The sequence below is a fragment of the Eubalaena glacialis genome, chromosome 9, assembly GCF_028564815.1.
Source record: "Eubalaena glacialis isolate mEubGla1 chromosome 9, mEubGla1.1.hap2.+ XY, whole genome shotgun sequence".
Taxonomy (NCBI): domain Eukaryota; kingdom Metazoa; phylum Chordata; class Mammalia; order Artiodactyla; family Balaenidae; genus Eubalaena; species Eubalaena glacialis.
The window spans coordinates 3586473-3726124 of record NC_083724.1 but is presented as its reverse complement, the minus strand read 5'-3'; the positions used below and the strand labels follow the sequence as shown (position 1 = coordinate 3726124).

Here is a 139652-nt window from a genome sequence, read left to right as displayed (position 1 = left end):
ATGCTCTGCATTGGAGGGTGCGACCTGCTTTCCCCTCGAGCCCAGGACCAGGCCAAGCCAGCGCCAGCATTGTCTCACAAGGGCCCTGCGGAGGGATGCAGGGAGAGCCAAGGGCTGCACATCACTCGTTGGTATGCAAAAGAAACTCGATTTAAATTTCAGGATGCGCATCTCCACCCCGCATAATCCCGAGGATGAAATTCCGTGCAGAAGTCCAGGCACCCGTGCTGAGTGGGCACCTCCCCTTGCTGCAGTGCCCACCCCTCCCCACCCCCCCGCGGGCCTGGCTGTTGTTCCCACCGGAGGCCACCTGCTGGTCCCCCCGTCCTCTGTAGCATCTCTTCCCGCTCTCCTTCTCATGCACCTTGGGCAGATATGGGGGGTCAGGGGACTTCCCAGGCGGTCCAGTGGTTAGGACTCCACGCTTTCACTGCAGGGGGCTCAGGGTCGATCCCTGATCAGGGAACTAAGATCCTGCACACCGCACAGCATGGAGTGGCCAAAAAAAAAAAAAAAATGGGGGGGGTCAGAAGTCTGGGGACAGCCCCTCACCCAACACCCAACTGTGTAGCCTCTGGACTTTGAGCAGATGTGGTAATCGGATGAGACTCTTGGGACCCTTGGAAGGATAACTGTATTTTACAGGCGGGAGGGACTTGAATCTCACTGGGGGCCAAAGAACAGACTCTGCCGGATGGATTCTAAAGTGGCTCCATGATCCAAGCCTCCTGGTGTAACCCCTTCCCCTTGAGTGGGGGCTGACCTGTGACCTGTTTGTAATCACTAGACTATAGCAACCATTATGGAATGTCCCCTTTGCGAGTACTTTACAGAATTCCGTAACGCCCATCTTTCTGGGAGACTGTCTCCCTTACTGGCTTTGATGAAGGAGCTGCCGTGTGAGAGGGCCCCATGTGACTAAGGGTGGCCTGAGGGCAGCCCCCCCCCAACAGCCAGCGAGGAACTGAGGGCAGCTCCCAGGTGACGGCCAGCAAGAAACGGAGGCACTCGTGTGACACCCCACAAGCACCTGGATCCTCCCAACAACCACAGGAGCTTGGACTCTTCCCCGGCTGAGCCTCCAGATGCAACCCAGCCTCCTGCCCCAGAAACTGCGAGATGACAAAAGTGTGTTATTTCACACTGCTACGTTGGTGGTGAGCATGAGATGCTCAAAGTGGCAGCCATACTGGACAGAGGATTTACTCTGCTGAGCGTTTTAAATAAAATAATATCTCTAACTTCAATGATCATGCTAAAATGCACAAAGTACTACTCAAATATTGAAGAGCACTATGGCTCCCAAGACCCATTAGCCAGAAAGAAGGTCAGACCCAAAAACACAAACTCATGCTCGAGGTTTCTAAGCCAACTGTGACTTGGGAACCTACCTCGGCTCCAGTGGGATCCTGTCGCCCCTTTCTCTCCCAAGGTCTCCAGCTCACCAGAGGATCCCCAAGCTCAATTCTCTCTGGCTACCACCCAAGGTTGTCATTGTTGTATTTGCTTAACCAAAGCCACCCTTCATGCTGCATTAGCATTGCTAAGCATCTGGACATTCAGACCCTTTCTTAGTCTGCTCAGGCGGCCATAACAAAATGCCATAGACTGGGGGCTTGGACAGCAAAACATTTCTCACAGTTCTAGAGGCTGAGAGTCCAAGATCGAAGTTCCAACCAATTCAGTCTCTGGTGAGAGCTCTCTTGCTGGCTTTTAGATGGCCACCTTCCCACTGTCCTCACATGGCAGGGAGAGAAAGAGAGACAGAGAGACTCATCTCTCCTTATAAGGACACTAATTATATAGGATCAGGGCCCCACCCGTATGATGTCATTTAACCTTAATTACCTCCATAAAGGCCCCATGTCCAAATATAGTCCCACTGGGGGTTAGATGAAGGGGGTGGCACATTCAGTCCATAAGAGACCCCCATGGCCATCTGCAAAGAGAAGCTTAGATGTCTCTCCCTCAACCACGGACAAGGGAATCTACCCTGGACCTTCTCTTATTTCCTTTGACAATAAAAAGATCCGCCCAAAAACTTCCCAAAACATTTTCCATCAAACACCAGTGTGCATGCAAGAGTAACAGGTGTTTTGAGGAAAGACGATTCCACAGTGAAATAGGTTTGGGGCGACAGGGTTATACCAAGTGTGACAGGCTTCTCTGAGCCGGGGGTGGTTCTCCTTGGAATGGATGCGTGAATGGCGGTGCCTCCGGCCCAGACACCACGTGGCCACTTCCCCTTCTGAGTCCAGCCAGTGAATCTGTCCCCAAGGTGAGTCAGAGGCTGGCGAGGAGACCCGCCGAGTCCAGCAGACAGAGGCGCCCCGAGGGAGTCGGTGCTGGGACAGGACCGCTGGCCTCACCCATTCGCTGACACGTCCTGACCCAGTTCCTGCTTCAATCACAGTTTACTGCTGCTTCACAAATTGCCTGAAAGGTCACTTCTCTGCCAACCCATGAGCAAACTAAAACAAGAAGCTTTTCCTCCCTTCCAATGTTTAAAAGGCCATCGAGGTCCTGCCAGCTGCACGAGGCTCCCTGCTCAGACTCACCACCCCGGAATCAAAGCCCCAGGTCCTGACAAGGTGGGGGACCCAGCAGGAGACAGACGAGGGTGGCCACACCCGTTCGGCACTCCTCTGGAAAATCATCAGAGCCTGGCACAGAGTTGGTGCTCAAAATAGACACAGCTGAGCCATGCCCAGAACGGCTACAGCGGCAAACCGCAGACCCCACCCCTGCCCGCACAGAGCCACCAGCCCACCAGGAAGACAGACGGTAAAGACCAGAGGCATCCAGGGTGCTGGAGGCTGACCTCCCCCACCTCCACGGCTGACCCCCACCCCCGGGCTGCGTCAGCCCTCTCCTGGAACTGCTGTAAAATCGGGGAAGGCAGCAGTCCTTTCAAACGTGACTGAGCCCTGGTGTCCCTGTAGGACCTGGGGTTGGCACAGCTTCTCCATCGGGGTCCCGCCTCCCAGCCCCAGGGAGCGGTCAGCGCTCAGCCTCTAGCTGTCACCTCCCTCGAGGTCTCGCCCCTCCCTGCCCCCCACATTCAGAGTGAACGAGAGGTCACTCTAGAGGTCCAGCCACCGCAGCCTAACGCCGGATGCTCTGTCGGGGGCAGTTGCTCTGGGGCACTCTCGGGGATAGGCGACGCCTTACAGGCCTGAAGCCCCTGCAGCCACTTTCTCGGCCCAGTCCCGCCTCCCCCTGCCCCGCGCAGTGTGGACCCCTCACACACATCCGGCCCCCGAACTCTGGCACAGCATCTGCTTCCGGGACACCCAGCCTGAGACAGTGGTTCCCGAGTGGTCTGAGAAGGCAGCCCCCCTTCCAGAGGGGTGGGGAGTGAAACACTCGTGGATTCCATCCCTGCTGGCCCGCGAGGCTCAAACCCCCTGCAGGGTTGGCGGCCCAGGTGTCGAAACTTTGAACAGGAGGAACTGGGACTGCCTTGCTGCTGGAAGGGACCAGATGGTATCTGTGCGGACTAAGGACTGGACAGTCATTGCGAAGCCCACCAATGTCCCAGAGAAAGACAAGGGACCCCTGGGGGCCGGGGCAGGCAGTTACAGCCCAGGTGTGAAAGCCAGGGGCCCTGAGGGGAGGGGACAGCTGAGAACACCCAGCACAAGTCCGAGGGCCAGGATGGTCAGAGTGGCTGGACCCCACAGACAGCCAAACGTCCAACCAGGCAGGCCTGCCGGGCCAAGGTCAGGGGCCTGGTTGGAGGAAGCTGGAACCACGACACATGGGATGAGATATCTGAAGATGCCCGTCCCCAGGTCCTCCAAGCCTTCGGAGCCGCAGCTGGAGCCCACCCAGCCCTGCGAGCTACACCCCACCCCTGCCCACACAGTGGGGGGCCTCCCCTGTGAGACAGTAAGTGTGGCTGAGGCAGGCTGGGACCTGGGACCTGGGACCCGGGACCCGGGACCCTTTGCTGCAGTGCTTGCACCTGGACACACGTCTCCTCGTCTCCTCGAGGGGCGAAATACAAGGAAACCATAAGGAACTAAAAATAACTGCGTGCATGCGCGGGTGGGGCAAATTCTGGACAAAAGATACAAAGAGACCAAAACAACCCAACTGCCACTTCTGAGGAGCCGGGAGCAAAAGCAAAAGGTACTGCGCATGCCCCCTGCATGCAACACCACCAAGGGGGTGGGCACCCTACCCTCACCCCATGTAAGGAACCAGCTCGCCCCTCCCTCAGGGAGGAAGCGAGCAAGGGAACCTGTTGTTTATTCTCGCTCGCTCCCCCCCCCCCCAGGCCGCTGCAGCAGGGGCCCCAGTACAGCCTCGCCTGAACTTCTTATCTGGCCTCTTGTCAATTTCTATTGATTAAGGAGGCCAAGGACCCTGGTGGGTAACAGCACCCCACCTCCCCTACACGCAGGGCCCATAACTAAGGTTAAGTCATAGCCTGATTAGGGACGAGGGGGCGGCACCCCAGCAGTGGAGAGATGGGGGGCAGACATGGGATTCGGTCTGAGGGCGCCGGAGCAAAGACCGGGTCATAGAGTCGTCCGGGGAGGAGGATGCGTTGGGAGAGACTACGGACACACTGGGCTTGTCCCCTGGCCGGGAAAACAGACCCGCCTCAGCGGGAGAAACAGAGAGGCCCCCGGGCTGGAGCAGGCTGTCCTCAGCGGAGAATCGCACGCCTTGTGAACGGCACCGCCCGGCGCACCGTGGCCCCGGCAGGGTGGAAGCCGGGACCCTCCGAGGGCAGGGTCATGTGTCCTAGAACCATCCCGCTGTAGCGCAGCCAGCCCCTCGGCTTCCTCTTCGGCGGTCCAGGGCCCCACACAGCGAGATGGAGGAGGAGGGAAGCCCTCCATCTGCAAGCTGGGGTGCAGAGGGGCCCGCTGGGTTTGGGGGTGCAAGCTGAGAACTGACAGCAGGCTCACCACCTGCTCTGCTCAGCCGCACTGCCCTGGGCAACAGCATCCCAGCCAGAACCACCCGGATGCCCTCCACGCTCCCCCCACCCCCCCCCCACCGCCCCACCCCAGAGCCCCAGGACTTCTGACCTTTTAAGAGAGAAACAAAAGCTGGCTTAGAACTGCATCCCAAGGGACTTGAATTTTCCTCAAGTACTGAATTCAGAAATGTTTTCCCACTTCCCTTGAAAGGAGTATCAAAAACTGCACTTGAAGCATTCTTAATAGATGTCCCAAGTGTTCTAAAATCTAGGTGCAACTAATTTTGTCCACCTGGTTTCTGTATTCCCAAATAAAACTTCACAAAGACTTAAAATTCTTTCCCCTTCCAAAGTGTGCACAAGAGCACATTTACAAGGCGGGGTGAGTGACTTCCGCCAGAGGGAGGAGGGGGCGGAGGGGACGTGAGCTTGTGTCTAATTCTGATTTCATCAGCGCGCCCCTGCCCCAGACCCTGGCTCCAGGGCACGGCTGGACTTTTGCCCAGAGTGGGGCGGTTTGGCTGCCCCAGGCCCGGGCCCAGGCATCCGCTCGGCCGCCCTCCCCAGCCCCCTCCCTCCGGGCTCCCCACAGGCTGAGTCAGTCGCGGTGGAGGAGCAATGGTGGCGTCCAGGCCACAGTCCTAGACTTGCTGATGGCAGGGCTGGGGAGCAAGCTCGTCTCGGGGTTGGCACAGGAGAAGCCGGCCTGGGAGGCGGCGGGAGGCAGTGGGCAGGCATCCCTGTGTGCCCGTTCCCACACCCTCCTCCCTCCCAGGGCTCTGGCCTCACTTGGTCCCTCGAGGCTGCCCCACCAGCTCCGGGGCCACGAGCAGTCGCCTCGGTGGCCACAACTCTTCCCACTGACTGAGCATTTACACCGTCACAGAGGCAGGGAAACTGAGGCTCAGGCAGCGAAAGCCACTCGCTCAAGGCTGCAGAGCTGAGACGTGGCCAAGCTGGGACCAGCCTGCACACCACCAAAGCCGCACATCGGGTCCACACCCACCTGGCCATCCCTGCAGCTCTCAGCCCGGCACACAGAGGGGCAAAGCGAGGCCCACCAGAGAGCCACAGCCAGCCGGCGGTGCAGGTGGGGGTCCCGTGTGTGTTCACGGACTTGTGCTGAGATCCTCCAGGGGCTCTGGAAGCTTCCAGGGATCCCCACTCTGATAATGTGTCAGGGCTGGAGGGACCGCTGACTCTGGCTGCATCCCAGCCAACCCACACCCACCCTGGGCTTCAGGGCTCCGGGGCGGGCAGAGTTGGGGTGTGGCTTGTTTTGGGGGTGGGGGGGCCTGGTGGGGGAGAGGGTGGGCCAGGGCCCGCCTCCCCTCACAGCCCCACCCTCCCCGGGAAGCCACCCAGAAAAGGAGGAGGGAAAAGTTCATTTCCTGAACATGGGTGCAGAAAAGGAAGAGTGCAGGCCGCGTCCACGTGGCAGTTCCTGAGCGCCCGCCCCGGCCAGCAGCCTCACCCAAGCAGGCTCCCCAGGGGGTGGGGAGGACCCTACTGGGACCAGCGGCACCCCCTCCTCTCTGCTGGCCTTCACGCCCCTCCCCTTCATGCCCTTCTCCAACTCTGCCCTCCTCTGCCCTGCAGAACTGGCTCGTGCCTCTCCCCCGAGCCCAGGACAGCAGGGACAGGGCCCCAGGAGCCGGTCAGGGTGGGGGACACGCAGGCCTCTCCCACCAGCAGCAGCGGGCTCACCCAGCTCCCAGGGCCAGGCTTTCCCTCGGGGCCAAAGCCACTCCTCTGTGTGCGAGGTCTGCCCTGGCACCAGGGATACAGCCCAGAACAAAGCCTATGTCTCTGCTCTGGGTCCCCCGAAGAGAACAAATAAACAAGCATACGAGATGCCGACCCCACCTGAGGAAAGAAGATGCAGGGAGGAGATGGAGAGCAGGGTTGGGTGGGGGGGACCCTCAGAAGCGACACCCGAGTGAGGACACGGCGGTGGCAGAGAGAACCTGGAGTTCTGGGAAAGTGCTCCAGGCAGAGGGCGCAGCAAACGCAAAGGCCCTGAGGCAGGAGGGGCTCCCAGGAGGCCCCAGTGGAAAGGAGCGAGAGTGAGGCCAGACCAGGCCCCAGTGGCATCCCAGAGCCGGGATGGGGCTGCCTCTGGCCCTCCCCTTGTCTTGATGGTGCAGACAGCTGATGCCTGGGGAGGAAAACGAGTGTTTCCTACGGTTGTACAGGCCATCCTCTCCCTAAACACACACTGAGTGCCAGCTGTGTGCCTGGAGTGTCTGTGCGTGAAGTGTCTCCAAGGCGGATGTTGGGCACTATCTCCAGGCCAGGCTAAGTCCTCCCCCAGGAGTCCCACTGTGAGGACCAGGAGGCCGGCACCGGCCAAGGCAGCGCTGATGGCAAGCGTCGGCACGGAGCAGGCAGGGGACGGCCTGGCCCCAGGCTGGCCCTGCTCCAGCCCCTGCCGCTCTGCTGCTTGCAGACCTCAGACGTGAGGCACTGCGGGGGAAGCCCGTGACGACGGAACACCCAGGAGGTGGCTCTGGAAGGTTCTGGGCGTTTGCCCAGCACATCCTCCCACCCCGAGGGGTCTGCAAATGCTCCCCCAGGGGAAGCTGTAGAAGCAGAGTGTCTGGGGGAGGAGAGACAGGTCCACGGGAGGGGCATCGGCAGGGCTTGGCCTCATCCCGAGGGCAGTGTGGGCGGCTGCTGGTGGGGTACGCAGGGCCCGCAAGGCCCCCTTCCTGCTCCCCCTCCACACGCAAGCCACCTGCCTCCTTGCAGATCTCCCAAAAGAAAGGCAGAAGCCATAGGGCTGCACTGACCGGACACTGCGCTGTGCTCGGGGACCCAGGCACTGAATGCATGTGATCTCACAACAACCCAAGCAGGCGGGACAGCCACCCCCTGTCACAGATGCCCAGAGGGGTCACATTACCCCCTCCCCAGCCATGCAGCTGCTGGGTGCTCCAGCCGCCAGGCTCAGCCCAGGTCAGGACGGCGAAGCTGAGCCCCGACGCTTAGACGGAGCCCCGTCACCTCCCGAGTTTCCAAGACGAAAGCAAGTCGGCCCAAGTCAGAGGCTCACAGAGCTTCTTCCCCAAAGCCAGCCCAGTCCCAGCACCCCTCGGCCTCCCAAACGGACACCCAATGCGGGTGTCAGGGCAGGCTTCCCGAGCAGATGTGAGGCGCAGCCCGGACAGGAGGAAAAGTTGGGGAGGAAAGCCGAGTGCTTCCCTCACTTTCCCAGAGATGCCCCAAGTGGGGAAGACGGGACAGAAGCCTGGGCTGGGACCTCGTGGAGGGCAGCCCGCAGCCTCCTCCCCGGCTCCCCCTGCACCCTGGTGTCCTGCTCACCGCAGGGGCCAGAGCCACGATCAGATGCAGTTTGTACCCCAAAGGCCAGAGAAGCCCCCAGCTCAGACCACCCAGCCTTTTCCTGGGAAAAGCTGACAGTGGGGCAGGGCCAGGTCCTGGGGCTCTGATTCCAGCTGGGAACCCTAGCAGGGTGGAACTGAGGGTCCCCAGAGGACACCAAGTGCCCCTCACAGACGTGACAGCCCAACACCCCGCTAGTGAACGGACTCTGTCTGGACCCAGGACATGGGAGGACAGGGCCCGGCACGTGGTGTGCGAATGACCACATGTGAAGGGAAGGGTCCTCAGAAAAGCCCCTGTGGTCGGTGCCGTGACTCCCACTTTGCCTGCTGGGAACCGGGGTGACCTGCCCCAGGCCTGCGGCTCCAAAGTAAGGCCTGGCCAAACCCTCCATCTGCAAGAGCCTCGAGGCCCGACACCGAGCCTCCAGACAGTTCCTGCAACCCCGAGGCCCAGGGTACTACCTGAGGAGGGAGCCACCACCCCAGCCCAGGACACCCCTCAGGTCCCCTGGGCTGCCCGTGGCCAGGCCCCTGCTTGGGTAGGCTTCCTCTGCCCCCTAGTGTCCGCAACTTCAGGGCCCATCAGGGTCAGTGGGGCAGGAGGGCCTGTGACCAGGACCTGGGGCCAGTCACACCCGCAGCCTCGGGCATGAGTGCAAGTGGGGTGGGGCGAAGGCCCAGACAGGCCGTGCTCAGGAGGCCGTGCTCTGTGGGTTGCCTTCTTGAGATTTTTAATCTTCCTCGAGTGAGGACCCCTGCGGCTTCGTTTTGCACTGGGGCCCACAAATTCTGCAGCTGGCCCAGCTCCCAGCTTTCACACTGGGTGGGTCAGACTCAGCTGTGCCCCTACCCCGGCCTTGGCGGCTCGTCTGTGAAATGGGTTTATGCCCAGGTCCCAGGGTGGTCTGGGGGGGTGAAGGAAACAGAGACTGAGCTCTGACACTCTGGGGTGGGTGGTGAGGGAGTCCGGGAGGCTGGTTGGGGGAGAGAGGAGGGGAGAGAGGGAGTAGGGAGGAAGCAGGAAGAGAGGGAGGTAAGGGGGAGTGCAGGGAAAGGGCGGGAAGGAGAGGGCAGGGAGGAGGCAGGGCCTGCTGCAGCCCGGGCACAGGCGAGGATGGAGCCCACCAGGGCCGCAGTCTCTCTCTCTCTCTCTCTCTTTCTGGAGCCGGCGGCCCCCACTCTCCCGTCGCCCAGTGCCCACCCTCACGGAGGAGCTGGGAGCGCTGGGCACAAGTCCCGTGGAAAAGAAGTGGCTGCACGTTTTCCGAGATGTTTTAAACATTGTTTTGGCAACGCTGAGGCTCCTCCGCAGCCCGAGACATCCTGACATAAAACAAGCCTGACCCCAGGCTCCTCTGGCCTCCTCTCCCAGCCAGCCCCAGCTCCCAGCTGCCGGACACACGGGGCCAGAAAGGCCAGCCTACCCTCTTCAAATGGCCTCTTTTTAGGGCCAAAATACAACTCGTGGTGAGTTTGTTTCTACAGTTGCTAAATACAATAGCAACGCTGCATCCGTGTGGACGGTTTCCTACATCTGTGCAGACTTTCTGGGCCAGAAGGGCCCCAGGTAAAAATGCCTCATGGTGCAGGGGAGAAACTGGGGTCCAGAGAGGCAGAGGAGCTTGCCCGGGGGCAGTGTGTGGCCCCTAGCAGCTGGGTCGTGGGGTGTCCCAGGGGAGGGGCCGGCCTGGTCAGCGCAGCACAAGTGTCAGCCCTGTGGGCCCTCTAAGCCTCACCTCCCCTGTCTGTACCTGGTTCTAAACAGTAAGGACATCATTTTACCTAAACTACCTGGTGCAGGACCTGATTCGTGGAGGGCAACAAAAACGGACACTCAGGCAAGGAGGGAGTGCCTGTGAAGGGCTTGGACAGGTGAATAGGAGTTCACCAGGTTGGCCAGGCAGAGGCAGGGACCCAGACCAGGTGGTGCACAGCAGGAAGGAGGTCGGCTGACCCCCACCCCGGGCCTACCCCCCCCTCCTCATCTCGGCTCCCCTCAATGTGTGAGAGGTTCTGGAAACATCTCCCGTTAGGGAGGTGAAACTTTTCCCCTGTCCTCTTATGTTCAGTTTTGGAGGCAAGAGAGAGATTATGGGAGAGAAAAGACAGATTTTTATTCCTTTGCATACGTACTTGGAGTTCACAGAAAAATTTGACTCGGGGAATTAGAACGTGGGGCTTATATGCCGCCTTACGGGTACATTATAGGGGAAGGGGAGGGGGAGAAGGGTACTGGCAGGAAAGCACGTGACTTTCTGGAAGGATTCCTGGGCCCCTAGGAGAAGGGCAAGGGCCGTGACAGCTTTGCACGTGTCTGCTCGGGTGCGGTATGGAGCCCCGGCGTCCTCGTGGAAACAGTCTTTACTGGTGGCTCCGAGAGGGGATTTATGACAATTGGATTCTTTGGAGTTCTTTTTGGGCGTCTCTGCTTTCAGGCAAATCAGAGATTTGGGGGACCCAAATGCCTTATTCAAAATAGTTTCTAGGCCACCAAGGCCTACTGGGAGCCCCGCACTGCTCTCCCCAGACCCTCCATCTGGCAGGTGGGCATCCACTGAAGACACGGGACTCCCAAAGTTTCAGGCTTCCTTGGTCACTTTCCTTCTGAAGGCTCCTGGCCAGCTAGGGTGGCCTCTCCTCCACTGGGGGCAAGGCTGCTAGGGGCGGAGATGGGGACATCCCCAGGGGGGCTCCAGGGTGGCCGAGCCACCGTGTAGGCATATGCCCGGGAGAGCCACCTGGGTGCATCCCCGGAGGTCCCCGAGTCTGGAGTGTCTGGTCATCATAGTGTAACTCCAGGCTGCTTGTACCGGGGCTTCGACACTTTCGTCCATTCCCCGCCCCCCAGGTCACACCTGGGCTCCCGGTCACGTCCCTACACGCAGGTAGGGCCCTTCTCTGGAGACGAGAGAGGAAGATCAAGGGCTGTAGGGCACCCAGAGCTCACCTCCACTTCCTGGCCCCCAGTTCAGCCATCCTGCAGGGCCCGGGTGACTTCAACTGCAGCTCCAGACCTAGAATTAGCACGTGAGCTGAGGCCATCGGGCCCAGTGACAATGAAGCCAGGGACATGGGTCAGGGCCGGGCATGCAGAGGTCAGCCAAGTGAGCCGAACAGAAGCAGGACACCGGGGCTCCAGAGCGGCAGTGGCTCAGACCTTCCGGCTCTACCCCAAGAGGCCTGCCTGCCCAGGAAGCCCCAAGATGGCCCCTGGGGGGCCCTCCACACGGATGCCCTCCACACAGGTTGGCCCCAGTGGGTGTCAGGTTTTCACCAGCATGGGATGCAGCTGGGAACCCCACTGTTGACTTAAAAAAAATGCACAACGTGAGAGTTGCAAGTTAAGTTTTATTGGGGGCAAAATGAGTACTGCAGCCCCGGCAACAGCGTTTCAGATGGCTCTGAGAAACTGCTCCCAGGAGGCCAGGGGAGGGGCCGGGATATACAGGAGCTTTGCAACAAAGGGCAGGTAGTGGGGAACTGTCAAAGGATTATTGTTAATTAAAGAAAACCAGATATCTCAAGTTAAGGAAGTTAGCGCTTTTCTATGTATGGGAAGATGCAAGAGTCTGGGCTCACTGAAATCATTCCTTTGATAGGCACCTTAGCTATCTGGGGCCAGTGTCCTGTGTTTTCACATCCTGAGTTTCCTCAGCGCTCACCGCAGGGAGTGGCTGCAGTCTGACGGCTGCTAGATGGCAGGTATTCTTTTCAGCCCTGAGTTTCGTCAGGCCTCACCTGCTCACGTTGGAGGGCTGCAATCATTGGTGACTGTGACCTCCTTTGTTTATTGATATGGCAGGAAATATTCCATTTATAAATATTCCATTTATCACCACCATGTCTTGGGCCACACAACTCACCTGCTGGGATGCCCCCGCCTCTCTCCAAGGGGCATAGGGCATCACGATCCATCCTCAACCTCACCGCATGTACCCCCTACAAGGATTCAAATACCCAGTGCAGAACGGGAGCTCTGTCTACAGTGGGATCTCTGGGGGCTAAGGCCGCTAGCCTAGAGCTAACTGGCCACCTAGGCCCCGAATTGGCTGGGCCAAGACCAAGGGGAACTGTAGAGGAAACAGGTCTTCTTCATTTCCTCCTGGCCCCCTGGGCTGCCAGCTCACAGGTCCAGGGCGGCTCCCTCTGCCCCACCCCCGCTCCCACCACCACGATAGGGATGCATCTGAGCTCTGGACAAGGCTTCCGCTTGGACGTCCACTGGCACCTACACTGGCCAAGCCTGGGGACACGGAAGGAGGGAGGCTCGATGGGAGCCTCGCGGAGGCCGCTGCCCGAAGGTGGAAGTGGATGGCTGCACTGAGTTCCTGGGGGACGGGGGACGGGGGTGCAGAGGAGGGCCCCGAGCCCAGCCAGGTGTCTCTGGGGCCTCAGCCGTGCGCTGAAGGAGGGGAAGAGGGAGCCAGGTGAGGAGAGCGCAGAGGTGCCCACGGCGGGAGCTCCGGGAGGGTTGGGCGGGGGTCGGGGGAGGGGAGGTCCAGCCTGACCCGCAGCTTAGGAGCGAGCAGCCTTCAAGTTGGGACTCTGGGTTTTTCCTCACGGGGGAGATGGTCAGATTGGGGTGAGGACAGATGACTAAGTCGCCTCTGGCAAGAGAGGGGTGACCTGGACACCGCTGCTGCTGCTGCAGAGGTCAGTGGAGGTGGCCTCGCGGGGAGGCGGCCATGGGGATGGAGAGGGACGGGCAGCACAGAGGCAGCTCTCCCCGGACCCGCTTCCCGTGGGCGCCTGGACCGTCCCGGGCAGAGAGCTCCTCACACCTGCGCCTTCGGAAGTGGACGCCAAGCGGGCCTTGAGCGTGAATCTTCTGCCCTCCTTTTAAAACTTTTTTATGCTTCTTTTTTTTTTTTTAAATGAAAAAGACCATTGAGTAACAGGCAATGGGAGCTGATGTTATGGAGAAGTTTGGGACAGTCTCCAGGCCAGTGACCTGCACAAACATGGAAACTTCTGGAGCCTGGGGAGGGTCCGGGGCCACAGGCCTGTGGACGGACGCCAGATGGCCGGGACGACCAGAGGCCTCCCTGCCTCAGCCACCAGCATCTCCCCGTTTCATTGGCTGTTCCAACCTCCTGCCTGGCTGGGTGCTTTGTTGGCTGGGGTTTTCATTGCCCAGTTGTTACTCCAGCAACATCAACGCCCTCACCCTACAGCCTGTCTTCAGGCAGACAGATGCAGCATGGGGGCTGTGACTGACTTCTCCATGAAAAGAAGTAGCAGGAGTTCAGCGGCAATAAAGATACAGAAGACACACTGGAAGCGCCAGAGCTGTGTGTTTCCTAAAGCACGCGGCCTCGGGTGTGCAGAGCTGGCCGGGCCCTCTCGCTGTGCCCGGCGCTGCCCCGCTTCAGAGGTGCCACCCTCGTTCCCCCCTTCCCCATAGCCAGGCGCCGATTCTCCTCCAGCCAAGCCATGCTGTACCCTGCATCATGACGGCGGGCCCGTCTCTTCCCCAGCTTTCCCCGGGCCGTAGCCACTGACCGCAGCCTGCAGCCGGGAAGTGAGTGGCCCTCATCTGCCTCTAGCCTCCCCGCTAGGCCCGCACGGCCCAGCACCGCCCTCCCAAGGCAGAGGCCGAGCAGACAGACACAGTGCACAGCCTGGCTTGGGGCAGCTTGCTGTTGGGACAGTCCCGTCACACTGGCTTGGCTCTTGGCCGGGTGCTGTGCTGAAACCTTTATGCCAGAGGAGGGGGTTCCTCTTTTATCCCCATTTGACAGACAAGGAAACCGAGGCCAGGGAGCCCAGGGACATACCTGAGGTCAGGCGGTCGGAGTTGGAACACATATCCCACCAGGTTGCAATACTCCCCCCAAGACACGAAACAGACCCCGCAGGGCCGCCAGGGTCCATTTAGGCCTGGGCAGAAGGCAAGCAGGGAGGCCTGGGGCCCAGCTCAACTCAGACACTGACGGAACCATCCTGCATATCAGACGCTGGGTCCCAGTGAGGAGAAGAGCCAGGCGTGTGAGAAAATGGGCCACAGGGTGGTGCCACGAAGGCCATCTTGGAGAAAGGCCACTGCTGGGACCCAGCTGAGCCGAGTGGGCCACCTGAGGGCCAGGTGACCAGGAGGACAGCGTGCGAGTGACAGTGTATGACTTCAAGGCGGTGGCTTCCCCTGGGCCCCGATCACATGTGCTGGGAACCCGGCCACCACGTTGTGAGGACACTCCAGCAGCTCCCTGCCCCCACCGGGGTCGTGCAGGGGGACAAGCCAGCCCACCACGTGGCGGCCACCCCGGGAGCAGTGCCTCCGGCCCTGGTCAAGCCTGCAGAGGATGCAGCGCCAGCCACCGTCTAGCTGCAGCTAGAACCACCCCTGAGCTGCTTCTCAGTTCCTGACCCACAGAAACGGTGAAGGAGGATCGATGGCTACTGTTGCCTTAAGCCAGCGAGTTTCAGGGTGGTTTGTTACACCAACCCTCCACGGCCCTCCTGGCTCTCAAGAAGAAGGTGGGAGATCTTCTCCCAGGACCCAACCCCTACGCGCGCCACCGGGCGCCTGTCACTCGGCGTTTTCTCCCGTTTAGTCCCCGGGGCACACGGCAGTGCGGGGCTCAGGGGAGCCTTTGACAGGTGACGTGAACAGCCTGCCATCACCTGTCCTCGGCCTCCGAGGAGCATCAGAGCAGCCCCGGCAGGAGCTAGTTCCGGCTGAGGGAGGAGAGGAGGCCCGAGCGCTGGGCCCAGGCTTCCCCGCATCCCCAGCACCGCGGAGGGCGGGCAGCTGTCACATAAAGGCCCCCTCGCTGGCTGACCGCCGTGCAGCAGGAGCCCACCTGGTCCGGGCGCCGCAGGCCAGGACCGCAAGGGCGGGGCCTCCAGCTGTGAGGACCCCAGGGCTCGGAGGGAGGGGAGGGTTATAGCAGCGCGACGCTCCCCCGGATGGATGCAGAGCAACTCACACCGAGATGAGCAGAAATGTCCAACTGGGGAGAGCGCTGCAGAGAACCAGGGCTGGCTTCCTGGAGGAGGCCACACCCGAGCTGGTCCGAATCCCGCCTGACTCAGGAGGGGGCTTATTTCTCTAGGCCTGGGGTTCTCGACCAGGGGCATTTTTGCCCCCCGGGGGACATTTGGCAATGGCTGGAGACACTCGTGGTCGTCACAGCCAGGGTAGGGGTGACTCCTGGCATCAAGCGGTAGAGGCCAGGTGCCCTGATGTCCTGCACTGGACAGGACGCCCACCAGAGACACAGCCAGTCCAGACGCCCGTGGTGCTGGGCACAGAAGTCCTGCTCTGGGCCCAGAGGGGACGAAGGGACTTCACAGACCGACCAGACCCCGCCCACAGGTGCAGCAATGGCCCCGTTGCCGGGAGCCCCCAGCAGCCTGCAGGCAGACTTCTGGGAGAGGATGTGGAAGCCTGGTTTGGGGCTCGAGGCAGAGGTGCCGGGACTCTGTACCGGGGGCACCGGGGAGCCTCAGTGTCTGGGGAGGGAGCCTGGCCCCGATGTGAAGGGGCTTCTTGACTTTGGACTCACGGCAGCAGGGGTAGGGGGGTGGGTAGGGGTTGGGGGCTCACTGTTGAGTCAAGCACTGCTTAAACCTCTGGAAATAAATTCTCAGAAATGGACATTTGTCATTTTGGAGGGTCCTATCTTCCTAACTTCAGTGACCTGAGTGCCCCTTCCTCCACCCCGCTCTGAGCTCCGGGGCCCACCCGTATCCTCTCTTGCCCTCCAGCCTCCTGCTGGCGCAGCTGGCGGGTCGGGGGCAGGGCAGGGGAGTAACCTAGTCCTGCTCCCCGTGGCCGGGGCACGGGACTGCAGCGTCCCCTCTGAGGATTCCCATGAGGCTCCCCGCAGGGCTCTGGGCCCCTCCCCACCTGTGGCTCCATGGAGGTGACAGCACCCACCCCTGTTCCCAGCCTGGCCCTGCACCACCCCCGCTGTGGCCTGGGGCATCCGCTCCCTGCCGGGACCCTGCTCCCTCCCAGTCCCTGAGGCCCACTACTCTGAAGGTGACAAGTCAGCCGCCCCTGACACAGCAACCTCTCCAGGCCTCAGTTTCCCCAAACTGCAAAGCGAGAGCTTGCTCCAGGGGAATCTGAAGGACCCGACAGGATTCCCTCTGGACTTCAGAGAGAGCAGCCAGGCAGGGTGCCCCGGCCGGAGGGCCTCACAGCCCAGACAAGTGCCACCGCCACCGGCCACCACTCCCTGGGTATCTCACGGCCTGAGCCCTGAGCGGAACATTTGCGCTCAGCGACTCACGGACTCTTATAATGACCCTACCTGCTGGGCATCAGTCCCACCGTACAAATGGGGAAGCTGAGGCTCAGGGAGGGTTCGTCATTGCCTGAGGTCTGAGAGCTTCATTTCCAAAATATACAAACAGCTCCTACAATTCAATAACAACAACAACAAAAACCCAATTGAAAAATGGGCAGAAGACCTAAATAGACATTTCTCCAAAGAAGACATACAGACGGCCAACAGGCACATGAAAAGCTGCCCAACATCTGATGCATGTGCATCAGATGAGCTGATGCGGACGTGGCTGGGCTCCCCCCACAGCGTCCAGGCCCAGGTCCCTCGTCCTCCTGTCTTGTCGCCTGGGACAAGCAAGGCCACTCGCCCTGGGAGCTGCCCAGGGCCTCTGTAAGGAGACAGACCCGGCCCCAAGCCCACAGTCGGCGACCAGTATGCAGTGGTGACTGCAGCCGGTGGAAGCCACAACGGGCAAAGGTTTAAGAAGAAACGGGATCTTTGTATAGTCTCAAAGCACAGCAGCAACCCCCCACCCCCGAAAAAAGAAACCCACCAGTGTGAGCGGCCTGGAGTTCCCAGAGCACAAATGAAGAACTGGGACTGGGCAAGCACGGAGGGGGGCCTCCTGGAGGATGCTCAGGCCTGAGCGCTCGGCAGGGCCTGAGGAAGGAGGCACATGGCCTGGGCATTCTGAAGCCAGCCCCCAGCTCTGGGGGCTCCTGGCCTCTCCAGACACCAGGCACTGGGCTGGGGGCTTGCATCCATCATCCCCCTTAAAGCCTTCCAGTAACCCAGGGAGGCCAGTGCTGCTAATAGCCCATGTCACAGAAGGGGAAACTGAGGTTCAGACCCATGGGCAGCCCGTTCAAGGCCCTGAAGGCTGTGGGTAGCGTAGCCGGGAATCACAGCCAGGCCAGTCTGTCTGCAAAGCCAGGGGCCCTCTCAGGGTCCACACACCTGGCCCCGCTTTCTCATTGGTCAACACAACCAGTGCTTATGGGGGGCCTTCCAACCGCCGCGCCTTAAGCCTAGCCCTGCCCCTGGCTCTTTGGAGAGACAAGACTTCCGTTCACAAAAATGTAGAAGGTGTGAAGATCAGACTGTGAGGTCCATGTGCCGAATGCGGCAGAATCCAAAGAAGGAGGAAGCTCAGGTGGACAGGGGTGGTTCAGGAGGGCTTCCTGGAGGAGGGGGTAGGATTGCAGATGGCCTCAGAGTGTTCTCTGTGGAAGCCCCAGGGCCATGTTGCCAAGACCGCTTGGGGATAAGCCACTTGGGGTCTTTCCTAGGCTGCATCCGCTTCCAGCCAGCAGGCCCCCCACGCAGGCTGGAGGCCTGCTGTCCAGGATGGACCTGCCCCTCCCAGCCGAGCTACAGAGAGGAGATAGGAGCTGAGGTCCTGAGCGCAGCCGCAGACCAGGTGGCACTGAGCCTCAAGCATCACTGCAGACCCATTGCCCCACGTGCAAGCCCCTCGGTCAGCAAGTGTTCTTGGGTTCCTGGGGTGCCTGCGTTTCCCGTGGGGCGATGAGGCCTTCAAGGGGCTCCAAGGAGGGTTTCTGACTAACCATTCATGGCCAGGGTCCCCCAGCGGAGAACCAGCCCCAGGTAAACACACAGGCAGGGAGGTGCCCCGCCACCAGCACCCAGTGGGGAGGTTTCGGGGTAGCCGCTCCTAAAATCAGCGGCATCAGCAAACACTCAAGCACCCGCCACTTCCACTGCCCCCCACCAAGAGGACGGTCCACCTCCTGTACCTCCCTACCCCCCCCCATCTTCCCCCAAAGAGTTAACGAAGGAATCAGGTCTGTCCCCCTACAGCCACCTTGACATTCATTGTCTCATCCCACCTCAGGCAGACAGCAAACTGAGGTCTCAGGGGACAGTGCTTGCTGGAGGCTGACCGGCGTCCAGAACCGCCTGAAGGACCCCTGCCTGGCGCTCCCGCCCCACCCCAGGCCCATGGAAAGTCCAGCAAAGAGAATCAGCCCAAGGAGAGTGCAGCCCACTGCCAAGGCCCCAGCAGGCGGTGGGAGGGAGACAGAGAGCTCCCTGCTAAGCAGAGAGCCAGCGGCTACTTTCCATGGAAAAAATGTCTTCAGACCCCCAGAGGCCGGGAGGCCCCAGCCCATGAGTCAAGGCTCTGCGGCAGCCACTGCTGAATCGCTTCCCAGACAGACAGCCTCGACCTTGGCCCCCCACCCCATCCCGAGCCAGGCTCTGTCCCCCTCCCATCCGTCAGGGCTGGGTCACAGCGAGGGCCGCCTCCAGGCTAAGCCCCACCGGCAGGCGCCGTTGCCCCTAGCAGGCCCCTGGCCCTCTGCCTCGCCCCAGCACGGGCCCCGATGAGAGCCCCCTGTCCTCCAGGACGTCTACCTCCCACCTGAAAAGTGGGCTGGTTTCGAGTGGGCTCCTCAGAGCCCACAGCGGGGCTGCTCGGGGGTGACCCTGGAGCCTGGCCTCAGGCCCTGGGCCCTTGTTTTCAGGCCTGGCACCAGTCAGCTGCCAGCAAACGCTGGTCGACTGGAATCTGAATCCCTCCAGGCAGACGCTCGCCCATCCTCACTCTGTCACTGGGCTTCTCTGCTAGGTTTTATTTCAAGAAACATTTCTGAGACAGAATGTGGAGATGACAGCTAAGCCAGGCCACCTGTGCGGACCTCCCTGGAGTGACTCCTCGGAGATGCCAGGGCTTGTGCCCGACAGGGCTTTATAAGTGGCAGGTGAGGCCCTTTCTGCCCGGGTGGCCCCTTGCCACTAGGGCTGGGAGGGGTCTGAGGCTGTGGTGACCGTGGCCCAGAGGCCTGGGCTCTGGCGGGGTGGGGAGAGTCCCCGGAGAAGGGGACTTTTAGTATCCTTGTGCAGTGAGGACCACATCAGCTTCTGCCGTGTTCCAGGACTCCTGGCTCAGGGACCCACCCTCTGGAGACCCCATCCGGAGGTGCTGGGACAAGCAGGGTCCTGAGGACAGGGGGGGACAGAGATGGGCTGCCATCCTCCCTCCCACTCCAGGGCCCATATGGTAGCCAGGGGCTGGGGACACCGTGGTGGTCCCAGACAACCGGCCCCAGGCTACAGGGCTGACTTTGGACAGTCCGGGAGCCCGGGGGCACTCAAAGGGGGAGCCCTGAGGGCTGAGTCACCCCCGCAGCCCCGAGGGGACCCTCCCAACGACGAGGCTGGAGGGGAAGCAGAGCAGGCCCGGCAACGCCGTGACATTTCCGTCCGGGGCCAGCGGGCTCTTGGCAGGGTCGAGAGACTGTGAACTTTTCGGGAGGAGCCCAGTGGGCGCCCCTTCTCCCTCCCAGGCTGTGGGGCTGAGACCAGACAACCCAGGACACCCAAAGCAGGGGACCCTGTCTGCCCCACTTCTGCCTATCTCCTTGTGCAAAAGACCCCATGGGTTATCAGCTGGCCTGGCTTGAGGGCCAGGAGCCGGCCTGGGACCTATTTCATGTTGTGTGTGTCCCAGAACCAGCAGCGAGCTTCATATTTTCCCACTGACGTCACCCGGCATGGTTTGAATCTGAAGTGACTTCGAAACCCTCAGAGACATAATTGCAGTTGTCTTTGCAAAGTGAAATCAGATGGTTTTTCCAAACCTCCCCAGCCCCTGCCTCTTCCCCCACTCCCTCTCGCCCTCTCTCTTTTTTATTATGTTCCTTGGACCACGTCCAGGTGTTTCCTGCAATAGCAACCCTCCAAAAATTACAAAAAAAGAGCAAGCGCGCGGCTTCCTGCCGGCTCGGGTGGAAGTGGCGACGTGGCAGGGCGGGGGCGGCAGCCACAGCTTCAGGCCGGCAGGAGGCAACAGGCTCCAGCCAGGCCACAGGTCCGGACACCCGCAGGACATGGCTGCAGGACCACAGGGCGCTGGGGGCAGCCCCCATCCCCGGATGCGGGGCCCTGGCCCAGCCGTGGGGCAGAGCGCCAAGACCAGGCTGTGGGCTCAGGTTGACCCGGGTGTGATCCCAGCTCAGTGGCTCATACACGTGGCCGTGGGAGAGCCACGTCTTCACAGCTGCTGGGCGCCTTAATGACAAGCAGCCTCTGTCCAGGGCTGGCATCTGGGACCACCTCACCTAGACCAGCTCACCTGGAGGCTGGTCCACGGGGCGTATGGGAGGAGGGGCTTCGGAGCCTGGAAGGAGACCCAGCATCCCTCCTGGAAGGAGGCAAAGACGGGGAAGGTGTGTCGGGCGGGGATGCCCTTGGAGCAGCGGCCTGGCTAGACCCACCGCTGGGGCCCGAGGCACCTCTGGGAGAGCTGGCACATGAGGACCCCTGGAGGGGCTGTGAGGTAGGGCCAGGCCACCCCGCTCTCCTGGATGCCACCCAAGCCTTAGTGAGGGCAGCACAGAGGCAGCCCCTGAGCTGGGGGAGAAAGATCCAGATGCTGCTTTTGGAAGTCCCGCAACCCCACCCAGCCCCCAGCGCTCCCCCTTCCGAGGCGACTCAGAGTCTGCACACAGACGCAGAGTCCAAAGTCTTACCAGGCAGCGTCCCCTCTGTCCTATGTGCCTCTAGGTTCAGAATGGGGTGGGGTGGACGGGGGGAGGCCATGCTGCCACCTCGGTCAGCAGGACCCCCCCATCAGGGAGGGTCTCCCAACCTGAAAGAGTTTGGCTCTCCCCAGGACTGTAGGATGCCAGGTGCACGCCCGGTGGGCAGAGCTGGGAACCTGGACAGGGGACCCCTCAGCAAAATGTCCCAGGGTCTGAGGATGTCCTACAGGGCCTGTTGGACACAAGCCTGCCTGCTGGGGGTCGTGACAGAAATGGGACGGATGCCCCCCCACCGGCCTCAGGACCAGTCAGCAGGGAGACTGACACTGCTGTCCAGGGGCTCCGACCACCCTCAGCTTCCGTGATGCCCTGGAAGGACTCACAGAACCCAGCCAAGCCGCTAAGCTCCTGGTTAACGTTTATTAGGGCGAAAGGACAGATAAAAACCTGCCAAGGGAAGGTCCGCGTGCGGCAGGTCCAGGAGATACCAGGCACCAGCCCCTCCTGGTGGACGTGTGATGTCATGGGTGAGGGTTGCCAGCCAGGGAAGTCCCCCTGAGCTTTGGCGCCCAGGTTCTCGTTTGGGGTGGGTCATGTAGGCACGGCTGACTGTCCACGTGGGTGAACTTAGCCTCCAGCCCCTGCAGAGGTCGAGCTGATACCGTGAGCCCCTAGGCCCCCCATAAACCCCATCATTTCACAGACTCTCTGGCCTGGCCTGGGGTGCCCCAGGTAGACAGAGATGCTCTTATCAGCAGGATGTCCCAAGGGCTCAGAGGTCCCTGCCGGGAGCCGGGCCAGAGACGGACCTTTCTTGAATGTGCAGGGTGTGGGCAGCCCAGGTCTGCTGAGTTAACCTTTTATTGCACAGTGACCGTGACCCACCATGCACCATATTGGGAGGCAGTCTGCCCAGACGAGCCCAAGTCGGGGAGGCGAGGAGGAAAAGCATCCGGCAAAATTACAGCCCCTGCCAGACACATGGCAGGTGCGGGGGCAAGGATGGCGCCGCCGTCACCTCCATCTTACAGGTGACGGAACAGAGGCTGGATGGGGGCACGGAGCCAGACTGTTCCGGAGCCCAAGTCCAAACCCAGCCTCACACGCAGCCGGCCCCACAGCAGAGCAAGCTGGGCCCACGTCTCGGCGACCCTGCAACGGGCTGGGACTGGCTGCTGGACCAGCTTCCTCTCCATCACCCAAGGGTTCTTCCCTCAACTCCAGTGACACGAGCACCCTTCACAGCGGTCCCTGCTAAACCCTCCCAGGACCCCCGAGAAGAACGAGCGGGACCACTTCAGTCTCGGAACGTGCGGCAAGCATCTGTAAGGGCGGAGGGTGACGCTCAGCCCCCCAGGATGGAGCCCCGAAGCTCGGATTCCAGACAACAGAGGAGGCAGGTTTGGGGAAAGGGAGGCCTTCCTGCTGCCCACCCCCATCACCCGGAACCAAGAGTGTCGATTCCAGATAAACCCCCTCTTTCTACAGAAAGGAAAGCTGACACCCCAGAAAGCAGAAGGGATGTGCCTCTGGCCACACAGAGCTGTCACAGCCCTCCGCCGCCCCACACTGGTCACCTCTCCAGAGATGCCCCTGAGCAGCCCTGCAAAGCAGCCTCGCCTGGGACCCCAACAGCAGCAAGACATTTCCGTTAGACCTAAGGAAGACTACCCAAGCGGTAGCCAGGAGATCATACCTGGTTACAGACAAGTTTTGGGAACCCCCACCTGCACCTCCTTCCTGTAACACCTAAGTGAAGGTTCTGGAAGGCACAGGCACACACAGTGGCCTCATAAAACAGCAGTAGGACCAGGTAATACTGTCCAATGGCTTGGCCAATACAGCTAAGATCTATGGCCCGCCTATTAGTAGCTAAACCTCTAGACCTTGGTGTTTGGAACTAAAAGATGGCAAAATATCAGCACTGGCCCAGGGGCAGAAAGAAGAGGATTTAAACCAGCGGTTCCTTTAGGAGAACCTGGTGGGAGGTCATTGAAAGTCCTTGATTTCTTCAGACCCTACCTAGGCAACAAGGAATGAAATTAGAAGATTTTCTTTTCCCTACTTTGTACCCAAAGAACTCCTATTTTCCTTTCAGTGCCCAGCTCAAATGCCACCTCCTCTGGGAAGCCTTCCAGCCCCCTCCCCCCTTGGCTGCTCCCTCCTCTGAATTCCCACAGCACCTTGAGCGTGGCCTCCTCCTGGCCCAGATCAGCCCACATTGGCTCCCTACATGCAGCCCCAAGAGAATGTTCTAGATTTTCACTCTCCAATATGCCAGCCACTGGCCACATGTGGCTTTTGAGAGCTTGAAGTGTGGCTTGTACAAGTGGGGATGATGTGCTGTAAGTGTAAAATATGTACCAAATCTCAGACTCGGGACCCAAAAATGAGTGTAAAAGAGCTCATTAATAATGTTTCCATTGCCCACATGTTGAAATAATAATAGGTTGACACATTGGGTTAAATAAAATATACTGTTAAAATTCATGTGGTTCTTAATGTGGCTACTAGAAAATTTTCAGCCACACACGTTACATTCTATGGGACAGACTCTGCTCTCCCCTGAGCCAGCCCAGGGCCTGGCCCGTGCAGGTTTCCAGGCAGTGTTTGCTGAATGAATGAACAAATGACTGGGTGCTCGGGGCCACACGCCATTGCCTTTGCCCTGGAGCCTCGGACTCACCCCAGACGTGACCCATGACCATCCTGTTGAAACGCAGACGACGTGTGAAGTTTAAACCATAGCTCCCTCCTCTGGAGTCTACACCCAACCCGTGCCCCAGGCACTGTGCGCCTGGCCCTGTGCTGGGGTCTCGGGCACACGGGGGAGAAGATGGGGGTGCACCCCGAGGGGAAGACGGGGAGCTCCAGTGAGTGTGCAGCGTCAGAGGTCTGCAAGCACGCCCTTGGCTGCACCCGCAGGCTCACAGCGGGCTGTGCAGGCAGCGGGGAGGCTGGTGCCGGGCCTGCTCAGGCTGCTCCGCTCAGGCCGAGCTGGACAAGGAAGCGATGTCCTTCCCTGGGTCTCAGCGGGCTGGCTCCTCACCGAGGGCCGGCCCGACCACGCCGTCTAGGTCGTCTCCCCAGCCACCTCCTCGGGCTCCCCACCTGCCCCACCGCTTGATTCCTCAGAGTGCTTAGCTGGGACCAACGGCCCTGGTACCCAGATGCGGGCGCTCGACGCCCTGCCTGGGCTCCTGGCTCATCCCTAGCCTCCCTTCTCCTCTGTTCTCACTCTGAACTGGGAAGGTGCCCGCCTGAGGCTTTCTACAGGCTCCGGGGAAAAGCTGGGGGGGGGGGTCACACTGGGGTCCAAGGTGGTCAAAATTCATAATCACTTCTCACTTGACAAGGTCTGGCCACAGAGGGAGCTCCCACTGGACCTCCTCTGGGACCAGCTGGGGGCGGATGTCCCAGGCCCCTCCACGCTTCCACCGGTGATCTCCTGCATTCTGCATCCCCCTCCCCTCGGCAGGCAGCCACTGCACCCTCCCCGGCCCACTCTCCACCATGGGGTGTGAGATGATCGCTGCCTTTGCACCTGGTTGTGAAAGTTCGCTCTCTTTTTTTTTTTCTGCTCTGTGTTTCCAGAACAGGATGTGGGAAAGAAAAGCATTTGGGGAAAAGGAGGGCCCCTCAGCCAAGATGAAATCAGAGATGCTGGTATGGGGCCCCTGGCTACTTCCACCGTCTGGCACAGTCCGTTTGGGCAGCTCCGCGGCCCCAGGCATGGGGGACAGAGTGCGGAGGGACAGCACCTGTCCATCACATAGCAGCACGCTGCTGGATGGGCACTGGGAGAGGGAGGGCTGGAGGCGGTTGCCAGGGAGACGTCAGGGCTTAGCCAGTCAGCACCAGCCACCAGGCTTGGTGGTGGGGTGCACTCAGTGGGGCAATGCTGTCCTCTGGTGGTGGAAGGGGGAGCTGACAGCCCAGCCCCATCTCTGCCATCATGCCGGGTGGAGGCACCTGGTGATGTTTTCCCCTCATTCTAGGTACATTAAAGATACCCAGGTAGACATGGGTTTCTCTGGGGGGCGGGGGGGGGGGAGGCCGAATACCTCCCTTTGTGATGAGTTTCACAACCATCCTGTACTCCAAGGAGGTTATTTTTATTGGAGTCACCCTCACCTGCTGCCCCACAAGTCAAGGAAAGCTGTTGGCAGGTAATAGAGAGATCACGAAATGCCTCTTTCCTTGAACCTGACTTAATTCGAAGTTATAATCCACAGAGTTCTGTGCACAAAGATAGGCTTTATTGAACTTGCTCAATCAGTAAGTTAAGCTGGTTTGGTAAACCCTAAAGTTGCAGAATAGAGGAACTTTCCGCTTGGAATAATTAGAGAGCGCCCCCCACTGTCGACCCAGAGAATTGCAACCCAGCTTTACAAGCTGTTGTAACTCTTGGAACAGAAGGGCCACAGCCTCTGCGAGGGAGGCGGCTGGAGGGGTAGGAGAGGGTGTCCAGGAACTGGTGGGATTTCTAGAGCCCTAAGAGGTCCTGGCGGGAACAACAGAAAGAAACCACCAAAGTCAGAGGGATGAGTAAGTGAAGTCACCTAGCTCCGGACCTTTAAGCCAGCTGTCCTCTCACACATTCCAGCTCACCCATGGACACAGCTACACAGAGGCAGTTCTATCAGGCTGATAAGTGTACAGCCTCCACTCTCCTAAGGCTGTGGCAGAAACAACCCATCAGGCATCTGAATCCTTCTCAACACAGTGCCCCAGGCAGCCCCTGCTTTTGACTGGAAAGGGCAGACAGCTGGCCCTGGAGATGAATGGCTCAGAACAGACCCTCAATCCACATTCTATTTGCTCCTAACTCATTTGTTTGCTTTGTGGGGTTTGGGGGGGTTTTTTTTGGTATATTTCTTATTTTTTTAATTAAAATCTCACTTAGCTGTTGTACCCAAAGTTCACTGGATTTGTACTCACTGGCAAATTCCTGGACCCTTTCCTTCAACTTGTCCCACCAGGGCCCTCTGAGACCTCAGGGCCCTCCAGCAACCCCGATATCTTGGTCCTCTACCCCCTGGGCAGCCTCCTGAGGCCCAGGGGATCCCCACCTCTACACCCACCTCCTGCCCCGTGACATTCTGCTCCAGAGCGGGGGAGCTGATGCACGTGACTCCAGAACCCAGGGGCAGGGTGGCTGAGGCCCAGGACCGGGTTCCGGGGCTGCCACCACCAGCAGGGCCCTGAGACCCTGCCACGGAGGCTCTGAAGAGCCCATTTCCTATTCCATAAGGATGCTCTAATCTCCCCTCCCACGCCCACCTCATCCAACCCCAGACAAATCAGAAAACCTTGCCTCCCTATTGGGAAAGCATTCCCACCCCCTAGACCCCCTGGTCCTGGGACCTCTCCAGCCCAGGTCCTGCTGACCTAGAACATGAGCGGGGGGTGATCTACTGGAGGGCTGGAGTTTGGGCCCCAAGGGGTAACAGATGGTGTGGCCTGAGTGTCAAGCTGAGCCTCCTGCCCCCCTGCCATCCCTGGTGCGTTCACAAGCACTGGGCCTGGAAGCCAGACCATGGGCCTGCTGGGTGGGCACCAGCTGTGAGATGGGACCGGTTTCCGCCCAGCAGCCCAACCCTCCCTCGCCCAAGGCACCCGGGCTGCTCCCCTATCAGCTGAGTTTGGGGCTTTTCAGATTGAAACACAAAAGCTGAGCTACTGGATGAAAACTTATCCATGTGGTTCTGTAATCGGGGTCATGCCCATTCCCAGAGAGCTTTCATTGCTGGGGAAGGGGCTCAGGCACATATAACAGAGACCCTAGTTAGTGATCTTAGAGGGGTAGGAGGGAGTGGGGAGGGAGAGAGGTGAGGGAGAGCCCGTCAGCCTAGCAGGTCAGCTCTTCAGCCCCCTCCCATCACCAGACCCCAGCAAACCCCCATCATGCTCTCTCCCTCCATCTCTCTCTCCACACCCCCTCCCCCTCTCTCTCCTGAATATGGGATATTACACACAGGCTGGATATGGAATCTCTCTGGAAAAGCAACATCCTTATTCACAATAGCTGGGCTGTCTCACAAGAGGTCTTCAGTAAACACACTGGTTTCCGTAATTCAGTATTCAGGCCATGGATTGTGACATTTTTTATGTATATATGCTGCTTTAATTTTCTAAATAAACTTCAATTTTAGAATCGTATTAGATTTACTGGATTGTTGCAAAGATAGTACAGGGAGTTCCCATAGACCCCTCGCCCAGCTTTCCCTAATGCTAACATCCTACATTCATATAGTACATTTGTCATAACTAATGAACCAGTATCAATACGTTACTAAAGGCAACAGCTCAGAGATATTGCGGGTTCGGTTCCAGACCTCTGCAATAAGTGAATATCGCAAGAAAGCAAGTCACAGGAATGTTTTGGTTTCCCAGGGCATATAAAAGTTATGTTTACACTGTACTGTAGTCTATTAAATGTACGATAGCATTAGGTCTAAAAAAACAGTGTACAAACCTTAATTTAAAATATTTTATTGCTAAAATATGCTAACCACCATCCGAGTCACTGGTAAGCTATAATCTTTTTGCTGACGGAGGGTCTGGCCTGGATGCTGATGGCTGCTGACTGATCAGGGTGGTGGTAGCTGAAGGTTGGGGTGACTTCGACAATGTCTTAAAATAAGACCACCATGAAGTCCGCTGCATTAATTGACTCTTCCTTTCGTTAACGATTTCTCTGTAGCGTGCGAGGTTGTTTGCTAGCATTTTACCCACAGTAGAACTTCTTCCAAAATTGGAGTCAGTGTTTTGAAACCCTGCTGCTGCTTCATCAACTAAGTGTATGTAATATCCTCAATCCTTCGTTGTCATTTCCACAGTCTTCACCAAATCTTCACCAGGAGTAGATTCCATCTCAAGAAATCACTTTTGATGGCCAAAAAGCCCATGAAAAGATGCTCAACATCACTAATTATCAGAGAAATGCAAATCAAAACTACAATGAGGTATCACCTCACACTGGTCAGAATGGCCATCATCAAAAAATCCACAAACAGTAAATGCTGGAGAGGGTGTGAAGAGAAAGGAACCCTCTTGCACTGTTGGTGGGAATGTAAATTGGTGCAGCCACTATGGAGAACAGTACGGAGGTTCCCCAAAAAACTAAAAATAGAACTACCATATGGTCCAGCAATCCCACTCCTCGGCATATATCTGGAGAAGACCATAATCCGAAAAGATACATGCACCTCAATGTTCATTGAAGCACTATTCACAATAGCCAGGACTTGAAAGCAACCTAAATGTCCATCGACAGAGGCACAGATAAAGAAGATGTGGTACATATATACAGTGTAATATTACTCAGCCATAAAAAGGAATGAGATAATGCCATTTGCAGCAACATGGACAGACATAGAGATTATCATACTAAGTGAAGTAAGTCAGACAATTATACCACTCATATATGGAACATAATTTTTTAAAAAGATACAAATTAACTTAATTACAAAGCAGAAACAGACTTACAGATATCGAAAACAAATTTATGGTTACCAAAGGGGAAACATGGGGGTGGGGGGCGTGTATAAATCAGGAGCTTGGGATGACCATACACACACCACTATATATAAGACAGATAACCAACAAGGACTTACTGTACAGCACAGGGAACTCTACTCAATATTCTGTGATAACCTGTAAGAGAAAAGAATCTAAAAAAGAATGAATATATATATATTTGTACAACTGAATCATTTGCTGTACACCTGAAACTAACACAACATTGTAAATCAACTTTACTCAAATAAAATTAAAATTTTAAAAAAGCAAAAAAATATGAGATTGAAGTTGGTAGATGCTAATATGTAAAGCATGAGTTTAGGGCAAAGGTCAGCAAGCTAAAGCCCACTGTCTCCTTTCGTAAATAAAATCTTCTTACAACACACACACTTACAAAAGAAATCACTTCCTTTGCTCATCCGTAAGAAGCAACTCCTCCTCTGTTACAGTTTTATCATGAGGTTGCAGCAATTCAGTCACATCTTCGGGCTCCACTTCTCATTCTAGTTCTCCTGCTGTTTCCACCACATCTGCAGTGACTTCCTCCACTAAGGTCTTGAACCCCTCAAAGTCATCCAGGAAGGCTGGAATCGACTTCTTCCAAACTCTTGTTAATGTTGATATTATGACCTCTTCCCATGAATCACGAATGTTCTTAACCATATCTAGAAGGGTGAATCCTTTCCAGAATATTTTCAGTTAACTTTGCCCAGATCCATCAGAGGAATCAGTATTTATGGCAGCCGTGGCCTTACAAAACGTATTTCTTAAATAATAAGACTTGAAATTCCTCCTTGATCCATGGGCTGCAGAATGGATGTTGTGTTAGCAGGCCTGGAAACATCACTGATCTCATTGCCCATCTCCATCAGAGCTCTTGGGTGACCAGGTGCATTGTCAATGAGCAGGAATATTTTGAAAGGAATCTTTTTTTCTGAGCAGTAGGTCTCAACAGTGGGCTTGAAATATTCAGTAAACCATGTAGTAAACGGATGTGCTGTCATCCAGGCCTTGTTGTTCCATTTACAGAGCACAGGCAGAGTAGATTTAGCATTATTCTTATGGGCCCTTGGATTCCGGGAATGGTAAATGAGCACTGACTTCAACTTAAAGTCACCAGCTGCATTAGCCCCTAATGAGAGAGTCAGCCTGTCCTTTGAAGCCAGGCATTGACTTCTCCTCTCTGGCTATGAAAGTCCTGGATGGTGTCTTTTGCCTATAGAGGTTGTTTTGTCTACAAAGAAAATCTGTTGCGTAGTGTAGCACCTTCATGAATGATCTCAGCTAGATCTTCTGGATAACTTGCTGTAGCTTCTCTGTCAGCACTTACTTCTTCACCTGGCACTTCGACGTTACGAGACGGCTTCTTTCCTTAAACCTCTTCAGCCAACGTCTGTCAGCTTCAAAATTTTCTTCTGCAGCTTCCTCGACTCTCTCAGCCTTCATAGAATTGAAGAGAGTTAGGACCTTTCTCCGGATGAGGCTTTGGCTTAAGGGAACGTTGGGCTGGTCTGATCTTCTATCCAGACCACTCGAACTTTCTCCATACCAGCAATAAGGCTGTTTTGCTTTCCTATCATCCGTGTCTTCACTGGAGCAGCACTTTTAATTTCCTTCAAGGACTTTCCTTTGCCTTCACACCTTGGCAAACTGTTTAGTACAAGAGGCCCAGCTTTAGGCCTGTCTCAGCTCTTGACATGCCCTCCTCACCAAGCTTCGTCATTTCTAGCTTTTGACTTAAAGTGAGAGACGTGCAACTCTTCCTTTCACTTGAACGCTTGGAGGTCATGGTAGGGTTATTAATTGGCCTAATTTCAATACTGTTGTGTCTCAGGGCAAAGGAAGGCCCTAGGAGGGGGAGAGAGAGACGGGGAACAGCCGGTCGGTGGGCCAGCCAGAACACACCCATTGATCAATTCAGTTCACCGTCTTATATGGATGCCGTTCATGGCTCCCCAAACAATTACGATAGTAACCCCGAAGGTCACAGATCACCATAATGGATATAACATTAATGAAAAAGTTTGAAATATGGTGAAAATTCCCCAGATATGACACAGAGACACAAAATGAGCAAATGTTGTTGGAAAAAAGGCACCAACAGACTTGCTTGACTCAGGGTCGCCACAGACCGTCAGTTTGTAAAAAACACAGTATCTGCAAAGTGCAATAAAGTGAAGTGCAATAAAACGAGGTTTGCCTGTGTTTGTGTCCATAGTTTACTTTAATTTTCTTTGTTTTTTTCCCTAATGTCCTCCTCTGTCCCAGGACCCCTCCCAGCATTTAGTTGTCACGTCTCCTAGGGCTCCTCTGGGCTGGCATGGTTTCTCAGACTTTCTGTATTTTTGATGACCTTGACAATTTTGAGGAGATTGCTCAGGGATTTTGTAGAATGTTTTCAGCTGGGGTTTGTCTGGTGTTTTTCTTGTGGTTGGACTTGGTGGTGGGTTTGGGAGGAAGACCCCAGAGCGGAGGTGCCCGCCTCATGCCATCATACCAGGGGTGCAGGCCATCACCAGGGCTCATCACTGCTGGTGTTGACCTTGATCACTGGCTGAGGTCGTGTTTGCCAGGGTCCGCCCCATCCCCACCTCCATGAAGTTCCTCTTTTTCTCCCTCCCTGTAGAGCCCTCTTTATAAGGAGGTCACTGGGCACAGCCCACGCTCAAGGATGGTGGGTCGGGCTCCATCCCCTGGAGGGCAAGCATCCACATAAATCCTTTGGAATTCTTCTGCAGGGAGATTTGTCTCTTGTCCACCATTTGTCTATTTATTCAATCATGTATTTATACGAGTACAGGCTCACGGATATTCATGTTATCCTTTGAGTCATCATCCAATCCAACTTTATTTATTCTGTCTCAGCTCCGGTTGTTACAGCTTCAGCCATTGGGAACTGTGCCAGTCACATCCTGTGTCCCCCTGATGACCCCACTGTCATGCTTCTGTGGTTCCTGTGGGTTTTTTTTTTACTTTTACTTTCTAGCACGACAAGATGCTCCAGGCTCATCCCGGCCATTTCCTGCCCCAACCCTAGAATCAGCCATCTCCCGCAGAAGCCCTGGTCCTTGCATTGGAGAATGGTGTTAGAAACCAAGATCTGGGAGCTGGGGTGCTCGGGGCTGCTGGGAGCTATTTGTCACTTCCAGTCTCTCTCAGCTGATGGAGCAAGGAAACTGTGTGTATCCTACGCTGGCCTGTGTTTACACATAATTATAGGTATTCTCCATGCAGCCGTCTGTAGGAAGCCAAACCTGAGTGCGTACTGCATCTCCAGCTCTGAGCCACTGCCACGCGGATCATTCGAGCACCTCCCCTGCTGGTCTGTCCCTCCCACTCCAGCAGCCACACGCCAGGCCCCCCCACACCCACCCCACGGCACGGTTCAGTTCCAGTGTAGACATACAGCAACATCAGATATCAGAGCTGTCGGCCCGCAGCCCCGGAAACAGCTTTATCAACTTAAGCGCGGCCTCACGCAGTGCGTTTCATCTCTCATTTTACAAACCCCACTCGTCTCCAAAGCCGCTAGCTCAGCGGCTGTTCCCTCCACCCTTTCAGTGAGGTTGATTGAGGACGGTTGTTCTGCCGCCGTCTGCACGCCATCCTTGGGATTCTCCCAAGCTCCTAAGTAATTTTCTTTATTTGCATACAATAAGGCTCCCTGTTTGTTCAGTAAAATCCTGTGGGTTTGGACAAGTTTGCAGTGTCATGTACCCACCAGTAGTCTCGTACAGAATGGTCTCACTGCCCTAAAAATCCTGCATCTCACCTACTCGCTCCCCACTGGAACCCCTGGCAACCACTGATCTGTTTACCATCTCTATAGTGACGCCTTTTACAGAATGTTGCATAAATGGAATCACGTAGTATGTAGCCTTTTCTCTTTCTTAGGCTTTTTCACTTAGCAATACGGATTTATAATTCCTCCCTGTCTTTTCGTGGCTTGACAGCTCGTTTCTTTTTGATTGTTAAGAGTGTTCCCTCTGTCTGGATGGACCTCAATCTGCTTGTCCATTCACCTACTGAAGGACATCTTGGTCGCTTCCAGTTTTCGGCAATTATGAATAAAGCTGCTGTAAACGTTTGTGTGCCAGTTTGGGGGTAGACATATGTTTTCAAATCAGTTGTGTAAACACAGGGCTGCAGTCACTGGATGATGTCAAGCTTTGTAAGAAACTGCCAAACTGCCTTCCAAAGCAGCCCTCCCCAGCCCTCTGGAGAGGAGGTGAAGTGCTGGGGGGAGCCTCCCCTGACGCCCCTGCCGTGGCAGCCTCTCCCCTTTCTGAGCTCTCAAATGGCCTTGGGCACCTAAAGAGTTTGGGCCCACCGCCCAGCCCCTACCCCACCTCCCTGAGGTCTTGGCAGCAGACGGAAAGGGAGGTCCACAGGCATCTCTGCCGGGCTGCTCCACCCCAGCACCTGGGGCCCCACCTGCTCCACTGGGCAGCCTGGGCTCCGAGCAGGCGGCAGGGCGGGCTCACAGTTGCTCCTCTCCTGGCCTCAGTTTCTTACCTGAGCAATGGGGCTGCTCATCTTTGGTAAGATCATTACTCTGCTCTGAGCCTTCACAGCACGTGCTCACTACCGTTCTCACCCATCCATAGAAGGGAGACTGAGGCCCAGGAGGGAAATGTCTTGTCCACCCGTCTCCAGCCGGGGTTGGACCCCGGGCCTGGCCTCCTGAGTCTCATGCCTCCCCGGATGCCCCCGTGGCAGCTGCTGGTGTGAGAAGGGCAGGAGGACGGAGGCCCGACTTTGGTGGCTACCCAGAGACCTGTCCCTCCCCAGCCAGAGCAGGCTTCTCAAAGCTACATCGGCACCAGCCCCCGGGGGGCAGGGCGGTCAGGAAAGCCTCTGTCAAGCGCGTTGATTCTGGGCCCCCAACCCATATGCCCCTCTGGGCTGTGGGCCTGGACTCACTAGATGCTCCTGACTGACCTCTGCCTTGTGAAGACGGGAACCAACCACAGCCCCACAGGCGGAAGCAGCTTTTTCCAGCCCCGCTGGGTGCTGAGCGCCGTGCTGCACAGGCTTTGGGTCGTAGTGTCCGCGGCAGTCCTGCCAGGTTAGGGCAAGGCCCCAGGTGTCCAGGCAGGGAGGGCCTGGGGGTCAGGCTCGGGGACAGCTGGGCCAGGTCGTCCAGCGGGGGGGCGGGATAGGGATGTCCAGGCACTCCTGGATTCAGACACAGGGGCCCTAGTGGGGTAGCAGGCTCCTCAGGGTGGGGCTTGGGCCTGATGAGTGCCCTCCGTGAATGACTGCACGAAGTCCCCTCCCCGGGATTCCCAAATGCCCAGGGCTTGGCTGCCTACCTGGGCAGCTCTGACCTGCCCTTGGATTTTCACCTTCAAGGACACGATGGTGCTGACCTTCCTGGTCCCCCGGCCTGGAACTGGGCCCACAGCCCTGGCCTCCTCCAGACGTGGCCCCAGGCCAAAGCTCCGAGGGCTCCAGCCCCCGCCAGGTCTGCGCCTCTGTGCAACACGTCCCTTCGCACGGAAGTGAAACAGGAAGTGGCGACTTCGGAGCATTTTCTGGATGACCAAGGTCTTGCACACCTCATCACGACAGCTCTGGGAGGTGGAGACGTCTGCCCTCGTGGTGCGGACGCGGAAACTGAGGCCCAGAGAGGGCAGGACCCGCCCCACCTCCCGGCCCAGGCTGAGCACACAGTAGGCCCCTGCTGCCCAGCCCACCCCGGGCATCCATACTAAGCACCCGTGCCGCCCTCCCTTCTCCCACCCCAACCTTCTGATTTAATCAGCTTGGGGGAGGCGGCCTGGGCATCAGGATTCCGTGAGGCTCCTGGTGATTCTGTGTGTAGGGAATCGGGACCCATTGCAGCGCGGGCTGCAGGGATGGGAGGGACAAGGGACCGGAGGGACCAGGGTGGGCTTTGCCCCGGCACTTCCAGCAGGGGGCAGTGCCGCCTCGCACCTGGGGCAGCTTGGCCCCGAAGCTTCTTTTCTGAGGCACCCAGCGCACCCTTCTACAGGGGTCCCTCGTAACAGGGGTGGAGGGCTGGGCTGGTCCTGCCTCTGGGCCCCGTCACCCTACTCAGAACTCCTCCCAGGGGCTCTGTCTGCATCAGGGAGGCTGCCCCGGGGCTGCAGCCCCCTCCCAGCCTCCTGTGGGTTCTCCGGGCATCCATGTAGAAGGCTTCTGCGGCTGGGCGGGGTCGGGGGGATGAAATGGCCAGTCCACTCTGACACTGAGTCCTCGAGGTCACCGGCAGTCGGGACGCCTCCCCTAGGGACAGGACAGATGGGAAGTCCACAGGCAGCTGGCTGGCCGTTCCCCTCGTGGACCCAGCCACACTGGCACGTACTAGGGCAGCAGCCTCTCCTTGTCCTGGCTGGGGAGGACTCACCACTGCAAGGGAGCCCCTGCGTTTGGGGGCAGATGGGACTGTGTGGGTAGCAGGGGCTGAGGACTGAAATCTTGACAAGGCCCCTCTCCCTAACCCTCCACATTCCGGTCACTTCCTGCCTGAGGTCTCAACTCCCCTGACCACCTCTGCAGGGTTCTCGTCACTCTGGGTACAGCAGCCCTCGGGCCCAGCGAGGACACCTACTCTTCTTCTGTCCTCTGCATCCTCTGCTGGGCATCAGGGCCTCACTGGGGGGCTCACCCCATCTTCCCAGGATGTCCCCCCCATTTCCCACACATGCCCTTTCTCCAATCACACTGCCTGCTTGCTGATGGCAGGGCCAGCCCTTTCCTGTCACTGGGCTCCGGCACCCAGCCCAGAACCTGTTATCCAGGGGTGCTCAGCACGGTTCCATCCCAAAACCCCGCACCCAAATCTCACCTCTCAGGTTACAACCCCCCAGCCCTGCTGACTCATCCTGTCACCACCTGATCCTGCTGGTGATAAACTTATCAAGCCCAGCATCTCTGGTCCAGGGGGACCGCTCCCTGGAGTCACCATGGCAACTGGAGGCAGCAGAGAGGCCGGAAGCCAGGTTGCGAAGCAATGCCCGTAGGCAGCCTGGGTCTCCGCTTGACTGGAGGCTCGCCAGGGGCACAGCTCACCACAAGAAGTCGGGTGTCGGAGCCCTGCCCACCCGGACTCACCCACCTCTCGGCCCCCTCTGCCTACTGGCTCCTTTGCTGCTTCTCCTCCGGGGTAACGTCACCCCAGGTGTGCTCCCTGGAGCCTCTGTCCTGGACAACGTTTGGGGGATGCTGGGCCTGGATAGGTCATCTCGGTCACTGCCCTGCTCGGCCTGGGAACCCACGAGGAACCCTCCTCTCCCTGGTCTTCCCGAGACCCCGGTGACCCATCCTCGCCCTGCAGCCATCGGAGCCATCCCTCCTCAGGGCCCACTTACACCTGTGCCCTCGCACCCTGCCCAAGACACCCCTGCAGGATCCATCCGTGGAGGCCGGGCCCAGAGCTGGGCCAGGGTAGCCAGCGGGCCTGGGCATGTGGAAGGCAGGGCAAGGGGCCCTCAGTGGGTGGCAACCCTCCAATTCTCCAGGCCCCCCAGGGCTGACCCACTTTTCAGACCAAGAGGAGGCCCCCACGGCTGGTATTATTTGAGCTTTTATGACAGGAAACCAGAGTGGGCCGGTCCCAGCAAGGCCCGGAGGCCATGGGAGGCTGTCTCCCTGTGCCCGCCCCTTCCAGGAGGTCCAGGCTGAGCTCTGGTGGGCAAGGCCACGCCCTGACTCTGGGGAGGCCCTCCCAAGCAGTAGCAGACCTGGCAGCGGGTCTCGGCGGCAAGGCCTCAGTGCCCTGTGCTTCCAGAGTCCCGCTGGCACGGCCTGCAGCCCTGGTAGGGACAGGAGCCGCTGAGTTTCTGTGAGGTGGTGTGTGTGCACATGTGTACGAGCGTTTGTACGTGTGTGAATGCACGTGTCCCCGTGTATACTGTATGTGCATGAGCACATCTAGGGAGGTTACCAGGGGAGCCCCTGCCTCTCGGGCCACAGGCCTCGTGGTGAGATTCACGCCCTCCTGCCGGGAGCCACCTTTGCCCTCGGGACCATGTGTCCGGCGCCACCAGGCGGGACTCTGGCCCTCAAGGCTCCCAGCTCCAGGACACCCCGGGGCTCCCTGGACAGCGCCTGCCGGCTGGAGGTACACAAGAGGGTTCGGGGACCACCGCCAAACTGCGGCCGGGCCCAGCCCAGCCCCCAGACAGCATGGAGACGAGTGGGAACAGAAGGGGTGTGGCTACCTGCTCACGAATGGGGCAGTTCGATGACATCACTCATTCTCTGGCTGTGTGTGAACCTCCCGCCCGTTCAAGCCAGTGTGGACGCCGGGGCTGGGCTCAGCCCACACCTGGCCCCTCGGACGCTGAGGGCAGCCCTCTCAGGAGGCCTATGGACGGGGCCCAGACCCAGAGGCAGGCTCCCGGGAGCTCTGTGATCCAGAGGGGGCCCAGGGCGCAGTCTCACCACCCTGGACAGGCCACCACCGCCGTCCGGGGTGCAGTTGGGGCGCCTGGTGTGGACCCGGCCCAGGTCAGGGCGAGGCCGGCAGGCCCTCCCCCTCCAGGGCGGCCGGAAGCCCCCGGCGTGGCTGACTTCCAGACCGACAGGAAAACCCCACCAGCACAAAGGCAAACTGAATGGGGATGTATTTTTAAACACTCATGTTTTGTTTGTTTCTCCTCTCACGTTTGGCTTTGAGTTTCTCTTTTCCACAATTCTAACACCATTGTTCGTGAATCCCCGGCACCTGCGGCCGCGAAGTTTTCGAGAACAATCACGTGGGGAAGTAATTTCACAGTCAGAGTCTCGGGAAGGCCAGCTGGCAACAGGGACAGAACAGAGCAAGGCTTAAAAATTACTCGAAAGGGGAAGAAAACCCTTGAAAGTTTCAGGCCCACCTTCCTGCCCCAGAAAGAAGACATCTGTGTGCAGCGGTTTCGTCTGAAGCCCGTGCCCCGTCCCGAGAGCTCCCTCCTCCGCTCCGCCTTGCGTCCCAACGTTGACTCAGAAAGCTTTCACCTCAATCTCTAGAAGCAGAAACAAAACAAGTCCCCCCTCCCCGCCACATCCTCCAAGTATACATGAGGGATAAAATTACATTTGTACAAAAATAGATTTTTTTCTACCTTTCCCGATGCTTTAGACATCTCTTTTCTCTGTATGTGTCATCCTCTCTAAGTGTGAGCTACGCATCCCGGCTAAGGCATTCTAAGGACTGGGAACGGCTAAACCTGTTTGCTCCAAAGCATCTTAAAATAGATGCATCTCCTTGCCACGAGATAATTCATTCGAACCCGGATTTCACCAAAGCAGGGGTCCTTACGTACTTGCTTACATGAAGCAAATCTGTAGGAAAACGGGGGGTGGGGGGGGGAGGAAAGTCTTGATTAAAAATAAACAGAAAACGCTGGGAACTGGTACATGTGTGTGGCTGGCGAGCAGGTCTGTGCACACAGGGTCTCTGTACAGCATGTACATTGTACGCCACACACCTGCGTGGGCAGGGACCGAATCCCGCGATGGGGACAACATCAGCTGATTACCCACTAGCTGCACGTTCCGGCCGGGCCCCCCCCCAGGGGCCCCCACGGAGGAGGAAGCTCGGCATGGTCTCCAGCACTGGCCACCGGCCTGCCAGCCCGAATCCTTCCGGAACACCGAGAGTGTGGCGCCGTCTTCCCCCCCAGGGGACGAGAGGGCCAGGGGCTGACCCGGGAGCCATCTGGGCGGACCTCCCCGGGCAGGCCAGCTTCCAAGGAGACGCCTGACGGGGGACGAGCCGGAGTCTGGCTCTGCCAACACCTTCCAAACCCGGGGCGTGGTCGTCTTCGCTCCTCGGCCTCGGGAGCCCCATCTGATGTCCAAGCAGGGAGGGGACGTGCCGGAAGCGCCCAGCAGGCGGGGACGGGCACCGGATGGCTACTGAGCTGATGTTAGTGCTATCTTTAGAAAATTAAAGATTGTCCCACCAAAATAATAATAATAATAATAATAATTACAAAAAATCACCTTAGTTGAACCAGATTGGTACTACTACTGGGTCTGGTTAAATAAAAATCCCACCCCTCTACTGAGTGATGTGCCGTTTCCCCACCATCACCTTTCAAACAAACAGCACTGCATGACAACATCGATGACAGCGGACCGAGGAGAAGACGAAAGGGCAGCCCCAAGAGCCCAAGACGCTGCCGTGCCGGCGGGGCCACGGAAGGCTGAGCGGCGAGGGGCCAGGGGATTTCTGGCTTTGCGAGGGGGTGGCCTGGGGACCTCAGTGCTTTACGGGCAGCCAGCCCACGAGGCCGACCCCCCCAGCAAAGCGCCCATCCTGGGTTCTCCCCACTGGAGCCACCACGTTCCCGAGGGGTCCAGGGGAGCGGGAGGGGGCTGGGTGTGGACAGGGTGCATCTGGCTGCAGAAGGCACCAGGGTGGTGGGCCGAGGGGCGGTCTACGTTCCCAGGGGGAGGGGGTCCCAGAGGGAGGCCCCTGAGGGTGCCGGCGTCCCTCGGCCTGACACAAGCACGCCCCCAAAGGCTGCCAAGACTTGCAGGGAGAGTCTGGGAAGAGGGACAACTAGGTAGGCGTGGGCTCGCCCCGTCTCTGTCTCAGATGGTGGACGGGGCTGGGGGTGCCTGTGTGGCAGGGGACGCCTCGCTTGGGCCACCAAGTTAAGGGCGGGGTGGGGTGCCAGAGAAAGGACGTGTTTGTGGAAGCTTCCACACCCTCTCCCCAGGTGCCTCACGCTTAGCTCGGGCCAGACTCTGGAGGGCAAAGAATGGACTCCCTCCTCCCTAGAGGCCTGGAGGTCGGCCTCTCCCCTTCCAGCCCCAGGGGCACCCTTGCAGCACCTGAGGGAACAGACTTGGGGGGAGGGCATCCACAGCCCCCACGCCCACCCCCGCTCTGGGGCCTCTCTGGTGGGGCGCAGCGGGAAGAAGACAGGCATCGCAGAGCATCCCCCTGATGGGCTGAGAAGACAGGACTCCTCCCTAACCCCTACCCCCGGCCCCCCGGCCCCCCGGTCCGGCTCAGGCCTCCACGACTGACAAATGCTGGGTTCAGGGAGTACGAGGCGTGAAAATGGAAAGTACTCGGACCAAAGGGAGGGCATTACAGTGCAAAAGAGGCCAGTTCAACCTGAGAGACCCCACCCTGCCCCTGCCCCAGGGGCAGAGGGCCTGCCTGCCTGGGCTGGGTGAAAGGTTCAGGGGCGGGTGCAGGGGCGGGTGCAGGGCTGGGTGGGGTGCCCTCAACCAGAGCAGGTGTTGATGGAGCTCCCACAAAGGGCTCCATCAGCCGGCCAAGACAACAGCCGGGCTGGCTGTCCCCGAGGGGCACCCAGCCCCGGCCCAAGGGTGCTGGCACTCAACGGTTCCTGACCCCAAGAGTCCTCTGGACAGAACAGCCAGCGAAGGGGCCTCTCTACCCAGAGCGCTCCAGAATGGACCATCTGCCCCCTCCCCCGAGCCATGTGCCCACAAGTCCCTCCTTCAACGTGCACAGCTGCCCGAGGACCCTCTGGGGAAAGTGACTCTCCTCTCCTCCCGTCCCTGTGGGCCTCCTTGGTGGTGACCTCTGCCCTTGAGAGGTCAGCAGAGCCCAGGTCGGCATGGCCCCCCCAGTGCTTCCAGGAGGGCCAGAGACCAGGCTAGCCCTCCAGGACTGGGGAGTGGGGTCAGCCTTGGCCCTCTGCACAGACTGGAAGATTTGGGGGGGGTGTTGGTTACCCAGGGCTGGACAGGACCATGTGGGAGAAGAAGCTGAAACCAGGACGATGCAAAGAGAGAAATGAGGTGAGGTGGGGTGGGGTGGGGTGGGGTGGGGTGGGGTGGGCAGGTGACTCCAGCCCCTGCAGCCTTGAGGTGGCCCCAAAACCCTGCACAGAGGTCAGCTTCTGTTCTGATTGGCTCGGGGACAAAGTTGAAAGTCATCTTTGGAAACGGGTTGCTCACCCTTCATTCTGAGGGGAGACAAGGCTGCTTGCCCCAGAGCCCCTCCCGTCTTCCCAGGGGGCACATGGGGTCTTTTGCAATGAAATGCCAACCCCCTCCACCTGTCCCCTCCTCCCGATTGTGGGTGAGGCCGGGCCGGCAGGTTGCCAGCACACACAGGAGGCAGAGGGATCCCTGCAAACAGAAGACCTCGCACGGGATATTTCCAAACCCAGCGACAACAAAACAGTGACGGAACAAAGCCACCCTCTGACCGCTGTAGCTCCGGGGGCTGGGGCCTGAGACCCCGTGAGCCGCCCGGGCTCCCCCGGGGCTCACACCAGTTCCTGCCACTCCGGCTGCCACCCCAGCATGGCCACTGCCCGGTCCAGTCGAGTAGTACTGAAAATAACGAGGGTGGCAGCACATCTCAGGCTTAGCAGTGACAGGCCACGCCCCCAAGTCCAAACAGCCAGGCAGAGGAGGGGCGGGACAGGCTCGGCTGAGAAGAGCAGCTGGCAGCCGGGCGGGGCGGCCAGACCAGCGGGTGCGAAGGACGGGCCACGGGCCTAAGTCATTTGGTGCGGGGCTTCCAGCATCTCCATGAGGAAGGTGTCGATGGGCGTGTCCCCGATGAGTTTGAAGAAGAAGAGGTGTTCCAGGCACTTGAGGCCGATGGAGCGCAGGGCCGGCAGACGAAGCAGCAGCTTGGCAAACCTGCGGGACAGGAGCCGCGTGAGGGGCGGGCGGGCCCTCCCACCCTCCGTCCTGGCGCCCGGCGGCCCCCTGGGGAAGGGACCAGGCTCACTGCCCCATCCCCCTGAGGCCGCCACGGCAGGAGACCTGCCTGAGCTGGGCCTTGGACGGGGAGGGGGTCCCTCAGGCCGAGCACACAGAGCAGGTCAGGGCCCGGAGGCAGAAGACCCCGAACAGAGACCCCCAGGGTGGAGATCCGGGATGAAGGTCCAGTGGTGAGACAGTGGCCGGGCTGGGGCAGGCTGAACAGGGCTTCGTGCGGAAGTTACAACACGTGGGCTTTCTCCAGGGCAAGAGGGAGCCACAGCAGGATTTTAAGCAGGAAGAAGGGCTACGAGAAGAGATCTGAGTACCAGCAATGCCTCTGGCTGCAGGGGCGCTAAAGGTGAAGCTGCTCCTGAGCTGGGAGCGGGTCTGAGCGCCAACAAGCCCTTCTCAGCAAGGACCAGCCTCCAGGGGGCCCCACGCCAGCGCCCACCTTCCCCAGGAAGAGCTCGGCCAGAGGCACCTGATGCCCAGACAGGGTGGGTGGGAGGGAAGGAGGCTCCTCGGGCCGTGCCCACCCCCTGGGGAGTTTCTGGGGAGGACGCTGGGTGGGGGAGGAACAGGGGAAGACTTTGGAAGCCTCTTGGAAAAGGGACGCCAGGCTTAGTGGCCCCGCTGCCAAGGACAGTTGCCGTGGGGGGGCGGGGGGGGGTGACGGGGCCACATGCCCCTCCAGGGACATCCACATCTGCCCCCCATGCTGTCCCCATCCCACTGCTGCCTGGTCTCTCCACATGCCCCTCCAGGGGCCCCAGGGCCTCATTAATTATTAACAGTGTCTGTATTTCAGGGGGAAAAGCCCCGTGCTTGGCTGCAACACTACCCGCGTTTTAAAGGCAGAAACGCAGCTTAGAGGCTGGAACAGGGCCAGAGAACGAGCTGTTTTCTGCTGAGCTGGCGAGATGGGCTAGGGCGGGAAGCCAGGAAAAACAGGCGGGCCTGCCACCCCTCCTCTCATCCTCCTCCTCCTCCTCCGGGAAGTTTCACTCTAAACCAAACCAGATGAGGCTGAGCAAGACAGTTAACCCTGTGTGGCCCGTGTGTGCCAGTTGGCGGGGCGGCCAGCGGGAGAGGGAGGGGGTAGAATCAGGACAACAGATTTGGAATGCCATGAAGCCACTGATGCTGCCCCCCTCTCCTGGACACCCACGGCGCGCCCGGCACTGTGGACCCAGAAAGGAGACAATTCCAGCCCTTCCGGGGCCCCCAGTCGGCCAGGAGAGACGGGCAGGTCTGCAGACCACGGCCATCTACTCTGCATATGCTTATAAACCACCTACTATGTGCTGGCGTCCTTCCCTGCTAGGGGTGAGCACGCCAGGCCCCTGCCTCTAGCGGTTCCCTTTGGCAGGCGGAGGAAAGCACTGACTTCGTTTACGTGCTTTACAGCGACAAGCACCTACTGTGTGCCGGCGCTGGGCCCATCTTTTTGGCGGGGCTACAAGAAAGCGTGAGAGCGTGCCCGCTGAGGCCAGGAGAGCACCTCAATCCCCCACTGCCCCGGATGAAGGCAGGGTGTCGCCTTCTAATTCACAAGAGTGTCTGAAGGGCTGGTGAGGGGGCCCTGCCCCGGGCAGGGGGTCTGCAAAGAGACCCCGAGGTCCGTCCAGGCAGAGGCTGGGCCGAGGCTCACCTTCCTGGCTGTTCCGGGTACTTGTGTTTGCAGTACGCCTCCAGGGACGCGTAGACCTTCTCGCGAAGCGCCTCCACCTCGGCCGGGTTTGAGAGCCCCTTGGAGTCTGTGAGGGAGCAGGGGCCGCAGGTAAGAGCCCTGCCCAGGGAAGCTGCCCCAGGGACCCAGAGCCCCCACTCAGACGAGGCGGCCCTGCGCTCGAGCCCTGGCCCGGCTGCTTGCTGGCCACTTGACCTTGGGCCAGTCCCCTGACCTCCTGCCATTCAGCGGGCCCATCTGTAAAGTGGGATGGGCCTGCCCCCGGGCGGCTCCCGGTTACCATGGCAACTGGGTTGACTCCAGAGGCCTCTGTTGCATTGGGTCTCAGCCCCTTCGAGCCAGATGAAGGCTCCAAACCCTCTCCTACCTGAAACAGCCAGACCCACGCTCTGGGGGGCCCTGAAGCCATCCTGAGCCCTGGGACCCTGGCGGCAGGAGCCCAGTCTGGAAGGCTCTGCCTGTGGACGGAGATACCCGGGACCAGGGTCGCCAAAACCCCCAGAGCCCAGGGGTGAGGCTGAGGAGCACGGGTCACCCTGGCTCATCTTGGTGAGCTGTCACAGGCCTCTCTGAGGCACTGAGAGCCCCCCGGCCGGGCAAAGCTCTGCTAATAAGCCCCCTGTGCTTCTTCATCTCCTGAGGTTACCCAGCAAGCTGACATTGGACGAGCCTCTCTCTCTCTCTCTCCCCACTGCCCCCGGACAGCAGCCACCACTGGGCATCTGGATTTGGGCTCACACAGCCCTGAGTCTGGCCCCAGCCAGGCATGGTCCATCCTAGTGGCTCAGAGGGCAGAGGCTAGAGCCTCCCTGCTGCTGGTCTGAAGCTGACGCAGCCCCTGCGGGCTCAGCCATGGAACAGGACTGCTGTCTGTTGGCCTCTGAGCCCCAGACCAGGGGGTCCCACACCGGCCCTGCCCTAGCTGTCTGATGTCCCAGTAGGAGCACTGTGGCCCAGTGTGAATGCCATGGTGGCCTGGGGTCCTGGGCACCTTGGGAACATGCCAGGCTCCTCTGCAACTGGGCTCCCCCAGGCCCTGGGGCTCTGCCAGCTCTAGACATCTCCCTTCTGTCCCCAGCAACCCCACGCCTGGGCTCCAACAGGTGAACCAGCGCCAGGAGCCAAGCCATGCACGACTTCAACGGGGATCCCGCCAGGCAGGGCCGAGACACGTGGCTCAGCCTCCCATCCTGGCAGGGTCACGGGCTGCAGCACAAACCTGGGCAACACACGTCCCTGGCAACGGGCTGTCCCCATGAGCGGACTCCATCTCCACCCCAGCCTGGCCCTCAGCACTGGAGCTGATAGAGGGCCAGGAGTCAGGGCCCGTGACCCCTAGGGCCGTCCCATCCTCCCACCGCCTCGTCAGCTCCCTGCACCTCCCCCTAGAAGCCCTCAGCAGCCCCAAACCTGCCCCCGGTGTCCCCGTCCACCCCCAAAACATCCGGGCTCCAGAACTTCGGCAGCAGTAGCGCACGAAGAGGCCGTCTCCTCTGGAGCCCAGGATGCCGGTGCGCGTGGGGCCTCGCTTTGGACACGGCGCCCAAAGGCCCGGCCAGAGGCCTCACCAAACCACAGAGGATGAGCTCGGCTGCGCAAGCCTCGTCCGACCTTCACAAGGGCCTTGGGAAGAAGGTGGCATGGCTGTGCCCCCAGCGTAAGAGAGACACCGAGGCTCGGGGAAGGGGCAGATCGCCGACGCCGCAGCGCCAGTGAGTAGTGGGGCTGGGGTGAGAGCCCGGGGCCTTTAGTCCCCCTGGTGGGCTGACGCCCGGGCCTGACAGCAGGTGAAGCGGTGGGAAGGCAGTACCGGGGTTGAAGAGGACGATGGCGCGCAGGCAGCCCAGCTCTGTCTTGTCCATCTGCATGTCCCGCATCTTGGACACCAGCTCCGTCAGCACCCTGCGGGGGAAGCAGGCAAATGCCGACGTCCAAGTCAGACCTTGCCCCTCACAGGGCCTGCCAGAAAAACCCAAAGGACTCGGGAAGCCCGGTGTGGGCCTGGAGGGCAGCTGAGAAGAGCCAGGAGACCAGGGGAGGGAGCTGCCCAGACAGGGCGGGACAGTCCCCACACTCAGCCTGTCCCATCCCGCCCCGGGGGCTCCACGCCTCTTGCTCAAGAAGGTCTGCGAATGGGATTTTATCCTGGTGGGCCAGAGACTAAAGAGGAACCTCATGACAGCCGGGGCGAGCCAGGGCCCCGCACGTCTGGGGCAAAGCCCACTGCCACACGCCCCCACGGGGCTGCAGACCAGACACCCTGAGCGACGCATTCCTGCTGCTCTTGAGTCCGCCCGCGGGAAGGCATTTCCCCAGCTCCTGGCTTCCTGGCTCCTTCCTTGCAGCCGGAGCAGGCTCCGTTCCACTTCCTGTCACCAGCCACTTATTACATTCCCATCACCGTCACCTCTCTAGCAGCTGGGACCACAGAACTGTCAGCTGGGTGCGTGACTGGGGCTGCACTTCTAAACATCCCCCCAGAGGGACGTGCTCTCCAAAGAAGCCGTCTGCGGGCAATAAACCCCGCACTCCGCAGCCCCTTTTGGTGGCACTTCTGTACGTGAGCTTGTTAAAGGCCCTGAAACGTCCTGTGGCAAAGACACATCCCTACAATGTCTAAACCAGTGCTTGCCCACAGCACGTGGTGCCCCTCTGTTCTACCTGAGCTGTCCCACGGGGCAGCACGGCTCCCACGTTTATCCCCGGGGGGCTACAGTAGGGGCTTCTGCTGCTCCCCTCTGACTTCAAGGCTCCTGCTCTCGGGGGCTCGCCTGGGACCCCTCCCCCCACCATCCCCACCCCCCAACCCCTGCCACCAGCTCCTTCCCACTCACCACTCCTGTGCCGCGCCCCCCACCCAAGGGACCGTGGGATGCCCCTCCCCAGCCCTTCCCACTCCGGCTGGCTGAGCTGACACCCAGGTCCCCAGGTCCTCTGGGCTCTTAGGCAAGGCCCAGAAACAGGAATGGGTAGCTCCCGTCCGCCTCGCCTGGTGCAGCACAGGTGGGCCATGGTTCTGGAGCCCCCCTGCCCAGCACTGGTCCCCTGGCTGCGTGCCGAGAAGCGGCAGAGGGGCAGAGAGCGGTGTCTCCACCGGGGACACGCCAGAAGCAGCGTTGAGATGCAGCCGGGCACCCAGGGACAGGGTGCACGCGGGCTCACAGGGGCTGCGATGCTTTAGTCTCGGCTCGGAAGAGTCTCCGCCGCGTCCGACATTAACAGCACCACGGAACGGTATCTACAGCACAGTCTACCTTTGCATTAAAAATAGGGCAGCTTTCCTTCCCATGGGCAGGACTTTAAAACATATTTGGAGAAAAGCAAACCAGGAACGTCAGCGGCGGCTGTCGGGTATCCCCGGAGGGATTTTAATCTTAGTCCTTGCACTTCTCTGCATCTCCACAAGTATAACCTTCGTGAACAGGACAAAGGCCAAGCAGGTCACGGCCGTGGGCTGGGCCCCCACCTGTCAAAGATGGCGCCCACCCCCGCGCTGTGGGCGCTATTGCGGTGGACGTGCAGCCCGGTGGCCAGGAGGATGCCGTCCTTCACGGCTATGGAGCGGTGGGAGAAGGAGGCGATGAGCAGCTCGTTCCAGCCTGCAGCGGGGAGAGCACACGGTCACTGCTGTCTCCAGACCCCCGGGCCGCCCTGCCCCCGACCCCCGCTGGGCCCCCCAGAGGCAGCGCTCACCCTCCCAAGCCATGGTTCCCAAAGTGGGCTCCATGAAACCCCGAGTCCATGACCATTCCACAGAAAGGAAGTTCCCAAGCACTGACGTTTGGGAAATGCCTCTACAGTGCATCCAGTAAAGGCCCTGAGAAGTCCCGCACAGAGCATGTCCTGTAGCGTAGTTTAACCCAGGCTCCCAAACTAGGGTGCCAGGGAAGTCTCTTCTGCAAGTGCCAGGCACTTGTGCCACGGAGCATAAGGGAGCTCCCAGGACCCTCTCCAGGCGGCCCCGGAGCAGCTGCCGCCAGTCTGGCCCCCACGGCAAACTCCCAGAGACTGACATTTTGTGGATGCCACAAAACACTAAATTATTGAGCTGAAACAAGGTGTGTTTAGAGCCGAAGGCCGACTCGCCGCTCTCTCTACGTGAGGCCCTGGCGCACACAGAGTAGGTGCAAGGGCTACAAAAAGGGATGGAAATGATTCTGTGAGCAAGCGTTTCGATGACCCTATAAACTGAACAGCATGAATCATCCCACAAGACCGTCACTAGTGACCATCACAGCCACCACTCCCGAGTGCCCTGAAGGTTCTGGGCTGGTGGCTGACAGCATCACAAGGATCATCCCATTTAATTCTGATTCAACCCTACAAAGCAAGTATTGGCCCCATTTTATACAGAGGAAAATTGAGGCCCAGGGAGAGGAAGGGGCTGCCTGGTCAGTGAATCAGAATCCCCTCCAACCCCTGGTCCCAGACTTTCCCAACCCTGCGGGTCTGACGGCTCTGGGTGTTGGGTTTTGTGCCCCAGAGGGAAAACTCCTCTAGGCATGGGCTCTCCCCGCCCCCAGGTTCAGCAGGGAGGGACACCCCGCTGGCCAAACACCAGGGCCGAGGACCAGAGCTCTGCGAGGGGCAGGACCAGCCCCCCAGCACCTGCCCTACCCTGCCACTCTGCGACCACTCTGCGTCTCTCCCTCCCATCCCCCACTGAGGCCCGCCCAGCCCCTTCCTACCTCTGACCCGGCTGCCACCTGCCCTCCTGCCCCAAGAGTGGGCCCGGCAGGCGCAGGGCTGGCCCAATGCTCCTGCGGCTCCCAGCACAGGCCCAGAGCACGCAGGTCAGCAGGTGCACACCGCAGGGCCCAGTGCGCACGTATGGACCGGTGGGGCGGGGCTCCCGCCCAGCACCTCCCAGCTGGCCCGTCCCTACTGTCTCTCTGGCACGAGCTTTGCGCCAAGGACCCCAGTGTCCCAGCAGAAACCGGCTTCCACGCGGCACGGCCGTCGTGCCCACTTTCCAGATGAGAGAATGGCCTGGAGGGCGGGCGGCTGCCTCGTCGGGACTCCAAAGCTGCCGCTCCCATCCCCGCCACCGCCCCCCCCCCCCGGGTCCCAGGATCTCCCTCACAACCTGTTCGGCCGTGGGGTATGTGCTGAGCACCCAGCGAGCTTTTTTTTTGCACCAGCTTCACGCATCGCAAGCCCAGCCTGGGAAAGGGGCTGCGGCCTCAGTGCGGGGGAGAAGGCAGAACACACAGACCCTCAAGGGCAGCCCTTGCTGGACATGCTCACCCCTCCCTCTCCACAGGTCCCCCAGATGGCCCTTCACCCCTCTGAGGGCCACTAGGAGAGACCCCACACTGAATCCCTCCTTATGAGGGAGGGGAGGAAAACCCAGGCTGGGGTGGGCAGTGCTGGAGCAGAAGCCCCGGCCCGTGCCCCTTCCCCTGCGGCCTCACACAGCAGGAGGAAGGCCGCGTCCCACCCGCGGGCCTCCAAAGCCCCCGCCCCTCTCCTGTCCACGCCTGCCCAGCCCCCGCCAGGCCCGGCCACTCACCTGCCCGCAGCAGGATGACCTGGTCGTCCAGGGGCAGCTCGGAGAAGTGCGGGATCCGCTTGGCCCACTCCACCAGGGTGAAGAGCTGCTTGTCGGCCGCTTGGCAGATGTTGGTGACAGGGTCGTTGGGCTGGAGGAAGGGGCACCGCAGTGAGCACCGAGCAGAGAACGCGGCCCCAGACCAGGCCCCGCCACACGCCTTACCCGGCGGTGGCGGCTGAACAACGCCCCCGGTGACACCCACGTCCTATACCCCAGAACCTGCTAATGCGCCACCTTACCCGACAAAGGGAACTCTGCAGACATGGCCGAGTTAAGGGTTTTGAGATGGGAGGTTACCCTGGAAGAAGTGGGTGGGCCCAGTGCCATCACGAGGGTCCCTACTGGAGGGGGAAGGAGGTCAGAGCGGAGAGAAGGAGTGAGGACGGAGGCCGAGATGGAGGAGGGAAGACGCTGCCGGCCCCGAAGCCGGAGGAAGGGCCGGGAGCCGAGGAACGCGGGCACCTCCAGAGCTGGGACAGGCCGGGCGGCAGCTTCTCCCCGAGAAGGGCCAGCCCTGCCGATGCCCTGACTTGGCCCAGGGACACTGAGCTCAGACTTCTGACCTCAAGGAGCATAAGATACTAAAATCTGTGCTGTCTTAGGCACTTGGTTTGTGGTCACTTGTCCTAGCAGCCACAGGAAGGTCACCATGCTACGACCTACTCAGTCCCCACCGCAGCCCTGGGGGCTGGGGCCGGGTGACCCCGTGTCACAGACCAGACTCGGGGATGGGTGCCAGCCCCTCCGATGTTGCTTCTTCCTACCAGACTCGGAGGTGGCACACAGAGAGACGGGGTGCATCAGAGGCCCCTCCAGAAAGTTCTAGCCAGAAGGGGATGCCCCGGTCATTCTCAGAGACGAGGAAACCTGGGCGGCCTCAGCGGCACCCTGCTGCTCCCGGCTCCAGCCTGTGGGGCTCGGGTGGAAAACCCTCTGGGCCCAGGGGGCGGGGACCCCTCATTCCAGAAACCATGACGGCCAGGCAGCCACACGGGGGAGGCCCCCTCGGAAGAGCTTCCCCTGACAGAAACCATCCGCCCTCCAGTGACGCAGCCTAAACAACCCGGCCCCGTGAAAGGCTGCTGAGGGCTCTCGTGGGAGGCCCGGTGACAAACTGGCACCGAGGCCACCAGGGTGGACAGAGCCAGGCGTGCAAAAAGGGGACCTGGGACCTCGGGGAGAGGCGGCAGCCGGGGAGCGTGGCCAGTTGGTCTGCGGACCTCAGGGGGAAGGGGTAGACAGGCACCAGGCCCTGGACGCCCCCGTTGTCACCCGCGGGGGGGCAGCCCCCAGCCTACGCGGCGTCCCCTCCTCCACCTGCTCCCCAACAAACCTCCCAGGAGCGTCAACCGGAAGCCCACACACTCGCTGGGCCCCGGACACCATGTGCCCAGGACACCCTGCGGGCAGCGCCCACCCCATCCCGTCTGATGGACAGCGGCAGCCACGGGCAGAGCCTGGCCCGCACGGGGTCCCGGCTCACACGAGCTAAACACCCAGCAGCTAGCGTGCCAGAGGCCAGGGCCAGGTTCTCACCAGAGCCACTGCGGCCAGGCTCCACTCCCCGGGGACCGTGCTCCTTGCCCTTCCATGCCGCAGGGCAGCCCCTCGAGGTGAGAGCACAAGCCTGATGGTGGGGGGCATAGGGGATCCATGCAGGGGGAATCAGGGGGCGTGGGGAAGACCCGAGGAGAGCCCCAGGGGTCGGGCCTTCTCCCTGGCCACTGGCCACTGGCCCCCTCCGAGCCCTCAAGGGGCCCAAAGCAGGCCCAGGGCACAGGCTGTCACCCTGAGCCACTCCCGGGCAGGCCGGGGCCTTGTAGGTGAGCACGAAGTCACGCCTAGAGCTGGGGGCAAAGTTTGCCTGCACAGCAGGTGCAGCACTAGGCCTGGGGGGCTCCCCTGGGGGAGGGGGCTCCAGCTCTGCCCTGCTCCGTCCCGCAGGGTGGTCTCCAGCAATTACTTAACTTCTCCGAACCTGGATTCCCACTCAGAGACAAAACAGGCCTCATTCAACGGCAGTTTCTGGAGTTCCAGCCCGTGCCTGAGAGAGAGAGACTTTTCCCTGTCCTAGGAGGTGACAGCGGGATGCCCAGGCGGAGGCCCGAGGCTGCCCCAGGGCAGAGAGGGGTCGCTGGTGTCGAGGGAAGGGGCCTAACGAGCCGTCCCCAGAGCGGGACCCAGGCCAACCCAGCGCAAGCTGCAGCACGAGGGCAGACCCTCTGCCCGGCCGGCCCGCCTGCCAGTCCCCTAGTCCCCCCTCCGCCTGCTCTGAATTCGTGGAGAGAAAAGGTGGCCGATTTGTTTTCTTCCAAATAACGTCCTTACTTGACAAAATCAAAAGCTGGCAGGCCTTGGTTGATCCCCTGACTTTTCTTTCAGGGTTTCGACTCAGTCGTGAAGCCCTCGCAGTCGCCCCACCCCGCACCGGGACTGGAGAGGGGGCGTAGGGTAGGGTCGGGCCACAGACCAGACGGACTGCTGAGGATCACAGCCGAGGGGAGTCATTCTCCAAAGAGAGGCGGCACGCCCAGGGGAGGGCCCGCCTTCCCTGGCACGCAGCCAAAGCAGGTGTGGTCCTGGGGCATCACAGAGGGCAGGGCAGCAGGGCGGCCTGCGACCCCCCACAGATGAGACGGGACCCTCACACTCGGGAGATGGGGGTGGGGGCCACATGAGAGCACCTACGGGCAGGGCAGGGTCCTGTGGAACAGCCTGATGGCAAGGATGGAGAATTAACCCACACGCTGCGGTGTGGCCCCCATGTGCTAGGGGCCGTGAAGAGTAACGTCAGGGGCTCTGAGCCCACGGAACAGGGGCACCAGGGGGGTCAAGAGGGAAAAGGGCTCCACGAGGAAGTGACACCTCTCTGAGACTGAAGCCTGAGGAGGAACAGAGGGAGCGGCACGTGCAAAGGCCCTGGGGTTGGGGTAGGGAGCTGGGCAGGTGTGTCCAGTGCCGTCTGGGCCACTGTGAGCCAGGGACAGAATGGAGGGAGCAAGGCCAGGGTGACCTCAGGGCAGGCCACAGGGCTGTGGTCCCACCCTGACCGCCCACGGGAAACATAGATGAAGTCTGGACCTAACGCTGCCCGCAAACCTGGGGCAGACACAGAACCCCTGAAACCCGGCTGGACGATGGGCCAGAGACAACACGAAGCTTGAAGGTTACCATAAAGTCCTGGGCTTTGAGCCAAACAACCAAAAACTCACCCACCCGACTGGGGACATTACAGAGGGGGTCTCCCTCCCAGGAGCGCGCCCGGGGCCACGGTCCCCAGAGCAGGGCGGGTGTGCACTCACCGAGCTGGGGTTCAGCCCCACATTTGCCTCCACGTACGTCTCGGTCTTGGGTTCGACGGCCAGCTCGGCCTCCAGGATCTTCTCCACTGGCATGTCCTCGTTGGCGCTGCTCGTGGACTCCACCTCGTTCTCGGCCCGGTCTTTGCCCCGCTGCCGCTCCTCCTGCACAGCTGAGGCACGGGGAGGCTGCCAGTCAGCCCGCAGCTCCCGCGGCAGCCCCTCCGCCGCCAGGGCCCGAGCAGCGCGCCCACAAGCTGGCCGGGGCCGGGGAGAAGGATGCTGCTCAGAGCCGGCCAGACTGCGGCCCCCTTCTCTGCCCCAAGCCTGGCCTCCTGGAGGCTGTGCGCTCTGAGAACAGAACACGCTGCCTCTCGTGAATTCATTCGCCTATTGGTCACACCAGGACCCGCCCAGGGCCAGGGCAGATGGGGCCCAGCTCTCAGGAAGCTGACAGTTCAACAGGGATCCCAGCGTGGAGGGAGAAGGGCTTTGATGGGCTATGGACTGAGGCAAAGCCAGGAAGGCTTCCCGGATAAAGTGACAATGAAGCTGAAGGAACAGGAAAAACAGGGATAGCAATTCAGGCAGGAGGGGTAGCATGTGTCAAGGCCTAGAACCAGAGCAGAGATGTTGCTGATGAAAGGGCCTCTCGTGTCAGCTGGAGAGCAGAACAAGGGGTGCGACTGTGGGGGGTGTGGCCGAGAACAGGGTCCAATGTGCCCCAGGAAAAGGATGGGGTGAGAGGCAGATCTCTGATGGTCCCTTTCTGCTGCGGGGAGGAGAGGGGCTGGGGGAGAGTACAAGCTGGGTCAAACCCAGGCTTGAGACGGGACAGCCCGGGCCGGCCGGGCGGGTGCGGGGGTCCAGCACGAGCGTAGAGACTGAGCAGATGCTGCAGTCGGGGGGCAGCCTAGTTTCTGGGAACCCAGGGAGAGAAGCTGATGGGAGGAGGCGGAGAGGGAACGGTTCATTCCAACACGTCCCCGCGGAGACCCACGTGGGAGGAAGGCCGAGGGGACCAACCGCCCCACGGCTGGGCGTTCACAGACCCTCGACTTCACAGCCCACGCAGCTCAAGCTACCCTTTCCCAAGAGGGGCCGAGATCTCCCTGAGGTCACCCAGCAGGCCCAAGGTGACGCTGAACCAGAGCCAGGCTGTGGAGCCCACCCAGAGCCCCGCAAAGACCCAAGAAGGCTCCCGGGGGCTTCTGCAGTGCCCTCTGCTGACCCTCACACCCCCCCTTCCTCTGCTGGGGACACCAAGGGCCCTGGACCCGGGAAAAGGAGGCCTGGGCGGGGTGGGAGAGGCTGCCCACACAGCACCAGCACAGGGGAGCCCCTGGGCGTATTGGGCCTGTGCCTCCCCAGGGACGCGCCAGATGCCACTAAGCGAGGGCCGCAGCACCAGGACAGGGCCCACCACCGCCGCCGGCCGCCCTCCCTTGGTCCTGCTCTGCTGAGCCAGAGCAGATGTCCAGACGTCCCCCGACACTCCCAGGGCGCCCACGGCCTCCTCAGGGCCAGCTCCTCAGCCCCCACCCCACACAAGGCTTCCTGGGGCCCCTGGAGACCCCAAGGCAGAGCAGGAGCTTGTGCGAGGCGACTTCCCGAGGGCTGCAGTGAAACCTCTGTCACACACTCCCATCCCCACCGAGGGGAAGGGCCTGCACGCGGCCCCCAGCATGGAGCCCAGGGCCGGGTGGAGCTGGGCCCGCCTCTTGGGGCGCACCCTGGTCCACAAAGTTCCTAGTAAGAGATGGAAGATCATCCTGACCTGAGGGGGCCCTGAGGGCCAGGCCCGGGCCCCCCACAGTGCCCAGCGGCACGGGCAGCTCCTCCCCGGCCGGAATCCCAGGGCCCTGAGAACTGGACGGGCACCGCACTGGTCCTCGGGGGGTGGAACAGGAGGTGGCCATGAGCTACCACGCAGCCTGGCTCCCAGACCGCTCCTGCCGGGATGGATCTCACGGCCCAGAGCCACAGCTGCACAAGTGTGAAGGCCCTCACGGTCTCTGCCGACCCTGCCACTCACAGGCCAGGCCCTGCCGGAGGGAGGGGACAAGCCCCTGCGCACCCTGCTTGGGCCCAGGCCACGTGGCAGCCACTCTGCCTGCGTCCCCAGGGACCAGCGTGCTGTGCCCGCCACACTCTGGACCACAGCACCGAGAGGCTCTGGTCAACGGCCCACTCCCCCGACTCCTAGGGGACCTCAGAGTAGGACGTTCAGATGGAAGACGTGACACAGGCAGGAGGCCGAGCCGGCAGCCCCGGGTCAGCTCCAGCCTAGGAGCTGACTCAGGCCGGCTGACTCCTGGCCCACTGCCCAGCCTCCATCCTGCCCTGCAGATGGGGACTCGGCGAGGGGGCCTCAGGCCCTCCCAGGGATGCCCACCAGGATGGCCAGAGGCTGGTGCCCCTCATCCATCCAGCCCAATCCCACCTGGATTCCCCTCTCCCTATTTCTGACCCATCCCAGAGTTCTGTCCCCAAAGCCACCTGCAAGCACCCCTCCCCAGTGAGCCTCAGCCCAGCCTGGCACCCACACCCTCACGCTCCTGGGGGACCCTTGCTCTCAGCGCTCCCTTCTCTTTCCTGGTCTGACTGCTGGGACAGGCCTTCCGGGGGCCGGGCGGGTGCGGCCCCTCGGGGGGCTTCCCACGTGCCATCACCCCTCTGGGCCTCAGTCGAGGCTTACCCTCCCCTGCAGGAAGTCTGGACCTGGCAAAACACAGTGCCCTGTTCCCGCAGACGCTGCTGTCACAGGACTGACCCCCGCGTACCTCCAGACCCACCCGCCCTGCCCAGCTCCAGGGCCCGAGGTCGGGGCTGCCTCACCCAGGCCCTCTCACCCTTGGCCTCGGGTGGGTCTTGCAAACGCAGGGGACCAGCAGGAGGGAGGAGGGGGTCCGTGGCTCTGGTGCCCGCCCTGCCCGGCCACGGTTCTCAGCGGCCACTTCCTCCTCAGGCCACAGTTCTAGGGGCTCTGCCAGCCCACCTCCGCTCCGTCCTCCAAGCCTGGGGGTGTGAGGGCTCCCCTCTGTTGCTCCCTGGGGGTCCCCCGGGCCCATGCGATTCCTGGAACACCGCCCACAGCTCTGCAACAGTACACATGGACCCGTCTCCGACACGTCGGCCCCGCCAACGACTGTTCAGACCCTCCCCGGGCCACAGGGCTCCCTGAGGGCCGGCCCTGCATCCTTCCCGCATCCACAAATGGCTATTTACGGATGGCCCCTGCCAGGGGCTGTGCTCTCCAAGACCCAAACGCTGACTCGAGTGAGAGCCTTTCCATCCGTCTGGCGAGACTCGGGACAGGGGGCTGGCCCACGCTTCAGATCCACCAGCTGGGCCCCGGAGCCAGGCGGGAGGCCTGGAGTCAGAGTCAGGGCAAGCCTGGTGCTTCTGGAAAGTCTGACAGCTGGTGGGGCTGGGTGGCGAGCTCAAGCTGGCCGGCCTGGCTCTGGCCTCTTCCAACACAGCGGATGCTGGGCTGGAGCAGGGCACCTCCTCATGTCACCGTCTGCTACAGGGGATGGGGTCACAGACCAGAAGGGTGGACCCGGTGGGCGGCAGCCACACAGGCTGATCTGGACCAGCATCCAGAGTGTTGGGGACCCAGAACCCTGGCAGGCCAGTGTCCCTGAGACCCTGAGGGTGGGGGTCCCCAGGGTCTGTCCTCTGAACAGAACCCTAAATCCTCAGAGCTGGGACACAGCTGAGAGGCACGTTTTAGCAGGTGGAGAAACTGAGGCCCAGAGCACCAAAGGGGTGCGTGTGGCTGAGCTCTCAGGAGAACAGGCAGCTTAAAGCTACAGGCTCTGGAATCAGACAGTGCTCGGCCCCAACTGCTGTGTGGCCCCAGGTGAGTCCCTAGCCTCTCAGCGCCCCAGCTTCCCCAGCCACAGAGTGACAAGGACAGCACCGGCCTCCAGGCTGGATCCGCAGAAGGCGCCCTCGGGACGCTCGCGGCTTCGTCCCCGCGCACGGCCCCCATGACGCAGCCCCGTTCAGGGGCTCTCCTCCCCTTCCAGACAGGACAGGGTGGCAGGTGGGGGTCCCTCAGCACTTGCCTCCTGCGTGGGGGCATCCAGAATTAATTAGCGAGCGCTCTGTGAAGCACTCTGAAGCCGTGAAGGGCCCGGCCGCTCTGAGCAACACCGTTACAAATATTATTGTTTTATTTAAACACGGGGGGGGGGGGGGGCGGGAGGGAGCCTGGGGATTCATGCTCTGCCAGTTCAACCACCTCTTAGACGTAGCTGTGTTTGACTTACGTCCGCTGGCGCCGGGAAGCCTCGGGTGGGAGGCGTCGGCCAAGACAGGGCCTCGTTATCCTCCCAGCCCCGAGCCACGGGCAGAGGGGCCGGCACGGGGAGGGGACGCTGCCGGGAGGGCAGAGGAGGCTGGGCCCCCGCGCCGGGGATCCCCAGGAAAAGCCCCCGGGGCCGACCCTCCCCCAGCAGCCAAGCATGCGCCTGGAAGGGGCACTCAACGCCCAACATAAGTGGGGTCCCCGGCGTCAGGAGACAGCTGGTGCCGGACGTCCAGGGGAACAGCAGCCCACAGCCAGGGTGGGACTCCCTCCCCCCAACCTGCACAGCACCCACCGCCGCCCTCCCGGCTCCTGGGGCCGGGCAGGAAGCCGCGAGGTGGGAGGGGTGTCTGGGCGGGGGTGGGGGGGGACCACAGGCCTGCCGCCTCCTTTGCTTTGGCACCGCCAGCGGCTGGGCCCTTCCTCCATCCCCGGTATGGCCCCCGGGGGCAGGCAGGACGGGATTTCTCCAAGGGCTCTGGCCCAGCAGCCTCTTTCTCAAGGCTGGAGGGGCATGTCCCTGCCGGAGGTCACAGGGCGAGTTATGTCCCTCGAGCTCGGAGGACACATCCCTCCTTCCCTTAGGGGGCTCAACCCAGGACAAGCGGCCTGCACACAAGAATGATCACGTGCAACACACACGGGCACGCACACGGGTGCACACACGTGCACACGCTGCGGCCCCCACTCTCTGACCCCACCACCCGCCAGGCACGGGGCTGGCACCCGCCGCGTTCCCCACAACAGGCCCTTCGGGGAGCCTGCCGACACCCCCATGCACTGCGAGGAAACTGAGGCTCGGAGAGGCAAGGCCACGCGCCCCACGTAGACAGGGAGGTGCGGGCACCAGCGAGGCCCTCTCCGCAGCCGGATGCGGGGCCATGCCCGCCTGCGCACACGCATCGGGCGCTGCCGTTTCCACACCCCAGTCCCTCGGAGGCAGGGGACAGGGCGCAGGAAGGAAACGGGGAGAGGCCTTCCTCAGAGAGGAAGAAGGAAGCAGAGGCGGGGCAGCGGGGTGACCCTCCAGCCTGCTGCTGTCAGGTCTCCCCCCTCAGATGGTAGCATCGGCAGGCCCCCGAACCCTGCAGCTGCACGCTCAGCGGACAGGCCCGGGCTCAGCCTGGGGAGGGCTGGCCCGCTGGGCCCCATCAACCCCGGAATGCTGCGGAAAGAGCCCCCGGGGGCTGCGTGTGTGCGCACGCCCCTGCCGTTGCCCAACACGAGACGCCGTGGGCCTGCCACGTCCCTCGTTACCAGCACGGGGGCGGGGTGCCCGTCGGCCCTCCCTGCGGTCGGCCGGTCCAGGGGCCAGCCCCAAGCCTGTGCCCGACCTGTACCAGGGGTGTGATCACAAGCCTCTCCCAGGGGTCGTGCGGCACCGAGGCCAGTTGGCATGGCCACCCGTGTGGGCCTGGCACCTAGGAGGGCTCAGGCCGGCCCTGGGGGCAGACAAGCCACATCCTGCATGCTCCCGGCCAAGGCTGGGGTGGCACTCCAGGGCCCCATCCCCCTGGGCCCCACACTGCCCCAACTCATGCTGCCACCAGCCCTGCCACTGCCAGGGAGCCCTCCTGGCAGGGGTCACCCCAGGACAGCAGAGAGGAAGGAGTCTGCCTCAGGACCGAGCCCCCTGCAGGGCCGGCACCGAGGCTGCGCCGGGGCCACCGGTCACTCCTCCCGAGAGCGAGGCAGTGGGCCGGGCCCCGCAGGCGATGGGAAGCACGACGGGCGCTGCCACCCACACCAGGACAGAGCCTCCTCCCGTGGCCCTAGGGCTCGCGGGCCGCATGGCGGTGAGGAGAGTTTTACGTTGTGTTGGGAGCACGAGAGGGCGGTGTAGGAGGGTCTTGACTGCCTGCTTGTGACTTATAAATCCAGCAGGAGGCAAGGCGGAGGGGGGGTCCTGATGGCATCAGGTATTTATCTAATGGCCCATAAATCAGGTCTCGAGGGCCGCACTGCCTCGGGATCGCGCCCAGCGCTCCAGATTTATGCACCAGACAGAGAAACGGGCGGCGCGGCTCCGGCCCAGGCAGACGGGAGCAGCCCAGCCCCACCAGTGCGGCCCTGAGACCTCCGCGAGCGCCCCTCCCCCCTGCACCCCGTTTCTCTACCTGGGAGGTGTGGGAACGGCGTCACAGCACCACGGCTGAGAGTGTGTGCGACAAGGACAGGGTCCCCAAAGAGGCTCCGCACACAGCAGGCGCTCCTAACAGCCCCCGGCGAGCACAGGGGTCAGACCCGCTGCCTCCCCAGCCCCGAGCCTGCAGCTCCACTGGGACAGGAGAGGGGTGTCATCCACTCTCCCCCAGGTCTTGGGGGAACAGGCAGCTGGAGTCTGCCCAAGGCTCATAGGTGGACAGGCTGAGGGGGCCTTAGGAGGGGGTCAGCATTTACGGGAAAGTGTCCTGGGGACCCGTGGACGGTCACTCTCTGGGGCCCCACAGGGCGCCACATCCACTGAGTTTCTCGGCCTCGGCATGCGCTGACCCTGCCAGCTGGGCACGGGGTCTGCCAAACACCCTTCCACTCTTCTGGTGTCAGCTGGACATCTGCCCACCCAAGCCTTGCCTTATGTCCATGGCTGGGCCAGGGACCTACTCTGGGCTCCCACAGTCCCCTGGGCTTCCCCCAAGGCAGCACTGATCACACCTGGGGGGCCCCGCCTGGCTGTCTGACGGTCACTTCCAATGGATGGATGCCCACGGCTCGCTGCTATGTGCCCAGCGCCTGGCGTGGTATCAGGCACCGGGGGTGGTAAGCTCAGCAGGCGAGTGATCTCACTCTGTACTGTGGTGCCCACAAGGCAGCCCCGAGCCGTGAGCTGCATGTCAGGGCCCCACCTCCCCTCAGCACACTGGCACCTGGCCCTCTGGCCAGGCTCCATATCTGGATGCAGACTGATCTCCTGCCCACCACACGCTTGCCCCCTGCCCAAGTTTCCATCCTTCAGGAACCACGCTGCACTCACCACCTCCAGGGAGCCCACCCTGACTACAAAGGGTGGCCAGAGGAACCAGGGCTGGGCACAGGCCTCCCCCAGCCAGGCACCTGCTTCCTCTGCCCTCTTGCTGGCCTAAAGGAATAAGATCTGCACTGGAAGCCAGAGGCCCAGGTTCCAGCCCGACATGTGATCTTGGACAAGCCCTGGACCCTCTGGGCCTCAGCTTCTCCACCCACACAAAGAAAGGTGGGCCAAGGTCTCTATGGAACACGTGCCCTGATCAGGAAGGCCCGGAGCCCAGGCCGGCCCCTCGCTCACGCTGAAGCCCAGGAGGCACCCCGCCCCTCACCAGCAGCTACCACCGAGCCCCCATCACATCACTGCACTGCACTGGCGGCCTCGCGGCCTCAAGGAGCAAATCCTACAGGACCACACGGCCCAGCTGAGGTTTCGGTTTCTCAGCAAGAACAAGTGGGGCTGAAGAGATAAATAAATGAAAGGAGATGAAAACTGCAGTCCCCACGAGAGGACAGTCCTCAGTGGTGAGACGCCAGCCCGAGACCCCGACAGGAGCCGGTGGGAAGGAGGTGGACGAACACAAGGCACGCGTGGACCATGGGAACAGCCGCAGCAGAGAAGGGAGCCCAGACAGCACCTCCTAAACCCATGAGGCCTCAGGCACGGGACACTCAAGCAGGGACGCAGACCAAAACTGAGAGAAGCCACCCAGAATGCAGGAGCCACCAAACCTGCGCTGGGGAAACCGAGGCCCACGGACGGCAAGGGGCTACGAGGAGCCACCCTGGGCTCGGGCCCAGGTCTGGATGGACAGCTTGACAATTTCAGCGACCTCAGGGGAGCGGCCTTCCGTGCTACACGCCCCCACCCGCCCCTAATAAATGTTGTCACAACCCAAGGCTGAGAGACCTGCAGCCCGAGTCCCTCTACTGGGAGGACCTGGGGTCGCAAGGCACCCCGGCCAGGTCCGTAGGAGGAAGCACAGGCCAGGACGAGCCGGCATCCAGCAGGCTTGGGAACGTCCTGATGGTCTCTAGAGCTCCCTGCCCCCACTCCTGAATCAGTGCTGTCCCCCGCCCCGGGTCTCCTCGACCGTCCCCTACTGAGCAGTGGGGACGAGGCTCCAGGACCCGCATGCACACTTTCCCGGGCTCGTTCATTCAGCGCCCGCATCTCCCACCTCCAGCCTTGGCTCTCCCCGTGCTTCTGCCTCTGCCTCTCTCGGAGCCGGGCCCACTACGACCTTGAAGAGGCCCTGATCAATGTCTGTCCCCAACGGGGCTGGGAGCCGCCAGCAGGAAGGACCGAGAGTGTCTCTTCCGTAATCCCAGAGCCTAGCACACAGCGGGTACTCAGGAAAGATCCGGTAAGTGAGCTCACGGCCCCCGGGATGTGCTGCCAACAGAGCAGCAGCCGCCTCTGGGGGGAGTGAGCACCCCGTCATCAGAGGTATGCAAAGGAGCGCCGTGACACTGCCAAGTCCAGAGCCACACCCTGTGCTCCGAGAAGGGAGAGGGCCAGCACCACCTACCTTCGCGCTTCATGCCCATGGCCAGGCACTTCTGGTAGCGGCAGTACTGGCACCGGTTCCGCTGCCGCTTGTCAATCAGGCAGTCCTTGTTGTCCCGGCAGGTGTAGGTCAGGTCCTTGCGCACCGTCCGCTTGAAGAAGCCCTTGCAGCCCTCGCAGCTGTACACCCCGTAGTGCTTGCCTGCAGGCGGGGCGGCCGTGAGCATCCTGCGACCAACTGGCAGGAGGGGCTCGTCCCGCTGGGGTACGGGAGCCAGCCTGGGAGCGCGGCAGGGCTGCATCCCGGCCCCGCCGAAGACCTGGACCCCGGGGTCCTCGCCGTCTCCGCATCTGAGCTGGCGGCCCGAGGAGGTCGGCTGTCCTGCCCCCGGGGCTGCCGGGCTCAGGAGTGGGATGCGAGGAGCCCTTCACCCAGGGCACAGCCCAGAGAGGGGCACAGCCCTGCTGCCCCCATGCCATCATCACCACTACAGCTGCCTCGTCTCTGGAAGCCTCAAGGCCGCCCTGCCGCTTACCATCTCCCGGACGTGGAAACGCTAGAAGGTCCCGGGTGAGCGGCTCGGAGCTCCGAGCAGCCCCTTGTTGGCCGGGAGCCCTGCCGTCCCACTGTGCCCTCCATGGCTTACCTGAGGAGCGGTCCCCGCAGATAGCACAGATGTGCTTGGTGAAGGACGCCATGTTCCCTGAGGGGTGGGCCGGGACTTTGAGGACACCGTTGAGGCCCAGCGGGGGCTTGATGTCCTCGCTGCTGCTGACGGGGTTCATGGGCGAGTTGAGCTGGGGGATGGGGGGAGCCGGGGTCAGCCCTGGCAGGCTGCTGCTAGGCACCTGCTGCTGGGCCAGGAAGGTGCTGCCACACACCCCCTTCACAGAGAGAGAAACTGAGGCTCAGAGAGGGGCCTTGCCCACCTCAAGCCACGTGGAGCGGCAGGGCCCAGCCCCGCTGAGCGCTGGCGGGATGCCTGGCACCACTTACTCAGCCAGGCCAGAGGAGGCCTTCCTGCCCTCAGGGCCCGACCCTCCCGCAGGACCCCAGGCTCGAAGGAGGACCCGCAAGGCCCCTGCTCACACCCTCTGCCCCTCGCCCACCTAAATAAGAACTGCCTGCCATTCCTGGGCGCTCACCCGACAGGACAGCAAGAGCGCTGGGACCCTCTGGTGAGGCAGGCGCTTTGGGGACTCCCAACCCATAGATGGGCACTGAAGCCTGGTCCCAGCAAGGAGGGAGGAGAGCCAGGGTCCACCGGCAGGCCACACTGCCCCGGCCTCGGCGGGCAGGGTAGGGGTCTTGGATCGTGTGACCCGAGGAGAGAGGGAGGAGACAGCATCCCTTACACACACACACCCCCCTCCATCCCTCCCGCCATCCTGACGCTGCTCCAGGAAGAAGCGTGGGAAACTCACCAGTCACCCTGGCAACAGCTGCCGCGGCTGCAGTGACACAGCAGTTTTGGTTCCGCTGCGCCCACCCCAGCTCTCCCATCAGCGCCAAGGGCCCCGAGGTGCTTCCCGCCGCATCCTGCGCACCAGCCGGTCCCCACAGGCGCCAGGACGCCAGCTGGGCGGCCCCCCAGCGCCCCGACTTCTGCAAACCCCTGACAAAGGCGGAAGTCGGGTCCTACGATGTCTCTGGAGGGACAGCAGCTGCCACGCTGCCCCCTGCTAGCCCCAGGCTGGGCCCCTCCTGCACAAGGGAACCTCACTCACCCCCTTCCTTCCCCGTGGCCCCCAGCCCCCTACTCCCAGCCCCCTTTCTCATGGGACGGGAAGAGCCGGGTAATCAAAGCACAAACCATCCCAAAGGCTGTTTCACACCAGCCCCAGCGCCTGCAGGGACTCTTGCAGCCCTGGACAGGTCTGGATTCTTCCGCTCAGGTGGGCTGTGGTTCTATCAGGTCACTTAACCCCACGGGACTCGGGGGGGGCTGCAAGGAGGCCGGGAGGCCAGCCCCGGCCACCTGGGGCTGTCAAGATGCAGGAGGTGGGGCGAGAGGGCGTCCAGAGGACCCCACTGCACCCAAGAACGCGCACCCCACACCTCCGACCGCCCCCGCAGGATCTGCAGGCTTCAGGAGCATCTCCCAGATGAGCCTCAACTAAGCAGGGGTGCCGACTGTTTGCTAAGGGCCACTGTGCACGGGATTTGCCACGTGGAAAGCCCCTAGTGAGCAGGGAGAGCTGCCCTCCCCTTTCCAGAGTGGACACGGAGGCTCAGGGAGGTCAGGGGACCAGCAGAGAGCCCACGGGTGCTAAGTGGCCGAGCAGGTGTGAGCTCAGGCCCCTGGGAGCCACAAGCGCTGAGGGACTCCCTGCACACTGCAGAAGGGACAACCGGGGCCCCAGGGGACGGGCCGGCCCAGAGCCGCTCGGCGATCCCATCCCCCAGACCATCCACTGAGCATCCAGCCAGGCGCCCCGCCCAGCCCGCAGAGCTCGCCCACGGGAGTAGGGGGAACGGCCACAGCTTATCGCGGGATTCTGCCTCCTCTATTCCCTGTGTGACTGCAGGGAAATTATCTAATCGCTCTGGGCCTGACGCTCCTCGCGTAAAAACTGGAGAAAACGTGAGTGCCTCCATCCCAGGGCTGCCATTAGGATAACGGAGCGATTCACGGGCAGCGCCAACAGCAGAGTTCACGAAGCCAGCCTGGGGCGCAGCAGCCTCCGCATTAGCACTCGGGCTTCCGGGGGCCGCCAGGCCAGCTGGGCCGCGGACAATGGAAGGCGGCGTCCCAGGCAGAGGGGGCAGAGGGCCCCCCCCAACCCCCGGAGCAGACGTCTGGAGGTGGGGAAACCAAAGGACTGTTGGGAAAAGGGCAGGAAATCCGTGCGGCCGCGAGTGGAGGGTCAGCAGCAGGGGCCGAGGGCAGGTCTCGAGGGGCCACTGAGCGCGTGGGAGCACCAGGCGCAGGCTGGAGGCGGGCACGAGGCCTCTCGGGCTGCGGGAGCCCGGCCGCGACTCCACGCAGCTCTGGATCCGCTAGGCGGCACCGAGGAGAGGAACTCGGGCGTTTCCTCTTTCTGTGGTTGCCCAAACCATGCCGGGTGGGTAGGGGCCACCTGTCCTCTCTCCCAGGCCCCCACGTGCAGGCCCTCGGGACTGGCGCCTGCCCTAAGGAAACAGGCAGGCCGCAGCACCAGGGAAGCAGCTGCAGGCAGGATGGATGGAGCCGTCAGTCACGGTCAGTGTCATGGCCAAGCTGGCTCCCAGGCCACACGCTGAGGGCATCCCTGCCCTCCCGGGCTCAGGCTTCCTTTCCGTGGGCACAGCAGTCAGCCCAGAGGCTCTGGGGAGCCCTAGGAGACCCTGCACGTGTGGGAAGATGTAGGCTGGTTGTAGCCCCATCCTCACCCCAGGCCTGGGGCCGCCACTTCCCTTCTCTGCCTCAACTGGTGGGTCCTGGCACGGCCGCCATGGCAAGGCTGAGGGGGGACAGGGGTCGCTCTTCTCCCTCCCTAGCCCCAAGCTGGCGGGCCTTGGACTGGTTCACAGCTCCCAGGACAGAGCGCGGGGTGCCTTGTTCTGCCAGGCACGCACACCCACCCACCGTGGGCACCTATGGGGGATGGCTCCCCTCCTGCACTCCGTCCCGTGTCCTAGGAGACCCGGGGCACCAACAGCCCCTTCTGGAGGCCGAAGACTCCGTGGCGTGCCCAGGATGGGGGCTCCGTCCCATTTCCCCTTTCATATCCTTGGCACGTATTTCAGTTCCTGCGGAGCCTACGGGACTTACTGAAATAACCGCCCGGCTCCATCAGGGCCCCCCAGGTCTCCTCCCCGCCCCTCGCTGCCCCTCTCTTCCACGCCCACCGTGCCCTTCCTTCCCAGCCCACGCTGGTAAGGCCCATCACCCACGGTCAGAACGGGGTGGCAGGCCCTTGGCCCCACTGACCTCCGTCTGCCCATCAAGGCAGGTGGCAAACCCTATGCAGCACACGTGGCCTGCCGGACGCCCCATCACAGAGGCCTCCCAGCCGTGGTGCCCACAGCGAGGACAGGCAGGGACCATGCAGGTCCTGCTCCAGGAAGGCTCGCCAGGCTGGTGAGGCCAGGAGACTGAGGTGCCCACACGTGCCAGGCCCTGCGGGCGGGCTCCGGGATGTGGTGGGGAATGCACCCTGGGCCCTGGGCCGATGGAGCCCCCGAACCAGGGGAGAGAGGCGGGGCAGCTCGGCAACAGTACCTGAGGTCCGGCCTGGTCCTGCCCAGACCCACCGCCCCCCCACCGTTTCCATTTCCCTGCAGGGCGGGGTCGAGGAGGAGGCCCTCCCTGACAACAGCAGAAGTCAGAAAGCCTCACTGGTTCCGGCCCTATGACTTCACGGTTGTGGTTTTGAGGCAGGGGGTAGGGGCATGTCCCCCTCGGACTCCACCCACACTTCCATGAATCTGGGGAACCCCAAGTTTCCAAGGCAAACTGCTGAAGCCTAGAAGCTGAACTCAGAGCCCGGGGCAGGGGTGGATGCAGGGGTCGGGGGGACTGAGGCCTCCCCAGAAACGGTGGCCAGAGGCCAAGCACGGGGCTCAGACCACGGCTAAACGAACTGCGGCCTGACCGACCTACGGAGAAACAGGCGGACAGCTGACCAGAAGGGCAGCCGTGAACGTCTGGGACACACGGGGTTTGCTCCCCACCCTCACCTCCTCCTAAGCCCCACTCCTGCCCTCATCCCCTCATCAGCCTCAAGGGACCTGCGGCCCCTTGCTCACAAGCAACCTGCATTCAACAAGCACCCACCGTGTGCCAGGAACCTGGCTGTGTGCAGAGAACAACAGAGAACAGGATGGACGTGGCCCCAAACCGCCACTCCCCAGCACCGCCCACCCTTGCCCCCAGACAGGCTAACAGTGCCAAGGGGCACCAGGCTCCCCCAAGGTTGGGGGGGCATCACTGCCACCCTCGGGCCCTGCCCCTGCACAGCCCTTACTCCAGACTCCACACCCAGGCTCCTGCCGTACGCGTGCCCGCGGGGCCAGCAAGGAGCCTCACGGGGCCCTGGGAGCCAGCAGGTGCCGCCTCTGTCCTGGCTCCCAGGGGACAGGGCGCAGGCCCAGCCCTCGTGTGCCCTCCCGCTGAGCAGCATCGTCAGGGTGTGGCGGCTACATGCTCACAAGAGCACGGCCAGGCCCAGGAAGGCAGCCAAGACCCCCGTGCCAACACCTCCGGCCTTCTGCCTGCTTCTGGAAGGCCAGGTGACATGAGGGGCCACCCGAGGCCCGATCTCCTCTGCACCCGTCCTCCAGGCACAAAGGGGCTGATGAGGTGGCCCTGGAAGAGCCAGCAAGATGCTCCACCAAGACCAGCTCTGGAGAGGCCCAGCCGATGGAGGGGGGGAGGGCTGTCCTGCAGGCGGCGTGGCTCCATGGGCAGCAGGGAGCCCACAGGACACGCTGACACAACTAGCTGTGCGGCTCCGGGCCGTGGAGCCTGCGCCCGAGTCCCTCTCTGGCTGCTGTCCTGCAACCCCGTGGAAACAGCTCCCAGAGCTTCCCTCACGCGGCCCTCCTCTACGGGGGCCTCCCTCTACAGGGATGACAGCTGGACACAGACTTGAACGACGCTCAGAGAAAAGGGGGCCCCACCAACATCCGAAAGGACAGTTTGAGCCCCAGAAAGAGGGAGGACCCCTGGGATTCAGCAGGTCTCCCAGGCATCCAGCGAGAAATCCACCAGGAAACCAACAGAGCCAGGAGAGGAGAGGAGATGCCCAGGAGAGGAGAGGAGATGCCCAGGAGAGGAGATGCCCAGCAGGGGTCCTGGGCACTCAGGACAGCTCTGCAGGGGTTCAGACAAGAAGCGCCCAGGGGAGGGTGGGCCAGGCCTCGGGGGTCCCCACGGCAAGAACTGGCTGAGTCAGGCCCCCCAGGTGCCAGCAGCTTCCTGATCTGGACACAACCCCGAAAGCCAGGCTGTTCAGAGGAGCATCTGGGCAAACACGACCACAGAGACCACCAAGCCCGGCAGATGAGCTGAAGCCACGGTGGGACTCAGGCCTGGCACCCCCGAGGAGGCAGCGTCTGCCCGAGCCTGGGGGTCCGGGCAGGGAGCACTGAGACACCCCGTGTGGGGAAGGGTCCGGGCCTGGGCACAAGAAGGGCAGGCCAGGGGACGAAGGGGCTCCAGGGAGGCGGCTTCAGCCTGAGGACCTAGGAGTCCCCACCCTACAGAGCTCCGAGTCCTAGGGGCAGGTCCCCCCCCGCACTAGAGGGGGCCTCGCTGGGACAGAGGGCCGGCGAGGAAGCTTGGTTGCTGACCCCCGAGGGCCACGGGCGCAGGAGTCGGCCAGACCTGAGCTCAAACCCAGGCGAAGGCCGCCTCTCTGACACTGTCTCCAGAGGTGAAAGGTAGAAGTGACAGCACCTGCCTCCCAGGGTCCACAGGACTATGCAGGTAAAGCCAGGCCCCGCCCCTCTGGTCCAGGCCCCGCCCCCGCACTTACCTGGGGGCTGCCGGTGCCGAAGCCCAGGGTGGGTGTGGTGGGCACGGACATGGAGTGGGGGCCCATGGGGGAGCTGATGACCGAGAAGGGCGGGCCCATGCCGTTGATGGGGGAGCTCAGGGTGCTGATGGGCGAGTGCAGCTGTCCCGGGGAGCCGAGCGAGGAGCCGATGCCGGGCCCCAGGGAGGGGTGCAGCGAGGGGGCGGCCATGGAGCCGCGCCCCGTGGGGGAGTTGAGGGAAGAGGAGTTCACCTGGGTGGAGAAGTCTGCAAGACAAGAAGCCACAGGAGGCCAGTCAGGAATCCACACCAACTGGCCTGCTACCCCTCAGGCCACAGCGACCACACCAGGCCGTGGAATGGCAAGGGACCCCCACTGCAATCCGGCTCCCCAGCAACACGAGGCCAGGCCAGGCATGCCCGGAGCTCCCCTCCAAGGCACCAGCCCCACCTGGCCCAACTTTAAGGTTCAGGCTGGGCCCAAGGCAGATGCAGGAAAAGCAGGCTGACAGCTGCTCTCAGATGCCTATCTGGGCAGGGAGGCCAGATGGCTGCCCCTGGAACCCTCAGCACCCCAGGCCTGTCCACCTGGAATGCCTGGTGGCCAGGAGTTGCCAGCCCCTCTGCCCATCTACTCAGGGGGTCAAGGCGAAAGTCTGGGGATAATAAAAATAATGAAGGCTGACATTTTCGGAACACCCACTATGTAGCAGAAACAGTGCATGTCCTCAGCGTAGGTGAACGCACGGAGTCAGGAGGTACACGGCGGTCCTATTATCCCATTTTACAGATGGGGAATTGAGGCCTTGTGTTCTTACAGCTGCCCACGGCAGGGCGGGCCCAGCACACAGCCTGGGCCTGCTCAGGTACCCCAGCAGCGGTGGCCAAGACAACAGGCCCCCCAGGCCCCTCTACCTCATGGGGCCCCAAAGAGTACAGCTTCCTGTGTGCCCAGGCCTGGTGGCGCGCGGCCTGGGGCAGGGGAGCTTCCAGGCAGGCCTGGTGGAGGGGGCCCAGGTGTGCACCAAGCCTGCAGACGGGCAACCCACAGAGGCTGCGGTGGTGAGAGGCCGGGACCTCCCACACACCAGCCTTTCATGCCAGAGATTTCAAAGCCCCACCAGGCACTAATTGGGTCTCCCCTCCCTACCCTGAGGGCTCAACAAGAAGCTTCCCCAGGAAGGAGGCTCTCAGGGGGTGAATCCACTGCCCTAGGGCCTGAGCAGACCGTGGGGAACTCAGCGAGGCCCAAACAAGGCAGCATGAGTCAGAGCTGCAGGCCACAGCTAGTCCAGTCCGGCCTCTGGCAGGGTGTCCTGAGCAAGCCATGCCCCCTCGGTGGGCCTCAGCCTTCCCATCTGCAGAATGGTCTCTCGGACCCTTCCCACCAGGCCTGCAGTGATCGATCACACATGCTTCTGAGAGGTCGAGCGGGCCACGGGTGTGATCGGGCGGCCCCCGTCCACGTACCCCCAGGTCGGGGGACATGCCCTGCTCGCACCACCCAATAGCCGCAGGAGGACTTCGCTTGCCTGAACCTCGGAGCGGCCGTGCCCTGAGCGTTCCTTGAGCGCCAGGCTTGGAGCAAGAAGAAGCCTTGTTTGTGCATCGCCCCCGAGTCCTCTCACCCACTTTGGTCACCGGTGCAAACTGAGTCTCGGGGACAGGCTGCAGGACACCACTACCAACAGTCAGGGCCGGGTAGACCCGACTCCGGCCAGAGCCGAGCTTCCTCCAGGACCTTGTGAACTTGTCCATGGAGGTGCTGGGCGGTGGCCAGCCCGTGGGGTGGGGTGGTCCCCGCAGGAACATGGGAGGCTCTGCCAACCCTGGGGACCCTCTTCTCTGGGAGCACTTGCCCATTTCCATCCTGTAGCCCCCTTGCTTGCCCTCTGAGGGAGGAGGGGCACGGGAAGGGGGTCTGGAATTCCCAGCCAGGGAGTGGGGGCCTGCCTGCCACTGCACCAGCAAAAGGGCCTCATCTGATCCGTCTGAAACCGTCGCCATTCACAGAACTGGGAATAAACCATTTCACTGAACTTGAAAATAAGAGCTTAAAATTCCAGAACCAGATGGCGGCACCTATTGGCAGAGATGGGTACTGCAAACCAGCCCTACGAGTCATTAAGCTCCCTGCACCCACAAGGTCTGGCTGCACATCCTTGACCTCACTGAATGCTTGCGACCCTGTCCACCCACCTGTGACAGACAAGGAAACGGGCACAGGGAAGGTGCAAAAGTTACCCAGGCACACGCCCCAAAACCTGCAGCTGCCCCTAGGCCGAGCAGCCACTGTTCTTTCTACCAGGCCCCTGGGGCAGCTGGAATGCCCATTTCACCTGGCCCTCGACCACCCCTGCATGAGGAACGCTGAGTCAGCTGGTCCCCGTCCAAGCCCACTCTGCAGGATGCAGGCTAGCGCTGGCCCCTCCCCTTTCCTCAGTCCCGAGAAGCACGCCTCCGACTTCAGGCGGGGAGGGCAAGGAAAGCAAGATGGACATTACAACATCCCTTTTGCAGACACCTCCACCAGAGGGCACAGGGGGCAACTGCTGGGGCTCTCGATCGGACAGGGGTCCCAACCCCAGCAGTGCGTCCAGAAGCCTGAAGGCCTGGCCACCCTAGGGGAGCAGCCCACTTTTCTCCCCAGCCTCTGGGAACGAGATGGGGGGTCTGAGGCCAAGAGGGAGATAGCACTCCGGGATTCTCACAGCTTCCTCACCTCCACCCCGCTGCCCGGAAATCTTGGGGGCACTGGGGGGCTCTGAATTGGAGGAGAGGACGGGGTGGGGGACTTCTCAGGGGCTGCTCTCCTTAAGGGGCAGAGTGCAGCCGGGAGCGCCAGGGGGCTCAGAGCCCGTCGGGGCCTCTGCTGCGGGCCGGCCACACCTGTGGGGTGGCGGGAGCCGGGCTTTCCGTTCACACAGCTGCAGAAGAGGCTCCCCAGGTCCACGCTGGGCCTACGGGGCCTGAGCTGCTTGCTTATTTGTTTGTTTGCTGCTCCCTGGCAGGAACGGGTGGGAGAGGCAAGAGAAAGCTTTGGCCGGAAGGAAGGAGGGAGGGAAGTGGCTCCTTAGACTGATAGCTACCAGGCTGCACCCCAAAGTTTCTGCAGCCCCTCAAGTCTGGGAACCGTGAGGAGGGCAACAATGAGATGCAGGGAAACTGGGCAAGACAGGAGGAGCCGGGTCCAAGGGGGTGGGGGGCCTCCGGGAAAAAGGGGGGGGGCACCAGCCTCCAGCCTCCAGCCTCCGCGTGCGGCCCGTCTCCCAAATGCAAAGGTCGGGGCCTGGTTGCATTGGGGCCTGGTTGCATTGCAAGGGGCCCAGCCCCCATCCTCTGCACCCCAGGGTCACGTGTACAGCAACTGCTCCAAACCAGGGACGATGAGCCCCTGGGAGAGGCCACCCGGCCAAGACCCACCTCAGCGACCCCCGCTGCCCCCAGGCCCCCACTCTGGGCCCTTCCTGTTGACACAGGACATCCACAGCAGACACTTTCCCGGAGCCTGGGTGACAATGGGCAGGGGGTATTTTCTGGAGTCTTCTGGAGTCTGGCCAGGAAGGGAACGTTAAGAGGAAAAGGGGAAAATGCCTAAACACCCCCTGCTCACAAACAGGCCCCGCCCTGCCCTCCACGTGCATGCAGCCTCTGCCTTTTCCGGGCCACTATCTGTCCCCACCCACTGATAAAGAGTAGCTGTGATAAGGCGCTATTCTTGAAGTCATACTTTGGACTCGTAAGGGGCTTGTCACCAGCGGTCACCACACGCTTATCTGATCCTGGGCTTCAGGACACCAGGCTCAGGCCCAGACCCCACGCTGGGAGCTGCTGACACCCAGCTCTCCCCACCCAAGGGGGCGCACGGGGCCTCGGAGGGAGGGGCAAAACCCAACTGCCGACTCTCTCCCCCCGCCAAGAACCCAGGCCTCGCCAGGCCTGAACCCAGCACCTCACACTGCTTACCCCCTCCATGCCCCTGGGGACCAGCAGCAATCCATGAGACTCAGGACTCCGGGGAAGGAGGCCAGGGCCCGGGAGCTCACAGGGACCTCCAAAAAGAGACAGGCCCCCATCCAGGCAGGGGGTCATCCCGGCAGCCCCAACACAGGCAAAGGGACTTCAAAGAGCTGCCAGTTTCAGTTCAGGAAGGCTTGCGTGGAAGAGGTGATGGACAGATCTCTCCCTTGGCACAAAAAGCGTTTCAGGCCATAAAACTGACTCTAAAATGCAAATACCTGGAGGCCAGATAGGGAAGCCACGGAGCAGAGATGGAATGCCCTGGAATGCTCAGTGCCCAGAGCAGGAGAGCAGTAATCCCCTGGGCCCCCAGAGTAGATGGGTGTGAAAAGTTACATTTAGTAAAGTTAAAATAAAGAACGTTCTCATGGTAACTGACAAGGGCACAGGCAGCTCTTCGAGGTAGTGAGTTCCCCGTCATAGCTGTATGCAAGCAGAAACTACAGCCACCACTCAGGAGTGGCCAACCAGGTGGACCCTGAGGTCCCTCTGAGAGAGGGAAGGGACATTCCCCAGCCCCCCTCCCCCGCCAACAGTCCTGAACTGCACGGGCTCCCTCCAGAATGCCCACCAGGACCCTCCTGCCCCCCCCCCCGCCCCGGAACCCCCGGCAGGAAGCCGGGGAACCCCCACCAACTCCTTTCTGGTCTCTGCCAGGCAGCCTGGGAAGGCGTGGGAGGTGGCAGGAAATACCAACCCCACTGAGGCTGCCCGGCCGGCGCGGGGGTGAGCCCCTGGACCTCCAGCCCCTCTTCGGGAGCCAGGGAACCCCCGACTCCCGAAAAGGGGAGCTCAGGGCTCCTCCGCGGCCCTTCTGAACCTACAGGGCCGATCAGGGCAGGGTCCGGGCGGGCCACAGACTGGGGTCGAGGGCCCAGCCAAACAGGAAGCCCAGCGGAGGGAGGGGAGGGACAGCCAGTCCAACCGAAGGAGCACGGGAGGAATCCCGTGGGGCTGGAGTGAGCGGGGACTTCAGAGGGGGCCGTGCAGGACAGCACGGAGGTGGGAGAGGGGGCCAGGAGGGGCGAGGGGCACAAAGGGGCGAGGGGAGCCCCGAGGGCGCCAGCACCCGACCCTGCGAACGAGCACAAGCATCTCCCCCCCCCACCCCCCGAACCGAAACCCCACCACGGGGGGCTGGCGGGCCCTCAGGAGCTTCCTGGGACGCCCGCCTCCAGACCCCACCTTCCGGAAGGACTGCTTCCCCTGCCGCCCAGCGGAGGGAGAAGTGGTAGCCCGGTGGGGGCTGTGGTGGGACCGTGGCGCGTCGGGGTTTGGGGGAAGCTCGGGGTGGCTGGTGCAGGGGAGGCGTGGGGCAGGAGGCGTCCACAGGCTCCACGGGGTGAGGGGCCTTCGGGAACTGGGGCGGCAGGGGGTGGGGGACAGACGTGCCCCCGACATGGGTGTGCCGGCCCTGGTGGGGAAACGCCCACCACTCAGGTTCCCCTTCTGTCAAATGGGTACGCCGACAGCAGAGGCTGCTGTGACAACCCACAGGAGTGGGCCCCACGAGCCCTCGCAGGGTAGGGTCCCAGCGCAGGCCGTGTGCCTGCGGAGGGTGGACCTATATCACCTCCAACCCCAGGGGGCGTGGCCAGCTCACTGCCTCTGGCCCAGTGTCAGTTTACAGCTCAGGTGGCCTGGCCTGAAACTTCAGCTCCTCTGGGGTCACCCTGCCCTTTCCCCAACGAATGCCCCCAGCCCCAAATCTCAGCCCCCGCTGAGGAGGACACAGGTCAGCTCAGCCCTTACGCGTGATCAGGAGAAACTCCTGCCTGCCTTCGGCCCTCCCCCAAGAGCCTGGGGCCTCAGAACAGGGTCAGATAGGGAGCCCACCAGGCAGGCAGCCTCAGGGGCCCCTACGGAGAGGCCCCCAACTGGCCAGAAGGGACCCAGGCCCAGCAATCCATTGGCCTGCAGGGACCAGAACTCAGGTCCCAGCACCACACCAGAGCCCAGGGTGGCCCAGACCTGCCCAGACCCCAGAGGAGAGAGGAGGAGGGAGCAGAGTGAACGAAGACATGCATCTCCTTCACCCCGCCCCCCACTGCTCACAGACGCTCACTGGTCACCCGACAGGGGCTCCACCCCGCCCCCAGGCCGCATGCAGAGCACCAGCTGGCCTCTCCCAAGTACTGCTTCCTGGCACCGCCCTACCCAGACCTCCGTGACACAGGCGGGGATGCCCGAGGGGAAGAGGTGAGGAGGGGGCAGGCAGAGTGGACGCCGAGGAACAGGCAGGACACTGCTGGGTGAGGGACAGTCACCACGACTCCACCAACCTCAAGGCTGCTCGGGAGCCCAGAGTGACTGGGGGCTGCAGGCCCGGGGGACAGAGGCTCCACCACCATCGTCACCGTCACCATCATCATCACCATCACCATCACCACCTGAGGGACCCCTTGCCCTGCTCCCTGCACAGACAAAAGGCTGAAGCTCTAAGAGGCGGATGGTGGCACTGAATGGCTTTTGCCACAAGTGACAAAGGGACGATGTTTCGGGGTTCTGATGGCTGTCCTGAGCCGGCCAGGGCTGGTGAGGGGCAGGAGGAGGAACGGGCAGTGGCGGCAGCCGCCCTCACCCATCACACTCGTACAGACTGGGGGCACCGTGACTGGAGCCCAGCCGCTGTCAGGGAAGTGGGGAGCACAGCCGGGAGGAAAGGGGGGGCCAGGAGGGGCTCCCTGTGACCAGCCAGCCAGAGTGCCTGGGCCTGAAATGTCCAGGAGACAGCTGAGGAGTAATGGCGCCAACGCACTGGGGCGCTAGGGCCAGGGTCTTGGCAGGAGGCTGCCCCCCACGCCCATCCTCCAGAAGCTCACGGTCCAAGAGGGCTGCAGCCACAGCCCTCACACCAGGCCCAGCTCGACAGTCAACCAACGTGTCTCCACCACTTTCCCCTGATCCCTGCGGTGGGCGCTGCCACCACCCACCGGGCCAGTGGCACTTGGACAGATGTCCAAAGGGGGACACTACCTGGCGGTACCCTAGGCGCTGAGCTGCACGCGTAACCCGGGGGAACACTGCTCCAGCCGCCACGGTACAGAGGAGGGATCTGAGTCCCAGAGCCGCGTCCACTACCTAACTCTCCGCAGCTTACAGAAACACGCTCGGGGGGCACAGGGAACACCCTGGCCGGACCCCCAGGAGGTTGGGGCCGGACTCCTCCGGAGACCTGCTCCTCTGGCCCAGCTCCCTGGCTGCGTCGCACCCCTCTTCGCCAGGCCACGCCGCGTGTGCCTGGTGCTACAGAAGAAGCCGCTCACAGCTTCAGGGCAACGGGGACCAGGGCCTGCTGCTGGGACACCTCCCTCCTGGCTCCATCCTGCACCCTACACAGATGCCCTGCAGGCTGGCTCAGGAAATGTCAACTCCCCACCTTCCCCGCCCCCTTCCCCGTGACTGTAGGGCCTCCTGGACCTCGGGGCACGGCCGGTTTTTCAGGAGAAGCCAGGTGGCCACAGGCAGAGCCAGTCCCTGGCAGTCCTGTCCCCAGAGGCCTTGGGAAGGTCGGGGGTTGGGGGGGTGTTCAGGGTCAGGACTGGCGATGACTGAGCTGTGTCAACGTGACTCGGAGACCCAACCCAGCGCCGGGCTCCCACTCGGGTGCTGTTTCTCCACCCATCCAGCAGGATGACCACCCCAGGGTGCAGGGCACAGAGCCACCACCTGGGGCCCCCAAACATGAGGCCGGTCCTTTTAGGAGAACTCCAAGGCATCTGACTTTACGGAGAGCTTCCCCCACTCTCCCCACCCCAGAGACGGCTGGGGGACAACAAGGATTCACGTAGCCTCACCGACTGGACCGCCCACCCATCCCAGGGTCCCAGAGGTGAGAAAGGCCGGCCCAGCCGGCACCAAGGAAGGAGTCAGGAGCACACGGTTGAGAGGCAGTGCCCAGCTCAGCCCCATCCAGCAACACTCCCTCCAGCTGGTTCCGGAAACGAGCGCCCCATAGGAGAGCTGCCAGGTGGAGGCAGCACAGGGCCACCCGCCCAGAAAGATGCCAAGGGACAGAGAGAGAGTCCCCAGAGCTGGTTTCCAACCCCGTGGCCGGAGGCCCTCGGCAGGCCAGCCTGCACCCCTGCGGGGCCGTCCCCTCCCCTGGGCATGGCAGGCAGACCACCCCGATCTACCGCCAGACCACTGGGCCATGCCTCCTGTTCAGTGGCCTAACACGGGCTGCCCGGGGGAGAGGCTGGGGAGGGGCAGCAGCCGAACCCCCAGGCCTGCTGGAATCCCCAGGGGGGAGGCACAGGCACAGAAACGGGAGGGGGAGACAAGAGGGACGGGGCCACAGAAGAGCTGGGGAGCCAGCTGCAGTGAACCTGCGCGTGATGCCGTTAGCACCGTGGCCTCTGCAAATGGAGATCCCCAAACCCACGGCCTGCTGGCAGCCCCGTGGCTTGGGAACACCCCTCACCCCCCGCCCTGACCCCGCAGTGAAATCAGAGCCTCCAGAACACAGAGCTAGGGTCTAACAAGCAGCCCCTGTGTGGCTGCCCCGAGCCAACGTTGATCACAGGGGCTCCGAAAAGCCTGGGGACGTGGGGATGGCTCCGTCCCACCTGCAGAGGAGGAAGGGGCTCAGGGAGGGAGGGGCACTCCCCAAGCCAGAGCCAGAGCCGGAGCCGGTGGGCGGGGACCAGGACCCGGCTCTCCACCCTGATGCTCCCAACACACTTCACTCTCACACAGAGCCCCCGCAGCCAGCCTGGGTGGCCGGCAGAGCTCCGGGCCGGACCCGGTGCCAGCAGGCACGCCCACCGTGGGGTTGATGGGCACGGGGAGCCGGGAGCACGCTCACCTCTCCGGGGCCAGGCAGGGGCTCCCGGGCGCCGCAGCCTCCCGTCCAGCAGCACCCCTGAACCGTCCCCAGCACCTCCAGGGCGCCGGCCCAGATGGCGGGGGGGGGGGGGTTGGGGGGCGGAGAGGGGGGGAATTCCTGATGAAACCCCGCCTGCTCCACGGCAGCCTGGGTGGCGAGGGGGCCCCCGAGCCCGTGGGCTGGCTGAGGCAGTTTCTCTTCAACAGGAAAAGAATGATGCTTGTTTCATTTTGAGCCGTGTCGCTCCGGCTGGCTCAGGGGCCCGCGGCCCGGCTCTGTCGTGGAACGCCTGTGCTTTCCACCCCCGCTACAGCTGTTTTTCTCTCTAACTTTCTCGCAGCCCCTGCCGGCGTCGGGAACATGTTTGCAGACACTCAGGCCCAAGTTCGCCGGCACCCCGGCCACCTGTGCTGGAGTCGGGGGGCCCCGTGCCAGGTGGCCCACCTGTCCCAGTACTGTGGAGCGGTCAGGGAGAGATCAGGGCCCGCCTCCTCTGGGCCCAGCGTGGGCTGGCCTCTCCCGGGGCGTCCCCAATCCTCCCACTGCCCTCCGAGCATCGCCACTTCTCGGATGTCGGCACGGATGCTTGGCACCTCCAGCGTGTGGTTGCCCAGGGCCGCGCAATGGGCGGGGCCGGGCCAAGCCGGAGGCCCTGGAGGGCAGAGCGCCAGCCCAGCTCCCGAGCGGCTCACGGCAGGCTCTCGGAGACCCCCGCTGCCACGTGCCGAGAGCCCGGCCCCTCAGTGTCCTGCCCTGAGCAGAGGCTAACCCACACCGCGCTGACTCTGCCAGGTCGCCAGGCTGGTGCCGTCGTGTGCAGAGGCACAGATGGCAGGGGCTCTGCAGACAGCAGACAGGACCTCACCCATGAGACAGACCGAGAATGGGACATCCGCCTGCTGCAGCGGGGCTTCCCCATCTCGGCCACAGCAGGGGCACCTCCCACTTGGACCAGCACAGCAGCCCCAATCCCACCCGCTCCTGCTAAACGCCCCGCCGGCTCTTCCCTGCTCTGGAGAGGCCCCCTCCCTCAAAGGGCAGCCTCCGGGGGCGGGGCAGGGGGACCAGCCTCTGAACCCCCTCGGGCCGTGTCCCCACTGTGCAGGTTCAGCTGGGGGCCCACGGGGCTGGCAGGATTAGTTCCCAAGCTGAGATCCGACTCTGCCACCCCTTGGGGACCTGCTACGTGACAGGGTCTACCCTTCACCCCCCCCACCCAGGCCCCCAGCAAGTGCAGAGACAGGAGAGTGGGTTCCACTCTGCACCAGGAAACGGAGGCCCAGGAGGCCCCAGAACGTCCACCCCCATCCTCACAAAGCACTGAACCACGTCCCCAGATCTCCGACCTAAGGCCTCATTCCTGACACACCTTGCAGGGGGAGCGGCCAGGAGGCTGAGAACCTTCTCATCCCACAAGAGGCGCTTTTCAGGGGCTGCTGCGGCAGCAGAGGGGACAAGCCAGCTGACCCCGCAGACGCGAGGGTGGACGTGTAACAGGCAGCATCCGTGCCCCATGACCCCCTGCCCTGAGAACCCAGATGGGGCCTCAGCAAGCACCCATGGCAGCACCCAGCCCGGCCACCCAGCCCACAGGGCCTCCAGGCAGGAGAGGGATGGACAGACTGACAGTTGGAAAGTCTCTCCCTGGGCCCGGATGACCATGACCTCCGTCCGCACAGCACCGCCCCCCGGGAGTGACCCACCAGCCCCTTCGTACAGACGAGAGCCTCAAGTGGCCAAGCTCAGATCTGGCTGTGGCCAGGACACAGCCACTGGCTCAGCGTGCCCTTCCCATGGCCGTCCCCTGCACTGGTCACTTGGCAGTATGGCCACTGTCCACTCAGTCACCACCAGAACCTTCCATGGCTCCCCATCACAGTCCCGAAACTCCAAAGCCCGCCCCCCACTTTGTTCCAGCCACCTGGGGCCAGGGCCTCTGCCCTTGCACCACCGCCTCAGTGCCCCTTCCAGGCCCTCTCGGCCTCACCAACAACCACAAGCAACCCCCGGGGGTGGCCAAGGTCAGGGTCAACGCAGGGAGGGAATCTTGGGAAAGTATGTTTCCGCTGCCGGCTCCTGCCCTTGGGAATATATCTGCCGACAGCTTCCAGCAACTATGAACCACGTGCGGTTTTGAACGCAGGATGGGGGCTGGGGCTGGGGGCCGCCCATCGCGCGACCAGCCAGGTGACCGACACGCGCTCCCAGCGGCAGGGCCATGTTGAGGGGCCCCAGTGACCAGACCCGTGCCCAGGGGTGCTGGAGCTCGGTGAGGCCCAGCTTGGAGGGATGGGGCAACACCAAGGCCTAGGGGGACACACCAGGCAGGCAGCAGCCTCCAGCTCTCGTGGCTGCCGGAGGGAGGGGGGATGCCCCTCAGCACGTGACAAGGAGGAGCGGGGACCCAGAGCCATGCCTTCCAAAGCTCCAAACCCACCCCAATTCCCCAAACCCACACGCAGTCCACAGAGCTGCCTGGGAAGCAGGGCTTAGTCCCTCCTGGGAACATACCGCCCGCTGGACATCTGGGGAGCCCTTAGCACCTGGCCCCGCGAGTGATCAGCTGTCGCCTGCATCGTCAGAGAGAGGACAGTAAAGTACCACCTCACTCTGTCAGAGGCCTTGAGTGCAACACCCACGCCTACCCAGACCCAGGAGGGCTGCAGATCCAGGCACAGGAAGATCCCAGATACTAAGAAAGCCAAATGCACTCAAAACAGCAACTCCAGAAACCAAAAAACTTCATGCGTTTGGCTCAAGGAGACGTCCTTGCTCAGAGCCTATTGACTCAACGTTACCCACTACGCTAACATGCCTCTTTGGATGACTTCCCAGAGAAGGAACAATTGGAAAAAGCGAAAAGTGGGAGCAAGAGATGCTAGGTGGGAAACAATGGGGAAAAAAAAAAATCAACCAACTATCCAGCAGCCAGATAGATGCACGTTCCACGCAGAGAAACCCAAAAATACCCTGCTCTCACCCTCCTGTGTGTGGCCAGAATAATGGTCCCAATCCCCTGCAGGGAGACGGGCAGCATGCCCGGCTGCACACTTAGAACACCCAGCCCAGCCACCAAATGCCCACGATGACCCCTCGTCATACTCCCGCAGGTTGCAACAACCAAAATGCACCCCTTGTACACATACGCAGCTTCCAGCTGAGAACGCTGGAAAAAAGTCAACACGTTCCCCACTCTCTCTAAGAGCACAGAGCCTGGCCTAACAGCCCGGAATGTTTTCTGTATGAACGTAATTTTAGATAATTTTAAATGTTCTGTCACGTCAAGAGACGAACTGACCTGGAAAATTCTCTTTCCTGCACTCAGTTTACAGACAAGGAAACCAAAACCAAGAGCTGAAGAGGCCTGTCCAGGGCCCTGTGTGTGGGGCTGCCCAGTCCTTGCCCTCGAGAAAGAGCTGCCGGAGGGGTGTGAACGCAGACCCCCACTGACGCCTCCAGAACAGGAAGGCAGAGCCCCCGGTCCAAAACACGTGCCACAGAGCTCTTTGCTGCAGGAGGACGGGGCCTGTGAGGAACCTCGGGCTCAGAGACTCAGACCTGGAGTGAGCCTTCGCGGTCACTCAGGGAGGATGGGGGACGCCGAGCCCAGAGACGCCCAGGGCCGGCCCCAGGACACAAGCACACCCTGAGTGCCCGTCGCTGAAATCCTGACCGAGCAGCACATGGGCAAGGCTTGTAAAGGGCAGGGTAGGGCAGGTAGCCCCCCGGTCAAGACAGCCCAGCGCCCGCGGCTGCAGTGTTCTCTCGTTTTGGGTCCCAACTCAACTCCAACACCAAGTGGTTCCCGGAGACCTCCCAGTGCAGCCTCGCCGGGCGTCCACACCTTCCACACGGCGTGAGGGAGGCCAGGTCACGGCCCCCTCCAGGGAGATGCAGGCGAGGCACCCGAGACGTGGAGGGCTGAACATTCACAAATCACAAAAGGCCTTTAAAAGGCCTGGAAGAGCGAGGTGGTCCCGGCACCCACCCCGGCTGCCACGTCTTGTTGGAGGCCCTCCCCTGAACCTCCATGTGGCCCTGGGAAAGTAACTTCAAGTCTCTGGGCCTCAGCTTCCCCCAGAACCTGGGCACAGAGGAGCACGTCCTCCTAGGGACGTCAGTGAAGGTCAGTGAGTGACCCACATGAGCCCCGGCACAGGGCGAGCATGAAGAAATGGAGCTCCTTGTAACCAAACGAAGGTAAGTGGCCCGTGAGCCGGGCCAGGAGGGGAATCAGGCGTCGGCCCCACATCAGCACGACAGGGGGAGACTGGGACCCGCTGGGATTCCAGCCTCTTGCCTCCCTGCACGCCTCCTCCCTGACAAACCCCTCGCCACAGGAGCCGGAGCCAAGACCCAGGGGCGAGCCGGGTCCAGGGCCCTCTGTCCATCCCGGGCCGGCTCCGGGCAGCCCAAGCCCCATGCGGCCTCATCGCAGGGTGCCTGTGGCTCGCAGGGTGCGCGGACGTTTCCCACACCAGACCCAGGAGGATGGGCCAGGTCCACCGCATCCTCCAACCAGACAAGTCCCCACCATCCCCAGCCTCAGTTTCCTCAACTGAAAATGGGGTGAGCCAGACCCCAAGAGGCCCTCCAGGGAGCCTCAAGGCAAGGAGAGGAAAAGAGCCAGCCCCTTTCCCTTCCCCACCCAAAAACCCGTTGTCCCAGACACCCAGGGCAGGCCAGAGCCCAGCAGCCCTGGCCTCAGGCCGGCGGCAAGAATCAGGCCACCAACCAGATGCGCCGAGCACAGCCGGGCACCTCACGTGCGCTGGGCAGCCGTGACTGGCCCTAGACAGGCGCACACTGTGGAGACACCCAGCACCGGCCCGGCTCTCCCCACCCGTCCCTCGCATCCCCCCGCCCCGGCACGGTCACCACGAGCACCACACCCGACAGGCAAGACACCTGCACCTCCCAGGCCGTACCGCCCCCAGCGCCCCCCAAGCCCAGCCCTCACCTGCCGGCCACCTGAGGTCTCCCGCCTGCCAGGCCAGGCCACCTCCCAAAAGAGAGGCCAGAAGGTGCAGCCTCACGGCCAGGGCGGGCGAGAGGTCCCACCACGGGGGCGGCCCCATCAGCCCCCGGCCCGCCGGCTCAGGGTCCCACGGCCTGTGGCGACGTCACACGGTGGACGAGGAAGCAGAAGAAGCCGGTGAGGAAGGGGGCCCGGGAGGGCCGGCGTCTCCGCCAGGCAGCTGGGAATCCGCCGGCACAGCTGAGTTCCCCTTTCCCAGGGCCGCCCGGCCCACCACCCTCACCCAGACACCTGTGACCACAGGCGGCTCCCGCTGGCCGAAGCCAAGTGCTTCTTAGGAGAGAACAGGGACCCCAACCTCGTTTCCTCCACCTGAGAGCAGTCGCAGCCTTCAGATGGTACGGCGCATGGGACCCTCGCCCAGCCAGGGGCCCAGAAGAGGGGGAGGGCAAGGTCCAGACCGGAGTTCAAATCCACTCCTCCGCTGCCAGCTGCCTGGCTGTGGGCAAGTCAGGAGACCTGGCCGAGCCCACTTCCCCAGCTGCAGGCTGGCGTGAAGGTGCGGGGATGGGGCACGATGGCTCCCCGACTTGCTGCCAGCCGGCACACCCAGGCACGCTCGTTCAGCCAGGTGTGCGGGCCTGGCGGGGGTGAGGGGGTAGGCTGGAAGAAGCCCAAGCAGCACTCGTGGGGGCCACAGACCCCCGCCCACCCTCAGGTCCCCACCGCGCCTTCCCCCCTGCTCCCCGACAGGTGCATCCTGTGCCCTGACGCGCCAGCAGCGAGGGTCCTGCAGGAGGAGCGACGGCGAAGGCGCAGGCCGAGTCCAAGACGGGGGCACCAGGCCGAGCAGGGGAGAGGTGGCGGTGGAGCAGGGCCTTGACAGCCGCTCGGAGCCCCCCAGCCCGGGAAGCAGGGCCTGGGCAGGACTAGACGAGCCCCGGGTGGGGGCTCGGCCTCAGAGCGGGTGTGCAGGAAGTACGGAAGGAAGGAAGCCTTCGTGGCCCCCGGCCACCCTCCAGCCACACAACGGGGTCATTCTCCCGGGGCACAGAATGCCTTTTGTAGCCCGTCAGCCAGCAGCCCAGGCCAGGGCCGGCGGTGGAAGTGAGGGTGCGGGGGGCTGTATCACACGGTCTTCAGCCCTGCTGCTCTCTGGCAGGCAAGTGGGGGGTCCTCCGTCCCTGCCCCCCAGAGGCCTACGGTCCAACCAACACTGTCCGCATCAGGCTGCAGGGGCCGAGGCTGCCCAGGCAGCTCGGAGCCGCACATGCTGCCCGCACACTGCCTGCTCCGTGGCAGCTGGCGGCCAGGCCGGCCCTGGACAGAAGGCAGGCGGGGCCCTCACTTGAGTACATGGAAACCCTGCTGCCCACTCCAGGCCTGGCACTGGCCGTGGGGCAGGGTCGGGGCCCAGGCGGCCTTGCTCCTCCAGCAGGACTCCTACAGAAGGGCCAGGGACTCCCGCCCATGCTGACCAGGCTGACGGCCCAGCAGCAGCCCCCCTCCCCTGCCCCCCAGGCGTCTCCAGCGCACCCCACCATCATGCACCCATCCGCTCGCACCGCGCTCTCCACCTGAGACCCAACTTGCTGTGGGACCCGGGCAGGTCCCTTCCCTCCAGGGGGTCCACCACCCACCCCGCCCTGACCATAAAGGTCCACACTCGCTAGAACCCACTAAAGTTTGGGGTTCAAGGATGAAGAAGGAAATCCCCAGGGGTCACACTGCAAAGTGGCGGGTCCAGGACTCCCAACTCCAGGGAGGGGGAGGGGACATCCTTTCCCACGTCATTTGGCCCAGGTTTCTGCCGTGTGCATGTGTGGTTTTCACGGTAACGACACAGCCTCTGCAGAGGCCTGATTTTAGCAAGACCCTGGCCAGACAGTCCCGAGGCTGCTGCCGCCCTCCTCTGTATTGGCCAGGATTCCTCATTCACTCCTCTTCACAGCTCCGGGCTCCCTGCTTGCCTGGTTCAGGGCCCGGGACCACACCTGGCTAAGCTCACCTGATGGACGGGGGCGTGGTGAGGGCCGGCCTGCAGCGAGGATCACAGCCCAGCCCCAGTCACAGAGGCAAGCCACGCCCACTCAGCTGTGGCTGGTGGTCTGCCGTGACCCCCAGCTCCTTCTCGGCTGCCTGAGGGCCTGGCCAGGCAGCCGAGGGCCTGTGCTCCCAGATCAGGGTGGGGAGGTACCTGTGAGGTCCTCTGGGCCCTAGCCCCACTGACTCAGTTCACTTGCGCCCAACAAGCCTCATCACTTGCGCGCTACCGCACCAGGGCAGGAAAGGTGCTCAGCCCCACAGGTGGCAGGCGGGGCCACCTCTCGAGTCAACAGAGACTTAATCCTGCCTCAGCAGCGCCAGTGTTGGGCCCAGGGCACATCCTGGCCAGCAGCTGGCTCCCAGCCCACCACCTCTCCTCAGCCTCAGGACCCCCAACACCACCCCATGCCCGGACGGTGCCACCTCCTGTGCCGCCACGACGTGGCTCATCGCTGGTAGGAAGACCCAACCTCGGCGCCCTCAGAGAGAGTCCAGCTGACCAGGCACTGGGCCTGTCCCACCAGCTGGGTGGCCTCAGGGGTGACGACGCAACCTGGGCATGTGACCTACCTGTGTGGTGACAACTGGGGGTCCCCTCGCAGGACCGGGTGTTCAGATGCCCCAACCCCTGCCACCCCGGCCTCCGTGTGCATACACGAGCCACGTCCACGTGGGCCCCGAGGCCCGCAAGTCTGCGCTGGGCACTGCCAGGTGCCTCCTGCCCCCCGGGGGTCTCACCAGCCAGGCCCTGCCCTGGGCAGGCCCAGCCAAAGGCGCTCAGACATTTAGCGCGCCCCCAGAACGTGCTCGGCGCTAAGCAGAGTCCCAAACAGCAGCACGTGCTGCCTCTGGGTGGGCAGGAAAGGGGGGACCCCGCGGGGCTGACCCGCAGGGGCTGAACCAGCTCACGCGCACGCCTCTTCCCGGTCAGCGTTCGGCGACATCACGTCAGTGGCTTCAAGCTGGCCGTGGCGGGAGTGTCTACCCAACGGAAAGTAGAAAAAACCACAGATCACACCCCCCGCCCCCGAGCCACAGGGCTGCCCCTCTCCCAGCCTCAGCTTCCCCCCAGATGTAACACGGGGGTTGGCATGTGGCCTGAAAGGTCCCTCCCCTCGCCCCCAGCACCTCTCCATCCCAGAGACCTACTGTTCCTTCCAAGCACAGGGGCCCTGGTCCAGACCCCGCTTCTGGGTCTCCTGGCCAGTCCGGCAACACCCAAGATGTTGGCCCAGGGGTCACCCCTGGCAGACGGGCTCTGGGGCAGCCTCCTCTCCCTCCAGCTGTCCTAGACCTGCCTCAGTGACTACCTCCTGGCCCCCAGGAACCCCCCCCCGGCCCCGCTGCGGCCCCCCTGCCTTCCCCAGGCCTCACCCTCGCAGTCAAGGCACTGGAGGCCGGAGCCCGGGCCCTAGCCAGCAGCCCCGGAGCCCAGGCGAAAACAAACACACACACACACACCACCCAACCCTCAGCTTCCTTCCTCCTCAAGGCCGGCACGAGAGAACAGCAAGCAGGGGCCGGGGGTGGGCGGAGGCACCAGCCCACGCGGCTACGTTGAGCCCCCGGCGCTGCCCCCTGGCTCAGCCAGCGGCCCCCTCCCTCTCGCTCACATCCTGGCGGGGTGGGGAGCGGGGGGGTGCTGGAGGGGCAGCACAGAGACCAAGGGCCACCGCTGAGGCCGGCAGGGGCGACGAGGGCCCCCTGGCGGGCGCACCAGGACTGCTTTTGGCCCCCCCTGCAGCCCCCTACCCCCCACCAGGAGCACTGGATTCTTCCTGTTTCCCTAAACCCAGGAGGCGCCCGCAGGGACGCCCAGGAAGTCAGGGGCTCGTCCGCCGTGAAGCCCCCCCCCTCCATGCCTCGAGCAGGGCCCCCACCCCTGCTGCTGACCGTTACCTTGGAAAAACCCTGAATTCACCCAGGGGTCTCTATCGATCACTCCCACCAAGGCCAGCCCCACACCTCCCTCTCTCAGAGGGGCCCTGGGGCCACCACGGCCAATCTGCCCCACAAGGGTCTCGGCGCCCAGCCCAGCGTCCCCGGGCGCCTCCAGTTGGTGTGGCCATCAGCCCCTCTCAGCCCCAGCCCTGGCCCTCAGAGCAGCACGGTCATCCCCTCTGGGTCTTCCTGTCAGGGACACCTCCTCCAGGGAGCCCTCCTCACACCTGCTAGACAGAGTAGGAAGGTCTGGACAGAGCCCCAGCCCCGTAGATGCTAGCTCAGGTCCGAGCCCACCGCCCCAGATGGCAGGTCTGCAGACAGGCCGGGTCATCCTGGACACCAGCCCCCAGCCTGGGCTGGTCACCCGCCCCCCCCCCCCCCCCCCCCGCCAGGCATGCTGCCTCTTCAAAGCCTCTGCAACCTCTGCCCTGCTCCAGCCGCCCCACCTCCCCCAGGACCTCAGTGCCCCAGCCCAGGCTGCAGGCCGCTCCTTCCCTGCAGCGGTGCCCACACCGGCCCTCAAGGGCAGGAGCCCTCCCACTTTGCAGAAGCAGCATCTGAGGCTCAGAAGGCACACAGCGCCCGGGTCACAGATCCGACAAGAGGCTCCGCGGGGCTCCGACCCGGCTCTGCCTGACTGCCCTGCGCAATGGGCACCACGCCCCACAGCGGGGCCTCCACACTCCCACTGCCTCTGGGGCTCTGCTGTCTCTGCCACAAGGGCAGAGCGGGGTGCTGACCCTCAGGAGGAGGCGGGGCTGCTGGCGACCCTGGAACCCCTGCAGCTCTAAGCCCCCCGAACCCCAGGACTGGCGGCCCAGAAGCACCACAGAGGCCTGTACTCTGGCCTCCAACCCCCAAGACCCGGGGGGAGGTGTCTGCGGGTGTTCAGCGGGCCTCGGTGGCCAGCGTTATCCCCAGGCAGACAGGAGCGGGACGGCCCAGGCACAGGAGGGCTGGGGTCTGGCCTGGAGGTGCCCTGGGACAGCGGCATCTGCCCCTTCAAACTGAGCCCACTGCCATGCTTGCCCCCTGGACATCTAGGGACATGGACCCACCCGACCCAGGGGCCTGGGCTCCGTGCCCATCTGCCTCCCCACCTCCCCGTCCTCCTCCCCCCCCAGCAGGTTCTCTCCCTCCTGGAAGGCAGGCACCTGGGCAGAGTCTGCTCCTTGTGAGGCTCTGACCTGGGCTGCAGGCAGGAGCCCCGCCCACCACTGCACAGCCCCGGGGGGGAGGCTGGGTCTCAGAGACCCCAACCCCAGATCTGGGCCTTGTCCCAGCTCCTCCAGGAAGCGCAGGCAGCCCCCGGCCCCCAGTCCCCCAGGCCAGGCCGGCAGCGTGCCCTGTCACGCCCGCCCACGGCCGGGCCCCCGCCTCCCCGGCTCCCAGGCTCCGTGTGACTCACAGGGCTGGCACGCCACCTCCGGCCCCTCCACAGGCGGCTGCCCTGAACACACACGCCACACTTGTCCAGACTTGATGCCAGCGGCCGGCAGGATGGGCCTGGGAACCGGGGAGGGGGCCGGCCAGGCACTGGGCCACAAAGGGGCCCCCAGGAGGGGCCCGGGAAGGTCACACTCAGGGAGGTGACCCAGGAACTGTAGCCCCTGCAGGGCTGGAGCCCGATCCCAAAGACCCCACAGGCCCCGGGGAGCGGTGCAGGGAAGGGCCTGGGAGCTGGGGCCCACACCCTTCTCGAGTCACCAGCCCAGAGATCAGCGTGCCCACTGACCAGGGAGGGTGCTAAGCACCCCCAAACCCAGGCCCAGACCTCTGCCCTCCCCCTGTGAGGCTGAGCTTCACCCTAGGGGCTGGGTAGGCCAATGGGCCCTGGCACCCTACGGGCCACAGGCCTCTGGGTCTCGGGCTCTGGCCGGGGCCACACAGGGAAGCCCACCCCAAAGAGGGTCTTGGCCAGAGCTCTGCTGCTGTTCAGGCCGGGCCCGAGGTCTCAGTCGTCAATCAGGAGTGTCGTGTCACCTCCCGGGAACCAGGGGGGCCAAGAAGGGGTGACGGCCAGGAGGCTGAAGGCCTGCCAGCCGTCAGGGGAGCGTGGCAAACGCCTCTAAGAGGGCGGCCACACCGCAGCTACAAGGGCTGGAGTGGGTCTCCGACACAGAAGGGCCACCGCCCACCCACCATCCGGGGCGGGGCCCTCCTCAGGCTCCCCCGTTGTGCTGCCGCGGCCAGAGAGAAAGGGAGGCCCTGGTCCAGGAGCCCCCAGGAGCGCCCCGTGCCGGGCACCCACCTTGAGGCAGTCTGTGCCCCCTTCGGTCCCCAGGCATGGACATCACTCCCTCAGCAGCAGGAAGCAGGAGGCCCACAGGAAGTGGGGACAGACCCCCGGGGACAGGGTGAACGGCGGCGGGGTCCGAAGGGGAGATAAAGGCAAAGGGCCCAGGAAGAGCACCGCAGGGACAAGCAGGGAGGACAGGGAACAGCAAACAAGTCCGCACCTGCTGCGCAAGGCGGGGGGGGGGCAGGAGGGCCAGTGAGGCGGGAGAGGGCCGGAATGCGGCCCTGGAGCTGTGTCAGTGGGCCAGTGACCGTCAGCGGCTGCGTCTGCTGACTGACTGCTGGACGGACGTCAGCAGGGCTCCCCCCGCCGGAGGGAAGGCGAGGGGCGAGGGGGGTGGGGCCCCACCGAGGCAGGAGCCGGCCTCTCTTCCGAGCACAGGATGGAAGCAAGACAATCCGACTCGAGGAAACAAAACAAAGTCACAGCCAAGGATGGCCTGGCTCTGCCCCTGCACTCGGCTCAAGGGGATTCACAAGGCAGCCGGGCGGGGCCGGGAGGGCCACCTGCGGGCAGGACGTCCACGGGATCCTGGAGGCAGATGGACACACGGTCAGGCTGCAGCACCTCTGGGGTCCAGAGCCCTCGGTGTGCGGGGAACCAGCCTCCCTTCCACAAACCCGGCTCCAGGCTGCCCTCCGGAGCGGAGCGGGGCAAGCACGCGGGGGTCGGAGCTCCCCACCTCTGGCTGCAACCGAGCTCTCGACCGACGCTGGTGAACCACGTCTCAGCCAGCCGGGGAGACAGGGAGAGCTACACCTCACACCTGCCCCTGGGCACTGCCACGGTCTGGACGGGCATCAACTGCCCCCCCCCCCCAGGGACAGCTCCACGGGGACGGAGACCAGGGAAGCATCCTCGTTTCCCTGCAGGCCACCAGGAACGGGCCACCTCTTCTCCCTGCTCCACCCTCCAGAGACAGGGGTGTGTGGCCCCTCGGGGGGCAAGAGTGAAACTGCTCGGGGGCTAGGACCCCCCTGCACAGGGACCTGCACACAACCATCACACAGCTACGCCCGGGGCGGCCTGGCTCCCCTGCGCGACCCCAGCTGATGGAGAGCACGCCTCTCTCCCCATGACGACGGCACCCGTCCCAGAACGCGCCCCTGAAGCAGGCCGGGGTGGCCTGGCACCCACGGTCCCCCTCTCCCCCGCCTCTTCCCAGGGCCCGCACCCTCGGCCCCTCCCTGCCTTGCCCAGAAGGCGTGGCGGCTGCCAGCTTCCTGCTGAGCAGCTCCTAATCCCCAAATGCAGTCAGTGTAAAACCTGCTCGGCACCCAGGGCACCACCGTCCGCCGTGCAGCCCCCATCTGGGAGGGCAGGGTGTGGGGAGGACCATGGGCTTCGACCCCCAGGGTGGCCGGGCGCCCACGGCCCCGCCCAGCCCCCAGCCAGCCCTGCCACACAGGCAGCTTCTCAGCACCTGCCACCTCCCCAACACCCCCTCCCCCACCCGAGGGGACGGGACAGGTTCCCGGGACACAGGTTGGTCCGGGCAGCAGGGGTCCGTGACCTACAAAAACACACACACACACAGAGGACTAGAAAAAGGGAGAACTCAGACTCGCGGGTGAACATGATACATCTCTGGAGGATGGGGGCTCCCCACTTCCCCAAATCCAGTACAGGTTGGCGATGGGGCATGGGGACAGGGGCCGACACCCCACACCCCCCCCAAGGCACATAACCCCAGGGCCTTCATCCGCCATCGGGCTCCACATGGTTTAACGATAGGATGCGAAGCACCCAACCTGTGCTGAAGGTAACCCAGACACCCCTGGGAACACCGCTGCCCCTGAACATGCTCCCCAGCCGTGGCAGCCCCGGGCCCGGGCTACAGAGGCCAGCGACACATGTGGACAGGTTAACCGGCCACACACACGGTGAACTTGACGGTGAACTTGACAAAGGCAGAGTCCTGCCTCCTGGGATGAAACAAAGAAACGGATGCACCCCCGGGCCAGGGCTGCGTGAAGAGCAGGTCCTGACAGCCCGTGCTCGCGAAGTCTGAGAGGAGCAAAGTGACAGAGGTGAGCCAGGGCTGATGGGGGCCAGCTCTCGCTCCGGGTGCCCCTGAACGCGGGCGATACATGCATTTCACCGCGAGCACACTGTACCCCAGAGCTCAGGGCAAGCTCCAAACGGGGCCTGCCCCACGGGGAGCTCGACGTGGGGACCCTGCCCCTCTCTGGGCCTCAACCCGATGGCCCTGGAGGGACAGGCCCCGGGCTACCCCCATTCTCACCTGCTCACTGGTCAGGGGGTCACCAGGACAGGCCGTGACCCCTGCACTGGGGAACGGCCCACAGTGACACCGGGAAGGTAGCCAGCTAGCCTATCAACAAACAACCTGACAGATGACCACCAGTGCCAGCGGAGAGCTCTGAGTGCCCACACTGCCTGGGGACCCAAGGGAACAGGGGCGGGGCTCCCTGGTCCCACAGCTGGGAAGCAGCAAGCCTGGGGTTCTGTCCCCAACCAGGTCCCAGAGGCTACTCAAAACTGGCCGGGCCCCTGTCCCTCACTAGGCCCACCCCTAGGCCAGGGTCCTCCGGGCCGCCACGAGGACCCCACGGTTCAGGTCAGGAACAGCAGCAGGGGGGCCTCTCTGGGACGGACAGAGGGAGTGAGGCCAGGACACACAGACCACGCTCAGCTCAGAGATCAGGCCAGCCTGCCGCCCAGCCAGCCAGCCTCGGGGAGGTGCGTGCATCCCGCACCCACCCGCTTCAGCCCTCCATGGGCCCAGAAACCCCAGTGCCCTGCCCCCCTCGAATCCCGTAGCCCACCAGGGCCCTGCTGGGTCCTCAGTGCCTAGACCCCTAATCAGTCTCAGGTACAAGGAGCCAGGCGGGTCCCTCCCCCAAACGGTCTGGTGCCTCAAGGCCCACTGCTAAATGCCAGCCAGGCAGGGGCACTGCCAGCGTTTCCTGAATGCCCAGTGCCCGGGAGCCCACACTGAGCACTTCAGAATGTGTAGCTCGTCCAGCTCTTTCAGAAATTCTGCAAGCATCACTGTCTTTTTACAGAAGCAGAAGTGAAGCTGGGAGACACAAAGTTCAATCTGCCCAAGGCCACCCAGCTGGGTCAGTGCAGGGGAGACAGGGGTCCAAGGCTGCCTGGGCACAAGGTGCGGGGCTGCGGGAGGTGAGCAGAGCGGGCCAGCAGGGGGACAGACAGCGGGCGATGGCAGGATCCTCCACCCCACAGGGGATGGAGACACCGAGACGGGTAGCGCAGACGGGCGTGAGCACACACGCGGGTCAAGGCGTGTGCACACACACATGCCCTGTCGGGGGCCCAGAAGCCCCTGAATCCCCCACCTGGCAATGCCCTCAGGGGAGTCGGCAGTGCTCGAGGGTTGGGGGGCTGTGGCTGGCACAGGACCCTGGGTGCTGGGTCCAGAGTCTCCAAGAAGTGGTTCTCTCCTCCACCGGCCATGGGAGGGCCTAACCCCCCACCAAAGACCTCCTTTTCCTCCACCAAAAGAAAGGGGGAGTCTCGCCTTGCCACCGGAGACCTCAGCTTTATAGACACTGAAAATCTGTATTCCATTTTTATTTAAAGCATAATAAACACCAAGATGTGCCGTTATCTGTCTACACGCAGAGAGAAAAGGCAGCCAGCAAGCTAACCTTGGGTGGGTGGGACTCAATGGCTGGTTTTGACTTTCTTTGTTTGGTTTTGGTAACAGCGTTGCAGGGTGCTTGGGTTTTGTTTTCTCTTTTGGTGGGCAGTGTGGGGGAGGTAAAGGTTGCTTTACAGAATCTCAGCATTTCCCCCATCAGCCACGTGCACAAACTCTCCCACCAAAAGCGCTCTCCAGGCCAAACGCGGGTTTGATTTCCTCCAGAACTCCACCCGCCCCAGAACCCTTCAAAGGTTCCCCCAACGTGGGCTGGAAGGCGCCCCAGGAGGGCTGGGGGGTCCCCTGCCCAGCCCCACACCTGCTCGTCGCCCCACCTGTGTTCTCGGCTATAAGATGAGACGGCTGACCAGCATCACTCGGGCCCGAGCTCTAATGCCAACCCATCCGAGTGGTCCCTGGGCTAACCCTGAGATGAACTGGGGTTGACTCTGGGCCAGGGCCTGCCTGAAGCCTCTGCCAGCTGCCTAGGACCAACCTGCCTCAGCATCCCAACCCCAGAGCTCTAGAAAGGGCCGAGGCCCACCAGGAGACCCCTCAGCCTCCCTCCAAGAAGCTCACCCATCTCCCAGACCAGGACTGGGCCAGGTGAGTGGCCAGATGCCACTGTCATTCTGGAGGCAGGAAGGTCTCCTGGGCGCCCAGGCCAACGAAGGCCATGAGAGCCACCTCCCGCCCTCCTTCTCGCCAGACCTCGGAGCCCCTCGCCCTCCCCATTCTGAGCCTGCCCACTCTCCACCCCCAGGCTTGGGAACCGAGTCATTTCCAGGCACACCAGCTCTCACCTCTAGGCTTGGACATGCTGTTCCCTGGGCCTGAAACTCCCCCTACACCTCTCTTGGCTCACTCCAACCCCGTTTAAACAACACCTCCTCCAGGAAGCCCTCCTGATTCTCCCAGCCAGGGTAGGGGTGTCTTCTACTGCATACCCTCAACAGGGCACTCACCACACCATAGACACCGTCCCCAGCCCACTTGTCTGAGGCTGCCAGGGTCTGGGGGCTCCGAGGGTGGGAGCCACAACTGGTTCACTAGGCATCCCTGGGGCCTGGCCTAGGGCCTGGCACACAGCAGGCACTGAATAAAGACCAAATGGACAAATGGACTGGGGATGAGAGGTGGGAAAGGGCCAATACAGGCTGCAAGATTCACCACAGTCCTTAAGAACCAGCTGAGCAAGCACCAAGTTCCAAAGAGGCCCTAAGGTGAGAGGAGGAGGGCGGGAGGTGGCGCTCATGGCCATCGTTGGCCTGGGCGCCCAGGAGACTTTCCTGCCTCCAGAATGACAGTGGCAAGCACCAAGTTCCAAAGAGGCCCTAAGGTGCTGACAAGCTGTGCAACCCCAAGCAGGCTGAACAACCCCTCTGAGCCTTTATTTCCTCTTCTACAAAGAGATGTCGCGTAAGAAGAAAGCGGCCAGGAGGCAGTGGACGTGAACGAGTGACCACGAGGCTGGCCTGTCCTCATCCATCCCCACAGGGGGTGAACACAGGTGTCCCACAGCCCACAGATCTGGGTTCGAGTTCTGGCTGCACAACTCACAGCTGGGGGGTGGGGGGGGGGCCCCGCAGGCATCTGACCCAACCTCGCTGGGTCTAAGCATCCTCGTCCTCCGAAAGGGGACAGTGCCCTCGGCTTCGGCTCCCTTCACATGTCACGGAGCACTCCCTAGTGCGACGCCTACTCCCCCACTGCCCCCCACTGTGCTGGGGACAGGCAGATAGTCAAGGCCAGGCCCTGCCAGGGGCAACCAGTCCAGAGCCAGAGGCCTTTTCCAGGAACCCAAAGGGCCCAGTCAGTCAGTGATGCAGCAGAAGGAAGGGTACTCTACCTTCCTGTCGGAGACTCCACTTGCCTCCCTCCAGCTATAACCTACGGTAGACTCCTACATCCCTGCAAACCAAGCCCTGGGCTCTCTGTGCACAGCTGGGGGATGGGACAGACCTGCATGCATGCCCACCATGAGGACAGTCACCCCAGCCAGAGGCCCAGGGAGGGCAGCAGACTCACGCAGGGGACCCCTGGCACTGGAGGCACTGAGACCAGGGGCCAAGTCCAGCCCCACCTCCTCCTGACCAAGGACCACAGTAAGCAATGTCACCTCTCTGGGTGCCAACATTCTCATCTGGAAAATGGGCTAATAAAGCCTCCGGACAGGGTTGTTTCGGGACATAAATGGTGTAAGCTGAGCACAGTGCCTGGTGCACAGCAGGCAGGCATCAACCACAGTTCCTGGGACACAGTAGGTACTCAGTAACCGAGAGCCCCCTCACCGCTCTCTCCGTTACTGTCACTCCCAGCCCCAGTGAAGGCGCTAAGTGTCACTGGCTGGAACCTGCGTGGTCCTCCCCACCAGACCACTGAAACTTCCACCTTACCAGCGCCTGGGTCTCCTGACGCACCCTCTGTCCACAGGCCCCTGGCTCAGCGGCTGCCTCGCTGTGTGGCCCAAGCCCAGCCCCTCACCCTCTCTGAGCGTCCACTTCCTCATCCATAAGAGGCTAGTCTCCAGGGCCCCTCCCCTGCTGACGGGTGCTGGGCAGACGCCACAGTCAGGGTGAGGCCTGCCACGGGTTCCTAGAACCCCAGGCCCCACCCCGCAGGGGACCTGGACGGGGTCTGCAGGAGCGCCGCGCTGGGAAGACGGTCCTGAGCCCCTCTCCTCCTCCTCTTAACCCAGAGAGCCAGATTCCAACCCTCAACCCGCTCCACACCCAAGCTGGCAGAGGTCCCTCAGGGATCAGAGAGGTTGCACAGCTCAGAATGGCAGGGCCAGGACCTGACACTGGTGGTGGACTTTTCCATTACACCACCTCCTCCCAACCCGACCCAGCAGAATCCTAGAGAGCGTGGCCTTCACTGGCCGGCAGCCTAGACACCAGTTCCCTGCCCACTGCTGTGTGCCCCCAGCAGGTCACTTGGCCTCTCTGAGCCCCGGTTTCCTCTCTAATCACTGAGCATAAGAACACCCACCCCAGGAGGTTACAGGCAGGGCTCCATGAGCCCCGGAAGTCGAGGGCCTGGAGCACAGTGGATGATCAATGAACCTGCAGCCACCACGGTCACTGGCTGCCCACACACAGGGCAGCCCCAGGCCCACTTCCCACCATCTCCCCAAGGTGCGCCGTTCAGTAAAGGGCCCACACCCCCAGTCCAGGGCTGTCCATCGGAGGGCATGGGAGCCAGGACCCTTGGCCACCGCCCTCTGCCACCAGGCTGGTATGTGTCCCCCCCCCGGCCAGCGGGACATCCTGGCCCACCTCCTCCTCTCTACGCCCCTCCCCTCCCTCCTGCCCAGGAAGCAGCATCGGCACAGACTCCGAGGCCTGGGTTCAAATCCTGCCCTCCACGCCAAAGCCACCTGACTTCCGTAAAGTGGGCAGGTCACAAGGATTACGTGGGCCCAGGGTAATGCCACCCTGCCCTGATGTCACGACCTCTGCCCCACCCAGGTGGCGGTAGGGGAGGGGCGGTCTCTCCTCGTTTCCCCAGGGAGAAAACGGGGAACTGGGCACCCCAAGAGGGAGGCCCCGGCCAGGCCTGGCACCCAGCCTCCTGACACGCGGTCCTGTGACAGCTGGCAGGATGTTGGGAAACCCACAGGCACTTATTTCAACACCGCGGCCGCGTCAGCGACCAGTTTCGACACACAGCAGCGCCCGGGGAGGGCCGCGGCCCTCTCGTCCGCCTGCCTGGCCCGACCCAGATGCGGCCCTCGTCCTCAGGGGCGCACAGACAGGCTGGGTCATTTCGAAGGTGCAGAGGCCGGCCCCGCGGCCCCGGGCCACCACAGGCCACTGCAGGCCTGCTCTGCCCCAAGCCTCCTGTGGCCCTGAGTAGGCCCAGCGCTCAGCGGACCCACCAGGGGCCAAGCTAGGGGAGACCACGTTCTAGAAAGAGAGAGCACCCCGGGGCCACCCCTCACCAGCCCCGGGAGGCACAGCCAAGTCAGGGAAGGTTCAGCCCGGTCCGCCCAGGCCTCACGGTCAGCACATGGGTCCAGCCGAGCCCAGGGCCTGCACGCGGCCTGCATCCCTTGGCTGAATTTTAAGCGAATACAAGAGGGGCCTGGGATGGCAGCTGCCACTCAAGGGCATCCCTGCTCCCCAAAAATGGTCCCGCTGAGCCCCACCCACAGAAAGAAACTGAGGCCCAGTCAGAGCGAGGGACTCGCCCAAGGCCACACCTGGAGGAGCGGGGGCAGCGGGGACCCCGCTCTGGCGCCACACCTGGCTGCCCGCACTGGGCCAGGAGGAGGGGAGGGTTTTAGTTGGGGTGGGGGTCTGAGTCTGAGTTGGGACGGGGTCAACCGTGGAGGTAAATCCCTCTCCGCGTGCCCTCTGCCGTGCGTCCCTGGGAGGGAGCAGGCATGCCCAGGGTCCCTCCAGCCGCTGACCCCCGGAGCCGGCCCAGGGCCCCCAGGGCCAGCCGCCCTCCCCCACCCCATCTTCAGCCCGGGGGGCTGAGGTTCCCGGCACAGCCGCCTGCCGTTCAGGCCTGACACGGTCTGGCCCCCGGCCCCCGGGAGACATCCAGGACCAGTCAGTGGAGGGGACGCTGCAGTGACCGCCACCTCCCACAGTGACTGCACCCCTCACGCAGCCACCCAGCCACCCAGCCTGGCAGCACCCCCTCTTGGCAGCATCCTCTCTTAGGACGAGAGGCCCTGCCATGGTCAGAGCTCCACTGAGTACATCGCCCACCAGGTCCTGCCGGGGCCAGCCCTTCCCAACCTGCAGACCTGCCACACCTGGGCCTCCACATGCCCAACGCTCCTACCCGGGTGTCCCCTGCCAGTGGCCAGCACAATGCCCAGCTGGCTCTCAGAGACAGCTCAGGGGTTACCAGGAAGGATGACGGGGCCACCACACCACGGTCTCTCTGAAATCCCGACAGGCTCGACACGGCCGGCGGCACCCAGAGAGACACACAATTTCAAATGACTGTACACCCTTCACCAGGTGGGGACCGGGTGCCTTCTGCACACCAGGTGCTGCTCTAGACCTGGGCACGCAGCAGAGAACCCACAGGGGGATGGAGTGCGAACCGGCACAGAAATAAGGAAGGTAATTAGGAGGCACCAGGTGGGGTCGCCCGGTCTGGACACAGTGGCAGGGCAAGGCCGGGGGGAGCAGGCCACGAGGGAGGGGGCCCGGCGCTCCCGGCAGCGGGAACCGCCAGCCAGAGGGGTCTCCGGCCGGGGAGAGAGCGGTCTGCCAGGGTTCAAACTCAGGCCCGAGGTCATCAAAACTCAGGCTCCCCCAGGGCCCACCGTGGATAGACGTCACCCCACATGCCCTCTGAAGCCTCCGGAGACGCCCCCGATGGGGACAGACAGGTGGCTGCCCTCCCTGTCCCCACACCAGGAGACCAGGGGCCACACCTGGCTGCATCCCAGCATGTCAGGCAGCAGGATCCCCTCCCCAGGTGCCCGGGAGCCCCAGCCCAGCACCCCGCTAGGTCTTCAGACCCAGCAGGGTCTGGAAGCCGGAGAGGGAAGAGAAGCGTGTTATCCACGGTGGGACGCAGCGCCTTGAACACCGTGCTCGCCGCACGCGGAGACACGTGTCTATGCACATACATGTGTACGTGCGTGACTGTGCGTAAACAAGAGGTGTAAGGTCTCAGGTTAAATGGGCCTTGTGCTGGGAGGAGGGGGCCTCGCCCCCGGCCCGCACCTCCTTTTCCACCTCTGAACCGCAAGGCTGCAGGAGACGGCAGGGCAGCTGTGCGACGGTGCCCGCCTGGCCGGAGAGGGAAAAGGACTTCCCGAGGTCACTTGGCCGAGAGGGACCCAGCCGCCCCAGGCTGGACCTCAGAGCCAGGCCCGTAACTCCCAAACCCGGTCAGCACCCGAGGGGCGAGGAGACCCTGGGCTGGGCTGGGGGTGTGGGGACCTCACGGGGACAGGGCGACAGGACCCCAGAGGCCCTGGTCCCTCACACCCACACACACGTGTGTGCACCGCCCACGGAACGGAGCCCGATTTCACTCAAAGAGACAGCCAGCTCTCCGAACCTTCTGCTGCCCGGCCCCTCACCCTGCAGGGTGCACATCTACGCCATCCAAGTACCGGGAGGTCCCCGCGGCAGGGGCCGTCTGGCCCCGGGAGGGAAGCCCCAGGCCCTCGGGGCCGAACTCACCAGAGCCCTGGGATGGCCGGAGTGAGAGCTGCTCCCATCTTCCTGGAAGGGGCCTCGCCTCCTCCTGGGAGCCTGGTCACGCCTCTGTCCAGCCCCCGACCGACCGTCTGCTGAGCCGGTGGGGGCACCGGGCACTGGGAGCCCGGACTGGACAGGCCCACATACCGGCGTGTCCTCCTTCACCGGGAGGAGGCCTCTGCAGGGACAGGGGCGCCTGGGGACAGGGCCCAGCGAGAGGTCTCAGCTTAAGGCCTCTCCTCCACCTCCACCCCCCACCCCCATATCTTACGCAAGTGACAAGGGGGGAAAGGAGCCTCCGTAACTGAAGGAGTGGGAACCAGGTGAGAAACCGGCTGGCGCTCCCCAGGCTGAGGGCCTGGGCCTCCTCCAACCCCGGACCCCGGGACTCAAGCCGAGGAAACTCCTTCCGCTGCCCCTCAGACGGTGGAAAGAGTCCCAGGAGACGGAGAAGACCCAGGCCTACACCCGCTGCAGCTGAGCTCGGGCAGCCCGGGCCTGGAGCCCAGCGCTCACACTGGCACCTCCACAGGGTGAACGAGCAGGGTTGTTTAATAACAAATTACAACAAGCCCGCAGGAAGTGTCTTATCAGCAAGGATCTCCGGCAGGGCCGATCCCATGGACTGATGTCAGGGAGCTCCGGGAACGATTTAGCTTAATTAGCAGTTCCTGCACGATCAGCAAAAAGCGCTGGCTGAGCCAGGGCCCAGGAACCAGCGTGGCTGCCAGAGCCGGGTTCCTGGGTGACGCCAGAACCAGAGGTGCAAACAGGTTGCCGCGAGGCAGCACGGGCACTGCGGGCGCTAAGGCCGTCTCTGCCCCTCAGTGGGCGCATGGGCTCCCACGGGCCCACTGCACAGCTGGGCAAGTCGAGGCCCGGGAGACTGCACTCCAGGCAAACTCAAAGTCCAGGGCACACCTCAAAGGCCAGCCGAGAGAAGCCCACCACGCCCTCCCTGACAGCCCGACAGCTTGGCAAAAGTTCACATCCCGTCTATGAGCAGCTAGCTCCTTTACTGCTCTGTGCCACCCGCCACAGAGGCCCTAGACCACCACCTGGCCACCCCCTCCAAGGGCATGGAGTCAGGGGGCAGGCCTTGGTCCCAGGGCGCTGCATGGCCTCGGGCAAGGGATCCTCCGCTCCGGGCCTCAGTTCCCCATGTGTCCGTGGACGGCGCCTCCTGGCCCTTCAGACCCCAACACTGTTATCTCTAGGTGCAGCTTCTGGAACCAAGAAGACCAGGCCAGGCTGGCCCGGCTTGGGACGAGGCCCAAGCCCACTGGTGGGAGACGCTTGATCCCCACCCTCCCACGCCAAGGCCCTGCTGCGCTGGCCCCAGGCCGGCCTCACGCTGCCCGAGGGTGCTCAGGGCCGGGGCAGCGGGTGCCGGGGAGGGGGCCGCTCCCTCGGCCCTAGGAGCCCGCCGCAGCCGGGCGCTCTGTCACTGACACCAGAGGTAGCGAGTTCCAGAGGGGCCGGGGGAGCACAGGAGCAGCCCTGCCCTGCGCCCTGCTGAGGAAGCTGGAGCCGGCTGGAGATCATGTGGATTCCTGAGCCCGTGCCAAGGCCCTGAGACCCGGAGGGGCGGCGAGCCATGCAGAGGAGAGGAAGGCCCTCGCCCCCTCCCCATGCGTGCGGGGCACGCGCAGGGGACCACCCAGGCAGCGCCAACGCCGGAGAATCGCCCCCAGGACCGCAGTCCCTCCCTGGCCGCCTCCCCGCTGGGGCCTGGCGTCTCCCCGTCTCAGTCTCCCTGTGCGACCGGGCGCAGCACGGCCCCCAAGGCCTGGCCTGAGAGATGCTGACCAAGTGTCAACCCCACCCCCCAGAAAGGAAGGGGTGCAAGAGGCAGGCGCCAGACAAAATCCTACAGTCTTAAGGCTCAGGCCAAGAGAGAACCATGCTCCCAGAGGTAACTCGCCTGACCCCTGACCCTGACCCATCACCTCTGGGCTACCCACGGGCTCACACGGAGGGCCCAGCTTCATCAATGCTGAGCGTCTGTGTGTGCCTCCCCCCACCAGCCAAGCCCCCCAGCGTGGGACCCGTGCCCCAAGTCGGGCCTGACCCAGGCAAGATGAATGAATGGCGGGGTGGGGGGACTTGTGAATGGAGGGGTGAGTTCTGCCCAAAGCATCTTCCCTTCCATCCATGGAGCGTGCCAACTGCCCCTCCCCAAGTCCGCCCAGCTCCTCGGAGCCACACCACCAGGGCAGCCACCAAGGTCAGATGTAAAACCGGTCCATCCCAGGCCCGCCGAGGGACAGCAGGGCCCCAGTCCCCGCACACAGCACAAGCCACTGGGCCCCCAGCACCCCCGGCAAGGAAGAGCAGGGGGCCTGGCCACACACAGCACCAGGGCCTGCCATCCGGACCAAGGCCAGCGTGAGACCCACAGAGAGGCCAAAAACGCCCAGTCTCACACCGGAACCGGGTGCAGCTGCGTTTCTCAGGGGCAGACACACCTGCCAAACCCCATTCGCAGGGGCAGGGGCGGCCCACACTCCAAGCGCACCCAGGGCCAGGACCCAGATGCCTCCTTGGTTACCCGCCCAGGCACCGCTGCCCCCCGGGGAAACAGCTGGTGGGGCAAAGGGGTTTCGGCCGGGCACCAGCAGGCCAGTGGCTGTGACCCTGAGTCTCCATCTCTTTGTCTTTAAAGCAGGGGTCCCTGGGAGGACCCTGAGAGATGGCACACGGGGTGAGGGGCTTTCCCAAGGCCCATGTGCAGCCAGCCACAGTCATCAGCAGCCCCTGGCCACGCCACGCCCCCCCCCCAACCAGGAGCTGTCAGCTCACCCACCTCCTCCCTTCCAGCACCCGGACCCTGGCTATGCTGCCCACCCAAAACCTCACAGCCTTTACCACGAGACACGCCCCCCCAGATGCTGCGGGACTGCCCGCCCCCCACGGGGTGACCTTGGACGGGCACAACACTCTCCAGCCTCAATTTCCTCATCTGAGAGGGGGAGGGGGCGGAAAGGAGAAAGGACCTGGAGATCCTCATGTAATGTTCAAAAGCCAGGGCCGCAAACCAGGGCCCAGAGCCCACATCCCAGCTCATGGACCTCCTGCCCTGCCGGGACACACGGGTTCCCACCTCACGGCTTCTGCACCCTGGTCTGGAAGGTCTGGGCAAGACGCCGTGGACCTCGGAAACTCAGCTCAGCTCAAGATTTAGGGAGAAAGATCCATGACATCCCGCCGGTGGAAGAACCTAGAAAAGCAGGCTGGAGGAGGAGGGGGGCGGGGGAGAAGACCCGTCCGGGAGGAGGGTGCCCCAGCAACCACGCCCACAGCACAGACTGCCGTCTTTCGGGGGGGTTGCCGTTCTTTTCTCTGGCTGTGAAGTTCTTAGGAAAGGCTCTTCCCCCCCAAACTGCTAAAGCAAGTGGAGATGACAAAACGTTACCGCCCGAGGTTTCCGCGAAGGGCGCGACTATGTTTACCCAAAACTCACGCCACCTGCGTCTGCCCAAGCGCCGGCGCCCTGCCCCTCCCAAGCACCTGCTGGAAGGTGGGCGCTTCCCCCAGCGCGGGGAGGCCCAGCGGCCCCCCAGAACCCGGTGCTTTCACCGTCAGGAAGGGGCAGCGTGGGGCCGTCCTCCGAGGGCCGTGCTCAGGCGGACGGCAGCTGCTGCCGTGCCAGCCGAGCGTGACCGTGCACTTAGTACCTGGCACGGCCCAGGACGCGGGCTCCTGGAGGTGTGCTTGCCGCAGCCCCTCTACACAACCCTCTCTGCCCACGTGCGCCGTCGGCGCCTGCCTAGAAACGCTGCCAGCAAGTCACAGAAACGGCGGAGACAGGCGCCCCTGCAGGGTGAGGGGCGAGGAGCCCGCCAACAGGGCCCCACCCCTGGCCCATTGGGGCTGGGCGCTTAGATGGGAAACCAGCGAGCCGTGAAAGCAGCTGATCCTCTAAACGGACCCCTTCCACCTCTCCCCTCGGCACGGAGGGGGTGGGCAGACAAGGCCGGTGCCTCCTGGGCCCAGGGGAGGGGACGCCGCCTCTGAGGCCGGCCCTGCTGCCACCAGGCTATGCGGGGACAGGGAGCAGGGAGGTCCTGTTGCCCACTCACCACTCACAGTACACCCATCGCAGGACACGAAGACCCCCGGAAGGCTCCCCACCGCAGACAGAGCCCTGCAGGAAATGAGCGGCCAGCACCCCCAGGAGGGTGACCATACCATCCCGGACCTGTCAAAGGAAGGGGGTGGGAGGAGGGGCGCCAGCTCTGCGGTCATCCCCGTCCTCCTCTGACTAAGGACAGCAAGCGTTCGCCCAGACCGGGGCTGGGAGCTGGGGAGGGATGGGATGGCTGGGACGGTGGGCGCCTCGGGCCCGAGAAACGTGGTGTGGGAGCCAGGCTCAGGCGGGGCCGGGGGGCGGGGAGGCAGGGCTTCTGGCGGAGGAGAAGACCCCTCCGCAACTCCCGCTTGGAGCCCTGCCAGCCAGGCTTGGCCACCATCAAGGGCGTCCACCCCGGCCAGGAGCTGGCCACGAGAGACGAGTGGCTCAACACAGACCCTGAGGCTCACCCCTGGGGACCTCCAGTCTCTCCTGCTCGGGGAAACGACTCACGTGGCCCCAGGGCCCCCCGCCCCAGGGAGAGAAGGCGGCCCATCTCTGGGAGGCGGCTCTGCGACCTCGAATACCACCGTTTATTCGCTCAGCGCACCCGCGGCCGCAAGCGCTGTGCCGGGTGCTGGGTGCACAGTGGGGACACGGCCAGCTCCACTCCCGCCCTCTGGAAGCTCAGCCGGGCAGGGCTGGGGGAGACCCTGGAGCAGCCACCAAAACACGCTGCCTGTGGCAGGAGGGAGAGACGTGGTGCTGCGGGAGCGTCCACAGGGACCACAGCGGGCGCGAGGGGTCCGGGAGATGCCCCCGGCCCCGCACAGACCTCTGGCCCCCATACACGAGACGATCAGGAGCCACGGGGGGCAGGTCAGGCAAGGAACACGCGGGGCCGGGGCGGGCGATGGGGACGCTGAGGCACGAGCGGGGACTGCCACGAGCAGCAGGGACAAGCACGGCCACTTTCCGGAGCCACGTCCCTCCTGACCCCCTCGGGCAGTGGGACAACGTCCAGGAGAGGCAGTGCTGGCCAGGGGCGAGCTCAGGGCTGGGAGGGGGCCAGAGCTGGGGCACGTCGCCTGCACCTCTGTCACCTGCACCTTCTGGCCACAGCTGTCCCAGCCCCGCCTGGATGGACTCGGGCTGGAAAGAGCGAGAGGGACGGGGTTGGGGAGGGGGGGTAGCAGGGGGTGATGCGAGGAGGGACAACGGGGCCCGACGCGCCGTGACAGCTGGGCAGGTCCTGAAATGGGCCGCTGCGCACAGTGGGTCACAGGTCCAGACGGCGTCAAGGCCAGCGTGGGGACAGCCGCCCTGCCGCGAGGGAGGCCTCGGTTTCCCCACCTGTGACGTGAGCTCTCCAAGTTTCCTTCTGGCTCTGAGACCAGGTGCCGGACCCAGAGAAAGCTCCAGAGTTAATCAGTTGATGAACAAATTAGCAGAATGGTCACCGCATTACTCTGATGAGTTAGATGCCAGGACGTATGGCAAAGTCAAGTCTGACCCCGAAAGGCTGCTCGCTCCCATCAGATAAAATCCGAGCGGAGCCCGGAGAGGAGGCGCTGCCCGCACCAGGCTCAAAGGGAGCAGGGGGCCGAGCCAGGCACCGCGGGGGCTGCCCTGGCGGGAGGCACCTCACAAACCCTGCCAGGCCTCCTGGGTTCCCAGTCCCCCCCAGAGGCGGCTCCCAGACCCCAGACCAGAGCAAAGATGGGGCTCAGCTGGGGCTCTCACAGCCCCGGGGGATGGGCCCCGGTCCCAGCCCAGGACCCCTTCGCCCAGCCTGCCCGACAGCCCCGTTCAGCGCCCGCCCGGCCTGCCCCCGCCTCGGCCCCCCGCGTCCACCATCACCCAGGCGAAGTCCCAGGTCTCGGCCCGGCCCGGGGGCAGCCCCACTCCCAGGGACCCCAGGCCTTGGATGGGGCTACTCCCTCCAGGAGGTCCTGGCCAGAACTCCTCCCTGGGTGGTCCTGGATCCCGGGTTGCCCCCGGACAAGTCAGGCCCTGCGACCGAAGCGGGGGCCCCTCTGCTGCCAAAGACCTTTCAACAGGCTTGAAAGCAGCTTCTGGACGAGGGGTGCTGGGCAGGGCGCAGCACCCACGTCGTCCCCGCCGCCTGTCCTCCAGACGAGGAAGCGGGCTCAGGGATGCGAACTCGAACCCGGCACTTCTGCAAGGCCACAGGGCACACCCGGCCTCACTGTCACAGCGCGATCCCGTGACCAGCGGGGGTGGGAGCGGGGAAGGAACAGCTGCTTCCTGCCAGCTCGGCCCTAGCCCCGACCACACGGGAATCTGCAGCCTGTCACCGGCTCAGGCAGCGGCCAGACGCCGACCCCTCACCCCGCAGCCTGGGCAAGGCCCCCGAGAGCAGCGTGCGGCTCCCAGCCCGGGCCCCGGGGACCCTGGGACCACCCCACCACCCCCCCACCTCCCCCCCAACCCCCCCCACCCCCGGCCAGACAGTGAGAGCAGGGGCTTTAGGTAAGAGCCTGGGGGCTCCTGCCACCTCTGCCTCCTGGGGGGTTAAGTGGCCGTGACAAAACCAGCCCGGATCACGGCTGAAGGACCGGACGCGGCACTCAGCACCGCCAGTCCCACCCCAGCTCAACCGCCTTGCCTGGCTCCTCGCCCCCTCTCCAGCCCGGAACCCCGGGAGGCCCCAGAACCTTCTGCCTGCCCTTGGTGGGGCGACAAGGAGCCTCAGTGCGTGAGCCCCTTCCCTTCACAGGCCAGGCCCACCAGAGCCCCCCGGGCCGCCCTGCCCAGATAGACAGATGGCCTGAAGCAGCCCACGAGAGGAGTGGCCAGGAGGTGGGCCGGGGCACCAAGGGCTGTCACAGGACCTCCCAAACCATGGCTGTGTGTTTGGGGAGGGCGGGGGGTGGACACAGGAGGGGCTGCCTGCCACCTGCCCCCGCCAGGGCTCCACCGCGGCTGGTTCCGACTCCAGAGCCACATGTACCTGCCCTCTCCTGGGATTCAGGCCACAAACGATTACTCGGTTTCTTATTACTTATTCAGCAGAGTGAGTGATGGGTCCTTCTTAACCAATCTTCGGGAAAAATCAAGCCCAGGCCCACGGAGAGAGGGTGGGGGGCCAGCCTCCTCCCCTGGGGTCCCACCCTCCCCAGCCCGACACCCTCCAGACAAAGGCATACACAGTGTCCCCTGAGAGGGCGCAGAGCCCAGAGGAGAATGAGGACAACGATTTATGGAATTCATTTTCCACGGAGCTCGGGGGCTGGGGGCTGGGGGCTGGGCGGATGGGGGGCTGGGAGCTGGCGACGCACCGCCGGGCAGAAGCGTCAGAGTGAAGAGGGATGAGGAGGAAAGGGAGTGAAGCCAGAAGAAAAAAGTGCCCGGGGAGGGGCAGCCTGGGGTGGCAGGCACCCCCCGCATGACTAATTAGCTGGTTACTGGCGAATAATGAGCAGAGGTGCCCTCCAAAACACGAGAGGCCCCAGGGCAGCCCCGACAAGGGAGCCCCATCAAAGCCGCCTGGGCCCTGCAGCCTTCCCAGGCTCTGCGTGGCCTCGGGCAACCACCGCTGGGCCTCAGTTTCCCCAGATGTTCACTGAGACTGGTGGCTTTCAAATCCGGTTCTTAAGCACCTTCATTTAGATGGGGCGGGGGACCCCCAGCCCTGGCCCAAAGGGAACACCTCACCCTCCTCGCCTGTCCCTACGGATGGCCTGGGAGACCCGCCCCCACCAAGGCCCCCCACTCTCTGCTGCAAACCCTGTTACCTCCTGGGCCTCACCCCAAACTTCTCCTGCACCAGGAGGTGCTCAAACGCTCCCTGAACTGAACGGGCCCCTCTGCCTTGGAAAGGGGGAGGTGACACAAGGCTTAATGAAAATCCCCCCCACGTGGGGTGTGAGCCTCTCGGTGATTCCAGCTTGGCCCACAAGGCTCCCCTGCACCCCTTCTTTCCTTCCGCTTTTCTAAGCTCTAGGGGATGCTGAGACACACACCTCCCCCTTCCCTCCCTGAGCCCGCAGCAGTGAATTGTGAACTGCGGGGCTCCTGGCCTTCTGCCCTCATGCACAGCACGCTTTCATACACAGGCCAGGCTCAGACCTGCCGGCATTCCCAAGGCTGCCACCACCGCCTCGCGGAGACCCCAGCCCTGGCCCAGGCCTGCCCCAGAGCAGCTTGTGTCGGGCAGGGCTGAGCGGTCCTGCCCCATCCTGCTGACAACAACGGCAGGGAGAGGCAGGGGAGGGAGAGCCTGGGGGCAGCGCTGCTCTACTGAAACAGCACCAAACAGAAGCCTGGAAACCCAGATTCCTGGAGAATTCTCTGGAACTGGACCTTGTTAGCTCCCGCATACAACACGTCCAGGGCTCCCACAGGGTCAAGTCCAGACCCGGCACAGGCCCTCTGGGACCAGCCCAGGCTCAGGCCTTGACCTCCCCGCAAGAACCCAGAACTCCCCTTTCACCTCTGGGCCTCTGCAAATGCTGTTCCCCCATCCGTTCCCTTATCTAGACCTGCAGGTTGTTGCCTCTTCCAGGAAGCCTTCCCCCAAGCTCCACCCCAGCCCAGGTTGACGGAGGCCCTTTCACCCTGGACTACAGCTGCCCACATCCTGCCCGTCGCCCCAACTAGACCCTGAGCCCTTGCCTACCTCCTGCCTGGAAGTGGCCTCCTGCCCAGCTCACAGCTCATCAGGCCAGGACACTCACCAGGTGAGGACACCCAGCCTGGGCTGGGCAGAACTTGGCGGTCTGGGCTCTGACCTGGGAAAGCAGTTACTGTTGGCTCCTTCCTTGGTCGGGGGTAGGGTGGCCAGCGGCAGCCCTCTTAGAAGTGACACACGGCCTCCCATGGGGACCCCTCTGAAGGACACAACCCTCGGGTGGGCAGGCGACCAGGGTCTGTCCACGAAAACACACGCAGGGGTCGCACCTCACTCCCGCCATGCGTCCCGAAGGATCCCCAGGCCACACACAGCCCGTCCTCCCGCCTGCCTTCCCGTGTTCCCGGGGCACCGTGGATAACTGCAGCCGCCCCCGGCCTCCTCCTCGGCCGTCACTTCTCCCCGCTGCCCTCGGGCCTGCCACAAGCTGCCGCCACGGTCTCATCCTCTGGTAAGCCAGGTCACAGGCTGCCAGGGCCAAACTGGTCAACTTACAGAGAAACCACAATTTACACCCCCTTTTCTAGGAACGTGGGCTCCGCCCTGAGGGTGGCCCTCCTTATTTCTGAAACAGGTCCGTGTCCTGGGAGGTTCTGACTAACAGAAACCCAACTTCTGCTTGGGTAGAGCATTCCCTCCCTAAACGCCGCTCAGGACCGTGTCCACCACTGCATCCCCGGGCCTCAGGGGGCCTGGCGGGCGTGGGGTCACCAGGGCCTCAGCAGCTCCCGCCCTCCCCTTGACCCAGCCGTCCCGGGCCTGGCACAACTCCTGTGGACAGACACCCTCCTCCAACCCCACCCCCGGGGCCCAGGAGGAAACCGAGGCCGGGAAGGGCCTGACGTCACGCAGCTGCAGGACAGGGGCTGAGGCGAGACCCAGCTCCGTGCAGGCCTCTCCCCGGCCCCGCAGAGCCCGCTTTTCCCCAGGACGGGGCCAGGGGAGCAGGGAGGAGGGTGCAGGCGCGCCCCGCAGCAGCCGACCCTGGCTGGTTTCTCCTCCCGGGGAGCAGGCCCTCCACCGGGGGCCAGATCCAAACCCGTCCAACTGCCCCGGACGACCCAGCGCCGGGCGACTATCTGCTCCATCGCATTACGCAACCCGGCCCCCAGCGAGTGATTGCAACAGGCCGCAGGGCCGCAGATAAGCAGGCGGAGGTGCAGGTTGGGGGGACTGGGGGCGGATTTTTGCTTTGCTTTGTGTCTCGTTTCTGCTCCCCAGCCCGGCTCGGGCCCTGAGGCTGCTGGGTGGGGAAGGAGGCAGGTGAGGGGGCCCCGGGAGACACCCTCTATCAGGGTCGGGGCTGAGCAGGCCCCAGGCGAGGGGAGGCCTTTCCCAGCCGTGTGGGCACATGTGCCGCCAGCCGAGCTGTGACCCTCGCCTCAGCAGGACCCTGATGAGAAAGCCCACCCTCCCCGTCTGAAGCCCAGCGGTGTCTGGTCCAAGAGCCACGAACAGGATCACCCCCGTGCGCCCGGCACGCAGGGCCGTCACTTGGGGGCAGGGAGGGCCCCACTCCCCCCAGCCTCCTCTGTGCACAGGGTCCCCTCCCTCATCAGCAGGGCTGGGGGGCGGGCCTGAAGAGGAGCCCGCCATGGGGACCCTCGCGCCCCGTGGCCCACCCACCTGCCAGGGATTTTTTCTCACGCCCAGATGGTGAGCCCAGCCCGAGGCCAGGCCCGGGGACCCCAGACCCCGCCGCCACATGCTCCAACTTCCCAGCGTGAGCCAGACCGTTCCCACCCGCCCTACAGAGACCCGGCGAGGCAGCGCTTTATTCTCCCCATTTCAGTGATGAAGAAAGCAAGGCTCGGAGTGCTTGAGTAATTTGCCCACGGGCCCCCTGCTCCCCAGTGGGGGCCCCCCTAAAAGCCTGACGCTGTGCCGCTCACTCGGGACCAGCCTACCCAGCCCCACAGGGTTGGGGCAGGGAAGCTGGGCGAAGGTGGGTGGGCCTCCCGAGAAGGCCCCCAGCCCGTCCCAGCCCGCCTGGGGTGGCAGGGAAGGAGCAAAGGCCAGCAGGGTTCATGCATCCCCGGTCACCAGGAAAAGGAGGCCTGGCCTGGGAGAGCTCTGGTGGGCCCCACTCTGGCTCCCCGTGGGGACACACCACCCTGCCTCTCTTCGGAGGCATCCAGGTCCAGCAGCCATCCCAGACCTCGTCCCCCAAACCCGGCTGTGGTCAAACCCCCCCCCCAAGGGCTTATCTGACACCCTTAGGCTGACACCCTTATCTGACACCCTCAGGCTGACACCCTCACAGGCTCTGCTCCCCTGGGACCAGGGAGCCACAAAGCTTTCCAAAAAATGCAGACTCCAGGGCAGGGCAGAGCCAGGGCCCTGGGAGGAATTCCCCGCACAGCTGCAGGTTGCACAACGGGCCAGGTCTCTACCTGCCTCTGCAGTGTTGCAAGGACCCACCGCCCTTCAGGCTGGAGAACAGAGCGAGGGCAGAGGCCGGTACTTCCCCCACCCTCGGTGGGGGCAGGGTCCGGGCCTCCCAGACCTTGCAGCACTCAGCCCTGGCCACAGAGGACGCTTTGCAAACCTCTCTGCAGGTAGCCGCCATCCCATCCCTCCTCTCGGGCTCTGCTGGCCCCCGAACTCTGGGCCTGTGCCTCTCCCTTCCCACCCCACCCAAGAGGTGAAGCCCAAACAAGCAAAGATTCACCAAAACTGACAAGCAGTGATTCCCAAGACTGGCTGAGCCATGAGCACCGTTCACCTTCCCAGCCTCCCGAGGGCAGATCAGGAAACTGAGACTGGGGCAGGGTGGGGGGAGGTGCCCGACATCTTCCTGACCCCGGATGAGGGTCCGGCTGGTCTTCATCATCTGCCTTTCAGTTGCTAGGGCTCCCTGCCCCCTACAAGTCAGACTGGCCACCTGGCCCAGCTGGGGAGCTCAGATGCCCAGCCCACCAGACACTGCTCACACTAACCCTGGGGACCCACAGCACAGAGCCTGGGACCTGGGCCTGCACTTCCCCAGGTGAGGATGGACTCCGGGGCAGAAAGAGGCAGAGGGGAGCCAGGCACAGGGGAGGGCTCCTGCCTGCAGGGAGGGGGTGGCCCAGCCCCAGCCCCACCCGGAACCCCAAAGGCCAACCTGGGCAAAAGAAAGGAAGCACGCCCCTCCTGCAATCACGGGTCCCGGGCACTCCTGGAACAGAGACCCTGCTCATGCAGCTTCCTGAGAGCAGGGGAGCCAGTCTCTGGGGGGTCCCTCTGGCCCGAACACCCCATGACACTGAGGCAGGCTCCCCAACTACCAGTGGAGACTTTCTAGTGGCCTCAGTCCCTACATGCCCACGCCCATCGCCGGCCCTGGAAGGCCCACAGGCACTGGCAGGGAAGTCAGCGTGCAAAGGTCTGCGGGATGGGAGCCACAGATCAGGGACTCAGATAAGCATCACCTGAGGAGCGTGGAGGGCCCGGGACACGGCGCCAGGTCTGACCCAGACCTGAGACCTCTAGCAACAACAGAGCTCCTGAAGATTTAAATCTCCTGGGAAGACACACAGACACACACACACACACACACACACAGACACACACACACACACACACACACACACACACACACACAGAAATGGAGTTACAGGAAGGATACTGGGGAGCACCTGGCCCGGATGATGACTGCACGTCAGTGTCACCCAGGGGCTGCTGAAAAGCCCCAGTGCCCAGGCCCGGCCCCCAAGGCTGCTGATCTAATTGGTCCAGGCATGGCCTGGACACCCGCAGTTCTGAAGGCTCCCGTGCTTTCAAAGGAGGGCAAGGCAGAGAGGGTTAGGGTTAGGGTTAGGGTTAGGGTTAGGGTTAGGGTTAGGGCAGCCAGGGTGAGAAGCTCCGACCGGGCCAATTTCACAAATCCCTCAGGCCTTCTCGCGCCAGCCTGTTCAAGGAGGGAGAATGCAGAGTAACCCGCGGCGGCATCGGCGAAAAATTCTGGAGGAGTTACGATGACCACGGACACGGCCTCATCATTCAGCTCCTGGCGACAGAGCCCAATCCCATTAGCTGCGGACGCCGGCAGACCCAGGATGTCAACGGCGCGACACGCACCTCTCCTGCCCCTGGTCTCCCTGCTCGCCATCACTGCACCCCTCCGAGGCCCCAGAACTTCTCCCGCTGAGCCCCTGGCGGCCACGATCAGTCAGTCAGAGAGGCCTGCGGGCTGGGGCCTGTGGGCTGGGGTCTGTGGGCTGGGGCAGACCTGAGTCCCTGCTCCAGGGGCCTGGTGACCTCTGCTCCCCGAGACGGCACCTCTTGCTCACCCAAGCCCATTCCCTGCAGCACCTGTGGAACACCGTCCCGAACTGCAGACACAGCTTTCTAAGGGCACCCTCAGCGTGGCTTGGCGATGTGTTTGGAACTGTCCGTGAGTCTTTCCAACATCATCAGGGAGACGTCAGGCATCCCAGGTCACAGATGGCTCGGCTCGCCAAACGGGTACACCTAGCCCTGGAAACAAACCACCTTCTAAAGGGACCGGAAGGCTTCAGGGAGAAACGGCCCCTTCCCTTCCCGAGGCCTGGTATCACTGCCCAGAGGGCACCTCAGCCCTCCTGCCCTGAGAAGGGGTTGGCGGGAGGGCAGACGACCCGCTGGCCTGGAGTAGGAGGGCTGTATCCAGGCCACCACCTTCAGGAGGACCGCAAGGCCCAGCTGGACACACTGGGGACACACAGGTTCCAAGAAGCTGACAGGGCATCACTTAGTAGAGTCTGAATTCTTTTGAACACAAGGGAAGGTTTGCTGAAAGAGGGGAATGTCCAGGGCGGCCACGTGAAGGGAGACCAGCCTAACGCCCCTGCATGTACACACATGGCAGCACGAACACACGCACACACACGTGCACACTTGCACAAATGCACACACATGCAGGCCAGGCCGCCAGATCCCCCTCCACTTCTGTCCACCAGGCCCAGGCCTCCCACACCCAGGGCTGTCAGAAATTCCACCTTCTGGGGACCTTCGTGAGCACAATTCCAGCAGCCTTTAAATCCGTCTGAGAAAATAAACATGCCCTGTCCCCAGCAGAGCCGGCTCAGGCCAGTGTCTGCCCTTGTCTCCTCGGGCCCCAGAGTCCTGGCTGTGGGCCCACCCCTCCCAGCCACCCCGGTAGCCCCAGCCCCTCCTGCCAGCGCCAAAGGGGGATCCGTACCCCAACTCGGCAGACACTGGAGGGCCCTGGCCAGTCCACTCACCCTCCCAGCCCACGCACCCGGGGCCCAGCCCGACGGCAGGGGGAGAACCCAGGGCGCAAACTGCCCTCTGCCTCCCCGGGTGCAACCAGTGCCCACTGCCCTCTGCCTCCCCGGGTGCAACCAGTGCCCACTACCCTCTGCCTCCCCGGGTGCAACCAGTGCCCACGCTAGGAAGTGGCGGCCCCGTCCCCCAGGAGACAAGGAAGACAGGGGAGACCATGCTGAGACCTGCTGCCCTGGGCCAGGGAAGATGAACAGATGGGGCAGGTGTGCCCAAGGCGCTCCAGCCCACGCAGCTGCCCCCGACCCCCGGGACGCGCAAACGGAGCGGGCACCTCGCTCTCCCAGAGGACTGCGCCCGACCGCGAGCAGGCCGCTCTCTGCGCCCCATACGACGCGCAGGGGCTGCTAAGGACCGACGTGGAGCCACTCCCCGTGCTGGCCCCGCACTCGGCCCCCGGTCAACCCCATGACACCCGCACCCTGACTCTGTTTCGCAGGGGAAACTGCCGCCAAGTCAGGCGGGAGCTGCAGGACGTGGCCGGGGCACGCGGCCCCCAGCGCCCGCCGGCAGCCGGGGATCAGCGCCGGCCCCGCCAAAGGAAAACAAGGGAGGCCCAGCAGAGGGTGGCTGGAGGCTGGGTGGTCCAGACACTTAGCCTCGCACGGTCTGCTCTGGGCGCGCGGCCACCTCTGCCCGCTGCTAGGCAAAGGCGAGGTGGGGAGGGGCACGGCAGTGCTGCCAAGCCCTGGGCCGCCCGTCTGTGGGCCCGGAGTGGGACCCCTGCGCCCTCCCTGGTGCCCGAGACACACCCGCGGGCCCTGATGCACCCCTGAGGGCCCTGGCGAGCGGCCACCAGGCCTGGCTGGATCCCCCAGCCCAGCCCCGCCAGGGTGTTCAACCCGCCCGTCAGGAGTGGCAGGGTCCATCCACGTCCAGGCTGCCCCACGGCCCGGGAGGCCTGGGGGCGGCTCACCTGCCCCCTGCCTCGCCACGTACCCATCACACACCTGGGCAGGCCCAAAGCCCACCGCAGCCCTGGGACCAGGCCCTCGATCCCTCGGCCCTCAAGCCCAGAACACTGTCCCCTGGCTGCACCCAAGCCCCTCACACAAGCCCCTCACACATCACACCCTCCTGTGGGGCCATCGGGGCTCCAACTCCCCACAAATCAGGCCTCCTGACCAACAGGAAGCCAGACCTCAGCCCCCCAGGCTCTCCCCCTCCTGACACACGTGCACATGTGCACACGGGCACACAGAGACCAGAGTCTGCCACCCCCCACCCCGCCACATACAGACCAGAATGACCCCACCAACACCCCAGCCACACACACCCCACCCCCAAGAGGCCGGGGCCACAGCCTCTGCACGGCCTCCACAGACCTCCCCGAGGCCCCCGTGCACCCACTCTCACAAACCCCCCTGGGCGCTGTTCACCTCTCATTCTGATGCTTAAAAATTCATTCACGGCTCCAGATTGGCTATTACACCTCGGCTGTAATTAAAGAGGCCCGCAGAACGGCATTTTAAACAGCAGTGTCATTTTCTCATTGACGAGGCTCCATCATCAAAAAAAAATACTCAAACAGGCCTGAAACGGAGCCGGCGCCCCTCCTCCACCCTCTCGGAGCAGGGGACGAAGGTTCAGCTTCAATTTTTAATCTGCTGATGAAATATTCACAGGCCAGGGAGGAGATCACGTTTCCCAAGGTGTAGGATCCCTGCCCTCTCCAGGGGCTCCCCGAGCTGGGAGGACGCCGAGTTTGGGGTGATGAGGTCAAGGCGGGGGTTGGACACCTGCCCGCCCCGCAGCCAGCACCCTCTCATCGCCTGGGCCACAGGCTTTTCCCTCCCCTGCGCCCTGCCCTGGGTACATCACAAACTCCACTGCTGGGGGTGGGGGGGGGGCTTCCAGGGGGTGACTCCTTGGAGGGGGACACAGGCCCAACGTCACCAGCAATGTCCCCCCGGGCCTCCTGGTCCCAGCCCTGCCATGTCTGGACCTCCAGTGCCAGGCTAACCTGCTGCAGGAGAACCAGCTCCGTCCCCAGCACTGCCGTTTCCTAAGCGAAACATCAGAGGCCCAGCCCCTAACGCCAGCATTTCCTCATGATCAGGCATTTACACCTCAAGGCTGCAAACGCTGCTCGTGATGGTTAAGTCGGCTGCCACCCCGTTTTACAGGCGGGGATACTAAAGCAGAGCGGAGAGGCCCTGGCCGCCCTCCCAGGGCGTCTGCCCACCCTCACCGAGGAGCACGGGAACGGCCAGGTGAGAAAGGCATGTGACACTCAGCCTCTGGCGGTCGCAGTGCAGCCCCTGCGCCCTCACAGAGCCACCGCGCACAGTACAGATGAGGCCACGGAGCCAGCGAGAGGGGTCCCAGGACCCTCAGCTCCCTGGAACGCGTCCCCACGTGCAGCGGGGCGGGCGAGGACCCCGGCCCACCTCCTTCCCGCCTGCCTCCGAACAGAGGATGAAAACATTCCAGATGAGCAGCCCCCTGGGTGGGAGGGGTGGTGAACGAGGCCGCCATGCCCGGCCGGGCACCGAGAGCAAGGCCCTTCAATTTCCTGCGCAGGCCACACGGTGAGCACAGCCAGAGGACACATCCCTGGGCCTGGCATCATCCATCCTGGGCAGTTGGCCGGGTGCCCGCTGTGCCCTCCGCAGGGGAAGACCCTGGACGGAAACTACGGGCCTCTGAGGAGCATGGCCCCTCCACAGGCAGCCCCGGGGAACCCGCAGCCACCGACCCGCCACCCGTGGGCCTCTGCACCACCAGCTGCGAGACCAGGATGGGCAGCCTCCTCTACAGATGCGGGAACTGAGGCTCAGAGGAGCCGGGGGTCTCTAACGCCAGTGGTGTGTTTGGCCCTCCACCCTGCAGTGCCAGCACCCCCCAGGGCTCTAGAAGGTCCATCCCCTCCCTCCTCCCCCTCCCTCCCCCACCCCTGCAGCACTGGGCAGCTTCCACGCATCCTGCCGTGCGAGCCTGACACTGACCAGCTGCCCAGCCGGCCTGGACAGGTCGTTTAATCAAAGCCTGCGATCAGCACAGCCTCTCCTGAGATCACTGGGCAGATGCACCCGGCCAGCCATCTGGTGTAGCCGCTCTTCCTGACCCTGGCCCCGCGCACACCCTGGACAGAGGCGGGAGCCCAGGGCCCGGGGAAGGGGGCCCAGCAGTGCAGGAGGGGGACAGCGTTACGGGCAGAACGCTGGTGTGTGCTGTCAGCCAGCCGCCAGCTGTGTCCCTGCCCGACCCCCTGAGCCAGCTGCACTGCCCGCCTCTGAGCAGCCGTCCTGGGTGGGCACAGCCCAGGAGCTCGGCCCTGGGGGATCACGTGCAGAGCTGTGATCGTCGGGTTTACGCCCTAGATACACACTCAAAGCGAATATGGCCAAATTCTCAGACACGGAGATACAGGCAGCCTTAGGGGGGACCGAAGACCCCAAACAGCCCAGCATGGGGCCTCCGACGTCGCCAGCCCAGCCCGCCCGCGCTCACCTAGACTCTGGTCCCCGTCCCCTAATGCTCCCTGCACATAATGAGCCCCAGGGACCGAGAGGCCACGGGCTCCAGCCCACCCCCTGTGGCCACCACCCCCAGCTGCAGCAGCCCGACACCAAGAGATACACCCTACTCGGTCCCACAGACCCTGAGACATCAAACCTCATGTGGGCATCGATGCCACCCGCAGCCCCCGGGTCAGGTCCCAGCCCACCAGCACACAGCCCACCAGAGGGGGCTGCTTTTCCCTCACCCCCTCCCTGGCCAGGCTCGTCAACCCCGAGACACCAGCCCCCAACTTCAGAGCCCCCCAGGCAGACAGGCCAGTCCCTGTCTGCTCTCTCCTGCCCCATCAGGGATGCCCCCCACTCCCCACTCACCAAGCCCACCAAGCCCTCCACCCGGGCCGGGTCACTCCCTGCCCAGAGCTGCCCAAGCAGGCGTCCGGGCATGGCATCACGGGTGGGGGCAGGCGGCAGCCCCAGGCCCGGCCAGCCCCCTCTCCCGGGAGAGCCTCCATGTGGGCCCTCCTGGGCCGGGGCAGCGCTCAGGGGACCCCCATCCCCACCACGAGTCCAGGGTCAGTGCAGGTCCCTGCCCGGCGACAGAGCGACACCAAACACCCACCGCCTCAGCACAGGCACTCCCTTCACCGCCTGCGACAGAACCGGGTCTCTGACACGCCTGCCCCCTCCCCGGAGCCTCTGTGCCCGCTGGCGCTCCACCACAGCTCCCAGTGATGCTGGGCAGAGCTGGTGTCCGGGGAGCAGCCCTACTGAGGTCCAGGAGCAGGTGCTCCTGGAGGCTGGGGGGGCCAGCATTTTGGCACCACGCTCAGAATTCCACTCTCACTCGGGGGCTGTGAGCCCCCCACCCAGGTCCCAGCTGCCCCCCGCCCCAGCATCCGGCATCCCTGGGAGGCGTCCTGGTGGGACTGGACACCTGACAGCGGATGGACCCCAGGACAGGACGAGGGTCTGGATGTGCAGGAGCGGCCCATCTCAGGAAGACAGGTGAGCACCGGGGGCAGGGGGGGTGTCCCACGGTCAAGACGGGGTCAACAGTCCCCGATATCAGCGCGTGGCTGCCCAGCCATGACCAAGCCTGACCTGCAGCGGGGCCCTCCCACGACCGCCGTGAGCTCAGAGAGCGCCCTCACTCCCACGGGGAGCTCACTGCCGAGCACCCACCCTTCCACGGACGCTGCGCTCCCCGCACCAGCAAAGGCCGCTCTGACTGCTCTGCCGCCTGTTCCCACCCTCGAGCCCCCGCTCATGCTGACCAAATGCTGCACTGAGAACATTCCACGCTCTGACCACAGGCCCCAGATTCCCAAGTCTCTCTCCCAAGACCGGACGTCAGCGTCCCCGGCTCTTCCAATCTCCACGCGGCCCTGGGTGGCCTCACTGACCACCCGGGACTCCAGCCTCCTCCCCCGCCTAGCCCCCCACAAACAGCACCACCTCTCACCAAACCTCGCAGGCACCCCAATTCCCAGAGCTCCCAGCCCTGGCCTGCTGGATGTGGCTTCAACTGCAGCCCAGACCCACCCACTCCCCCATCCCCACAGCCGCCACCTCCTCAGGGACTCAGGACCCCACCCCTACCCCTGGGTCCGGTCTCACCAGCGGCCAGGGCCTCCCTCTCCCGTGGGACAGGCCCAGAGCCCCGCTGGAGCCCACATGGCTCTGCCTCTCCCGGCACTACCCCTGTCCCACCTCACCGCCATCCAACACCAGCCTCTGCGCTGACCTGCCCAGGCCAGGCTCACTCCCACCTCAGGGCCTTTGCACATGCTGCCCCCGCGGCTGGGAAAGCTCTTCCTTCTCATCTCTGCTTGGCTCCCCCTTCTCGTCCTACAGCCTCACCTCAAGCGTCACCCCACGTACCCAGGACTCGGCCATCGTCACCACAGGCCCCCGTGCTCCTCTGGACGTGGGGGTGTGGGGGTCAGAGGGGAGCCCGGCTCTGAGCAACCTGGCCACGGAAGGCTCCCCCAGGGCCCTCCTGCTCAGCGGATGGCCCGACACTGCGACAGCCACCCCCCACCCCCCAGCTCCCCTCCATCCAGGCGGAGGGCGCGCTGTCTGCCCCTGGGACGATGGAGGCACCAGGCTCTGCCTGGGGACAAAGGCAGGCTGACCACCCCGAGCCCACGGTTAATCTCGGCCAACACCATGGCGGGGGGCGGGGCGTCCTCCCCCAGTGATTTACATTTTTATTAAATCACACAGAAAAATTAGACACGTTATTACTTCTCTCAGCCTTTAACTCTTTCTCTGCCCTGCACTGCATGCAGCCACCCCACGTGGTCTGTCCCAGGGTGACACCCAGGCACCCACCCCACCTCCACCTGCCTGTCGCCTCCCCAGTGCCGGCCCCTGACCCTCCCCACAGCCAGCCGGGGCTCCTCTTCACAGCACAGGGCCCTCCCCCACCAGCACAGGACCCTCCCCCCCAGCACAGGACCCTCCCCCCCAGCACAGTGCCCTCCCCCCCAGTACAGGGCCCTCCCCCCAGCACAGGACCCTCCCCCCCCAGCACAGGGCCCTCCCCCCAGCACAGGGTCCTCCCCCCAGCACAGGGCCCTCCCCCCCAGCACAGGGCCCTCCCCCCCAGCACAGGGCCCTCCCCCCAACACAGGACCCTCCCCCCCAGTACAGTGCCCTCCCCCCCAGTACAGGGCCCTCCCCCCAGCACAGGACCCTCCCCCCAGCACAGGACCCTCCCCCCCCAGCACAGGGCCCTCCCCCATAGCCAAGGTCCTCTCCCGGGGCCCAGCTCTGGCCAGTGCAGCCAAGGGGCAGCACCTCCCCTGCCTCCCCCAGTGGCCTTGAGTAACGCAAAGCACCTCCCCTTGGGCCTGTCTTCCCCCCTATGACACGGGGTCTCGCAGGCCCAGCTATCACCCCACCCTGAGACCATCCCAATGCGGGAGGCCCCGAGACCTCCCACCACCCCAGGCTCCGCAAGCCTGCGGGGAGGCGGCAGGGGGCGGGGCAGCAAAAGTGGGGGCTCCTCCCTGGGCAGCCCAGCCCTGCCCCCAGCCACGTTCTTCCTTCACCCCCTGCGCTGAAGACCTGGGGAGGGGGCACCAGGAGTTGGGCAGGTCCCACAGCCCCTGGGAACCCCGAAGCTCCAGTGCACGTGTCCCCGTCAGGGGACAGACAGGAGCCCCGCCAGCTAATCGCTCGCAGGATGCACAGGGCCTCAGGAGGAAAGAACAGGCTCGGGTGACCAAGGGTGACAGTGGGGGGAGCCAAGGCCACAGCAGCCCGGGGGTCTGTGGGGGTGACAACCACGCGAGACCGGAAGGAGCAACAGTGGCTGCAGGGCGACCCGGGGAAGGGCATTCCAAGGCAGGAACAGTATGTGCAAAGGCTGTGAGCAGGAGAAGGGCTGGGAACATTCTAGCAACAGGAAGCAGATCGGTACAGCTGGTCCCCCGGGAGCAGGGATGAGAGCCAGGTCCAGGGCTGGGACTTCACCCTGAGGACCACGGCAGCGTGGGAGGGGCTTAAAGACCACAGCGTGATCAGGGTCAAGCGCTTCAGAACGAGTGAGCAAGCACCTCAAGGAGACCCCATGTGGCCCCACGCCATCGCATCGCTCTGGGTGTCACCCCCACGTGCCCCACCCCAACAAGCCGCCGCCCCCTACTCGCAACACGGTCCTTACAGGGCAGGTGGGGAAAAGACACCATCAGACGCACAAGGCACGGGGCCGTGGGTGTGGGGGAGGCCCTCCTAAGGGGGGCATCAAGGAGGGCTTCCCATAGGAAGGGGCGTCTGAGCACAGCCCACCAAGCAGGTGCAGCAGCACTGCCACCATCCCACCACGCGGCGCGCTCATCTGTGCCAGGAGTTGACCCAGATTTAGTCATGAATGAACCTGGCCGAGAGTCGAGTCTCTAATTACTTTTCACTTCCCCTCGTCATGCATTATGCATTGACAGCGAGCGGGCAGAGTGAGGGGACAGGAGGAAAAGCACACAGCACAATTAATTTCAGCTTCAATTGTTCTCTCCCGCCTCGCCCTCCCCGCTGCGGGGGAGAGCCTTTCCTAGCTGACGTTTCACAAACACCTTAAGGGGTCAAGCAGGCGACTGCCGGTGGTGGCATGCTGGGGGCACCGTAGGGTGGGGGGACGCCAGAGCTGTTATCAGACGCTGAATGAAGACCCTGCAGGAAGGGCCAGGCGAGGAACACAACAAGAGAGCAACAGAGATGCATCCCCACCAGACCCAAGCCCGTGGCCCTGGCCCCTGCTTGCTGGAGGCCACTGAGGCAGGGACAATGGCTTCTCAACCCCAGGAGCCAAACCCCCTGGCTGGCCATCTCCATTCTGGCCCCGGGGCACGGCTGGAAGGGCCCTGAGCCTACCAGGTGCCCCCACCACTGACGGCCCAGGGGACACGAAAATCCCATCTCCAGATTTGGCCCAAACTTTCAACATCCTTCCCAGCAGCCCCATTCCTTGGGCAGAACCTCAGGTTGTGCAAACATCAGCTGTGGGACCCCAGTGGGAGTGGTTATCCCCACCTGACAGGTAAGGAGACCGAGGCCCCTGCCCAAGGCCCTGCCAAGACTGGGCGCTCACCCCCTGGGGCACATCCACTTCCATTTCCCAGGCAAAGAGGAGCCACCAGATGCTCTACCAGGGCGGAGAGCCCTCCTGCTCAAGCAGCCTCAGCAACAGGCCCCGTGCATGCGAGACCCCGACTCTCCACACGGCCCAGACCCTCCATGGCTGTCATCGCTCCCCTGCTCACCCCAACTCCACATCCACTGTCTGACTATGGGGCCAGCGCTGACGCTGATGAGGGCTCGAAGCCCACATCCATCACTCCCTCCAGGGCAACGGGACAGCAGGCACCGTGGCTGTGGGGTGGAGAGGACCTAACCCAGGGGAGCGTCCCGGAGGAGGCCTAATATATGCAGACACCTGACAGAGCAGGAAGCTGGAGGGTGAAGGGGCAGCACGGGCAGGACCCAGAGGAGGGAGCAGGCGTGGCTCCTGAGGACAAAGGGGCGCAGGGAGGGCAGAGGAGAGCAGGGCTAGGCGGCAGTGAGAACTTCATCCCGCGGGCACTGGGGAGCCACAGAGGGTGGTGCACAGGGGAAAGGGCAGTCCAGCAGGGCAGGGAGGTAGGCCAGGAGCCACGGGAGCAGTGGGCCCCGGAGCCCAGAGCTGGCTCCAGCCCCAACCCGGTCTCCTGCCGGGAAGCCAGGCAGGAACCTAGGGCTCGACTTCCCACCTTCACAAAAGATATCTGGGCCATGGGTGCCCCGGGTCGGGGTTTCTGTCGAGAAATCCGGTCTCCCCCACCCTGCAGCTGCTGAGTCAGGAGGCCGGGGCGGGGGCGGGGGCGGGGGAGACCCAAATCACAACCCCTTCCAGCAGCCCAGGCAGGCAGCTGAGCACGCGGGCGCCCAGCTTCCCCTACCCCCCGGCCAGACGGGAGCTGAGAGAGCCGGCTCCCGCGCCCTCCCAGCCCCAGCACCCCGTCCCCGGGACGTAAGCCAGAGCACCCTCACGTGTCAGCACTGGAAGGGACCCACTTGGGGCCGGGGACACGGAGGCCTGGGGCAGGTCAGGGTGTACTGGTCCACACCTGGCCAGATCCCCTCCTGGGGCCCGGAGCAGGGACCCTCAGAAGGCAGGGACGTCGGGCTCAGGCCTGGGGACTGTTTCAAGGTGGGGTGGCACTGGAGTCAGGCTGCAGGGACAAAGCATGGGAGCAGGGGCAGGGCGGGGGCAGGGCGGGGGCAGGGCGGGGGCAGGGCGGGCCCGCCAGGCAGAGAGAACAGCGTGCGCGAAGGCTCAGAGGTGGGAACGCCGACGGCGCGGCCCAGCAGGCACCTCTCGGGGCTCTGCTCCGCCAGTGGGGCCCCAGAGGGAGACTGCCAGGTCTGGGGGGAGAGCTGACAGGCCTGAGCACCCCACTCTGGTGGGGCCACGAGGGCCGGCAATGGGCCCGTGAGCGCCGCAGGCAGGAGGGCAGAAGGGCAAGAGGGCGCCGGGGACGTCACATCTGCTGACCGAGCCCCTGCCCGCACCCGGCTTTGGGGAGGAAACGCTCTTTCCCACAGTTTCGAAAGATCCTCTTTGCTTGAAGGAAGAAGCAAACCCGGAATCACACCATTCCACGGCTTGGGGCCGTGCTCGGTGGGGCTGGGGGGCTGGTCCCCCGAGCCCGCCCACCAGAGAGCCACCCACCTGAACGCACTTCCCTGCCCAGGACACTAAGCAGGGAAAGCCAGGGGGGACTGGACAAGGGACTTAACCCCCCAAGTCCGCGTCAAGGCTGCACCTGGCAATGGCTCTCGCTTCCTGGCCCTGGGAGATTCCTGGGCCCCAGAAGGTTCTGGAACCAGCGGTCCCTGAAACCGCCCCTCCCAGGGAAACACTTCCTCCCAGGGGAGAACTCCCGCATCTCCCCCCATGGCCCAGCCCATCACTGGGTGCCGCAGAGCACTGAGGGGCAGCCTCAGGCCCCCCAGCACCAGAGCAAGAAACTCCTCTCCACAGCCCGCAGATGAGGACACTGAGGGTCAGGGGGGCCCCCAGCCACTGCTCTTCCCTGCTTCCAGGCGAGAACTAAAGTTCCGGCCCTCCTTAAGTTCGCCCTCACGACCACCCTAGAAGTAAGTGTCATCACCCCATTCCACAGATGACAAAGTCTAGGCTCAGAGAATGAGATGCTGCCCCAGGTCACACAGCTGCAAAGGGCTGAGTGGGGACCTGAACCAGGCACATGAGTCCTCCCCTCGCAGCACGCCAGGGCCACCCAGCCCACACGTGGCTTCCCAGGCTCATAGAAGGAACTCCTCACCAGAGCAGTGACAAGGCAGCCCCACCAGCCAGATGGCCCTCTGCCCACGCCACCTCCCCAGGGCGGGGCGGGTAGAAATCCCATAATCTCTAGGGCCTCTCCAGGGAGGAAGTGCCCCCCACCCCCGGCCTGGGCCACGGGATTCGGTTTTCTGTCCTCTAATCAAGAGATTCCCCACAATCCTGGCAGCCACACATGCACGCACCGCCAGACACCTCCAGGATCACCCCAGCCACAGCACTCACGCCAGGAGGAGAGGCCACCTCGGCACAGGACAACAGCCACGGCCGAGTCTGGCTGGGCCAGCCAGGGCAGGAAGGGTCAGAAGAGAGGCCGGGCTGGTTCCTCCCTCAGCGCCCTCCACTGGCCCCTCAAGTCAGAATCCCAGACCTACCAGGTACGTCTGGGCACTGCTGGGGCTGCCCATGCCAGCCTGGGAAGCCCACCCAGCACCTACGGGGTGGCAGAGGGTCCCAGGTACCAGTGGGGCTCAGCAGGACAGAGTCCAGGATCAACCAGCTGCTTGGCACCTGCCTTACTGCCAACAGGTGGAGTGACGGGCACAGAACGGGCACCTCTGGGTGCAGAGGAGGACGGGGCCGGGCCCCGGCCTTCCCACCCAGCTTGTGTCCTTTGTCCATCCCCACCCACCTTGGCAGCCCTTCCTGACCCGCAGAGCCCTATGTCCTCAGGTGCCAGCGGCACGCTGGGGTCTCACCCAGACTCACTGGGTCCATGCTCTGATATGGACACCATGAGTGCTGGTGAGATGGACCTGTCTGCGTGGAAAACATCTGTGTCCCGCGTCCCCATCCCGACGAGCAGCTTCCCAATGTCAGGACCACGTGGGCCTTCTATTCTGACCTCACAGCCCCTCGCCAAGTGCTCAGGCCCACAGCAGGTCCGGGATAAACCCTGCCCCTTGGCCACGATGGCTCGGCCTGTCCTGCCCAGCCCCTCCCCACTGAAGGCCTGGGGCAGACAGCAAGAGGCAGTGTCCCCAGCTCGGGCTCTGGGGCCCCGGCACCTGCGGGGCGTCGGCAGTGGCACCCTGGTTCTCTGCACCTCAAAATACACGGGACAGGTGGCCCCACGCCCACAATCTATGTGGCCTCGAGGATCTGCTGGGCCTCTGAACCCGGGCCTCACCTGCAAAGGGACAGTGCAGTGGGCTGGGCACAGGCTGGCACCAGGCCACCTGGTGGACCGCAGCCCACCGGCCCTCCGCCTGAACCCCAGCCCCACCCAGGCCTGGGAGCCACGGCGGGCCTGATCCCCAAGGTCAGAACCCCCAACCGCCAAATGCCAACACAGGGCCCAGCCGTGCCCACGCAGGCAGGCGAGGGCCCCTTCGCCCCAGGCCAGGTCGTAAGCCCTTGGGGAGACGCCCCCAACCTGGGGTTTCCACGTCCCCCGCAGCCAGCAGCACCCATCACAGGAAGACCTCGCGGGCCAGCCCCTCCAACACCCCCCCACCCCGTCCCGGAGGCGGGCTTGGCCAACCCCTTGGCACAGCTGGTCCCTCAGAGGGTCGGGCCTGGGCCCACAGTAGATACAGTCTGAATGAGGCCAAGCCCAGCCCTGCCCTCGGGGCACCCTGCCCAGCCAGTCAGAGGCAGAAACACTGAGTATTTATTTACCCTCATGTCCCTGGCCCACCCCACCCAGCAGATACACCCACACCAGTCACCCTTTCTCCTCTGTCATGAGGTTTCACCCCCAACCTCAACTTCCAGCGGAGAACCAGGGCAGAATGGGAGGAAACTGAGTCATGAGCTGGGGCACAGCCACTGCCACCACCCACTCCCCACGGCTGGTCCCAGGGGATGGAAAGGGGCCACGCTGCAGAACTCTATACCTGGGGAGAGAGTGAGCTCCCCGCCACCGAGGGTGTGCAAGCCACGCTGCTGAACCGGGGTCTTGCACACACACTTGGCTTCCCCAAGGCCCCAGGCCCGAGCCAGGAAGCCGGGTGTAGACTGGAGGGCGTGGGCCTATCTAACCCAGAGTTGCTAAAAAGAGCCAACGGGGAAGTAAAAATAGGAAATAAAAATAAAATTGCTCCAGCCAGCCCCGGTTGTTTGTGTAGGAAACACGGCATCTCCCGGCCCAGCAGGGCGGGCTCAGCTCTGGGCCCCTCCCGGATGAGGAATGTCTCTCCCCACATCCCCCCTCCTCCCAGGACTTCAGCTGTGCACCCTGGGCAGGAAGTGCCTCAGAGAGGGATCCCGAGAGCCGCGTTCAAATCTCAGCTCTGCCACTCATCAGCTGTGGGACCCTGGGCAGGGAGCTGGGCCCCCTCCCAGGGCTGCAGACCCCCACTCTGCCCTGCCCGAGGCTCCGGCAACACCGGCCCACCACCTCTCTCTGCCAGGGTCCCCTCCGGGACCCTCCCCATCTGCATGCCGCTCTGCCCCGAGGTGGGCAGTCAGGAGATAAGAGCACCAGGCTACAGTGAGGACAAGGCCTGGCCCTCCGAGCGGCTCAGAGCTCAATTTCCTTATCACACAATTAGAGGAAGTCTTCCTTCTCATCCTTTCCTGCTGGTCCTTTCCAGGGCTGGCGTTAGGCTCATTCTCACTAAAGTGTGCATGACTGACCCTGGCTTCAAGACCGGCTCGTTCTCCCAGGGTGCAGAACCCCACAGAAGAGAAGGCACCCCAGCCAGAGGGCCAGGCTGCGGCTCACACATCCCACCACCCACCCCACCCCGCCCTTGGCAGGCAAGGACCCTCCACCACCCGCTTCATTCAGGGAGGCACTTGCTGGATCAACGCTCATCGATTGGCCAAGTCTGCCGAGGGCGCCCGCCGAAAGGGCACGGGAGAGCTGCAGACCATCAGTGATGCTGGGGCAGTGGGACACGAGCCGCGGACGAGCGCCTCCACCGTGTCCCTCTTCAGAGTACCCTTGTCACTCCCGTGGCCCCTTCGGCCCCCACCACTGGGTCTGACGTTCGTCTAACCCCTCGCCCAGGCCTGGGAACTGGGGTGAGCCCTGGGGGACCGGCTGGGGAGGTCTGGGGGTGACACGGCTGGTCTGATCCAGCACCGCTCGGCCCCAAACCCCCTGCCACGACAGCCCCAGGTCTTTCTGGAACATCTGCTCTCGGCCCTCCTAATCCTCCGGCCCTCAGGAAAAAAACCCAATTCCCGAGGGGTTCACTTGCCCCTCGGCCCCGCTGCTTCTCTGAGCGTCGCCTGCCTTGGACCCGCCCACGTCTCCCTGCACACACCCGGGGCGTTGCCCACGCCGGCCGGGGCAGCGGGGCTCCCAGCCCTCGGGGCCCAAACTAACAGCGAGCCGGCCCGAGAGGACCGTGGGCCCATCCCTGGCCTGGACTTGCCTGTGTGGACACACGGAACACACACGCTCACACCCCCTCGCTCACACACAGAGGCTCGCACACATGCACCCTGGCTCCAGAACCCGGCCACAGGAGTGACCCTGCCCGAGCTCTGCGCCCCACGTGGTTCTGGTTCCAAGTCCCCAAGGAGAGTCTGGGGAGGATGGGGTCCCTGAGGGCGGGGGGCAACACACGCCACTCCCAGTCCTGGTCTTGCTGCCCAGCCCCCTCCAGCCCACAGACCCTCTGAGCTGGCCGGAGAGCCCGAGCTGGGGGTCCCACGGGTGAGAGCAGAGGACAAAAGAGCAGACCCTGGGCCCTCTGGCCTCCAGGTCCTGGGGGCCAAGCCCGAGGTCAGGGACGCCAGCAGCCCACCCAACACAGGCGCGTGGGCCAGTGGCCACCAAGCACTGAGCGAGGAGTCCAGACAGCCAGGGATACGACGGGAGTGACGACGGTCATTTCAGAAACCAGGGAGGGGGTGCGTGTGTGCATGTACGTGTGCGTGTGCGTGCAGAGCCAGCCACCAAGAGGGGCTGAGGGTCAGCAGGGGAGGGAGGTCCGGGGCAGGCCATCTCCAGAGCCCTGGAGGGATTCCCTGAGACCCCCAGCTCCCTACAAGGCCCGTTCACTCCCCCAAGGCCATGATCTGCCTGCCCCCTCCCCTCGCCCAGGGGCCCGGGCAGAGCGCAAGGCCTGGCCTCGATGCAGGACGGACGTGACGGCCGAGGGGGTGGGGGGCCCCGGCTGCCCCTCCAATAACGAGCTCCATAGCTTATCAGCCACGTGCAGGACCAGCGCGGGCTCGGGAGCCATCCCCTCCCCACTCCGGTAGCCGGCCATGAGAGCGTCCCCGCTGCCCAACGAGGAGACACAATAACTGTCCACAAGCAGATAAGTCTCAGCAAAGAGGTGCGGGCAGGGCGGCTGCTGCAGCCGGAAGACACACGTGGGGAGCACGCCTCTCCCGAGACCTGCAGCCAGCAAGGGCACCGGGAGACGCGAGGGCACCGGGAGCTGCGACCTTGCCCCGTGGCCCTGGGACTTGGGGTGGGGAGGGTGCCAGCCGGGGTCGGAGGGGCAGCACCTGGATTGGGGGGTGGTCAGCCTAGAACCAGAGTTGCCCGCGGTCCTGCAGCCAGATCGCACCCCGACAGGAGGCCCTCTGAGCACCACGGCGTTTCCTTTTTATAAATCCCATCCCACGCCAGCCACGGGAGCCAGGAATAAGTCGGCAGGGATCCAACGCCCAGTGGCAGCCTGTCCCAGGCCGGCGGCTGTGCCCGCACGCCTGCCCACCCTTCCATCCTGGGAGAGAAGCCCAGAGAGGCCTTGGACATCTCGGGCTGTGCTGTGCACTCTGCCTGCAGCATCTCCCATACTCTCAGGCACCCAGGCTACCATATGCCCCATCTACACCTGCGGAACTAAGCTGGAACCGCCAGCCAGGCCGTGGGAACCTAAGGCGCGTGCTCCAGACTGCCCAGCTGCCTGGGCCCAGGTGTCAGGCTGCATCCTACACCAAAGTCCTGATTGCCCCCCCCCACACCTTCCTCTAGAGTCTTCCTCATTTGGTAAAAGGCACATCACCCTTCCTGTGCTCAGGCCAAAGGCCCCAGACCACTTCTGCCTCATTACCACTCCCCTGCCCTGCCCTCTGGCCGCCCCCTTCTCACACAGCAGCAGAGCCTCCTACCAAGCACAGGCCAGACACCACCCTCCCTGGCCCGGGACCCTCCAGTGGCTCCACCTCCCCGGGGCAGAGGTTCCATAGGCTTCTCCGCACTCTCTGATTCCGTCTCTACCCTTTCCTCTCACTGGCTCGGCTCCAGCCACACAGGCAGATTCAAGGAACTCTGAGTGGGAGGTCTCAGACAGACAACACTAACACGCGGATCTGAGGACGCAGAAACTGACTTCTCCCAGGCAAACTCCTATGCATCCCTCACAACCCAATTCAGACAGCCCAGCCCACTGAACACCAGGGCAAGCTGATAACCCTTCTCCTGTGCCCGCCCTGCTTCCAGTCGTCCTCCCACCGCCACACTCACACTGTCCCGTCCCCAACAGTGAAAGCAGGCACGACCACACTTGTCAACCACGAATGATCTACCCTGACACACATTATCAGCCCCACTTTACAGATAAGAAAACTGAGGCCCAGAGAGGTTTTAAAACTCTGGCCCAAGGTGACACAAGTGGTAGTGTGGCGGCAGTCCATCCCAGTCCCTATGACCCCAGGCACCACTCACCATCTTGGGGGCTTAGCCTCACTCAACGCTGCCTCCCCAGGGACCAGCAGGTCCAGGGATCTGAAGACAGACAGCCAGTAAGACAGACAGAGGGATGAACAGACGGCTGGCAGGCGGGAGCTTTGCTCTGAACCTCTGGGCCAGGCTTTGATTTCTACCCTCTCGCTCCACCAGCCAAGTTTCAACAAGACGTACTCAGCAGCAGAGGAAGGAACCACGTCTCGACACAGGCAGTCATCTGGGTCTGAGGACCCCCCATGCTGCATCCGGGCACTGAGTCCAGGGGACACCCAGGTCCCGTCCAGCAGCAGGTGGCAGCTGCATCTAAAGCACGCAGAGCAGAGAGGGTGGGAGGCTCAGCCCTGGACAGGGACACCCAGGGTTGGAACCCTGGCCTCAGGCTCCCCGAGGGCTTCCAGCTGCCAGCTGGGCCCAGGGATCCTCCAGGGCAGGGTCTCTGTCGATGGCGCCAGGCTCTCCCTGTTCCACGCCCAGGAATCAGCACCAGGGTAGACACACAGCAGGACTTCTCTCCCTTGAAAGTTGGGATGGACCCCCAGAAGAAGAGTGATTCAAACAATGATGCCTTTCAAAGTCACTTTGCAAGGGGTGGGCTCCCCCCGCGACGTTTCTGAAGTGGAGGGGGTGGGGGAGACATTTGCAGAAAGCACTAATTCAGTCAACAAACACTTTCTGAGGCTGGTGCAGCGCCTGGTGCTGTGCGCTCGGCAGCCAACTAGACCTGTGAGCCAAGCCCATTGATGGGCAGGGGTGCTCCGCGGTCTCAGGCCCCGCGGGGAAAGAGCCGCGCCCGACTGGCGGTGTCTGCCAAGGGTCCCGGCCGTGGAGCAGCAGCATGCCAGCCCTGTACTTCCCACCTCCGACTCGGCCCAACATCCTTCCTTCCATTTCACAAACGAGGAAACCGAGATAAACAGGGAGGAAGTAACGTGCTCCAAGTCACAAAGTTCATGTGGCAGAGCCGGAAGGTTCAGGCCAGGGGCTCTGAGCGGGCCACCCATCCCCCGTCAGCAGTCTGCAGGGATCAGCCTCTTGGGGACAGAGGCTGGCGCCCCGACCTTTGCCCAGGGAGACAGAACAGGGAAGGGGGAAGGCCCTGGCTCTCCTCCCTGCTGTCCGCACCCCTCCAGCTGGACCCAGGAAGGTGGCCACCAGCGCTGCCCCGCCCCGCCCCAGGCTGTGGCCCGCCTCGCCACTGTCTGAGCTCAGAGTGGCCTGGCACTCACTGCCCAAGGCCCCCACCTCCTAGCCCTCCTCCTGACCTTGATCCTGGGCAGAAAGTCCAGGAGCAGGGGCGGGGCAGGGGCAGCTCCGCCACCTCCTATGGACTCTGGCCCCAGTAAGAGCCATTTTTCTCAATCCAGGCAAGGAGGGGGTGAATTGAGGAACCATCAGACAGCCCAGCACTCCTGCAGGAGGCTCCACGAGGTGGGGGCAGGGGCACTTCGGGGATGGACCAAGGGATGTGGGGACAGACAGGCGGGTGGGGAAAGGACCCCCAGCTGCTCCACCCAGAGAGGGGCCCAACTCTGGCCACTCCCCCCAGGAGCCGGAGCTCCGAGCTGGGATAAGAACACAAGGTGGGCCAGCGTGGGCCATGCTCCAGACCAGGACATCCCAGGGCCCGGGAAGCAGAGGGGACATCGGGTCCGCAGAAAACGGCTCAGAGGGGCTGCCTGCCGCCAGGCTGGGGGTGGCCAGGTCGCAGCCAGGCCCACTCCCAGTCTTACCTCCCCCCAAGGTTAATCACTCCCAGAGCAGCTGACCACACCCCTCACGCTCACATGGGTCCTCACCAGCACAGACCGGTAACCAGCCATCAAGGGGCCAGCCAGAGGAGCCTGGCAGCGCAGTCGGATCCTTCTGAAATCCTCCAGGGAGGGCCCCGACCCACTGCCCACCCAACAAACCCTTATTTATCCCATAAAACCTAACTACAACATCACCTCCTCTTTGAAGCCTCCCTGACTTTCCCAGGCAGTTTACAGGCGGGGCAACTGAGACCCAGAAAGGTAAATTTGCCAGCCCAGGGCCACACGGCCCCCAGCTCAGAGCTGGCACTCATTCATCACACCAGCACGCTTTGAACACGAGAAAGCCAGAGAGCAGGGTGAGCGGTGCTTGATGCGGAGGGAGAGGCTTGAGGGTCACGTGACACTGAGCAGAGGCCCAAGCTCCACACCGGGGCAATGGGGGCTCGCGGAGAATTCCAGGTTGGGGATGTCAGGGCCCAAGGAGAGAAGGGGCCGGTCCGGCCTTGGGTGGTGGCTGGCATGACAGCACCTGCAGCTGCCCTGCCCCCGCTCCGCCCAGCCCCCATCAGTAAGGTTACTCCCCCCTGACACGCTGCTTACCCCCAAACCGTCTCACCATAACACTCCCAGGTGAAAGCCAGAGCTGGACCTGGCGGGACTGACCCTACTCCCCACCGCAGCCACCTTCCTAGCTCCCACAGCTCAGCTGCTGTCCCCTCAACAGGGGGAGGGCACAGAGCCACTTCCTGAGGAGGGGGTCCCCAGCTCTGCCACCCCAATTGCAAGGCCACCAGCTCAGGGGAACAGGGCCAAGGAAGGGAGGAGCAGAGGCCTCTGGCAGCCAGAGGGCCCCAGGGAAACCGAGGCCCGCGGGGAGAAGGGACCTGCCCGGGCATGCAGCGAGCTGCTCAGAGAGCCAACTGGACCGTCCACCCCACCCCGGGCTGCAGCCCTGCAGGGGAGGGGCCCTCCTGCCCCCCGGAGGCGGGGGAGGGGTGACCACCAGCCTGCCCAGGTGGGGCAAGACAAGGGGGTTCAGGGGACACCCCAAGAGCTCAACCATACAGGCCTCTCCTGGGAGCAGCAGTGACAGCCTCTGCTGAGGGCACCCCAAAGCTGCTCCAGATGAAGCTGGGTCACGGAGGTACACAGCCAGGGCACCTTGGGCGCATCCTTCAAGCTCCCCGAGACTGAAGCCCTCATCCCCAAAATGTGGACACAACAGCCCCACCCCAGGGCCTGTCCACATGGAGGGCACTCAGCCCAGGCCACCGCCCTGCCACCACGGCCCAATGCCACCCAACGCCTGGCCCGGCCTCCGAGGGCCAAACAGCCCGCAAGGTGGGTTCCCTGGACAGGAGGCCTGCATCTCCTGGAGAGCGGGGGCCGGGCTGGCCCGCCAGCCCCTCGCCAGGGCCCCAGACGCATCCTCCACGGCGGGGGGGTGAGCTGCCACTGACGGCAGTCGTGGGTCACCTCCACCCCACTCCTCAACCACAGGCGCTTTCCCGGACGGCTCGGAGCCCACCGTGAGCACTCCCTTGGCTGACCCTCCCGTGTCCCTACGAGGCTGCGTCGTCACCCCGCGTCCGAATGAGAAGCGGCGGAGCTGAACCCAGGTAGCCCGGCACCCAGTCCAGAACTGAGCCCACCGCCCCGCACCCTACTCGGCCAGCTCACAGGCGAAAGACCACGCACAGCCTGGCTGGCTCTGGCCGGGAAAAGCACTCAGGCTTCCGGAGGACACGGCCCCGCAGACAGGAGGGAGGGGACCGGGACAGGGACCTCCAGGTAGGGGCTCGGGGCCAGCCGCCCGACGGCGCCTGCTCCAGAGGGCCGGGCAGAGAGCCTGTGAGCGCAGCGACTCCGGCCACCTGGGCTGTCACCACCTGACCTCTGCCCGGGGCCAGTGCGGACACTTAAGCTAAATTGGTCAATTACGGGATACTTAGATCCCTCCCCGGGGCTCCCCAGCCTCCCTCGGTTCTGGGCGGCAGCACCAGGAAGCCAGTTGAATCAGTAACCTCATTACAGCCCAGCGGCCGCACCAGGGCCGGCTTTGAACTCCGCGGGGTTTATCCATGACCACTGCAGGATTTACACACGGCTGGCCCGGGCCCAACTCGCTCTCCCCTCCCTCTCCTCCCCTCCGCGCAGGAGGCTCCAGACTCAGGATGGCCGCGGCCTCTGCTGAGACCCATCACCACCGGCCCCGAACCCTGGGCACAGCCAGGGAAACCGAGGCACGGCGAGACACCACTGTTGCTCAGATGAGCCCATGGAGGCGCAGGGGGGCCGGAGCCAGGCTCTGGGTCAGCGGGAAGCAGACCAAGGGCTCCTCTTTGTGTCCCCAGCCCCAACTGACGGCGCTCCCCACACCTGTCTCAGGAACTTAGAGCCAAGGGCCAGCCGTGAACATCTCACGAGGAGGGACCCCAGGGCAACAACTCACACCGAGGCCCTCAGTGGCTCCAGCCCCACGAGGGCCCCCCAACATCCCATTTCCCAGCCCCAAGGTCAGTCCCCACCTTGGTCCTCGAGTCCTTGCTCTGACCCCAGGAGGCCCGGTCGCCCTGCCCCGGCACAGACAGCCCGTCCCCCAACTTTGGTGCTCCGGGCCCGACACGTCCTTCCAGGACTGGGCTCAGCCCTCTTGACTTCCAGACTGTTCCATCACCTTTCCCAGGGATCCCAGGCCCTGGAACGTCTCGGTTGATGTGATGGGGGGCCCATGGGGTGGAGAGCACGTCCCCAAGGACAGGCCAAGGGCCCACGGGCCAGGAAGGAAGAAGGGGACAGGAGAAGAGCCAGGGCCGGGCAGGAGTTGGGGGGTGGGGGGCGTCCTCTCCCAGCCCCGTGCTCAGGGAGGTGAAGATCTCCAACCCAGTGGCCCAGCCTGACCCCCCCAGGAAGCCACTTGGGGTCCCCACCCCCAGTGCAGGCCGCTGTGCTGAGAGACCCAGCCAGAGCCCACTCACAGGGGCACCTACCCTGTCGGGCTCCAAGCCCACCTCGGACCCTTCTCCTCCCGCCCACCCTCTGCACACAGCTGGAGGCCTATTTCCGACCCCAGGGCCCCGGGGCCCCTCCTGGTCACCGTGTCAACCAGCCAGCTCTCACACAACACCGCCTCTCCTAGCTCCGGCCACACGGGCCGCTGGGCCCTGTCTCAGCTGACCCTGCCCCCCCCCCGGAGCGCCCCTCCCCCGGACCTGCCGCAACCCTGCCTCTGCTTCAGAATCCACGCCAGAACCGGCTCCGACAGGAAGCCCGGCCGCCCTCCTGCTCACAGCCAGCTCCGCGGGGCAGCAGGACCCGGCCGGCGCCCAGCAGGTGCTCCCCGGGCGCCGTGGGGACTGAAGCCAGACCGCAGGCCCGAGTCCTTCTAAGGAAAAGCTCATTGAGACTTTATTAGAATCAGCTGGGAAGGCCAGGCGCGTGCGCGCGTCCTGCACGCGTGTTTGTGCGCGCGCGCGCGCTCGTGGGAGTGGGTGCATGAGCGCCCGTGTGCGCCTGTGTTCACAGCTGTGCACCTGTGCGCACGTTGTGCGTGTACGCGTGGAGGCGTGCGGTCACGTGCACGTACATGCGTGTGCGCTGCCGGCTGGGCAACGCAGAGATAAGCGAGGCCCTGCCCTGCCCTGGGGACCAGCTGTGGCTGTCCTCGCCCAGCACCTCCACCAGGTCCCTCAGGAATTTGCTGCCAGACAGCTCTGCCCTGGCGGGGCGAGGACGGGGACCCCAGGCCACAGGGGTCTTGAGGCTGTGCCTCTAGCTGTCACCCAGCCCGTGGTTTTCCAGTCTATCAATAATACCCTCGACCCTGCCCCACCCCCAGCGGGGGACAACCCCGGAGGAGGTTCTGGGTCTCTACTCCCCAGAGGGCCTTCGAGGGGTGAACGGGGACAGAACGGGGACAGACGGGGACAGTGAAGCTTCAACCTCCACCAAGTCTCCCAGAACAAAACGTTCACTCACCTGAGGGCCCGACATGCATAACAGGGCTCGCAGGGAGCCAGGACGGGGCACAGACCCAGGCCCCGCCAGGAGAGTGGCTTCTGAAGATGCCACCTGAGGATCAGGAGGTCGGGGGACAGCGGCGCCCCACCCCAGGGACTGGTCCTGGCCCAGCTGGTGCTCAGGCCCCGCGACTGAGAAACCAAGGTGCTGAGAAAAAGCAGGCAGAACCGTCCAGAGGCGCAGCACAGCACAAAGACTGCGACGGACCTCACATTTCCGTGGGCCCCGCGAGGTTGTCACGAGGTCCTAGAAACCAAGGCCCAGGGACACAGCAGGCGCCCAGTGAATGGAGCCATCATGTCCTCGGATGGACAGCACAATGCCCCGGACACGTCAGAAGAGATTTAGAGACATGGGACAGACGTGGGCCAAGGAGGCCCATCTGGTTTCTGGAGACCAAGGAAATGGGTCCCTGAGCGGCCGCCTCGCTCACCTGCTTCACTCACGCGGGGACGCGGGTCCCAGGGGCGAGAGGACACACAGACGTAGGGACACAGGACAGACAGCGCCAGGCACAGCGCAGGCAGGGCCCGGCTGCAGGGCCGAGAGCGAGCGCGCGGCTCCAGCCGCGTGAGTGTGCGCACACCGGGGCTGCCACGCGCGTGTGTGTCCCCACTCTCCCCTGCGTCGGCCCGGGCCAATTTTATTTAGCTGTTTTCTGCTCCATCAGGCTCATTCGGCTGCTGAGCTAGACGATTGCTTTGTAACTCTAGGGTGCAATTTCTCCGTCTGTGAAGCACTGGGGCACGACTGCTCGGAACATCCCGCACCAGGCTCGGTGAGCGTGCAAGCGAGGCCCTCGCCCCACCACCTCCTGCGGGCCTCGGGGAGGGTGCACAGCGCAGGGATCCAGCAGGGCTGAGGGCGCCCAGACCAGGGGCCACGTCGGTGCTCGCTCAGCGTGGGAGACGAGGCCGGGGGCAGCCCTCCTCTCCAGCGTGGGTCCCGCAGCCTTGACAGCAGCAGCCATGCCACTGCTTTGTGGTCCTGTTTCAGTCTAACACTCGAGAACCGGGCCCCACGCTGATCCAGGCAGGGGACACCGGGAGGCTCTGGCCACAGGCCTTGCCTTTGAAGAAGGGCCGTCAGGTAGACACGCCCCTGCAATAAGATGGGCTGCCTTTCCGCCAGCACCGTAGAAGGGCCGACACACGTGTCCATTTTACAGATGGACAGTTAAGGCTCCGAGAGGCCGGCAGGCAGGCCACACACACAGGCAGCAGGGACAGAGGACCCGATCCCCAGTGGCCTGACCACCAGCCCACAAGAGGACACAGTCCCCCAGGAAGGTGCAGCTCCCAGGGACCCCCCCACACCCCCTCCCCGGGAATGGCCGGGTCATTCGAGAGACAGCAGGTAGGGGGGGCAAGTGACAAAGGGGTCTGAGGAGGAGAGGAAGGGAGAGTGAAGATAGAACGGCCCCTTGGAAAATGTAAGCAGTGCAGGCAGGGGAGGGGAGGGGACCGGCCCTCTCCCCGCACCTTCCATAGCATCCAGGAAACAGACCTGCACGGTGCACATCAGGGCAAAGGTATTGAAGGTGATCCTCAAGTGGACACCAACCTCACCAGCCACCCAGGCTCTCAAGGGCCGGCACCCCTGCCCATCCCTAACCCTGCCTGCAGTCAGTTCCCATAGGAACAGACCAGTCGATGGGACACCTCAAGGCCCTGGCCACCAGAGCCAGCTACCAAAGACAAATTTTGACAAACGAGGAGTGGGTGGAAAAGGGAAGGAGGATCAGGTCTTGTCCTGAGCCAGCTCAGTGGCCTCTGCTCTGTCCTACGGACAGCAGCTGAGTCGGGCCCAGGAGCCCTCTTCTCCTAGAGGACGGGCCTTACTCGAGACCACCGCCTACCGTGGAAATACACCAACTGTGGAGAGAGCCCGGGCAAGCCAAGAAAATGAAAGTCCGGAGGCGGCTTCCACTGGCTCTGGGCAGGCGTTTGGGGCCTTCCCGCCGACCCCACACCACCTCCTGTGCAGCCAAAGTCTGTCCCCCCTTGACTCACCGAGCGGGCCCTCTCCTGATGCCAGAGCCCGTGGTACCCACACCCAGCCCCATTCTGTACCACACAGTAATCCCACCACCAGCCCCCAGGACGGGAGACTAGGACCACCAACCGAAACCCGCCCACAGAGGCACAGAGGGGGTGGGGCAGGGGCCGGGGGAAGGCAGGCAGAGGGCCTCCTGGAGGAGGCCCAGCTCCCCGCAGGCCCGGAAGGACAGGCGCAGCTGGAAGAGCCGGTGGAGCTGGGATCAGGCCCCCAGCAGCTGCCCCGGGGCGAGCAGGGCTGCCCGCTCAACTCCGCCAAACCCCAGCTCAGCGCTGCCCGCCCGCCCTCCGTGGCTCCTCCTGGGGGTCCCCAGCTCGCCCCACCCATGTGCGGGCAGAGTGGGTCAGGGCGACACGCTGGGCCCAGGCACAGCAGACAGGCAACCGACCCCAGGCAAGGATGCAGGCCAGCAAGGCCACGGCCATGGCCACACCCATCTGAGGGCTGTTTTTCTCACCCTGACACTTCCCCCGTCAACAAACAGAGCCCCCTCCAGAGTTTACCAAAACAAACGCCCCAACAGTCGGCAGTGCCCAGGCCAAGACAGGACTGCCTCGCAGGCCGGACTCCAAGCCCAGCCTCCAAGCCCAGCCTCCAGAGAGTCACATGACCCTGTTATTTCGGGAGGCCCCGGAATGTGCTCTATTTTCGGTCCCGAGGGCTCTGATGTTACCAGATGCCCCTTACCAGGACTCCAAGCCCTCCCAGGTCCCCAAGAGCTGCCCAGAGGGTGACCAGTGGACCTCCTGCTCTGCTACTGCCCCCCACCCTTCCCTGGGCAAATGGGCTACTAGCAGCCAGGGTTCTGGGGTCTGAGACCTTGGGACACTGCGGACTCAGCCTTCCAGTTCCACTGTCCAGCCTGATACCAGTGCAGGTCTCCCCCCGATGGGCACGGGCACTGGTCCGCCCTGGGCAGCAGCAGCAGGGGCAGGAAGCAGGGGCTGCCTTGGGCAAGTTCCTTGGCCTCCAGATCTGTACCTTGGGTTCATCCCCGCCCCGCCACCACTGGGAGGCTCAGCCGCTGGGAGACTCCCGGGCGGGTGACAGCAAGTACCCAAGCCCACCAAGCCCCAGGCGATGGGTGCTGGAAGGAGCAGACCCTCTGCCCAAGGCCCTGAAAGTGGCCGTCCAACCACAAGGGGCAACGCCACCTGCCCAGCAGCTCCAGGTCCACTCTGGGTCGCCAGCCGCGCCTGGACAAGCCGGGCCTCCTGACACTCACCCCCAACGAGGGATTAGGCCATGTTGACAAAAGGGCTTAGGCAAGTAGCCGCTTAAATGGACCTTCAACTCCACTGGACTTCAGAGCTGGTCACAAGCTTAGAAAAAAATAAAGTGTAATCAGAGCCCAGGGCTCTCCACTCAGGCCTGGGGCATGGGCTGCCTGGGAGGCCACAGGCTGAGTCAAGGAGAGGAGCTCCCCCAGCCAGCCTACTTGCAGCAGGGGGGGTGGCAGGGCGCGGGAGGGGAAGGGGGGGAAGGGGGGGAAGGGGGTGAGGGGGGGAGGAACACGACACCTACCCAGGTTCCTGGGGCGCAACCTTTCCTCTTGACGGGGACTGCAGCACAGCAACCCTACAGCCTGGGCCCTATGTGTGCTGACTCCCAGGACCCTCCCAGGATGTCAGGGACCGGGACCTGTCCCGCTCCAAGTACCCAGGCCATGGCCCTGCCTCATCGCGGGGGGCCAGGAGGGGAGCAAAGGCAGAACTGAGCATTCTTGTTCCAGACGGATGCTCTGTGTGTGTGTATGTGCACACACATGTGCAAAGCTTTAACGGGGGACAGGAGAGGCTGTCGGCCTACACGGGGCCCCGCCAGGCCCGGCAGTGGCAAGTCAAACAACTCAGCTTTCAATCCTGCTCCACACACACGGTCACCACGGGCTGGGGATTCAAATCCAAAATCCATCACTTTGTAGCCTGTGGCTTCAGTCTCTCTCAACCAGGTTTCTCATCTGCAAAATGGCCATGAGCGCCCACCCTGGGGTCTCTGGAGAGGAAGGAGGGTGCTCAGCCTGGTGCCTGCGGAGGTCTTCGCTGTACAGAGTCAGGGAAGGAGTCTCCTTAGGTTTGACAAACTCGGAACCCTGCCCCAGTCACCTTGCCATATGCCCCTCTTTGAGCCCGCGACGAGGGCTCAGACCCTCGCCCACACATCCCGGGGAGGGGGGCCACCTCCACGCGGCTCCCCTCCACCTCCCCATCTCACCAAACGTCTCTGCAGCTGTGCTGAGTTCTGGCCGCCAACCCGGTGGCCAAACTGCACCCCGGGCTGCAGGAGGGTGGGCAGGCAGGAGGGGCAATAGACCGCGGGTTTCATTCATAATCAGCTGCTTTAATTTCCATTCAGCACAAATCCTTCACCCAGCCTGACAGCCTAGCTGCCGGCCCCACCACCAAATTAATATCCTTCCCGGGCTCATTTATAAAGTCTCCCCACCCCCTCCCCCCTTCCCGGCCTCTCACTGGCTCCCAAACCCTAGGGAGGACGATGGCTCGGGGCACCTGGCCATGCCCCCTCCTCCTCCTCCGTGGGTCCAGGCCTTGAGCTGGAGAGCAGTCCGGGGCAGGGAAGCCACTGGGTGGGACGGCAGTGGGAGGACAGGAAAACCGGCCCTCCGTGCCTCTAGGGTGTCCACCCCAAGTGCAGGGCCAGCTCCAGAGAACGCCCGGAGAACACTCTGGTGCGCCAGAGTGAGGAGCCCCATTTCTGGAATGGGGCCTCCCCAGGTTTGATGTTCCCGGTCTTACGGCCCCTTGGCGACCCTGCCCACCCGCGCCCGGGCTGCTCTGGGGGAGGAGGAGTCCGGAGTGTTCCAGGGCCGGCGGCCTGCTGGACTCGGCAGCCCAGGCGGCGGCGCAGAGGCCGTCCCGATGCCAGGGCGGCCGAAGGCTAGGAGCGCACAAGTTGCGCCGCCCCGCTGGAGATGGGCGCCCGGGCGGGGGTCGCGGGCCGCTGCCAGGAGGGGCCAGGAGCCCCCCCCTTCCAGCCGACCGGCCGCCCGCCCGCTGCCCACTCCCGCTCCGCCACCAAGTCGGCGGCCCGGCGCGGGCCGGGGGCCGCCAGCCGCCCTCGCCCCCTCCCCGCCCGGCCGGCCCGGGTAAAAGTTGCCCGGCCCACCCGCTCCCGCCCGGCGCCCCAACTCCGCGCGGGCCGGCGGGGGGCGCGGGGCCGGGCGGGGCTGGCCGGGGCCCCCGCGCGCGCCGGGAACGCGCCCCGCCACCGCCGCCCCCGCCGCCGCCCGCGATCACTCACCGAGCGGCAGGAAATGTTTGGTGTCCATGTCTGCGGCGACCTCGCGGCGGGAGGCGGGCGAGCGCGGCGGCCCCCGGCGCGGCCGGCCGGGCCCGGGCGGCGGGAGCCGGCGGCGGCGGCGGCGGCGGCGGCGCGCGGAGGCCGCGGCGCGGCGAGTTGTTGCAAAAGTCGCCCAACAATGTAAACTACTTGTGCTGCGCGCCGCCGCCGCGCGCCCGCGCCCGCGCCCCCGCCGCGCGCGCCCGCGCCCCGCTCCGACCGCTGCGGCGCCGGCGGGGGGGCGACGGGGGGCCCGCGACGGGCGCGGACTCGGCGCAGCGCCGCCGCCCGCCCGGCCTGCGCGCCCGCCCAGCCCCGCCCGCCCGGAGCGCACCCCCCGCCGGTCCCCCCGCCCGCCCGGTGCGCACCGCCCCCTCCGCTCCCCCCCCCCACGCAGCCCGGAGCGCGCCCCCCGCCCCCCGCGCGCCGCCCGCCCGCCCAGCCGCGGAGTTGCGAGCTAGCGAGCGAGCGCGGTGCAAACTTGCAAGTTTCCCTCCACCAGGGGTTCCCCGGAGCCTCGCGGGGGCGGCGGGGGAGGGGGAGGGGGCGGGGGCGGCGGGGGAGGGGGAGGGGGCGGGGGCGCAGGGGCGGGGGGGGCGGGGCGGGAGCAGTATTCCCTCCCCGGCCTGCCCCAAAAAAACCACCCGGCGGAGCAAGCGGAGAGCCTGGCTGGAGCGCCCGGCACGGCCGGGCCATTGTCTGGGCGGCCACACAAAGCGGCCAGCGGCGCTGTGCGCCGACCCTGGCCGGCACGTGGGGAAACTGAGGCTCCGAGTGGCCGTGAGCCCCGACGCGGGAGCACAGGCTCGGCTGCGTCATCTGGGGAGTGTTTTATTTTCTGGAGCCCCCAGTCCGCCCCCGACTTTCACACTCAGGGCAATCGCAGAGATCGAAGGGCACCCCGGCCCCGCCCCCACGGACCGACCGCTGGCCCACCGGGAAGGAGGGGCTCCCGCTTCTCCTGCACTGTGGCCCTGGCTTCTGGGAGCCCTCTTTAAAGGCACCAGGCTGGGGACCAGCTGACCAGAGTTGGGTGCTGACTTAGTGGCCGGTGGCTATTTTTACGCCTTGGACAGTTCTCTGCCCTGGCTTTTAAATTCATGACTTGTTTGTTCAAAAGCGAAAGGAAGGACGCCTGTCCCAACCGCTCGGGCTGCTGGAGTTGGGGCTTCGGTATGAGTTACCTGCGCGCGGAGCGGAGCCTCCTGAGCAGGCGCAGGCCAGGCGCTGCCGTGCCGTCCCTGTGTCCGGCTGCCCAACGCTGCGCCGCCCTCCTCACAGACCCCTGCTAGACCCATATTCCCAATGGTGACCCAGGCTCGTTGGAGTGGGGGGTGGAGGCAGAGGGGCTTACCAAGGTCACACAGGCTGCACGTGGTGGCCCCCCGGGCCAGGGGGCACTGATAGGGAGGTGATGACTGTGGATAGCCGTCACTGCTGCCCAGGGACAACCACAGCCCTTCACAAGAGAGGGGGTCCTACTGCCTGGTGCACCACTGTCACCTGTGTGACCTCAAGCCAGCCTCACCACCCTTCTGGGCTTTAGTTTCCCCTCTGTGGAATGGGGGAGCAACGGGACCACCTCCCACTGGACAGCCAGGAGCTGGCTCCCACCAAGGCCATTGACACCCTTCCAGGAGGGAGGCCCTCGAGTCACTTGGAGCATCCTGAGGCGGGGCGCTGTGGGACAAG

At 63.6% G+C, this 139652-nt stretch overlaps 1 protein-coding gene across 6 annotated transcripts; it reads right to left on the bottom strand.

Moving 5' to 3' along the window:
- Nucleotides 1–37143: 37143 nt before the first annotated feature.
- On the bottom strand, nucleotides 37144–138030 carry RXRA (retinoid X receptor alpha). 6 transcript variants are annotated; one of them, XM_061199677.1, is made up of 10 exons: nucleotides 137922–138030; nucleotides 67004–67269; nucleotides 61189–61339; nucleotides 60564–60743; nucleotides 51756–51925; nucleotides 48412–48541; nucleotides 46366–46498; nucleotides 44710–44801; nucleotides 42861–42966; nucleotides 37144–41143 (listed from the first exon to the last, which is right to left on the bottom strand). In XM_061199677.1, exons 1-10 carry the CDS (start codon nucleotides 137947–137949, stop codon nucleotides 40996–40998), a joined length of 1404 nt encoding a protein of 467 aa, XP_061055660.1. In that variant the 5' UTR covers nucleotides 137950–138030; the 3' UTR covers nucleotides 37144–40995. The 6 variants fall into 6 exon arrangements, with proteins under 6 accessions (XP_061055660.1, XP_061055655.1, XP_061055661.1 ...); XM_061199672.1 differs by having other exon boundaries at nucleotides 51756–52009; nucleotides 137922–138011; XM_061199678.1 differs by lacking the exon at nucleotides 137922–138030 and adding an exon at nucleotides 116264–116282 and having other exon boundaries at nucleotides 51756–52009.
- Between the last annotated feature and the right edge of the window lie 1622 nt (nucleotides 138031–139652).

Coding starts and splice junctions, on each gene's coding strand:
- RXRA (XM_061199672.1), bottom strand. CDS start 137,949: ATGGACACCAAACATTTCCTGCCGCTCG. Junction 67,270..137,921: donor CAAACATTTCCTGCCGCTCG/GTGAGTGATCGC, acceptor CTTGTCTTGCAG/ACTTCTCCACCCAGGTGAAC. Junction 60,744..61,188: donor CTGCGGGGACCGCTCCTCAG/GTAAGCCATGGA, acceptor CCCCGCCTGCAG/GCAAGCACTACGGGGTGTAC.